This window comes from Cyprinus carpio, chromosome A20 (assembly GCF_018340385.1).
Source record: "Cyprinus carpio isolate SPL01 chromosome A20, ASM1834038v1, whole genome shotgun sequence".
NCBI classification, from domain to species: Eukaryota; Metazoa; Chordata; class Actinopteri; order Cypriniformes; family Cyprinidae; genus Cyprinus; species Cyprinus carpio.
In genome coordinates this window covers 23,017,492-23,161,670 of record NC_056591.1, presented here as the reverse complement: position 1 = coordinate 23,161,670, position 144,179 = coordinate 23,017,492, and the positions used below count along the sequence as shown (strand labels likewise).

At 34.2% G+C, this 144,179-nt stretch overlaps 2 protein-coding genes, 1 non-coding gene and 1 pseudogene across 3 annotated transcripts; 2 read left to right on the top strand and 2 right to left on the bottom strand.

The window, feature by feature from the left end:
- Positions 1-27,241: 27,241 nt before the first annotated feature.
- On the top strand, positions 27,242-105,029 carry LOC109110401 (annotated as a pseudogene).
- Positions 105,030-121,556: 16,527 nt separating this feature from the next.
- Positions 121,557-126,624, top strand: LOC122149030 (flocculation protein FLO11-like). The gene is made up of 3 exons (XM_042778182.1): positions 121,557-121,817; positions 124,078-124,665; positions 125,769-126,624. Exons 1-3 carry the CDS (start codon positions 121,663-121,665, stop codon positions 126,139-126,141), a joined length of 1,116 nt encoding a protein of 371 aa, XP_042634116.1. The 5' UTR covers positions 121,557-121,662; the 3' UTR covers positions 126,142-126,624.
- Positions 126,625-134,684: 8,060 nt separating this feature from the next.
- Positions 134,685-136,207, bottom strand: LOC109071071 (V-type proton ATPase subunit D-like). Its single transcript, XM_042778181.1, has 3 exons — positions 136,084-136,207; positions 135,905-135,982; positions 134,685-134,987 (listed from the first exon to the last, which is right to left on the bottom strand). The coding sequence occupies exons 1-3, from the start codon at positions 136,169-136,171 to the stop codon at positions 134,875-134,877; spliced, it is 279 nt and encodes a 92-aa protein (XP_042634115.1). The 5' UTR covers positions 136,172-136,207; the 3' UTR covers positions 134,685-134,874.
- A 983-nt stretch (positions 136,208-137,190) lies between these two features.
- LOC109110403 lies at positions 137,191-137,415 on the bottom strand. The gene is made up of 2 exons (XR_006162800.1): positions 137,315-137,415; positions 137,191-137,227 (listed from the first exon to the last, which is right to left on the bottom strand). It is a non-coding gene; the product is annotated as an uncharacterized LOC109110403 (transcript).
- Positions 137,416-144,179: the final 6,764 nt, after the last annotated feature.

The window sequence follows — 144,179 nt, the reverse complement described above, 5'->3', positions numbered from 1 at the left end:
GTCTGTTTACTAAAAAATCGTTTGGCATCTCTTTAAATTGTTTCACGGCACGTTTAACAGATCAAAATCTGGTGTTAGGTTGGTTTAATGTTCTAGATCAGGTTAAAAGAGCTATAAATTGTCATCAATTTACTCCCTCGTGTCGTTGCAAACTGTGGAAGCTTGTTTCCGCCATGGCATAAAAAAAATGAAAAAGGTAATGGCGACTTTTTATCTAACATTTCGGATTTTTTTCTTGAATTCTTAGAATTGCCAGATATATTCAGAATTGAGATATAAACTCAGAATTGTGAGACATAAAATGCAGAATTGTGAAATGTAAAATCTGAGAAGAAAAGTTACAAGTAGTTATAAATTCGAGTTAGGTTTTTTTTCTTCTTTAAGTCAGAATGGCAAGAGCTCGCAATTCTGAAAAAAAAAAAAAAAAAAGTTGGAATTGCAAGATTTAGCTTGCAATTGTGATAAAGAACATAAGAATTCTGAGGTTATATTTTGCGATTGTGCATTTATATCTCGCAGTTCTGAGGTTTGTTGTTGTTGTTTTCCAGAATTGCTAGAAACAAAGTAGGCTACATGCTAGAGGCCTGCCCGCAGGACTGTTTTCTTAATCCCGCTCCCTCTGAATTTCTGACCGTTACCGCCCGCTATTACCATAACCATTACCTTACTCTCGAACCGTGATGAATCAAATCTCACTGGCAGGGTTGTCAAGTCAGCCTTTTACACACTGATTTTGGGTTACTGTTGCCGTGGGTCGATTTTTGGGTGATTTGTTTCAAAGACATTTTTTTGTTATGCTGGTTAAAAGTCTCTTCACATCTTAGCAATCACTAGGTTAAGTGGTATAAATGTATTTATATGTATTTGGTCTGTGGAAGGTGATAACACTACCTACACCAGCGCTGTATCTTGTCAGGGTTGCTGGTTAGCCTCTGCTCTGCCTGTGTGTGTTCATGTGTTTTGGAGAAGGCGTGGCTTTGCAGAGTGATTTGCAGGGATGGATTCGCTGTTGCTTGCCTCTCTGAAATCATCTACCCTACCTTTAAAAGGTTTGTAGTATTGCAGAAATCACATTTGACTGAAATGCTTGAATTTAAATAGTTTGCATTCTACCTATGATAAAACTGCACTTAATGTTAAGATTTGTGAAAGAGGGCCACCGGTAGGAAGTCTTTTAGCTGTTTATGATCAGTGTGCAAAGGAATGATTGTAAAACATGTATTTAGGTGTGGAAATGACATAAATTTGAGTTTTGATAGTTGGGATATGCTATTTTGGGCTGTTTTTGAACTAGTTTTGTCACGTAAACCTGACAACCCTGGCTGTATGCAGATGCTTTACATTTTCCATTTGAAATAAATTATTTTTATTTCTATAAAAAGGCAAAGAGACAGTGGGGGGAGGTGCCGCAGTAGGCCAGTAATATAATCAGTGTACGACCAAACATAGTGTAACGCAGCTGCGTGCTACAAAAAAAAAAAAAAAAAAAAAAAATATATATATAATATATATATATAATATATATATATATATATATATATATATATATATATATATATATATATATATATATATATATATATAATTTTTTTTTTTTTTTTTTTTTTTGGTCAGAAATAAAATCAGAATTCTGACTTATAATATCACAATTAAGAGTTTAAGAGTTTACACCTTGCAATTCTGAGTTTGTTTCTTGCAGTTCTGAGAAAAAGGTTGGAAGTTAAAATAAAAAGTCGCCATTACCTTTTTAATTTTTTTATTCCGTGGCAGAAACAGGCTTCCATACAAACCCATATTACTTGAGGCTACTTGTAGAAAATATAGAAAGGTATTTTGCAGCAGATGTTGTTCCATCAGAAATAGTCTGTCAGACAGTAAACTTGAGCTTTAAGATCTTTCAAAGCTGCTGCAACAGCAAACTTGTAAGTATGTGGAGTTCTTCAAACTCTAAAAAGTTTGTTCTTCACACACACACGGAAAGTGCGAGTGTCAAACTGCAGACGGTCCCCAGACGACCCAGAGTGCTCCAGGCTCCAGCTTTGTTTTCATCAGCACCTAATCACTCTGTTGCTGTTTGACAGCTTAATGGCTCTGTGAAGAGTTAAAGGGGTGCAGACGTCCACTGCAGAACTACAAAAATCATTTCAGCAACAATCTGACTTTTACTGTGATACACTCTTAAAAATAAAGGTTCAGTGGTTCCATAAAGAGCCTTTAACATCCATGGAATCTTTCCACTTCAAAGTTTAGTTTAGACCTTCATCATGCAACTTCAAAAGGTGCGTCATGCTTTTATTTAGTAATGAGGAACATCATGAACACTTGATGGCTTTCCTTCGTTATTCTCTGTTCTGTAATTCGCTGAGGATTAACTGAATGATTGGATAATTGTTAAAATGACACTATTGAAGGCAGTGTATGTTCAGAATAAATCCAAAGCACTGCCGTCAGTTTAGGCTTCATTATTTTGTGTCTTGTAGATTTATTTAGATTATTTTGTATCAAGCACAAACTCTTGCAGGGTTAATTTTAAATGTGCCTTAATTTCACTGATCTTTAAAACTGCTTTCATGTTCTCAATGTGCAAACAAGCAAAACTGAGAGAACAAAGCCAAGAACTAGAAGGGTGGATAGAAAAGCCTGATATTAACTTGCAGAATTGGTGGCCTGTAAATCTTTCCACCTACAGAAGTAGAAATTACATTTTCTGCTAGTTAAAATACACTGTGCAGTTTGCAGAGAATGCAGCTAATATGGCAAAGTAGTTTGGGTTCATCATCAGATAATGAGAAGACAAAAAGGTTGTGTTTCATTCTCATTAGCATTCGGTTGATTATTAGAAGTTTTTTAGTTTGCTTCAAATGAAATTACCTGTCAGTTTCAGTTCATTTTAGGTAATTGCTAAAATGCTTTATGAGTCAAAATTAGGTTGATTTGCTTCAGCAGTATTCTTGCAATTGGATACTAATAGAAAAATCCCATTTTCCACAGAAATTTAGATTTCACAGCACATTTTTAAAGGTCATGTTGCTAAATTGGAAATTTTGAAACTGTAAATGATCCATTCAGAAATAAAGCCTTGTGTTTAATAAAAACATGTATTTATGGGCTCTGAATGACAGATGGACAGCAGTAAGTTTTTAAGCATAAGACGTATGTTAAGAGACTAATAACTAAATAACTAAATAATAACATAAAATAAATTCAAACTTAAGCCAAATTGAAATCAATCAATAGTATTGTTGATATATTAAATTTTTTTGTTAATATTTTGAATTAGATTTCATTTTTATATTCTCTATTTTCATTTTTAGTTTGTTTTAATAATTGTGTTTTTGTATTTTTTATATAATTTTTTATGTCTGTATAATTTTAAAATGTCTATTTTTTATTTAGTTGTAGTTGTTTTAGTACTTCAAGTAAATGAAAATGTAAAATGAAATGTTGCTTTAGTAACTAGCTGAAATAAAAGACAATGAAGAGTTTTTTTGTAGTTTTTATTTAATTATATATATATATATATATATATATATATATATATATATATATATATATATATATATATATATATATATATATATTACTCAGGTTTATTAAGTAATTTTTTTACATGGTTAAAGTTTTTAGTTAATAACCCGGACTTAAATAAACAAGATAGAAATTTTCTGTTATCACAATATACAATTTAATAATTTATCACAGTATACTGTATTGTAATTTTTATTATTTAATTTAGTTAAAATTGAAGGACATAAATATGCAGGTATTTAAAGACGTGTGTGTATGTGTATGTGTGTGTGTGCGTGAGCGAAATATTAATTATCTTCCCGTCTTTCATTTTCCTTGCAAAATATTTTTTCTATAGCTTTTTTAAGGTTATGGTTGGAAATATGGCCCAGAAATGTTTCTTAAGATTGACCTTAACAGGGTATCTTGGTAGCAGTTATTAGATTTGATATGCTGTCTGGTTATTCTTTGCAACCTGTTCAAGGTAAAAAATGTCATAACAACGTGTTTCCTGAACCCGCAACGGTCCCAGGAGTCTGCGGTCCAGATGCAGAGAGACGCGCAGGCTGATGGGGACTGTCTTGATTAATATTCCTCTGAAGACTCAATGAACCTTCAAAGAGATGCAACAACAAAGACAGATTATCTACATGGGCATATCTCTGTGTATGTGTGTGAGTGTGAGTGTGTGAGAGAGAGAGAGGGTAGGCAGGAATAGAGATGTTCCCCAGGAAATAAATGCATGGATGCACCTTGAATTATTCAGTGTCCTAAAAGACATTTGAGAAATGTTTCGCTGTTGAGTTGCATTAGACACAGTGCCACTCCAAAAAGTGTTTTCTAATAAAGTGAGGGAAATCTTTATTATTTAAAGTGTGTAGTCTGGGTGGCATATTGTTGCCGTTTCCAAGTTTATGATATAAGTGATTTTCAGTGAATATTCCTGTTGTTAATATACTGAACCTCCTCGTGAAAATAATTGCATATCAATCATTTATGATTTATTCTAGTCCTCGAATTGTACATACAGTGAGATTACCACACTGTAAAGAACTTCTTTAAAGTTGTAAATTAAGATTATTGGAGTACGTTTTACAAGAAAATACTAATTTACTCTTTCTGCTTCAAAATTGCATGTTTGTTTAAATGTTACTTGATGTTTATTTGTTATTATTTGTTATTATTTAACCTCACAATTCTGAGTTTATAGTTAGAATTGTGAGGGGGGGAAAAGTCAGATTTGTAAGATACATATTATACTGCTGACTTTACTGAGTTTCCTCAATCCTCAGTTCAATTCCTCAATAGACTTTTGAGCCAAGTCACAGAGTCCTGCAGGGATGATGTCATTTGGGGGCCAAAACCCAAGAACTCAGAATTGTGAGGGGAAAAAGTCCGATTTTTTTGATAAAAAGGTGTTTTTCATTATTATTATTATTATTATTATTATTATTATTATTCCGTGGTGAAAATGGGCTTCCGTCAATTTTGAAGTAGAAAAACTGAAACAGTATTTTCTTGTAAAACATACTCCAATAATCTTGATTTACAACTTTTGAAAAAAAAAAAAAAAATTAGTACAGTGTACTAGTAATTTGACATTGATTTTGGCATACTATAAAGTAAGCAAGTAGGCATATTTGGATGCAGAACAAGTCTGGCTAATCTCCTTCCTTCAGTGAAAGTGATTTTCTTGCTTATTTTATTGTTATCCAGGTGAATATAATTAGGGTTTGGGGTTTGTTTAAATAATGACTGCTAAACTGCTCCATGCACTCACGACTCAACAAGTTTCTCTTTTGAAGCAATAAAAAACACTTCCCAACATATGTGGCTCCATCTGTCACTTAAGTAGGCAAAATATACCTTAGTGTTTGTTCCTCTCTCTCTGCTCACTCACCCAGTCTCTCTCACATTCTTTAGCTCTTTTATTTTATCTGGTTTTTACTGTCATGTTCATATCTGCTGAGCTGGCGGAGTGTCTTTAAGTGCTGATACAGGCCTTCCTCTTATGTGAACTGCTGACTTTACTGAGTTTCCTCAATCCCATTGGTGTGTGTGAGAGAGAGAGATTCAGCCGAATGTGTGTCTCAAGCAGACTTGACTCTCAAATGAGCCCATGCACATGAGAGAAAGCACAATGATATCTAAAGGTCTTATAGCTGATGGAAGAAAACGTTGAAAATGGCAGTGAAACAATAGACTTTTGAGTGAAAGCCTTCAGGGATGACGTAATTTGTAGGCCAAAACCCAAAAACGAGTTGCATTTGAACACTTCTGGTTCCATCATCCAGAAGTCAAAGGGGTTTTTGAATGGGTTTTGGTTTATCAAGTCAAGTCAATTATTCTATAACATCAGTAATACCACCATTTTTTTTTTTTTTAAGTTTTAACTTTCTAATAAGTGTCCAAATGGGACTACATAGATTGTTGGGGACATTAAACATTATCACGGCAAAGAGTTAAACTCATCTACTCACTAGTCTGCTTTTATACTTCATCATTGCAGTCTTGCAACTCTAACTCAAACTTTTAGGGAAAATGTTTTTTGAAAATGTTTTTTTTTATCTATTTTTGGTCTGTGGAAGGCATAGTTAGTTGCTACTTTTTATCTCGCAATCAGATCTTTTTTCTTCCAATTCTAAATGAATATATTTTTTTGCAACCTTGAGTTTTTATTTTATTCAGCAAATATGATGCATGGTAGTGTTAAGAAGATAGTGAGTCTGTGTAATCAAGATAATTTTATTGGTACTCAAAAGTATTACCTTTCCCAGTGAAGTACATCAAGTGAATAGTAGAAGTATGCAAACTGAGATACAGACATAGCTTAGACATTCAGCTCTGAAGAATAGTCACTCAACAGTATGCAGCTGTCTTCTTGTCTAAAACAGCCAAAAGAAAGTAAAGGAGGAAATAAAGTTGCAAATTTTTGATCCAGAATGTTTCACACATAATCTTTAAGTTCCTTGTGAAGGGATTTGGGATGGAGTTGCACTACTTTCAGACAGGATTGTCATTCATGAGTTGGACCCTGAAGTTCTGATGAGGTCTACTGAAAATGAGAAGCATTTTGAGGATGAATGGAGTTATAATGCTCCAAATAAAATCTCTAGCTCAAAACTGAGTGCAAATAAAACGCTCAGGAAGTACATCAAGGATCGCATTATTATTTCTCCTTACCCCTGACATTAAAGGACAGATGCAGGTGGACATGAAGATTAAAGCTTCATCACTCTGGATCCGATTGAGTCAGAATGACTTGCTATTGGAGCTCAAAGTGCTGCAGTGTAAAAGCATAAACCCGAGAATAACAGAAGAAACAAGGGCTATACTATGGCCAATGCATCCCATCAAAATTAGTCTTGTTTTGTAAAATTAGATTTTATTGTATTGTTGTTCATTTAAGCTTTTTAAAATATGCAAATCTTCTTAAATATTAATTTGTATAAGTCTGCAAATTTGCATGTTGTATCTAAAGTGACAAAGTCAGAAAAGTTTATGTGATTGGTAATATATTAGAATATATACTTTTGGGGTAAATAAAAGTTTATGTATTTGCTTTTTTAAAGAAATTAATAGTTTAATTCAGGAAAGATGCATTAAATTGATCAAAACTGGCAGTAAAGATATTTATAATGTTGCAAAGATTTCTATTTCAAATAAATGCTGTTCTTTTGAACTTTCTATTTGTCAAAGAATCATTAAAAAATAAAGTGCATCACTCTTGTCACAGAAATATGAACCAACACAAGAAATGTTTCTTGAGCAGCGAACCAGCATATTAGAATGATTTCTGAAGAATCATGGGACACTGAAGACTGGAGTAATGATGCTTTAGAATAAAATCAGCTTTGTGTCACAGAAATACATTAAAGTTTCAAATATATTCAGAAACAAAATAGTAATAACATTTCACAATTTTAACTGTATTTTGATCAATAAAATGCAGCCTTGGTGAGCAGAAGAGACTTCTTTCAAAAACATTTAAAAAATCTTATCAACCCCAGACTTTTGAATGGTAGAGTGTATGTAAAATCTTATATTTAATACAGAAAATTGTCAATGTAAATAAACATTTGCCTTTCTAAAAGATCAAAAGCACTGAAAAAAAAAAAAAGGGTTTCCAAAACCCCTGAAAAGGAATTAAAGAAACATGAGATAGGCCTATTTGCTGACTTGGCAAAATGTCAAGAAAATGCCTGTTGCATGAGGTAAAGTAAATGGATTACGGTTATTTAAAAACATACAACTGACATGAAAGATGGTAAGTAAATAAATAAATAAAATAGGGCTGGGGGATATGGCAAAAAAATAAATTCTAAATTTTTAAAAGAACGTTTGACCAATTCTCAATTTTTAAGTCACTTGAAAATGTAACTACAACATGATTCATGTAACTTTTTCATTATAAACCATTTTAAAGAAATTTCTATTGCAGGTGCCCCACACATGAAACTGTCAACATGATGAAAATGTTAAAAAAATCACTTGTTAAATATCTTTTCAAAAAAGATGCATGAACTAGAACTACGTCTAGTACAAACTTGTCTTATACATATGTTCAGAAACATGACATATGTACTCTGAAATAATACAAGGAAAATTATTTTTTCTTATTATTTTTTTTTATTCTCAAAAGTCAAGGTAATTCTAATTCAAAATGACAGAAGGTAAAACACCAGTAGACTATCATTAACTATAAATGTTCTGTAAAAACAATGAACAGCAGCTTTCAGCCTGTCACCATGATACATACATGAACTTTCAGACATACAGTGTGTTCTTTAAAGGTTTTATTCAATTGTGCTGCTTTTCCATTGTTTTTATGTAAACATGGAAGTTTGACTGTTGCTGTCACATCTCTTGTAGCGTCTCATGCATGAAACGCCATTCTAAAAACAGGGTGCTCTAGCTAAAAGAAATTAAACTCCCATCTTCCTGCATTTTTTCCTATTCCACTGCCCCCGTCGCATCTTTGTCAACACAAAAGCGCATTCTGTGTGTGGCACCTTATGGTCCTTCACATGCGCTGACACGCGGTTGGATCATTCTTTTCTCTTTACTGTTAACATTGGCATACTGTCAAAGTTTCTAATTCTAATGTTCTGTAATATTTCTATTCAAAATCGTGATTCCTCGATTTATAAAAAATAAAATCATGGCAAAACATTACATTTGAATTAATCAATAAAATCTAAAAAAAAAAAAAATTGCCCAATCCTAAAATAAAACCTTATAATTCTTCTTTTATGTTGTTTTCGGACCAACTTCCAAAGTCGAAATTTATAAATGTACGTAATTATAAAGGAACTGGCAAGCAATCTTCAGTGCTTCTTCCAGCCTTAATGATGTCACGTAAGAAGCATTAGAGCGCAGAGCTTCAGGTCAGAGAGATCGGACACCTTTGAGTAGCTGTTCGCGTCCATCCATCAACCTGCACGCGCGTTCTGATCCATCACTCACGCGGATGGGAAAATCAGAGCTGCGAGAGATTGCTGGGAGACTTCCCATCTCCTATTAGAAATTACTTCTGATTTATGTCTAATAAATCTCAATTACTAGCACCGCCTCCCCGCACCGCGCGCGACAGAGGCCCGGAGAATGGAGCCGCGGCTGCGAGCGCGGGGAAACGGCAGGAAGCGTCAAACGATCTCCAATCACAGATGGAGGATTGATAGCGGCCTGGGAGCCTCTGGAAGGGCGACAGCATTGATTATGGCTCCGGGCGCGGCGCGGCACAAGAACAATGTAATCACAGCACAACCTCGAACCGAGAGACTATCACACACACGAATTGTGGGACACGATAGATGATGGCAAACTCAGTCAAACCCAAAGACCTGTGGCAGGGGCGTAAGCAACGGAGGGCCTGAATGTCATTTGAGCTCAGTCAGTGTTATCAGTCGGCGTTCAAAGTCGTTTGGTGTGCGGAGTGTAAGGAATTTAAGACCAGCTGTTGCCAGTCGTCCTCACAAAGATTAGCCTATTTTTTATATATATATATATATATATATATATATATATATATATATATATATATATATATATAAAAATTTTGTGACTGACGCTGGCAATTAACTGCACCTGTTTCCTTATTTTTAGACCATTTAAATAACGAATTGAAAAATAGTAATAATATTTTTTTTTTTTTTTTAAAACACAAACATTACATTTCTGAATAAAATTATTTTATACACTTTAGTTAAATCTAATGTGGCCTTTTCAATTAATGTAACCATGTTACATTCTTCTGATTATTAGGCCTATTCATATTATTAAGTTAAATGGTCTTTCAAAACAGGTTTGTTTATTATAGGTCTATAATTAAAATACTAAATATTAAAACACTGCAATCATCATCATCATCATCATCATCATCATCAAAAAAAAAGCTTTATTTCAAGCACTGACTTTTTTAAAATGGAAAAACTAAATACATTTCTTCTCTCTTTATTTATTTAATTTTAAAATGTATTTATTATAATTTATTATTATTATTATTATTATTATTATTATTATTTGCACTAGCCTATATGTTCGGGCCAAGAGAAATATTATGGGAGCAAATTAAAACATTTAGCTACTGTATATACCATTATCAGCATATGAAGTAGATTTGTCTTTCGTCGTCTCTGCCAGATGCCGAAAGCGCCATCAGTTTTTACTTTCACTTTCTAGTGAATCCATTGAGATTAAGAGGTTCACCCCATAATTCTGAATGAACGTGACACTCAGCTTGAAAGCAGCTGAGCTTTTATTATGCCACAGTCGACCGCTTCTGCTCCTTCCGGTTGTGAGTATGGGGTAAAGCAGCGCTGTTTTATCATACTAGATACATTTGAAAGTTCTGTTATAATGCTACTCTCTGCGGTCATCACCGGTCTATTAAAACGCACAATATATTAACGCATCTTGGGTTGTATCGAGGGTGTATGACGTCATTATCAGGCGACACAATGACACTGTGGACACGGTCCGTGTCACTAGTAAAAATTGCTTATTTCTCTGGATTTAAACATTCTTCGAAACATTTGGGTTTATGTAAGTACACAAGCCAGCAAAATATATAACACTGTTCTAGTGGTTTTTGGATATTTTAATAAAAAAACCTTACATATTGTGCCTTTAAATATGAAACAAAACTGGTGATGTTTCCATATGAGCGTGTAGTAGGATGTTCCAGTACATGCAGTCAGAGGTCTATCAACAAGGTTAAAGTGACGAACATACTGCAGAATGAAAACTTGAGGCTGTGCATTCACACAACGCCTCTTAACACTGTACCTCACTGCCTCCAGAAGCTTATTGCTTTATTTTTAACACAAATGCATTGGGGGCGAATCTTCCTGACCACAAGGAGAAAAGAAAATTTGCTATAAATTTTTAAAATCCTAGTATGACCATCCATCTTGAAGAATGATGCTGGATACTCTTACAGCAGACATATGGAGACATTGCTGTAGCTTACATTTGACTGATTCATTTGCACATAACAATATTCCTGTCATAAGACGTGTTCCATTGGGTGTTAAACCACTTTTTTCTCTTTCATTTGATTGGATTAGGATCTTTTTTCCCTGGTGGCTGAGAAAAATCCCACAGATTTGAAGGAGGGTCCCGAACCATTTCTAGAGATGTGATGTGTGAGTCTAAGAGACTCTTACAACTTTTAACTAACACTTCATTTGCTTCTGATCATACCAGTGCGTATAAAATATTAAAAAAGCCTCAGCACTTCACATCACTAAGAACATCATAATTTGTCCATCTTCACTCGCCAGCTGTGTATATTCCTAAAGTAAATGTGATTTCTGTTGCACACACTGTTACACTTCCATCTTTCCATGTCAGTCCTTGGATCTTTATTTTAAAGATGTTCTGCTTACAGACAGTCAGAAGAAGGGTGTCATGAGATTTGCATTTATCTCCCCTGATGCATTCCAGAAAGGGCTTATTTTATTATGCGAGCTCAAGCCTTGTAATAAATAAAACAAAAATCCCATCAGGGATTTTATGTTCATGGGAATATACGAAGCGGAGAGTTTCAGCTCATAGTCAGCTCATTTGAATAAAGGTAAAAAGTGCAGAGAATGTCAGAATGTCTCTGTTAATTGGGCAAGAATCAATTTCAGTTAGTTTGCCTGAGCTCTGCTACAAACACTTTCACTGCCAAGGGATGAAGAATAGTGTTTAAATAAGTTATTTTGGGAGTTTTGCAAAGAAGTAGAAAGATGTTGTTTGTTTCTTTATGTGATTCGTCAGCATTAGCAACAGCCAGACCGGAAACTACTGTACTGAACACCAGGGTCATGCACCATTCAGAACTGAAGTTCCTAATATTTATATATATTTACAAAATAATAAAAATAGAAATCCAAATTCCAACTTAATTCCTAATATTTTATATAAAAGTGACAGACAGTATGTGACAGAATTGTATTAAAAATTGAATTTAAGGAAGTAGAAGTTAATCAGAATGATTTAAATTCCAACTCAATACCTAATATTGTAAATAAAGGTCGCAAACACAATGCAGAACTGTAATTCAATTTTGAATTTAAGAAAGCAGAGGTAAAAGAATGAAATTCAAATAATTCATGTAAGTTTCATTTTTAATAATGAAGTACATTTCATTTTACAGTGATAATAAGCTATAAACATAAGCATTCATTACTCTATGAATGAATTGTAGAGTAGGCTGAATTGTAGGCTATACATAACTATAGAAGTCATTTTGAATAAATAAGCCAATATTTGAAATAGATTTTTGGCTGGAAAACATATCTTTGTTATATGAGTTCATATTTTTTAAACAAGAGCTTGCATTGACCTTTCTAGTTAAAATTTAAGGTAAAATTTTTTGAATTTCGGTTTGTTATTGTATGTAAGCCCCGCCCCTTAAAACTGTTGCTCCTCCCCGCGTTTACATGAGACCGCGAGAGTGACCGCCAAAACAGCTCTGTAAAAACAAGATGGTGGAGTGCAGCTTCCTGCTGTCATGTTTCTAGCATACTTACCTAGTTACTTAACATTGTCGACAAAAGACAAATGTATCTCAATTTCGTTATACATCCCGTTTTCTTAATGTTTTGCACGAAGGGGGCGTGGACGAACGGAGGGCGGGGGCGTGGCCGAAGTGCACTTTTTTTTGTGGGGGGGGGGGGGGGGGGTGTTATTGGAAAATCGTATAGGCTATAGCACCTTTAACCATAAATACAAACATGTACAACTCGACATATTCTTCTTCTTCTATAGTTAGGCTATCTTTTCTCTTTTAACTCAAATTAGAAGTGTTCGCATGATTTTATCTAGCTACTTAACTTCACTTCTTGTTTAAAGGCACGGACTTTTAAAGGAAACTCTCTAGCGCCCCCTTGAGTGTCTGAGGTGTGTTACCGCCACAGCAATGCAGGAGTGCAAGTTACAGGCATGTAAAACGAAACCTTGTGCTTACAATTACATATATCTAAGCATTCACATATGCATTTGCATACTTAAATGAACACACATTGCTGTGCGCTAGACAAATGCTGTAAAGAAATGCAGAGTCAGAGAGAAAGTCTAAGAGAACAATAGCATTGCTGTGAATCAGAAAGAGAGATGAAGATGGTTAAGGAGGTCAGATAGCAAGAAAATGCCATCAGAATAGAGAACAAGAGCTCTCAGAGTGGAGCAAACAACAGAGAGTGAGTCATAGAAGTCACTTCTCATGAAGAAAGCCCAGAGGAACACGTAATTGCTCAGAGGTTGCACATTCACAGTTCCAGAGACCTAATGGAGTTCTCATGTATGATGCATTCAGTATGAAAGCGTGAGATGTTTCTCCTAAAATTCCCTAGCAGAATCAAAAATAGACACAAATGTAAAGGTGACATATAGTAAGAGTATAGAGCTATAAAATTAATATGGATAGCCGCTCAGATCATTTGATTTAGAGAAAATCAGAGTTCATATTTAGATCTCTGACTTTTGATCACAGACTTTGGCATCTTGGCAAATCTGAGACACTTTTGAGATCTTTTCTGAAAGTCTAGAAGAGAAACATTTGAGACTACTGTGGTCTTTTTCTCAGGAGAAACATCTGTAAATGAAAACTCTCCATTACGACTTACTGTTGAGACATTTAAGTTATTTTGTCTGTGATTTTTCTTTCACAAATGTAATCAAATATTAATTTTGAAATGTGCACTGATGAATCTCAGCAAAGTGATTTGCTGGTTTTTGCACAAAATCCCTTCTTGAGTGTATTATATTTTGCATAAAGTAATGAAATCATCTCATTAAGAATCAATTAAAAAAAAGGAAATTCCATTAATATAATAATAAATAAATGAAAACTAATTATTATAATGCCCAAAGAGGAAATGTGCTCAGTTATCATGAAAATAATGTCACAGTGCAACAAATCTCAGTGGTCCTTGAAAAAAATGAATATATGTTGCTATTACTTTATCTTGATTTTAGGATGAAATATAATGTGCTTGATAACTACTGTTGTCAAAGTAAAAGAGTTGCATTAAATTGTTTTTTACATTTTTTTATTGCACCTTTAAAGGAGATCGCTATCTAGTCCCCTGCAGCACTACAGATAATGAACAAACTCATATCCTCATCCTCCGTCTATCTGCACATCTGTCCATTGTCATTAATGTCATGATGAGCTGTGTGTGTTTGTGTTTGCCTTTGTTTGCCTGGATTTCCCCTGTATGAGTGCATTCACATGGAAGACGAGTGCTCCGTCTTGGTCTCAGCTGGCCTGTGTTCTTCTGTAAATTGGATTAATTGAAGAAATGAGATATTGTCTCATCCTGCACTGCTGCCCTTTCATCTTATTGGCCATTAATGGAGTTCTTTTCTCGCACACACTCACAGTGTGTGCTTCATTTGAGGAAAGCTTTATCGGTTTCGCTGTCAAAAACAACACAGCATGAACAAATATAAGGAGATTACGGCGTGTTTAATACATCTGAAAACAGCAGTTGGTCTCAATGAATCCATGTCTTCTGGACATGACGAATCTTCTTTAAGGTGTAACTGAAATATTCTCAATAAAATGAAATTATATTAAGTCTGTAGTCAGTTAAAGGAATATTTTTCCCAAAAATTAAAATCTGTCTTCATTTACTCAACCTCATGTCATTCCAAACATTAAATGATAAGCTGTTTCCTCTAAAAAGCTGTTTATTCAGCCAAAGACTATAGAATACCCAAGACGTGTTTGGTAACAGTTATAGTTTTGAATGGGGAAAAATGCAACACTCAATATGGTCACTCTATCGAACGAAGCCCCGCCTTCTGATTAAAAGAGCCAATCAAAATATAATCGCTAAAGTCAGAATGTCACTTTTTTAACGCTATTTGCGCAAGAGAAACACAACATTTATGAGACAGTTGTCTCAAGTATTTAATTTTAAGCTTGGCAAACAGTTTTGGAGAATTTGATGTTTCCCCGTTCAAAAAGATAGTCAACAGTTGACGGTAGACACTGACTTCCATAATGTTCTTTTTCCGAAGTCAGTGGCTACCATCAACTATTTGGTGAACACTGAAGAATAAAAAAAACCATAAAATATTTAAACAACTACAGAATTTTCCTATTAAGACTAAACTATCAATTATAGCAGAACCATCTCTTTAAGCAAAATTAACAGATATACAAAACAGACAAATATTGCATTATGAGTTGGCATTTTGACACATTTGAATTAACTACAAGTAAACAGCGAAAATATCACAGATGCGGAAGCAGAGACATCGTTTTCACATGCTAAAATAGCCACCATAACCCGCCTCAATTGACCTGTTTGAGTTCTGCTTTTGGCCCTGCAGCTGTTTTATTAACAGGTCTGAATGATTTTTCACACGTGTGTTTCCTCTTGTCTTTTGAATTATGTTCATGGCTCAGGGGATGTTTTAACAGCAAGAATGCACCACTTTTTTTCTGCTAAGCTGGAATATATTATAACACTCTGTCTGGATCCTCTGGCTGAAACCCCATTAATCTTAGCCGGGGTGACACGTGAAGCCATGGGCCCTTACCGCAGATTATTTGCAATTACCAGCAGGTCGTGATGCAGTTCTGCTTCCAGCGGTGACTGTTAATAAACCATCAGGCATATACTGACACCTGCAGGATGATATGAAGAATACAGGCTGGAGAAATATTACAAAGCCCTATTCCATCCATCCTTCCATGTCAGAACTGGCACTATAAACTTGCTCAATGTATAATATGTCTACAGATGTAAATAAATATATTTATCCTGTATTCTATATTATTCATTCAATTATGTCATACCGCCCAGAAGATGTTTTCATTACATGCTAAAACTGAACATGACAGTTTTCATATTGACACACCGTCATATGGGAGCACATGCTGATGTTCTGTGAGTGTATGTGTGTTGGGATGTTCTGCATCACTATCACTCATGCGAGTGTTTATTAATTATTAATTTGAGCTTGCTGTGCTCTTGTGATGGCACACTTTACTCTTAAGTGCACTGCAGCAGTGCAATAGAGGACCGGACAGACCAGAGAGGTGTTTTACTGGAGAATCGGGTTAGAAACTGGGGCAGAAACATAGAAATGTCATCCAGAGAGCAGAGCGGCCAGAGCACGGCTGGCTCATGTTGAGGCTTTCGACTTAAACTCTTCCAGTAAAAAAGGTTTATTATATATATATATATATATATATATATATATATATTACATACACACATACAATATATATACAAAAACAAACATACATACATACATACACACATACATACATACACGCACGCACACACATACATAAACACAGAGCTGGTTAGTAACTGATTGCATGTAATCTGGATTACATAATTAGATTCCAAAAATCAAGTACTCGTAATAAAAAGTAATTACATTTTATTATGTTCATAATCAGATTACAGTTACTTTTTATGGATTACACGATTACATATTATTCAAACAATGGCAGTAAATCATTCCTAAGTTATTGATTTAACCTAGTTTAATGTAAATTTAATGTAATGTTTAATGCACTTCATGATGTTGATATATATATATATATATTATATATAAACTCTTATTTCTTTCTCCTTGCTTTTTTATATCAATATGGTATGTTTAAGGGTAAGTTTAAAACAAGTTAGGTAAAAAAAGGAATCTAAATGTAATCTAACAAGTAGTCAGATTACATTACCTAAAACAAGTAACGTAGATTACATTAATAAGTACAGTTTTCATCATGTAATCTGTAATCAGTAATGGACTACAATTTGTAAGTAATCTACCAAGATCTATGTATGTGTATATATTTATAGCAGGTATTTTGGTGATGTCGGTTCCTTCAAGAATCACACAGGTGTCCTATAGGCAAAATAAATGCCACTTGTTTAAATATTTTATTTAGTACAAATCAGATATTCTGGCGTTTTTTGGTTTGTCTTAAGTATCCAAAACCTTTTTTGGGCTCACTGTATTATGTAAAGATGGTGGAAACAGTCAGATTCATCCTCATTCGGTGCCACTGCAGAGCATGTTTGGACTGTTTGATAAACACGTGTAAAAGCTCTACCCTGGATCTTCTCCAACCTTTTTAACTCATCTGATCTGAGAAACAGGCACTAAAGCAGTGGAGGAGAAAGCAGAAGGAGAAAAGGGACAGATGTAGAAAGGCTTTTAGGAAGAGGAGAGCAGAGTGTGCAGAAATGCACCGACACAGCAGGGACGTGCAGGGGCCTCAGGGGGCCCCACTGAAGGGCTCTTAACATGCAGCAGGGATATTTCTGAAAGCAGAACAACCTTATCATGGCACACAGGTCATGTGAAGAGTGTGTGTGCGCATATTTATGTGCTCTCTCTGTGTGTGTGTGTGTGTGTGTGTGTGTGTGTGTGTGTGTGTGTGTGTGTGTGTGTGTGTGTGTGTGTGTGTGTGTGTGTGTGTGTGTGCTCTTGTCTTCTTTTTGTCTTTGTTGGTTTCGGCTTCCTTTAGGTAGGGAAGGGTTGTCATGATATAAATTCCTATTCAATTCATGGTAGCAAACAGCATGAAGAATATTAATTAAATTTATATAAATGTATATCATATATATGTATGTATAAAATATTGTTTTTATATTATTTCTATATTTATTAAATAGAATGAAATGTGCATTTTATATTTATAATATATTTTTATTCAAAATTATTTGAACAAAAATACTCTTAATATTAATAATATATATTCAGACATTTTTACTAAAGTCCTAATGTGTGTGTATTTTGTTTGTAAATATTAAAAAAATCAGACAAATCTAATATAAACATATAATCATTTGAATTTATTTCATTCTATAAAAAAATAATAAATTAACTTTATTGGACCATGGTGTAAGTCTCAAAATGGAATTGAACATAAAGTTTGAAATTAAAGTGGTGCCATATGATGAAATCTGGTTAATTGTTCTGAAATTAGTTTAGAAATAATTTCTGTTTATTTATGTGTGTTGGAATAAAGCAACTCTGTTGTGTGACTGTGTTCAATTTCTTTTAATTGCAATTCCGTAATCCTTCGTTGTGGTCAATTTAATTCAAAGTAATGAATTGAAAGGAGCTGGTTCTTAAATCAGGCTTTTGCCCAACCCTGATAAGTAATTCTATTCTCTCTCTTTCCTTGTGCATCAAGCAGAATCCCATCATTTGTCACTGTAAGAAACTTTCTCATTAGTCATCTCACTGTCTCTCTGCTCTCATTGCAGTAAGTCTGTCATCAAAGTGCAGCACACATCTCACAGCAGCAACAACAGCTCTCTCCACTGCACACACAAACACTCTAAACACTGCAACACAAAATTCTTCAATAAGGGGTTCTTACGATAACTGTGTGAGGACCACACTGACATTTGTCAGTATTCATTGATAATCTTGACTCTGCGTAGCTTCCGCATATTACGTGCAACAGCCGGAGGTGTCATTAACATTAAAGGAATAGTTCAACCAGAAATGAAAATTTGGTGAAAATGTCCTGACTCTCAGGCCATCCAAGATGTAGATGAGTGTTTCTTTCATTTGGATAACAGATTTGGAGAAATGTAGCATCACATCACTTGCTCACCAATGGATCCTTTGCAGTGAATGGGTGCCGTCAGAATGAGAGTCCAAACAGCTGATAAAAATATCACAAAAATCCACAAGTAGTCCACATCACTCCAGTCCTGTTTAGCTCCGCCTACAGATCCTACATCACTGCCTGTTTAGCCCCGCCCACCGATTCTACATCACTGCCTGTTTAGCCCCGGCCACCAATTCACGCATGTACTGTAAATAAGGAGAGCAGCAAACTCAGGTCTACGCAGAAACCAAATGTTAAAGATGCTCAGAAGTTAACAAGATGCTGTGCAGTGGCAAGTTATGGAAAAACACTGTCTTTGCATCACCTTCCTTCTGATCCCAACATTAGGAAAGAGTGGATGAATTTTATTTTTAATGAAGATTCAGATTGCGTCAGTAAGAACTCGACCCATTGTTCACTTAATTTTACCAAAGATTCGTTTACAAACAAAGCACAATTCAGCACAGGATTTTAAGAAAGATTGAAAATACTCTTTAACTTAAAAAGGTTGCTCCTTGCTAAAAAAATTAACCCATAATCCATAATAACGTTTCCTCCAATGAAAAGTTCATCTCCTGTTGTCTCCTGTTTTCATCATGCTTGATCTGTGCAGATTTCTCTCCTGATTCAAATGAGACATCTTTTTCACTGGAGGAAGAATTATAAAGGATTATGGACTCCTATTGGAGCAGGAAGCAATGGTTTGAAGTTAAAAATGTCTTGATGGATTTGTTCCTTACAAACAAAACTTTTGGCTTCATAAGATGTTAACTGATGGACTGGAGTGGTGTGGATTACTTGTGGATTATTGTGATATTTTTATCAGCTGTCTGGACTCTCATTCTGACGGCACCCATTCACTGCAGAGGATCCATTGCTGAGCAAGTGATGTGATGCTACATTTCTCCAAATCTGATGAAGAAACAAACTCATCCTGATCTTGGACGCCTGAGGGTGAGAACATTTATGCAAATTTTAATTTTTTGGGTGAACTAATCATTGAAACACCAAGGAACTGGACTATAGAACTCAAGACATATGGACTACTACTAAATTATGATACTTTTTTTGTTTGTTTGTTTGTTTGTTTTGGAGCTTAACAGCATCATTTTTGTTCAATTAAAAGAGCTTTGTGAATTCTGCCTGACACTTCTTTCAAAAAATTAATTGTAAGAGCTAAAATGATTTTGCTTGTTGCTCAGTTTACTTCTTTAAAGTAATTCTTAATTCTTGAACATTTTGTCACAATTTTAGTTTATTGCATGCATTCAATCTAAATTGTAAAAGTTAACTAAACCTGTATATTGGGATTCCATGAATAATTTTCATTAGCATTAATGTAGCTTTGCTGACCCTGTGATTTCCAGTTTCCAGCATGATTTGCGTGGAATTGAATGTGGAGAGTAAATATGGAGATTAAGTGGCATTTTATGTATTTAAGAAAACACAAACTGTTAGCAGTTTTAAGGGTTACCATTATTGTGAAGAGTGGGGCGTTGGTTTAAGTTCAGGACAGATGGATGAAGAAATTCTATGTTGTTGAACTCCAAAGGGATTTACAATGAAAATAGCAGCTGAAAGCCCACTTTAGTTATGTACAGTTTTATCAATACTTTTAGATAATTTGTTGTTCAACATGGTTATACTTAGCATGTGCTTTTTGCTCACTAATAGTTAGCTTAGCTGCTAGGCCATTTGGTGGCTTCATTATGTTTAAGGATTCTCATATGCAAACCGTTTTATTTAATGTCATAAAACCCATTTTCCAGTGTGTGGAACCACCATCCACAATCAAATGAGTTCAGCTCAAGGATTATCTCTTTGTGTTCAATGGAAAAAGGAAAGTCACACGGGTTCGGAGCGGCATGAGGGTAAGTAAATGATTTTTTGGATGAACTAACGCTTTAATATTTATTATGCAAAGCCTGAATGGTTTGCTGCGGCTCAGATTCTTTGGCCGTGATCATTTGAACAGCAGAGCTCCTGTAATTCTGCTGAAGTTACACTACTCCTAACCAGAAAAAACTTCACCACATCTAAATCACCAATAAAATCTCACCACCATAATACAAATAAATATTTTTACAGACTGTGTGTGTGTGTGTGTGTGTGTGAATTGTGTGTGCGTGCGCGTGCGTGCGTGCAGCATGATCACCTCGTGTATGTGTGTGTGTGTGTGTGTGTGTGTGTGTGTTGTGTTGTGTTGCTTGTCATCAATGCATGGCATTAAAATTTGATGCTAATCCATCCTGCACCTGGGAGTGAATGTGGACAAGATGATGAGATTGCTAATGTTAATTGAAGTCTGTGTATGAGTTTCTCCTCCAGCTAGTTTCTCCTACTTGCTAAACTATTGGTAAGATGTTCTGTGATGCACTTTTTGTCCATACATCATCATAATTTGTCCAATATCATCATCTGCATCAAATTGCATATTTTTGCTCAGTTTGCGCCTTTGAATAAAACTAAGTTGTTTTTCCTTCATATGAGCCATAAAATTCTGATGTATCAAATGTGTTACTCAACAAAAAACACATATAAAAACACAACTTTTTTATATTTTGTGTAAAGGTTCAATAAACTGTTCCATTTCTAGAAATTGTATTTTTTGGACTGTTGTTTCATATGTCAGGCTTCACAGGGTTAATATCTACTCATTTTAGAGGGAGCTTCAGGTTGGCCTGCTCATTTTTTTTCTGAATGAGTCTCTACAATTGCGAGACTGTTTCTATTAGTCATCTCTTCCACTCTGCTGGATTCTCTGTCTGACAGCGCCGTACCTCAGTCTGATCCCCCGCGGCAGTGAAGACAGCGATGCAAAGGGTCATCGGTGAGGCACCCAAAAATAAACCAGAAAAGTCAAATGTAGACTGACCAGCACTGCATCTGTGACTGGGTTTGATAGGTTAATTTTCAAGGCATCTAAATTATCACCATGATGAAAGACACAATCTACTCCATATCTTCTGTCTTTTATTTAGCAAGTAAAAGTCCTTTTAGTATGATTGTTCAAACGTCCACCTTCAGCTTTGTAAAAAAAAAAAAGTGTCTTTTTGCTATGAAGTCTTTACTGATTATTATAAATTAATTATATTAATATAAATTACAGTATATAAAGTAAATTATATTAAGTAAATTAATAACTTTGAAATTGTAAGTAATATTTCAACATGAACACTTACTGGACTGAAGCAACTTAGATTTACTTGATTATCCATGAAGTCATATTCAAATGTGAGAATAAAATGTGATCATCGTGCTTTTGAGGGATGCTTATTTGTTCATCTCTCAGTTGTCATTGTATTGCATTGCATTATGTTTTGATCATCAAACTATTAAATATCGTCTAACTAAGACAGCTGATATTTATATCATCATATGTAAGTATCTGCTGTATTGCTATAAAGATCGTATTGATTTACATTACAGGCATCAGAATTTCATCACTTTTTGTCCATATAAATATCAGCATCTGCACCAATTTGCTTGTTTTTGCTCAGTTTGAGCCTCTGAATAAAATTTAGCTGTTTTATATTATATCAGTCTGAAGTTTCATATATGATATAAAACATAAAGCGCATAGTTTTATTATTATTATTTTGTCCAACAGTTCAATAAACTGATTTTTCTTACTATTATTTCATATGCCAGGCTTTACAGGGTCAAATTCACCATGAAATCAAAATGGAGTGAGTTGCACTGAAGTTGATTTCTCAGGGGTTTGTTGGGGAAAAAATGTTCAGGGAGGTTTGTTTTAAGTTTGATAAGGCAGGATTCATACAGAATTCAAAACACAATAATCAGCATCATAGAAGAAAAGAAAAACATTTTGCAGTGATTTTGAGATGCATTTCTCAAAGCATGCGTTAGAGCAGACATAATTTAAGAACACTAAACTTCCGCAGGGGGTTTGCAGGAGATCATTCGGTGAGCTGTCTGTGACTCATGAATGGAGCATCAATGTTGAACCGCTTGCGTAATGAACTGATGGCTAATGTGCTCTTCTCTTGTCTTTTTGTTTCCTGACATCATTGTATAACCTTTTATGTGTTCATGTTGAGGTTTTGTGATCTAGTGTTGCTTAGATGGACCCTAGGATGGAGATACGGAGGTCAGGTAACATGCAAACCTTTGCAAAACCAGCATATGGAGCAAAATGAGAGCTTCTAAAAATTAGTCACTTCTTGTCTGTTCCTGTCTCTTCTCATCTGTGCTTTCTTGCTTCTTTTTCTTCTTCTTTTAGTTTCTTGTCTATAGTTACCAGGCAGGCCATCTTTATATTATATTGATTGATCTCTACTTGTATTGTCCTAATAAGACCAGTTTCATGTAAAACTAATTTAATTACCAACTGATTATTTCCTATTTGTAGTAGACCTTTAATATCCCATTTCCTTCCAGTTTTGATAATGCATTTTTAGTGTTATTTTTTAATAATACTAATTAGTGTAAAAAATTTCAATTTTATAATTAAAGATTATTGGAGTATGTTTTACAAAAAAATTGTTTACTAGTCTTTAAATAAAAAGGTATAAAACAATATATAAAAATTATATTTTTAAATAAAAAAATAAATGAAATTAAATACATTACTTGCAATTTCCTTATAATTGTTTGTGAAATTCTACACTAAATTATTCTCAAGTACATGCTTTTTGTTTACATTTACATATTTATCTGTATTTGACTTTCATCTTTCATGAGAAATAACGTTTCTTAGTCTTGTACACATGATTTCATCTCTGTATCACATGCAAGTCTTTTGCCAGTGATGCTTTTAATTAACGATTTACCTTAATTAAAGGTATTTTGCTATTTTGTCAATATGTTTTTTCTCTCTCTCTTGTTGCTTTCTTGCCTGTCTCTCTGGTCTCGTCTGGTTTCATCTGTTCTCTTCTGATCTGGTCTGGTTCATTTTTCGTCCCGTTTCATTCCGTAAGCATGTAAATAAATATGAGCGGTTGTATTATTAGCATCAGTTCTACTGTATCTGAGCGTATAATCTGTAGGTTTAACGCGCCTTAAATCAATTACACGGCTGAACAAAACGGCCTGCGGTGATTTGATGTTCCACGTCATTCCCTCCTGTTTGCTCAGCAACGCTGCTGTACTGTACACGGTATGAAATTTGTAACTAAAATACGGTGTGTGTGTCCCTGAGCAGGAAAGTTTCACAGCAAACGCTCGTCCTACAGATGTGATGCGACACTGGTGACCGGCGCGTGGCCGCGAGTCGAAGCTGGATTAATTCGGAACAGAACGCGCGCGAGAATCAGATTTAATGGATTTGATTCTCTCTTCCTCCAGGCCATTTTCTGTGCTGGTGGAAAATGAGAACGAACTGGATCTTTCCCAGCTCAGTATTGATCGTGTTTAACGCTAGTGACTAACATAACCGGAGAGTCTGAGTAACTGTTGATGTCCATCAAAATATCATCATTCTGCTTTTGCATAGCTTATATTGCATATCTTTATTCATTATTAGATATATCATCCTTTGAACATACCCTTTTACATTCCATTTGAAGCATGCAATGCCCATAAGGCAGCAATTCAAATTCAAAAATTTGAATTTTAAAGCATTCTAATTTGTTTAAATGCCGCGAAACTGTACAGTTTTCAGTTTCAATTGATTAGTGGTTTTGAAGTACTGCTATATATTTTGTCGTGCTTAAATTTAGTCAAAAACATTCTTTTGAACGTCTTCCTACAACTTTCATTGAATAAATTATATATGCTAGATTGTGTTTAACGCTAGTAACCTGAGAGAAACACAGAAGAACTTAACATTTTGCAAGCAAATAATTTGAGCTGTCATAACCAATTCAGTTCAGTGAATTAAATCTACCTGCTAGAGCCCCCTGCTGGTAATACTTAACAATACAGGAACACAACATAATGTGCCAATGATGTTCTGTCAAGACCAATTTGAAGAGAGAAATACAAGTGTTTTTGTCGCCTGGTATTGATGTGTGTGTGTGTGTGTGTGTGTGTGTGTGTGTGTGTGTGTGTGTGTGTGTGTGTGTGTGTGTGTGTGTGAAAATAGGTGTGGACAGATTATGCTCCAAACTGGATTATAATGAAGAGAAAGAGTTTTGTGAGTGGGATATGCTGTTTCATTAAGTATGTGGTAAATCCATGTTTTTCGATATTCGATAACTTTTTATTCCTTTAGGAGATCAACACTGAATGCACTAGATTTGATTAAAAATATCCAGTGCCACATGATCCTTCAGAAATCATTCTAATATACTGATTTGCTGCTCAGGAAACATTTTCTTTCTTTCTTTCTTTCTTTCTTTCTTTCTTTCTTTCTTTCTTTCCTTTTCCCCCCCCTTCTTTCTTTTTCTTCTTTCTTTCCTTTCTTCTTTTCTTCTTTCTTTCCTCTTTCTTTTTCTTTCTTTCTTTCTTTCTTTCTTTCTTTCTTTCCTTAGTTAGTTGTGCTCCATATTATAATTGGGTAAACCATGATACACTACCAATAAGCAAGCATATGAGTCAGTAAGATTTCAAATAAATGCTGTTATTTTGAACTTTCTAATTTATCATGGTTTCCAAAAAAAAAATGATGAACAAATATGAAGCAGCACAACTGTGTTTAATTATATTTATACAGTATATGCATAGTGAGTCACTGAGAAGTTTCTGTAAATTCTTTGCATTTGTGTAAGTTCTACAGAAAATTGTCAGCATCTTAGATGCAACCTCCAGTCTGTATGCCTGATGTACTTGATTTGCTTTATGATCAGACAGAAGTGTTATGCAAGAGAAGGTTCAGAGATGCAGAACTGAAATAATGAGGCTGGTGCTCGTCTGCTCACATTGAACGCTCCACATACATGCTACCTATAAACGACTGCTGAAGGAATCCCACAGACTTACACTGAAGGATGTACCTGAACCATTTAGAACACATTAGAAATAGAAAAACAACAATTCAAAGTTTCTCAGTAAAGTGTTGCATCGATACTTTTCTCACTGTTTCCCTCACAGTTTCTCAGTAAAGTGTTGCATCGATACATATCTTTGTCTTTAAATTCTATACTTCCCCAACACTTAGATGTGCTCATGAAAACTGAATCTTGACACAGGCAGAGGACATTTGCTCTCTTTTTTTCCATGAGAATAAACAAGAATTACACACCACAGAAGCGTGATGTGATGCTATATGTAGAAACATGGCTGCTGCTTCAGGCTGTGATTGTATTTGCACAGGTCAGGGCTGCTATCATCTGTAGAAGGAAGGTTCAAAATCAGAGACTTCCTGTGTTTCAAAGCAAATAAATAACAAAAATGCCAGACATAAGAAAGGTTGTGTCCCAAGCTGTGATTGACACATCATTGTTCTGAGATGTTCTGTGAGTCCAGGAAAGGAATCGATGGAGCTTTTCATGATTTAATGTAGAAAAGCCCACATAAGCATCACTAGCATGGCATCCAGCCAGACTACAGGTAGGAGTCTGTGTGTGTGTGTGTGTGTGTGTGTGTGTGTGTGTGTGTGTGTGTGTGTGTGTGTGCGTGCCTGTGCGTGCGTGCGTGTGTGTGTGTGTGTGTGTGTGTGTGTTGCCCCTGCATTATGATCCAGTGATGCCATATATACACTCATGAAAGCCAGTGATTAATTTCGACTGTAATGGACATGAGTTACTTGTTAATATCTCTGAGGTCATTTAAACTGTATTAAGTCCTTGTGTGTCTTAAAGAGGACATCATGAGGTTCTCTGAGATATCAAATGTTTTGAGATATGGTGAATAGAATTGATCAGAAGCTTTATTGATCTCTGTGGGGGGGAGAAATTGGTTAGCAAAATGGTTAACATTAGAGCAATAAGACATTTATTGTATTGTAGAGTCAGCATTTTTGTTTTGGACATTTGAAAAATCTAAGGACTCTATCAAACAAAATGTACTTGTTGTCTTGTTGAATATCTGGGTAAGCAGGTTCCAGGAGCCGATAATAGAAAACTACACAAACAAGCTCAAATGTTTCATAAAGAGAGAGGGAAATATGAGGAAAATACTCTGTAAAACTGATAATGATATTCATTGTAGTATGAGTTATATGATCATTATAATACGAGTTAAGTCTTGAATAACAATAAAAATTCAAGTTTGGTTTGGTGTTGAATATAATTTTATATTATATTATCTTCAGTGTCACATGATCCTTCAGAAATCATTAAAATATGCTGATTTACTGCTCAAGAAAGTTTTCTGAGTTAAATCAATGTTGAAAACAGTTGTTTTGCATCAAATTTTTGTGGAAACTGGGATAAATTTTATTTTTCAGGATTCTTTGACGAATAGAAAGCTCAAAAGAACAGCATTTATTTGAAATAGAAATCTTTAGACATCATTATACATGTATTTACAGTCACTTTTGATCAATTTAATGCATCCCTGCTGAACAGAAATGTATTTTAAAGAAAACCCGACCCCAAACTTTTGAACGGTAGTGTATATAATTATGTAAGTTAACTTTATTTACATAATTACAGTGTTTCTTATAAAAAACTATGTAAGAAATGTAAACCTAAAATCTAAAGACATTTGTTTGTTCGCTGATTTCCCAGTGAGAAATTATGAGCGCTGAATCTTCGCTCTGCTTCTCTCGCCTGCTCGCTTCCCTCATTCCCCTCCAGAGTTCGATGCGCTCGGCTCTCGGCTCTGCCTGGAGTTCTCAGTGCGGCGACAGCGGTGCTGAATATGGCGACAGACGGGATGATTTTAACAAACCACGACCACCAAATCCGGGTCGGCGTCTTGACAGGTAAAGGCCAGAATCCTTCAAGTCATCCTGGGGTTTGTTTTGGGGGAAAGCGGCTGCATATTCCCAGCTGTTTGCCAGCGGTGCCTCTCCTCCCCGAGTGTGTGTGTGTGTATGTGTGTGTGTATATGTGTGTGTGTGTGTGTGTGCGTGCGTGCATGTGTGCGTTTGTGTGTGTTTCTCTGCTGGTCAGTGGTGATTTAAAGCCTTTTCCCCTCTTTGCCAGAGATTGATTTACCTGCCAAACCTCCTGCATGAAAAAACAGTCCATCTTCTGGTTAATGTGTATCTGTTATATTATAATGAAATTTCACAGGACGATATAGTTTTATCTGCGGAATTATTATTTTTCGTTTGTTAAACCTTTAAAATAGCTCAATGTTCACGCCACAGCGTTTCATGAGCACATTTAAGTCAGTGTATGTTGTATTATTTGTTAAGTACCTGGCCATATAGACATCGGTGATAGAGATGGGATTTACTGTCAGAGACAGTGGATGCAGTGGGCTGATATTAGTAAGGATGGCTGTGAATCGTGGGCAGAATGCTGGTTTCCTCTCTGCATGACAGTCTTGTTAATGCAAACATGCATTCGCCGGTAATTTCCAATCGTGCTTCGTTTTTTTTTTTTCTCTCTTCTTCTTCTTCTTTTTCTTCTTCAGTGATGCTGGTTTATGACGAATGAAATGGTCGAGCAAAGGCTGTGTAATATGCGATTGATTCCCTTCCTCTGTCAAAAATGAAAGATAATCAAATGTAGACTCGAGTTACTGAACGGTAGTATTTTGTAAAATCTTCTGAATTGGCAGGATAATACAGCTTTAGGCAGAGGGAAAAAAAAACGTGAAGGCCATGGATTTTCGTGTGATGTGATTGGTGATAACCCTCTCACGGAAATCCGCTGGTGAAGGTGGTAATGTGCAAAGATGGAGAGAGAGAGAGGAGCTCCATCCAGCTCTGAGGGAAACCCCGCTTCACCTCCCCCCTCCTCACTGCTGTAGAGCGGGGAAACCAGCAGCAGCGGCGGCGCTGTCCATGGTTCTGAATTACAGCGTCCGCTTGATGTGCGCTGTCCGCGGTGCTGAAATGTTGCGACCGCTCCGTTGACGCTATCATCGGTGGTGAATTGCATCTAGCGTTATACATTGTCCCGAAATATAAGCGACAGTCACATTTCTCACTGGGGTATTTCCCGATATGTTCTGCTTGGTTATTTTTCAGATGGTTTTAGTTAGGGCAGTAGACATTGAAGGGGGACACGTCCCCCCAGTATTCAGATCAACAATATGAATTTTATTCATAAATTATTTTATTTGGTCCCCAAATGTGATTGAAGCCTTGCTTTTATCAGTGCATTTATTACAGAGAACATTCCATGGGAGTAACCTGAGGATATATTCTGCTCAGTTGCACAATGCATTAAACCTTGTTGGTCTTGAAACTACAACCTAATGGTTAACCATGCTAGATGTTTAACCATTACTCTAGAGGAACTGTACAGGGTAATCAGGACTACTGGGGTATTTGTCTTGCATGTTATGCACTGTCAATTATTAGACTTTTTTATTCAGCATAACTAGACAACGGGGAGGACTTTCCCCAAGTTTTCAGATGAGTGGTCAACCAATATGGCTTTTTTCAGTATCTTATTCCTAATGTTATTACATTCAGTCCCTATATGTGTTTTATATGAAGTAACTATTAGCAACAGTCAGACAGTCTTCATTATGTAAAATGAGGATTCTCAATAGCAGAATGGATATACCTTGCTGGATTTAAACATACAAACATTTGGAAAATAATAATTGATTTTCAAGGGAAACAGGGCTGCTTTTGTATTGACCTGTATTGTTCAGAATTATCTCATTTATCAGATACTTTTATCAGTACTTTTATTACAGGTTCAGTCACTGTGGTGTAACGTGAGGTTAACCCCTTACTAGTCAACCCCCATTTTCAGCATAGAGACAGAAATGACATACCCAAAATAAAAAGGTTTCTGCTCATGATTCTTTCTGATTAGATACATAATCAACATATGGTTCACAAAGCTGACACTTCAAAGTTTTACTGTTCAGGAAATCAGAAATTCTCAGACTGTTATGATAATAAAGATATATAAACTCAAACATTAAAAAACAAAAAATAGAATATGAAACACACTATTTTTTTAAATATGAAAAAATTGTTGATGTAGGATATTAGAAACAGTGTAGCTAAAGCACAAGTCTACCAATGCTCATTTGAAATTTCATAATAAATCTGTGTAAAAGAAAACTGTGAATTTTTATGAATAGGCCCATGTCGTGTGGTTTTTATAGAAAGGATATAGTTTATGACCCCTGTCTCTTCTGTAAACTCACATGCCGGGGTTTAAAAATGTTTATTGGCTCTGAACGATCCAAACTCCATTCATGATTCTATTGTTTCTCGGAATAACGATCCTTTCACACCTCCGCCAGGTAAACAGACACATTATCCCGCATTAGCTTTTATCATTATTCTTTTGTTTTTTATTCCGCCATTATTTAGCCTTTGTTGTGGTATTTAAGGTCTACAAAAGAACAAATCTTCAGTTCCAGTATTCATTTGCCCCACTTTTATTAAAAGCCTTACTATAAAAATACAACAAAACATTTTCCTTACGACCCTTACGTGAATTATTAGAAAAAATGCATTACAAGAAAACCGCACCTGTTATCAGCAGCATTAGAGCTAACGTAGCATCAAGCTATATCAGGTATTTATGAAATTATTAGGTTAAAAGTCACTTTAATCGAGTGTGTGTTTTGTAAGAGCACAAGTGGAATTTGGTCGTTTACTGTTGGTATGCTATTATAAGCCTTTTACATACATCGCTGCACAGTTAGCATTTCAGATGTACCATTTTCAATCACTATTGCCCCAAATCTCAAAAATCCGCATAACCAAGATTTACTATCGTAATCGCGTGTTTATATATGTCGTGGTACAGGAGGTGTATCTGTGTTGGACCAGATATCACGCGGAAGTGTGACATGAAGCATGTGACCCGATGTGACGTTGTCTTGTTATGGACTCTAAGATTGACAAGGCCGAAGGACGAATCAGGTCTGTGTGAGACCCGCGCACGAAGTTCGGCACACACACATACAGCGCTGGGAGAGGCTATTTATCATCAGATCGCGTAAATATTGGAAAGTGAATAGAAATGATTATTCTGTCTGAAGAAATATGAAGTAAAAAATCAGTAAATATACTATAATCTCCGTACAGTCGCTGTTCAGTGAGTCTATGTGAGTCCCACTGCTGACGTGACTGAATCGAGAATGAGTGGTGAATTTCTATTCAAAATTTGGCATAATACGGATTTATTATTTTGCACTCCTGACATAAATTAATAAATAACTGTCACTGCAACAATGTTTTATCAAAAATCACGTGGGTCAAAATACGCCTGTATAGTCCTTTTTTTCATCTGATGCACAGTTTTTCCCCAGATCAAGTAAGAGATGATGTTTAACGTGCTGTGAAAGTGAAACAATAATAATCTGGGGCCGTCATCTTTTATGACGGCTATAAGGGGTTTTAAGGAGTCCCTCAAGAGCAAACATATCATATAGTTCATATAGGGTATTGCCCTGAAAAACTCTTAAACCAGTTGAACTACCACCCATTCCACTTAACAGATAGTCATTTTACCGTAACTACGACAGTCCCCCACTAGTCCAACTTGCTCATTTAAACATAACTAGGACAGTCCCCCTTGAGTCCAACTTGCTCAGTGGCACAGTGGACTGATGTACTGGCCTGTATTGTTTTTCCTTTCTTTAATGTGATTATCGTGTCTGCATCGATATCCGACACCCTCAAAACCTCTAGTTTATGTCACCACACACTGTCAGTTAAGCAAATACAAGCCAGCAGACATGTACACAAACATGCAGTCGTCACGCTTGTCATGCATCAGATTACTTTTGCGACCCCCTCTACTCAGAGATGACATTTGAACAGGAAGCTCACCAATATTTGTCTTGGTAACAAATCTAATATTTCCACTTCTACTAGTGACCCTCTCTCTCTTTCTCTGAATCTCAGAAGGCCCATGTGTTGAGGGAAATGAAGACAGGAAGGTGAAAGAAAGAGGAGAGAGATATCACAGTCTGTGTGTGTCATCTGACCTTTCAGAAATCTCTCTCTCTCTTTACTGTTGTTCTTCCCTGTGTGCAGCTGTGGGATTTCACGGTGTTGAAAAGTGATTTCCTTCCGTATCTCTATCTTGCCAGTCACCTTTGAGGCTCTCTACAGGATGTTAAAGTATCTTTATTATCAACAACGTAAAGATAAATGTGTTTAATGAGCAGAGCTGATAATCTTGACCTTTGACCTCAGTCCGTGTTGTTACTTCAGTCTTTTGTCCCTGTGCTTGACTAATCATTCAATGATGGAGGGCCCCATCCACATCAGCTCCATCTTCCCTAATGACATCAGGGTCATGTGACCAGACCTGTCCCTTTCTCTGGGGTTGAGAGGGGCTTTGGTTGGCATAGCAACACTGTGGAGGTTTTAGGAACATGACAAGCATACAGCGACTCCAGGATGTAGACTGGGCTCATAGTGTGACACACCCAACACGATACAGAGCTGTTGATGGAGACATTTAACTTTTCGTTCTCTTGTATTGTCTATATTTTATGAGGGCAATGACACAGAATTTGACATGTGAATAAGTTTCTGTTGTGTTTTTAAGGACTTGCATGGTTAGCCATTGGTATTGGTGCATATTATAAAAAACACATTATACACAGTATATATATATATAATTTATTAATATTTGTATTTATTAATATTAAAAAAACAACTATATATATTATATTTAGTTTTCATCATAATAAAAAACTTTTTTTGTGTGTTTGTATATATATTCATATAAATCTACTAAACTCATTACCCCTTTCTCAGCTTCTTGTCTCTGTGACATCACACAGACCAAGGCTGCTCCCACGATTGTTGATTGACAGTAGCGTTTCAGCACAGACTGGACTGGCGTCTTACCTTAGATCCACCCTGAGTGAGCTGTCATCAGTCCGCCATTGTTTCACTGCGGAGATGTAGACAAGAATGTCTCCTAAGTGACTGAGGTGATTTTTTTGTTGGATGTAATAATGAACATAGCAGTTTTCATTGTCACAAGTGTTGGTGTGTAAAGCAATCGCACGACGAAGGAGATATCAAAAGTAGTTCTTTTAATGATCCACAGGAGAAAAAAGGGCACACCCAAACACAAATCCAAATGTTCAAACATCAATAGCAGACAAAGCAAAAATGGAGAACACAAATTTTAAATACTGGGAAACAGAAACAGGTGTGGGGCTAATTAATTAACTAAACAAGAAAAGGAACATGACCAAATAAGGAAACTCAGTAAGAACAGAAGTCCATAACTCTGACAGTTCGCCCCCTCCCAGAACGGTGCGTCCCTGCACTGACAGAAATAGTCCAGCGGAGGGAGGGTGGGGGTTCAGGAGGCGAGCGTGGGGCAGGCAAGGGGCAGGCAATGGAGAGGGAGCATAGACCATAGTGCCAGGGTGGAGTGCATGGAGGGAGGAGCCAGGGAGAAGCCTGGAGCCAGATGGAGCTCCAGAGGCCAGCCAGGATGGTGGCCCACGGTGGAGTCGACGGCGGGAGGAGCCATGGTGGAGTAAGAGCCGACAACACCAGAGAGCCAGGGTGACACGGAGGAACCAGAGGGCCGAGGCGGTGCTGAAGGCACAGACAACCGAGGCAGAGGCAGGGCTCCGGAAGACCACTGCAGAGCCGGAGCAACTGAGGATGGAGGTGGAGCCGGAGGGAAGGAGGAGCCTGACAGAGCCGGAGGGATGGAGTGACAAGGTGAAGCCGGATGGTCAACGAATGACCAAGGCAGAGCCGGAGGGATGAGGGAGCCCGGTGGAGCTGGTGGGACGACGGGCCACGGAGGAGACGAGGGAGCTAAGTGCCAAGGCGGAGCCGATGGGTCGAAGGACTGAGGTGGAGTCCAGGGCTCTGAGGCTGGAGGCAAAGACGGGGGATCCTCACGCCAAGGCGGAGCTGGAGACTGGAAGTCCCGAGGCGAATAAGAGCGCCCAGATGGCGCTGACTGAGGGTGAGCTGAGGGGCTGACAGGCACCAGCGGAGATAGGGTTGAGGAACTGGCTGGTTTGAGAGGAGGCGGGAGAGGGAGGCTGGGAGCGAACACAGAAGGACTTGGGCTGGGCGGAACCAATGGAGATGAAGGAGATTCAGGACTGGGTGGAACCAGCGGAGACACAGGAGATTCAGGACTGGGCGGATTCAGGACTCCACGAAAGCGGGAAAATCCTCTTTGGGACCATTCGCTGGTAGGCGTGCCTTATACCGCTTGCTGAGGCTGGTGTAATAAAAAACACAGAGTGAGACAGGGAAGTGGGTAAGACACGCCAGATCGATAAAGTCCTTGGTGTGGTCCTCCAGCGAACAGGCATAGGAGCTGGACAGCTGGTAAAGCCATTCCGGGAGAGGGGAAAACAAAACAAAATAAAAAGAAAAACGCAGCTAAACTTACTCACTTTTAGGTCCGCTATTCTGTCACAAGTGTTGGTGTGTAAAGCAATCGCACGACGAAGGAGATATCAAAAGTAGTTATTTTAATGATCCACAGGAGGAAAAAAGGGCACAACCAAACACAAATCCAAATGTTCAAACATCAATAGTGGTCAAAGCAAAAATGGAGAACACAGATTTTAAATACTGGGAACGTAATCAGTGGGAAACAGAAACAAGTGTGTGGCTAATTAATTAACTAAACAAGAAAAGGAACATGACCAAATAAGGAAACTCAGTAAGAACAGAAGTCCATAACTGTGACAGTCTTTTACTCCCGACATTTGAGCTGCTGAAGACACAGTGTATTACCTTTTTTTCTGAAGGGAATGCACCCCCGATCTACCTAAATGCGTTTATGTTCGCGCAAATCATTTGTGATGCTTCACCTAACATTACATATGAAGTGAGTATAAGGTTTATTTTTTGAATCTTTGCAAAATGCCTTCCTAATAACGTGCTAGTTGGCGAGTTTCACGATGAATGCAGCTAAAGTTTACTGTCTCTCAGAGAGCGTTTCGGAAGAGAGGGGTGGGGTGGGGTGAGCAGAGCTTATTTGTATTTAATGCGGCATGCAATAAAACGGCTTGCTTTGAAAAGAGCTGTTTCTGGCAAGGTAATAAGGGTGTTGTTTTACACAACCTTTGAGAAATTTGAAGAAAAGTTATGTTATAGGTTTTTCATTAAGACCCTAAAGAATCATATTAACTTGTGAAAAATGGGCATCTGATGACCCCTTTAAGAGATTTGTCATGCTGCAAATAAAGATCACATGATTAACAGATCCAACCATAAGGGTTCTAGTCTCTTCTTATGTGTCGTTTAGGTTCATGTTTCAGTTGCTGTTGGGTTTTGAAATATTTAGTTCCACCCCTTTTCAGCACTGTGTCTCCAGATGGCTTCTTTTTTAGCATCCTCACCTTGGTGAGTACTGACCTAAAAATAAACCCGATCTGACCTTAAGAAAGACAGCCATCTTCCTGTCACTTCTACAAAACAACTTACTATTAAGGGGACCAAGTAAAGTAGTCCAGCTCAGACAACTTTTAAACTAATAAGTGGTTCACACTGGTTTTGTCTGTAAATGCTTACTTGAATGTTTTTATTCTGATGGGATTCATATTTGCTTGATTTTTGTCTTCCTTTCCTGTTTTTAATGGTGTTTGATTAGTCAAGCATAATGTAGAAAGAATTTGAATTGAGGTGGAAAACAGAATGCAGAATAACAGTTCAAATTTGAATGTAAGGAAATAGAATTTAAATGAATTTAAATGAATTGTAATGTAATTTCCAGTATTATTTTGGTACCTTTGAGATACTATTATAGTTTTTATTAATATTTTCAATCGTTTTGATATTTTCGATTTTCATTTAATTTTTTAATTTTTTATTAATTTTTGTTTTGTTTTTGTTATAAAAATATGCAATATATATTTATGTCTAGAAAGTTTTTACTAATTTTTTTTTTACTAAATTAAAGCTGAAATATACTTTTTAAATATTTTGTTTTATTTTAGTTTACATTTAATTTTATTTCAAGTTACAGAAATGTTTTTTAATGGTTTTCATTTTAATTTCAGGTTTTATTAACAATTACAAACCTGGTTATTTTTAATGGTTTGACTCTGACAGCTTTGAATCAAAAAAGGCAAAAAAAAACACTTAATTTCCCCAAATTAATCACTTACATTAACTTTCTTTGACTTGCAGTTCAGTGATGTCAAATTTAAATATACACTCACAGGGAGAGTCTTCAGTTCTACATTTTTTACAAACCTGTAAAGCAATTGGACTTATAGTTTTCACCAGACACTAAATAGGTGATAAATCCTTGTGACAGTGACAGAATGCTTCTGTTTTCATTTGACACAGCGCTGTCATGATAGTCATTACATAAAATACATTACTTTTAACTTATCACACTGTTTGTATGCCTCATTAGTAAAGTGTAGTGCATTGTTGTCTAATTGTTGTTGTCTGTTAAAGCACTACTGCAACTCTCTCTCTCTGTGTGTGTGTGTGTGTGTGTGTGTGTGTGTGTGTGTGTGTGTGTGTGTGTGTGTGTGTGTGTGTGTGTGTGTGTGTGTGTGTGTAAATAGACCTGGCACTGATCAGAGATCGTGAGCCCAATGTTTCGACAGCAATGCAGTGGTCAGTGTTATCGACACAAATGGAAAGGACCAGCTTTATGTTTTCACCCCAGCAACGTTTTTACATTACAGCTGTGATTTTACACACACACACACACACACACACACACACACACACATCACATTTCTGCATGTTGCTGAGCTGGATTCTGTCTGAACTTGTGTCCTTCCACAGCAGGACCACTGAAATTCAGTCACTGAACTGAGCTGCCAATGAGGAAAGTCTCTGCGGCAGACAACACACATCTCTCTCTCTCCCCCTCTCTCTCTCTCTCTCTCTCTGTCTCTCTCTCTCCCTTTCTCTTTCTTGCTTCTTAGCTCTAGCAAATCTGGATCACAGAGGATTGTGTGGGTGGCTTTCCAATCTCACATGTGTATCAAAGAGACATGCATCGACCACATTTACACGAGCCACTAAATTTAGACGCCTGACAAAGTCATAAATAGTTATAAGATATAATCCCCACTGGATATTTAGCATGACCAATTGAATGTGTGTGTCCTTTTCCTTCCATGTCTTTTTCACTCCTAATCTCAGTTCTTCTGCCAGGTTTTTTGAGTTAGTCACCTGAACGTACATGCCATGTGATTAATAACTCTATTTTAAAGAAATTGTTACATTAATCCAATTTATAGATTAAATAGCAGATAGATTATAGATTTATAGATTAATAGCAGTGTGCCTGATTGCAGGTGCTATTTTTGATCAATACATGTAAATAACGTAACAGTGTGCATTTTATTTTGTTTAATGCATTTTTATGCTTAATGCTTTCATCTGATGCCTATTCATAAACTACTGGATGTGTGCAATTTTATCAGATAGATAGATAGATAGATAGATAGATAGATAGATAGATAGATAGATAGACAGATAGACAGATAGACAGACAGAGATGGATGGATGGATGGATGGATGGATTGTTTACTGCAACACATCTGAAAGAAATGCATCTTTAAGCTTTAGTGATGGTGGTGTGATGTGTGATGGTGTGTACTGCAGACACAGAGAGAGAGGTCTCAACAAAATGCATCTTTACGCTTAGTGCTTGTGTATGTGTGGTGTGTGTGTGTGTGTGTGTGTGTGTGTGTGTGTGTGTGTAAAAGGGGTTAATGCATCTAAAAAATGAAAACTTTTTTGGACTGACCTCAAATCCATTGCCATAATTTCACAGATAAACACACAAATGAATCAACCACGTGTTCCAAACACTCTGAGATACTGACCTTTCAAATGGATTTGGGATTGAGTTAATCTTTTCACACACAGGAAATGATTGTGTTTGAACAGAAAAACCCTGACAGGTTGCGTTGAGTTTAGATGTAATGGAAAATTGAGCTTTCTGCAATATTAAAGTCAACATGAAATCAAAAGTGACCCTCTTTACTTAATACCAGTTCCTGTTCTTATTTTGAATGATTTATTGTAAGAGCAAAATGTTTGTCTTTGCAGTAATTCCACTGCAAACACTTTCTGTTATGCAACACCCATTTTACACCATCACATCAATTCCTGATGGATAAGATCAAGTCTTGATCTGTTTTACTGTTGTTTCACTCAAAAAATAGTAAAGTAAAATGGGATATGATTGTTTGGTGTTGACTTTGAACATGTGGTAGAGAGATTTTATCTGTGCCGGACTTATTAAGAGCCGCTGTAAAACACGCGTGATCGGCAGTAAAAAGGAATTGCTGTCCAGGGGACAGTGAACATGAGTTTTTGTGTGTCATGATTAATAGATTGTGACTTTACATGTCATGATACTTTGTAAGTGAGTTGTTTCTGTATGTAGCCATGCTGGAAATTATTTTAAGCTTGACATGCCCATAAAAAAGGATTTGGACACTTAAATCACACTTATAAATATCTGAATGTCATTGCATTAGATATAAAAAATAAATACATTTAAAAAAAAAAAAATGTAAAGAAAATTTACATTTTAGTAATTTAGATATGAACTTTTGTAATTTTCTGTTAGTTTTTATTTATTGATTTTAATATTTATTCAGTTTCATTTATAATATTTTAGTACTTCAGCTTATTTAGAGATGGCTGCCAAGGCAACATTTATAAATCTATACATTTTTCATCTAATATTTTATTTTATCTAATCTAATATTTTATATTTTATTTTATTTTATTTTCCGCTATATTTCAATTAGTGAAACCAACTTTTAATTTTAGTTTGCACACTAATAATAACATTGCTTTATATTCCAATTCAATTCATTGCCATTTTTAAAAAAGTTTCAATACATTTATAATTCTCATTTAATTTTGTTTAATTAATTTTTTTTTAATTAAATTAATTTTCATTTTTGATAAATTTTTAATGGTTTTAGTTTTTATTTTAGTTGGCACAATAATAACAACAGCTTAATATTCCAATTAAATTCAGTGTCATTTTTGATAAATAGACCTTCGTTCTGTTTTAAGTGCTACAACAATAGATATAGTATTGAAAATGAAGCCAGTCAACTTGACTTCATGTATCCCCTAAAAATCAACACCATATGATTCGAAGACACTGTGACTTCAAATGATGAAGAAAAATCAAGTTATTGAAGAGAAAAGATCCTGCAGCATTTGAGACACTTTATTTCATATTTTGTACCTAATGCAATGACATTCAGACACAGACAAGTGTGCAAATATTTTCTGGGGTCAATGTAACTCTCTATCTATGCAGGCTGTAAAGCTGAAAGAGAAACTTTCCCACAGTTTCTTGAGTTAGTTTCTTGAGTGCGAAGAGTGAGTGTATGTTTACACAGCCGTGTGTGTGTGTGTGTGTGTGTGTGTTCTGATGAGTCACTGCATGCTCTGTTGCCGTCCATTGAATGCTTCTCTTTAATTAAGGATGTGGGGATTAATAAAGTCGTCAGTGACCTGCCCACTCACAAACTCTCTTTCTCCCACATGGGTTTCACCACATCACGATTTGTAAAGTTCTGGGAGAAACAGCATTCATGTCCACAGCACAGTTCATGGCTGCCAGAGCAGTGAGGATGCATTCATTTCAGATTTATTTTAGTAGTATTTATATACTATTAAGGTATTATTCGTGTTTTTTAGCTTTTATTTTTATATTTTTGGCTTTCATGTAAATTTAAGTAATTTTGCTTTTATAATCTTAGTACATCAATTTATTTTATTTGAGTTAGCTGGCAAGGCAACATTTATAATTGTATAATTTTCTGCTTTATATTCCAATTCAATTCCTGAACTTGTACCGAGGTAGCTAGCCAGATGCAGAATTGCCATGCGAATGTGAGTACAAGGAAATAGAATTAAAATGAATTGAAACACAAAGAAATCAAATAATTGTCATTTTTAAATAGGAAAATATTTTAAATGTTTATAGGCTAGATAGATGGATGGATGGATCGATAGAATAATAGACAGATAGATAAAATGATAAATAAAAGGACGGATGGATGAATGAATGAATGAATGAATGAATGAATGAATGAATGAATGAATGAATGAATGAATGAATGAATGAATGAATGGAACAATAAAAAGAAACACAATAGATAAAACGATAGATGGGTGGGTCTGTGGATGGATAGAATGATAGATACATAAAATGACAGACAAATAGATAGATGGATAAATAGACAGATAGATAGATAGATAGATAGATAGATAGATAGATAGATAGATAGATAGAATAGATAGACAGACAGACAGACAGACAGACAGACAGACAGACAGACAGATAGATAGATAGATAGATAGATAGATAGATAGATAGATAGATAGATAGATAGATAGATAGATAGATAGATAGATAGATAGATAGATAGATAGATAGATAGATAGATAGATAGATACTGTAGGTAGACAGATGAGCACACTCGGCTCAGTAAGCATTCTGCTTCGTTCTTAAACACTGCCGATGTGTTTTATTGTTGTTGACTGATGTGGGAACAGAGTAAATTAGGTTTTGGAGGCTTCAATCCTCTTCCCTGCCTAAATTTAACCTCTTTCTCTGATGGTTTGTCGGTTCCTCACTAACACCCACTCCAGTGCACTGGATTCTTCTCCACGTGCTGTAAAAAGCCTGTTCTTATACTTGCTGGCTTTAAATAATGGAGGAAGGTGCTTTTGCGGGGCAGAATGTGTGTAATGGCAGAGGTGAATAATTCAGCCTCATCTACTCTCTGTCCTGTTCACTAGCACCATTATGAGAGAAGACACTCAGATCATGCAATGCAACATCAAATCTTAATGTCGGCCTCTGGCCCCATGCACCGGGTCCGGCTTGCGTGGCCTGAGTTCAGGGCTTTCAGATGGACAGAGAGGGAGTGAGACAGAACTCAGGTCTGTTGAGATGAGCAGATATCTTCTCGTTAGCTGACGCAAAGGGTTTGGATTTCCCTGTATGAGTTATAGTGTTTAATATTGGAAAATCCTGCTTAGATGTTCAAATGTGCTGGAGCTTCAGGGATTCAAAGGGACAGTTCAGCTAAAAAGATATGTTCTTCTGAAGCTGTATGGCTTTTATTATTTTAACAAAAGTTTTTTTCCACACAACATAAGCACTTCACTGTTCAAAAGCACCATAAATGTATCATTAAAGTGGTCAATATTTAAAAAAAAAAAAAAAAAAAATTCTTCTAGGTGAAAATCATACACTCTAAAAATATAAATAACTGTAAATATATTATTGGACTGTGTTTTACTTGGCTTTTCTACTTCAAAATTTCACGTTTAAGTCAATGTGTTACTTGCGTTTTTAATTTTTTGCAAAATTTACTGGCGATTTCTGGGTTACATTATATTTCAATAGTCCAGTTTAGACATTCTTCTAACATTCTACTAAGTAACTTTGCAACTACATGTCAACAAACTCGCAATTGTTCATCACTTATTATGTGACCAAAAGATAAGAAAATGTTAACTCCTGCTGTAATGCACCAATAAGAAATATATGATATGTGCTTTAAAAAAACACATTATGTTGTAAATGTCACAGCAAGAGGAATGGGTGAAAATACGTAAAGGATCTTAGAAAAGGGAGACCTTAAAGAAGGCAAGATGAAAAGCAAGCGAGAGGATGAAATTGGCAGCAAAGGATCTGCAGTGTTGTAGTGGTAACAGTGAAGCTGTGCTGTAATTGCTGATGTCGTCCGGAGAATTGAATGCGATGACGGCAGCTGCTTACAGCCAGATTCATTAGGACAGCTGTGCTCAAAGCAGAGAGACAGACACAGCCGGAGAGATTGTTGTGTCTTGGGAAATAAGCAGATTCCAAAATCAGAGCAAAAGACTGAGAGATAGACAGCTGGAGTAGAGAGAGAGAGAGACAGGGTTCAGAGGAGTCTCTCTGTCAGGGGAAATAAGTGCACTGCAGAGTCAGGAAACTCCAGCCATGAGCAGTGTGTTTGAAATCACAGATGCTGTAAAGCAGCAGCAGCAGCAACAGCTCTGCAGAAGAGAGAGCCGAGGGTCTTCCCTTACTGCAGTGTCCTAAACCCTGCCCACCACTGCATACTAAACAACACTACACACGACAACCGCAATACTGCACATCATGCAGCATACTAAACAGCAAGAAATGAAGACTTTAATGCATTAAATTGATTAAATGTGACAATACAGACATTTAATGCTTTTGAATCTCTAAATTCTGAAAAATAAAATGGATCACAAAAGCATTGATAATAATCAGAAGTGTTTCTTGAGCAGCAGATCATCATATTAGAAGATGATCTTGAAGATGTGACACTGAAGATACATGATGTGAACAATACAGCTGCGAAGACAGGAGCAATAATTTTAAAATGATTTAAATAGAAAAGCAGTCAGCTTGTAATAATTTGATTACAGGTAATAAATTAATACATTTTGAAAATATATTTCAAATAGAAAACTTTTATTATATATTTATATTACCTTTTATTATACAATATTACCTGGTATAATTTTAAATATATTGTATCTATATTCACAAATATAATATGTTATACTATATAATACAATATAGCTGTATATTTATGATCAAAAACAAGAAAACTGGTTATTTTAAATTGTAAATTGTCACAATATAAACTGTGGTATTTTGATCCAAATCAATAAATAACATTTTAAAGCATATTCAAATATACAATTTTTACTATATTTTTATCAAATGCAATTGTTACATCACAGGAATAAATAACATTTTAAAGCATATTCAAATAGAAAACCTGTTCTTTTCAAGTGTAATAATATTTCACATTATTAAAGATTTTACTGTATTTTTGATCAAATAAATTAGCTAAATCAAATTAAAAAATTTCATTAAAAAAAAAAAAAAAATAAAAAAAAAAAAACATTAAAATAAAAAAAAAAAAAAAAATAAAAAAAAAAAAAAAAAAACAATGCACAGGAGTAAGGATATACGGGTTAAGAGTGAGTAAATAATGACAGGATGGTTATTTTCAGGGGAACTCTTGCTAAAATGGTGTTGTTGAGTGATTGTAAAATCAAGACTACAACTCTTGCTAAAATGGTGTTGTTGAGTGATTGTAACATCTGGATGAGTGTTTGTGTTGATACTGAAGCCTCTATCTGTTTAACTGATCTCAGCCCAATGAAAACATGTTCATTGTCTGTTGAAAATCTACAAAACAGTGGCTTTGAGACTGACCTTTGACCCTGATCCAAACCACATCACCCCCACATCAGTGTATCAAACAAGGTCCTCATGTGTTTCGATGCATGATAATCTACTCAGCATCTGTAGTAGCATCCTCCTTTAATGTCTCTCATTGAAATCTGATGAAATCTGAGATTCATAAGGATGCGTGATGGAAAACTGCCCTGAAGAGGGCCGTTGGGTAGATTTTAATTTTCATAACGCCTGTGCGGGGGTGGACACTTATGCCGACAGTGTGTGTCAATGTAATGTGGTTTAAATACGCAAGAGGCTGGCAACACTATTACTGCTTCTCATAGTTAGTGTTAGTGGTCTGACATTAGTGCTCCAGACCATCACTGATGTACTATTATAGTTTATGTTAATATTTTGAATTACTTTTTTATTTTTTTATTTTCAGTTCTCATTTTAATTTTAGTTAAGTGATAATTTTTTTTAATTAAAGTTTTTTTATTTTGTTGTTTTTTTGTCATTTTTATGTTTATTTTTTGTTGTATGAAATAAAGTAATGTATTATTTTCATTTACTTTTCATTTATTATTTGTGACCCTGGAGCAAAAAAGCATTCTTAAGTCTCTGGGGTATATTTGCAGCAATAGCCAAAAATACATTGTATGGGTCAAAATTATAAATTTTTATTTTATGCCAAAAATCATTAGGATATTAAGTAAAGATCATGTTCCATGAAGATATTTTGTAAATTTCCTACTGCAAATATATCAAAACATTTTTGATTAGTAATATGCATTGCTAAGCACTTCATCTGGACAACTTTAAAGGTGATTTTCTCAATATTTTTATTTTTTTGCACCCTCAGATTCCAGATTTTCAAATAGTTGTATCTCGGCCAAATATTGTCATATAATGCATAAATCTCACATACCAAAAATAAACACCAAATACACAAAAATTGACACTTAAGACTGGTTTTGTGGTCCAGGGTCACATTTTTTTTATTTTTTTTTTTAATTCAAGCAATGAGAATTTTGTTGTTGTCGTTCTATGGTTTTAGTTTTAGTCAACACTAATAACTCCCCAAACATGATTGATTCCTTGAATCATGTGTCTTGTTTTGATCAGACCCACCATTTTCACCTAACAAACAATAAAGAAGGTGAAAAAATGTGAACAGGAGCATACATAAAATGCTGAAAATAAAAAAAGATGGAATGCTGTGAACTGGCAGAAAATAAAATGTGAAATACACAGAGGGATAAAAAGGATTCTTAGTTTTTCCATTTTTGAAATTTGGAGATGATTTTTATTATTATATTTTGGAGTTGTTTCATTAGTCACTGTTCCTTCCATATTCACAGAGGAGTTGATGAATTATCAATACGACAGGCCTTCATACAGATTTGAGAGCAAAGAAACAAAGATTTCTGTGAGAAATGAGTAAGAATGACAGTCGACTCTTAACATCCCGTCAGTCTGATCTCTTCCATTGTCACACACACAAGAGTCACCGGATGTACCAAAAAAATTCCATTCCTGATTTTGCAAGCCATGACAATCAGGATTTATGGATTATAGAAATAATAAACCAAATAGTTACTTACATGCTGCATTTTTTATTTTTTTTATTTGGGTAGTTGAAACATAACATACAGTATACATAGATTTTTTTTTTGTATATATACACACACACATATATATATATATATATATATATATATATATATATATATTAGGTCCTGTAAGTGGTCACAATTTATTAGTTTTTTATTTATTTAAAATTTTACATTTCAAGATTAATGTTTAAGTGAGAGTGTATATATATATGTATATATATGTATATATATATTAGGTCCTGTAAGTGGTCACAATTTTTTATTTATTTATTTATTTTTATCACATTGCAAATGCATTTTTTTTTTTTTTTTATTTTTTTTACAATATTCATACATCGGAAAAATGTGCAGGGAATGTGCAAAAAAATCAGAATGTGCAAAATACAGAGGAAATAATATGAACATTGTGAGTGAGGAGTGCAGACAGGTTATTGGTCAGTTCAATATTTTTATTTTTTTGTTTTTTGTTGTTTTTTGTTTTTTTTTGCTAAGCCTTTGGTGGTCCATTGAGGATGTAGATTTCAGTTCATCGAGAGGTTCAGAAATGTGACCGCCTGAGGCAAAGAAACTGTTCCGAGTCTGCTGTTGTCGACAAAGACACCTATACGTCATAATATATTAAGAATTTGTCATAATTTTTATCAACTATTTTGAGTGAGATGTCTCATCATGCAGATTTAATTGTTATCTTAGGTTTTCTATTGGAATTAAAATCAGAATATTGTCAGGGATAGTATGTATTTTATTTTTTTTTTTTGCTTCAAAGTTCACTTAGGGGGATAGTCCACCTAGGATGTGAGTGTTCAGCTGCTGAGAGATGGAGCATCCAAGATGTAGGTGACTTCTGTTTCTGAGTAGAACAGAAAAAAGATTCCTAACTCAAAACTGTTGCAGTCTGTCAGCATATAATGTAAGTGAATGAGGATCATGGCTATGAGAGTCAATAAGCATACACAAACAAAAAACCAAAATTAATTTGCTCGTGACGATACATTTGATGTGTAAAGACACTCAACGATTGGTCCTGTGCAAGGAAAAAACTGACACACTACTCATCTCAATGGAGTGTCAGATTTGAGAGGAGGTGGTGGTAATGCACTTATACAGTATTCTGCGATCCATTAAAGCAATTGAAAAGTAATTTGCATCACGAATGAATCAGGACTTCGGATGTGTGTGATGAATCAGAGGGAAAAACGATATGTAGTTTCTTGCAAAGACCAATATTGTCTTTACATATCAGTGTTCATCATGAGCCGCAGGGTTTATTTGGTTTTTTGTGTATGTATTTGTTTTTGTTTTTTGACACTCAAAGCCATGATTCCCATTCATTTACATAGTTCACCCAAACTGCAGCGATTTGAAAAATCTTTGTTTGTGTTATACTGAAGAAAAAACAAAGTCACCTCCATCTGGGATACCTGCGGGTCAGCCATTAAATTATTTTTGGGACCCTGGTGACTCAAACTTAAAATAGTATCTCTATTATTATGAGGTCATAAAAGCTGCAAGCACAATTATCAATAAAAATGTATACTGTCACAGTGCATTTTCATGTCAACAACCAATTTGCACCATATTTCAAACAATATCATAAAAAATGCACGCAATCATGGCTTAGATTCAAAATAAGTGTGAGTGAATTTTTAATAATAGTTTTTTTGGAAGAGTGGTTTTCAGTATAGTTTCATTGGTGTGCTGCTTATTACTGTGTGTTTAATAAGAGTGTTTTTGGGTGCGTGTTTGATAGCTGCTGTGATTCCACTGCGGACCCCGCCGCTGCTGCTCTCACAATGAACAAGGTTGCTAAGATACGGTGAGCTTATATTAGATTATCTTATCTGCTGTTACTATATTTTCCCCAGCACCGTGAAACCTTTATTAATTTGGAAATTTACCCAGCTGCGGAATTAAGAAGCTGCTATGTGTATAGCGACGCACTCTCTCTCTCTCTCTCTCTCTCTCTCTCTCTCTCTCTCTCTCTCTCTCTCTCTCTCTCTCAGCTGGACTGCTGGGTGCAGCATCCAGAACTCCCTCAGGTTTAATGTCGGCCCCGCCTTTGTACAATGCCTGGCTTGATTAACAGCAGTAAGCCGCTGTAATCTACATCCCAGAGGCCTCTGGCTCCATTTGATACCCCACTAACCAATAAGACACGTGAGCGAATGAAGCAATGATGTCATCTCCTGCTGAAGCCATTGGTGGTGTGCTAATATGGAAGGCCGATGGGGCCAAAAGTCATTAACAGAAAGAATGAAAGAAATACTACTTCAACAAACCAATCAATAACTCAACTCATTTATTTTGTATGAGAAGAGACGCACATTCTAGCTGTATTTAAGCATTAACTTTTGCTGTGTTTTTTTAGTATGTGTAAAGATGCACAGTTTTACCTTTAAGGGTTAGTTCACCCAAAAATGAAAATTAGACTGTGTTTTACTCACCCTTGAGGCATCCTAGGTGTATATGACTTTCTTCTTTCAGATGAATCCAGTCAGAGTTATATTTAAAATTGTCCTGGCTCTTCCGAGCTCTAACAGTGCAGTCAGTGGGTGTTGCATCTCAAAATCACAAAAGTCATCAAATAAAGTGTGTGCATTCATAATAAACATGCCTCACACCGATCTGGGGAGGGGGAAAATAAAGGCCTCTTTAAGTGAATCCATGCATTTTTGTTAGAAAAAAATATTTCAAATGTAATAAACACGTTTTTCTCACTTCCATTATATGTCATACGCGGATGCCATTCCGGCGGATGACTTAAGACGCCAGTGTTGCGTGATTAGTTACAAAACAAAATGCTGGTCATGAATTAGAAGTACAAACTGAGGATTTGCAAAGAAAAATGTCTTTGGATTTTAATATAAACCAAGAGGAGACTGGTTTTCCTTTCCTAAAGTAAGGAAACTTTGCTTCCTTTGCTCCTATAAACAAACTCGCAAACTAGCATATCTCAGAGTCGTGCGCAAGGTGCATACGTGCTGCATCCGCCGGAATGGCTTCCGGGTATAACAGATAACAGAAGTGAGAGAATAGTGTTTATTACGTTTGAAATATGGATATTTTCTTACAAAAACACATGGAATCGCTACAGAAGGCCTTTATTCACCACCCCAAGCACAATACCCTACACAAGGGAGAGGTGTGAGGCACGTTTATTATGAATGCGCACGCTTTATTTGATGACTTTTGGGATGTTCAACTGCAACACCTGCTGACTGCAATGATAGAGTTTGAAAGAGCCAGGACTCTAATATAACTCAGACTGGATTCATCTGAAAGAAGAAAGTCATATAAACCTAGGATGCTTCGTGGATGAGTAAAACACAGTCTAATTTTAATTTTTGGGTGAACTAACCCTTTAAGATGCAAATTTGAACTTGTCAACGCACGCATATTCTGGCCATGTTCAAACATGTCATACCTTTAAAAAAAGATTTACCTCTAGATTTACCCACATATTAATCCTTTCTTTATTTCACTGTGGCATTGCTTTACTGATATCTACATGTCTTATGTTATGATTTGTCATGTTCTTTTTAGTTGTGTTGTTCAACATTCTTTCAACATCTTAATTTCTCAGGTAAACAAGAAAGAATGTTGAACAACACAACTAAAAAGAACATGACAAATCATAACATAAGACATGCATTATCCATGTACCATTGCAGCACATATGCAAATATAGTCTAAAATACATCAATTTCATTAAGTGCATGCTTTTGAGTATCTTGGAAAAACAATGTGTGTTGACAGTCAAATTTCAAACGTTCCATTTAAAGACTTTTCGCCCTATCTGCCTTCCATACTCTAAGGCTGTAATCCGCATTCAAAATGAGGTGAGAAAAACCTTGGAAAATGGTCATGGAGGAATAAATATTTTCTCATAATGAATACACAAGAGGCCACATTAATGTATTTTATCTGTAAACACACTGTATTGTTAGGATTACCTCTTTATTTTATGGCACTGTGCATACAGCTCTTGCAATGTGAGTGGGAATTAATCTGCTAGAGTTATAAAATAAGATTTAAATTACTGTTTTAAAGTTAATTCAAAAAATGTAATACAGATAATGTAATACCTGAGTGTTCTGATGCTGCTGGAAAGAAAAATACTGCTTACTGCATATACTGTAAAATGCTTGATGTAACTATATAATCCATCCAGCTATAGTCTGTTAAATGGGACTATACGATATGAAGTTATTGAGATATTCTGAACATTGTTATGAACATATGCACTGTGAAAAGTGCTATACAAATAAATTTGACTTGGCTTGCTTACTATTAAAATTCTTTAAAAAGTTCATGTGAAACAGCAGCATGCAACGATTAATATTTCACCCAATAGTACTGTATTGTTGTCGCATTACCTCATCATAGTCATTTAGCATTTTTAATCCCATGTCTGTTTTAAGTTTTGGCAACATGTTGAGTGCTATTGCACATTTTGCCAAATCTAATAAGCAATACTGGTGTTAAATTTATGCCAGTGTTATTTTAGTATCATTGTTGATATACTATTAGAGGTTTTGTTAATACTTTGAATTAGATTTTACTTTTAGATTTTCTGTTTTCAGGTTAATAGAAATTGTTAGTAATTTTGTTTTTGTCATTTGTTTTATCAGTTCTTGCTATATATATATTGTATATATATATTTATTATTTATTTATTTATTAGATTTGGTTTATTTAGTATAAGCTTTAAAGGGGTCATATGACATTGCTAAAAAAATAACATTATGTTGTGTATTTGGTGTAATGAAATGTGTTTATGTGGTTTAAGGTTAAAAAACACATTATTTTCCACATACTGTACATTATCGTTTCTCCTCTATGCCCCGCCTTCTGAAACGCATCAGTTTTTACAAAGCTCAACGTTCTGAAAAGTGAAGTGTGCTCTGATTGGCCAGCTATCCAGTGCATTGTGATTGGCCGAATACCTCAAGCGTGTGAAGGAAATGTTATGCCCCTTACCATACTGTGATGCCATGTTCTGGCATGACGAGACAAAAACAATAAAACCCATTACAAAAAAGGCATTTGTTGCTTCCAGTGGGGATATAATTGCTGATTATAATGACTTATACTGCCTTTTTACGCATTGCATTTCTTATCGGGGTGAGTAAACATAAAACCATGTCTGCATTTGTGATCAGAGAAACGACAAACAACAAGCGCCACTCTACACTGCTCAAAACTCACGTTTGAATCATCAGTGACAAATCCTTTAAATATGAAAATGTACTTACAGGCTGTGAGTCAGCATTATTTGTCGGAACAACGGCATTGTAGACTACTCTCCCAGGAAACAGTCCTTGTCCTCCGTAAAATGCGTTGCACACATCTGAATATTTGGTTTGAACTGTTCTGGAACAGTTTTGTAAATGCTACAAAAGTCCTACAAATACTACAAAAGTAGTTTCGCTTTCATAACGAAACTCACAGCGTCCCCCCAACATAGCGGCGGCAGCAGCAACAATACCACAGTAAGAATCAAAGTTACGCCTTCTTTCTTTGCGTAAACATTTGGGAGGTGTTATGCAAATCGTAGACATTTGGGGGTGTGTTTAAAAGATGCTTTTTAGGAGGGCTTGAACGAGTCTTAACTTTTATAAAGAATATCTCTTTGGGTTTGAGAATTCATTCCAACCAAATTCATCTAACCTATCTACAAACAAACAGAAACAAACAAAACAAGAAAGGAAAACAAACTTGAAATCGCATCATATGACCTCTTTAATAGGACTTAACGTGATTTCAATTCACATTTATTTTGTTTTAGGTAAGTAATGTTTTTTTTTCTGTTTCATTTATTTATTTAAATTTTCTGTGTTTTTGGTTTTATTATTTTTTTTTATTATGTTGTGTGTTTTTGAAATTTTTATTATTTTTGTATGTTTTTTTTCAATGTAGGTTTATTTAGTTTGAGTTATTTTAGAAGGAAATGAAATGAAAAATGTTACCTTGACTACCTGAAATAAAATAAGTAAAAGGTTTTTCATTCTATTTTAATTTAGTTAACATTATGTTTCACGTAATGAAAATGTTTTTATGGTTTTAGTTTAAGTAAATGATAATAACCCTTATCCATGCATAAACATTCATATAGTGTAATTAGTATGCAGGGTGAAAAAATAGTATGAGAAGTGTGCTATTACAAATATAGCCAATATCATGGTAACCTTTTCCATCTTCTTGACACCACTATGAAATATCCCTATTATCCTATGGATTTTTCATGCATTGCATTTGGTCGGGAACAAAAGGATGTAAGAAGCTCATTTGGGATTCTGTCACTTTTTTAACTGCAGTCAGAAGCAGTGCAGAGAAAGCCATTGTTCATCCATTTTCTCTCAGACGCCGTTGTTTCCTGTTTTCCCGCAGGATTGCCATCTCATTGGGGTCTTTTGCGTCGGCATTCATATAATATGCTTTCTTGCTCTGGGTTTAGCATTGATTAATTAATCCATTCCTAATTATCTCATTGAGAGCTTCGATCGGCTCATTTCCTGTTGCTTTCGTCCTGTTTGCTGATCATGTTTCTCTCACCTATGCGCATACGTCACCCCAACGCTGCTCTGTTTGAATGCTGTGACTCTTGAAGGAAACATGAGAAGAAATGAGGCATGACCTCATGAAAAATTTGCATAATGCAATTAACGGCAGTCTACCATAGTACATGCAGGCAAACATTTGCTTGTTTCCGGTGTGACAGACATTCATTCAAGGTTCGGGATGTTTGCTTGTGAAAACCTGCTGTCATGTTGTTACATCAGTTTTCTTTTTTTTTCTAAATTCAATTTTTTCCAAAATTCCACCTTTTTTTTTGCATTCTGGATGGTTTGTTTCTGGAGTTTTTATTCATAAAAAGTATGTCTAATCAGTTGAATTCAAACTTCAGCAATTTGATAATTTATTACAAATATTACAATAATGTAAAAATTTTACAACTTGCTTGTGAACGCAATTTATTTTAGATGTTCTGTGTTGTCCACTTTAATTTTTCTGGATTTTTGATTTAATACAAATTTATTGTCAAAAATGGTGGCAATCAAATCAGTTAAGTAAGTAAAGTATAAGTAAATGAAAATTCAACAATTCCTTTAATTTTTGGCAAGCATATTGCTGTACAGACGAGGTTTACTGTTAAAAATTAAAGCATGGAAGAAAAATGTGTGATTTTTCTTTAAAAATAAAGTTTTAATAATTGTATTATTATTATTATTACTTTGAGAAATATACATTCTACTTTACAGTAATATATTTCTGTCTTCAAGTTAAACCAAACTTTTATTTTGACGGGTTGTAGTGAAGACCTTTGTGTTTCTGTTTCCATATCACATTTTGAATAATTTTACAGCCCTACTCTTAATGCCAAATTACTATAAATTACATTTTTATGACTGGATTCTGTGATTCTGTCTATGTTTTTCATATTACAGCAATCACAGGGCCATAATTAATTAACATTGTTTTCCAAAACAAATCCAAATTTCTTCTGCTGGTAGTTGCTGCTGCCACAGACAATAAATAGTTTTTGTAACAGCATGCTGGCATAGATACTACTCATACTATTTCTGTATTATATACAGTAGAGTGTGTATTGTGTGAAACTGCACTTTTCAGGCTCCAGTCATGGTATCAGAGTGCATGTGGTCTGTCAAGTGTGCTTACTACTGTATGTAGTAGCATACTCTGTCCTCACTCAGACTGATAACAGTGGCTCTCCCTGATCAGTGCAGATGAGGGTAAGGTCAAAGGTCAGGCGCTCCATCTTGTCCCTGTTGCAGTACAGATGGAGAAGCAGCAGGGCTGCGTTTACTGCAGTATTCACATTGGGCCTCTAGATCTGTTCCCTGCCCTGGAGCCATACTACACAGCCTTAACTAAAGCCCAAAACAGTGTGCTCTGATTACTAATTTGACATTTAGCTAATGCTTTTTATCCAAACAGACTTACACCCTGTCCCAACAAATCCAGGCATGATCTCTCTGTTCACACTGAAAGCAGAAATGCTGTGCTGTGGTTAGAAATGCTCACACCTGGTTTAGACTCTTTTCTACACTACATTACAAAGTTTAAAATACAGTAAAAACAGTAAAAATGTGAAATATTATTACAATTTAAAATAACTGTGTTATATGTGAATATATTGTAAACTGTAATTTGCTGTGATCAAAGCTGATTACTCCAGTCTTCAGTGTCACATGATCCTTCAGAAATCATTCTAATATGCTGATTTTCTGAAGTTAAATTTTTTAATTATTATCTATGTTGAAAAAAGTTGTGCGGCTCCATATTTTTGGAAATTGTCATACGTTTTAATTAAAAATAATAATAATAATAATAATTTAATTGTGAGATAAACTCAAAATTATAACTGAATTTTTCTATTTCAGAATTTTTATATATCTCATTATTCTATATCTTATATACAGATATATTTTCTGAATTCTGAATTTATATCTTGCAATAATAACAATAATACTGAATAAAAATAAATAAATAAAAAAGTAATTGCAATTTTTTGTCACAATTCTTTTTCCCTGCATTTGCAATTTTATATCTCATAATTCTGAATTCATACCTCACATTTCTGAATTTTTTATCAGAATTGTGAGGAAAAAGTCAGAATTTTAAGATAAAAAATAAAATTACAGTTACCTTCCTAAAAATAAAAATAATCCTATAGTAGAAAAAAAAATTATAAAATAAAACACACACATTAAATAAAATAAAATAAAATAAAATAAAATAAAATAAAATAAAATAAAATAAAATAAAATAAAATAAAATAAAATAAAATAAAATAAAATAATGAATCAAAACTAAATAAAAAAATAAAAAAAATAAAATAAAATAAAATAAAATAAAATAAAATAAAATGCTTTTGGGTTTCAGCAAACATGAATGGACTGAAACATATGTCTTGCAAACCAGTTTACTTTCTCACAATAAAATATTTTCTGTTGAAACAGGAAGTTGAGGTGGGACATATTGACATGCCAATAATTTTGCATATTGTTGGGCCTGTGCAGTTCATGATAATATTAATAAATAGAAGCAAAGTGTTGTATATTTTCATAAATAATGACTATTTATAGTGCATTATATTTTCTAAAGGTGTAATAATGAATAAATAAATATTATAATGTATTACAACTATGATTACAATTATTCATTAAATCATCCGATGCTTTGTAAGGTGCAAGATACAAGGCTTTACTTTTATAATGCATTATGTGCAAAGATTTCTTTTATAATGCATTATGTGCAAAGGCTGTTGTAAGGAATTTTGTTGTGATTAGGAATCCAAATCAGACATACACTAAACATCAGTTTCTACTTCATGGAGTCTTCTGTGCAAAACAAGTCCTGACCCGAGGAAAGAGTAAATCACATATCCATGGGCTTTATTGAGCTCCATAAGTAGGAAACATGTTCTCTCTCACTCTCGCTTTCGCTCTCTTCTTCAGTATCTTGTGTCTTTCTCTGTCTTGCACTGGCTGCATTAACATTCCTTTGAAGCCTGATTCCAGAGCAGATCATCATCTTCCTCACCATCTTTATCTGTCTCTCCTGATCTGCTGTTTGAACTCTCGCTTTAGCTCAGCGTCGTGATGAAGGCTGTCTGTGTAATCCATTGCATTCTTTAAACATGAAACCAAAATATACTTTGGCTTATTTATAATCACACATTTCTGGTCTTATTGTGAAGGATTCGATGCATATTACGCCATAAATGAACATCATGTTGGCCATATGTTTCCTGAAGTGGGTTCACTGAATGAAACTGACCTCAGCACAGATCACACGTGTGTTTGAGCCAAACACAAAAGCCAAAATAGTTTTTCCTCTTTTTTTCTCATATGGTTTTTCTTCTGCCTCTTGATCTTTTCTTTAATCATGTGTTGGTGCATTACTTTTCTAGGGACTGGCTTGATTCCAAGAGCTCTTTCACTCTCTTGTTCTTTTGCTTTTGCTTGTGTCATATTGACAGTGAGAACAATAACTCATGGATGCTTGCTAAACTCTCATTGGATGCAGCAGTTGTGTATGAGTGTGTGTATGTGTATTAGTTGTATATTAATTATTTTTATTTTCAAAAATAATAATAACTGTCTAAAATTACTTTTGATTTCTACTGATGCAACCAAGAATGCATGGACAAGAAAAAAATATATAGTATTGATTAATTGATTGTAGTATTGGCAGTTTAATTTACGAATGAAAATCTGATGTAAGATGTTCTTAATTTAAAAAAATTAAAATATTTAGTTGGGTTGAAATTTGTGTTTTGATTTATCTGTAGAATTACTTTTAGAATTGAAAAGTAAATTAAGTTCTGATGTAGCGAAAAACTTTTACATTTGATAAACGATTACCAAAAAAATAAAAAATTTGTTTCATTTCAGTCACTTAAATACATTTTGGTGTCCTTTCACTGAGATATAGAAGGTTGTGTTAAGAAATTTATCCATTCAAAGATGTATTAATGTTTTTGAAAAAAAGTATCTTCTGCTCACATTTATTTGACCACAAATACAATAAAATCTGTAATATTGTGAAATATTTTTACAATTCAAAATTATTGTTTTCTATTGTAATATATTAAAAATGTAAAATGTAATTTATTCCTGTGATGCGCAGCTGATTTTCCAAATCATTACTCCAGTCTTCAGTGTCACATGATCTTCAGAAATCATTCTAATATGCTGATTGACTGCTCGAGAAACATTTCTGATTATTATCAATGATGAAAACAGTTGTGCTGCTTCATATTTTTGTGGAAACTGTGATACATTTTATTTTTCAGGATTCTTTGCTGAATAGAAAGTTTATTTAAATATATAAGCATTTATTTTAAATAGAAATATTTTACATTATAAACGTATTTCCTGTCACTTTTAATCAATATAATGCATCATGTCTGAATAAAAAAAAACTAATGGCAGTGTATGTACCTCATACATTTAGTATATTTAAACACTGAATTAAAATGAATGTTCATCTGTAATTCTACCTCATTTATAATCATCTCTTGTATCATCTGGTGTCCGTTTATAAGCATGTATCTCCTCTTTGTGTTTGTGTTGCAGTAAGTGACAGCTGCTTTCGCAATCTCGCTGAGGACCGCAGCGGGATCAACCTCAAAGATCTCGTGCACGACCCCTCCTTGTGAGTGACCATGAGTTATTTAACTCTTTTTATTTAAATATTTGTCGCACTGTAACATGCCGCATAACTTCAGCCTGTTAGCTTCAGCACTCATATAATCAGACATTCATGCCATCCTAATCACTGAACGCTCGTCAGGAGTTCAGGCTGTTTAACAGCGGTCTGCAGTTTTACATGCAAAACATGTGGTTGCATTGAGCCCTTGATGGATATTAATGTCAGAAGGACTCATTGTCACGGTCACACTGCGTTGTAATGAACTGTCATCACTCTTGTCATTTTACATGAATGAAATGTGTCTGAAGCATATCAAACAGTTTAACCACATCCACATCTACACACCAATACATACAGAAAATAACTTAAAGTTTAACAAGCATTTATTTTACTTTATTTATGATTAAATGTAGCATTAAATGCTTTGAACTTGCAACTGATGCAGAATTTTAAAACTGTGAAAAGTTGGCATTTTATTGGCAAGTTATTGGAAATAATATTTATTTATTAATATTATTTAGACATAATAATATTACATGATATATTATTTTCCATATAATTTTAGCCACACTCCCCGTCAAATGTAATTTTATTGAACTCTAGTTTGTAATTGGTTGGTTTTTTTGGGGGGGGGGTTTCCAGTTTGTTTTGGATTTGATTAAATGCACTATTATTTGATTCAGTGTGTTATTTGCCATTTTTTGTAATTATTTGTGAAATTTACTAGCCATTTCTGAGCAAAAGTTGTTTTAAAGTAATAGTACACCAAGGTTTTTTTGTTGTTGTTGTTGTTTTCAGTGTGCGACACTTAACACTTTAAACTTGCAAATGAATATGGACTATTTCATACAAAAATAGCGATTCAAACCCGTATGGCTTTGTTCTATGGAAAAAAATCCCATTCTTATAGGTATAAAAGCTCTTTGAATTTGGGTGAATCTCATTTTTCACCCTGAAATTTAGGGGGGGGAAAAAAGAATTCATATTTTAAGACCATTTTTAAGATGAGTAATTACAATCAAGAAAACTTATTTTTGTTAAATTCTCAAAATAAAAACATTTTTTGTTTATTTATGAAAGGTTAAATTGTTCAAACATGGATTATATGAAATGCTGATCATGCACAATAGGACCAGAGATGTTTATTAAAGGAATATTTCATAAAAAAATGAGGATCATTTTAAACCTGTATGACTTTATATTATGGACAAAAATCCCATATACTGTATATAGTTCTTTGAGTTGCATTTGGGTGAATCTCATTTTTACCCTAAAATCTATAAAAAATAAATAAATAATAAGAATTTATATTTTGCATAATGAAAATGAATTTTTAAGACTGTTACAATTAAGCAAGCTTTTTTATTAAATTCTCTAAATAATAATGTTTTTGCTTATTTATGAAATGTTAAATTGCTCAAACATGGTTGCATTATAACCAGTGATCATGCACACAATAGGACCAGAGACATATTTCATGCAAAAATGAGGATTCGTGTTGTTTTAAATCCATATGAATTTAATCAATGGGAGAAAAAAAATAATAATAGTTCATATTTATACAGCATGTTTCCTGTCTTCTGAAGTCATATGATAGCTTTGTGTGACAAACAGACTGAAATTTAAGTCATTATACTGTACATTGAAAATCTTCCTTTCTATTTAGAATATAGTGCACAAGTCATATGGACTACCTTTATAATAGTTTAATTGTGTTTTTTGCTATTTTAAAAGCTATTTTTTTGTAGATAGGCTGCCTTAAAACGTAATTTTGAGTGTAAAAAAATAAGTCATACGGATTCAGAATTAAATTCATTTTTTGTACGAATTATCCCTTTAAGATTGCAGCCATGCTGAAAACACTGTAATGAATACAGGAGGAAGTGTTTGGATGAGCTGTCAGGTGAAATAGAAAGCCAGGTGGTTTTGGGGAAAGCGAGATGACAGACAGATGAAGGCGATGTGTGTTAAGTGTGAACGCTGCGGGACAGACAGCTATCAGACAGGTCGGGCGTGTTGTCCTCACGCGACTGCAGTCATAACAGTCGCTGTCAGTCGTGCTAATTGGTGATGCTAAAAATAGGCGGTGAATAAATCAGATCGGTGACCCCCGGCTCATCTTGCTCTGACCCTTGTTAGAGAGTCAGCAGACCTTAGGCATGCTAGGATAGTCTGCTGTGAGAATTAAATCCCATCCTGATTCAGTGGATCTCATTTTCTACCCCAAAATCTGAAGGGGAAAAAATGAGAATTCATATTTTGCATAATGAAAATTAATTTTTAAGACCATTAGGATTTTTTTTTACAATCATTACAATTAAACACTTTTTATATTAAATTGTCAAAATAATAATATTTATGTTGGTCAATCAAATTTTACACTTATCGTATAATTAATTAATTTTTAATTAATTAATGAAATGTTGATTTGTTCAAAGATGGTTTGCTATTATCATATAATTAAGCACATTTTTAAAATAAATTCTCAAAAAAGAAATATTTTTGTTAATTAATAAAATGTTAAATCGTTTAAACATGGTTTGCACTTATTATATTATAAAATTGAGCCGTTTTTTATTAAATTCTCAAAATAGTTATATTTTAGTTTATTAACAAAATATTAAATTGCTTTAATAGGGTTTGAACTTATTGTAGAATTATGCACAATTTTTGTATTAAATTCCAAACTAATAATATTTTTGTTTATTAATGAAATGTTGAAATGCTCAAACATGGTTCGCACTTCTTTAAACAAGTTCTCAAACTATAATATTTTAGTTTATTAATGAAATGTTGAATTTTGCACTAATTGTATAACAGCCCATCCATACTTCAGAGGTTTTGTGAGTGTTTTCAGGTAGCTTCCCAGCGAGGTGTCCCTGCGTCCTCCAGCAGTATTTTAAATTGCGCCCGAAGCCATCATTCAGCACAAAGGCATTTCATTATTAATTAAATCACAGCAGCAGATGGCCTTCGTTTGGGAGCCCATCCAGAATTGAAGTAGGCCTGTAAAGCTGGGTCACAGATGTGTGCAGCAGGACGTGTTCTCCTCGTCTGCCGCTTACTCTCTGTCTTTCTTTATTCATACCCCGAGGAACACGGCAAGGCCAGGAATGATGGTTTTTAGTGTGGCAGGGTCCATATGACAGCAGAGTTCGATTAAACACTCCTAACTCTTCCATTAGACAGAGAAAGACTTGGACGGCGATTCTGGCACAGTGAAGGGAAAATGCAACTCTTAAACCATGCCAGAAATATTACTGAGGATGTCAAGCCCTCTGATTGTTTTACAGGTTTTTTTTTTTTTATTTGTTTTTTTGTTTTGTTTTTTCATTGTAGACAGCTCTGTTTTCTAGACATTTCTATTAATGGACTTTTTAACATGAAGCAAGTTGTTGCAGTTTTACTGGAAAGCATGCCTGTGTTCACAATATCATAATAATTCAGGATTCTCTTTAAAATCTTTAAAAAGTGATTTCCAGACCTGGAAATTCTTGAAAAATCTTGGAAATGTTTCATTTAATTTTATTTATTTTATTTATTAGTTATGCTCAGCTTTAGTCATTCTGCTATTAATAGTACAAGTCATAGTAAATAGTAAATGACCTACATTTGCCAAAATGTACAGTATATAACGAAGAATACTGGCTGAATTTAAAAAAAAAAAATCTATACTACTCTAAATATTTTTGCCATATTATTACACTGCTGTTCAAAAGTTTGAGGTCAGTAGGATTTTTTTAATGTCTTTAAAAAATCTCACCAAAGCTGCATTTATTATGAGTAAAAATACAGTAAAAACAGTAATATTGTGGAATGTTGTTACAAATTAAAAGCTAACTTTGTCATTTATTCTTGTGATCAATGCTGAATTTTCAGCATCATTACTCCAGTCTTCAGTGTCACATGATCTTTCAGAAATCATTCTAATATACTGATTTGCTGCTAAAAAAAAAAAACATTTCTTATTATCACCAATGTTGAAATCAGTTTCAAATCAGTCAGTTGAAATTAATATTTTTGTGTAAGCATCGTGATACATTTTATTTTTTAGGATTCTTTGATGATTAGAAAGCACAGAAGAACAGCATTTATTCACAATAGAAATCTTTTATAACATTATAAATATCTTTACTGATAATGTCTGTACTGTCATTAATGCATGCTTGGTTTTTACTGATTTCAATTTACTGTCCCCAAACTTTTGAACTGTAGTGTATATATTGCAGGAATAATATATAATAGTATACAATTCTAATTTTTAGCATCTCTTTTTTGACTAATGTTTTGTTGACACTACCAAAATTTAGGACATTTTTACAAAAATTGGACTAAAGATACAAAACAACATGTGAGAAAGCATAGCACACTGTTTGTTTTATATTATACTGTCTTACATACTATTTTTTTAATATAACTTGATATTTTGCAGCATATAGTGTGCAGTAGCCGTGCTGTAGTGTTTCATTTCAAACCTCTTTCTCTAGTTCTGTGTTAGTTTCCACCTCACTTCCTGTAAGCTCGCCCCAAAAGACTCAAAACCCATAAAAATTAATTTACACACAAAATAACACACCATCACAAATACCAGCACACCCCAGCACTAATGACTTTCTCACTCTGACACTTAATAATCTCCAGTTGGAGTCTCACAAAACAATTTAACTCTAAGCATTTTTTTCCACAGGGCCAAAATGTAATATCATTTGAATTGCATCTAGGCCTTGGATCCTTTTGCACAATGATTATGAGTTCACAATCCTAAATCACTCACTGATGTCTGTACACTGAACTAATGCTGGTGTAGGATTTACTTCAATATAGTTTTCACTCAAAAATTGCAAGTACATTTCTCAAATAATTACAAAGAAATGGCAAGTAACAAATTTAATTTTTGTACACATATTGTATTTTCTTGTAAAATGTAAAAAAAAAAATGTGTAAAAAAAAAATTTATTTAATTTAAAAATGTCATTTTTTTTTTTTTTTTTTTTTTTTTTTGGTTATGCGAACATTAAAGGAACATTCAAATTTATGATTTTGCAGACATTATGGGAATGAATGTTCTCTGAACGTTTTGAAACGAGTAACATTTAAAAAATGGAATTCAGAGAAAATGTTCCATGAACAATGAATAAATAACACTTTTTGAGAACACTATTAAAAACCAAACTCTAAACGAACATTCTATTAATGTTACTGCAAGAACGTTTGTTCATAAGTTTGAATGAACATTGTCAGAACATTCTGAGAACGTTCCCTGTTAGCTGGGTTTATGTTTCACCTTTTTATACCACAGTTACGTCAAGATGTGTTTTTGTCCTTTATGAAGCTTGAAAATCAAAAATAAGTGGGTGAACAGATGACAACAAAGTATTATTTTAGGTTAAACTGTATTGTACATTTAGATATAGAGATGGTGAAATGAAAGCACAGGTATTTCACAGCCCTGGTTCCTGACGAACACATTAAGCAGAATTATCCTCAAGCATGTTCTGTTGTTAATTAAACACTATGAGTTTTCCACACATTCAGGAAAGGGACACTCACTCTGGGGCCAAACCATGTGTCTACCTGTGTCAGAGTCACAAAACCAACCGTCTAGCATCACGAATGCTCTGAGAGAGAGAGAGAGAGAGAGGCTCTGCCACCAGAAGCTGTAGTCTGAAGTGGTTTCCTTGGAAACGGAAGAAAAGATTCTAAGTTATTTGCTATCAGTATAATGTTATTTATGCAAAGAGTAAACCCAGTAACACTCAAGGGTTACCGTGTTTTACCTGACAGGTGGGACTGTTGCTCTGGATATTGAAGCATTACATATCTCTTATAGAATAAACCATACACTTAAATGGAAATAAAAATTGTTGCATTGATAGAAAATTTTCAATGTATAATATAGATCCATCTATATATAATGTGTGCGTGTGCGTGTGCGTGTGCATGCGTGTGTGTGTGTGTGTGTGTGTACTCTATATATTCTAATATTAATTCATGTTTATTATATAAGGAGAACGTCAAAGTAATTTATCTAAAGTAATATAAAATAATAATTTTATAATAATTTTCAGTTAATGAGGCAGCTGAAGAAAAAAAAACTAAACTGATATAGAATTATAATTACATCTAAGTATAACTAGAATTATAATTCACTTATTATAATCTAATTTTACACTCATTTTACCAGTCTAGTCTTTTGTGTTTTACAATTTTTATTATATATTCATCATTAAAGGTGTAGGTTATTTACGTTTATAATTACAGAGACATTTGAATTTTATCATTTTTATTATATATTTATGTATAATTACATGAAGTGCTAATTAAAATGGAATTGCAATGGTTTCATTTTCTAATCAATTCATTTAGATTTTGCAGATGCAAATCTACTAGTATATTTTCCTTTGCAAAGCTTGACATAGTACATTTAATTCATCGTTTTTATATATTTATATAAACTTCATTATGTTTTCTGTGATGAAAGTGTGTGTAGGTCATTTTGCAGCAGTGTGTGTGTGTGTGTGTGAGAGAGAGAGCGAGAGAGAGAGAGTCAGGGAGAGAGAGTCTGCTGTGACAAGGAAACATAGTTTCCTAAAAATAACACACACGCAAAAAGGGGGGAAAAGAGTGAGAAGGAAAAAGAGACCTTACATAAGACCTGTCTGCAGCTCTACACCTCCTGCCTCAAGTGCTTTTCTCCTGCGCTCTTTCTCTCTCACTCACACACACACACACACACACACACACACACACACCCTTTCTCTCTCTGTTTGTCCTAATTCTTGATTTGGCCACAGGATGGCACCATGCAATAGAAATGAAAGCTTGATTTCTAAATAACGCATCACCTTTATAACACTAAAGATTCTAATAATGATCTTCTAATAATGATGAGATCTTGTTTTTCAGGCTTGGAGGAACCATCTCAGCTTACAAAATCGTTCCTGATGAAATCGATGAGATCAAGGTATGTTTAAAAATTCAAACAGGAAAATAAAATCAACAAAATCAAACAAAATCTCGGTTCACTTAAAGATTTGATTACAAAAAAAAAAATGACACCACAGTTTAAATGTTTGGCGTCAGTAAGAAAAAAAAGAAATACTTTTATTCAGTGAAGATGCATTAAATTGATCAAAAGTGACAGTAAAGAAATTTATAATGTAACAAAATATTTATATTTCAGATAAATGCTGTTTTTTTTTTCAACTTTCCATTCAGTTTTCAGCATTGACAATAATCAGAAATGTTTCTTGAACATCAAATCAGCATATTAGAATGATTTCTGAAGATCATGTGACACTGAAGACTGGAGTAATGATGCTGAAAATTCAGCTTTGATTTCGGGGATAAATTACATTTTAAAACATATTCAAATAGAAAACAGTTATTTTAAATGATAATAATATTCCCAAATTTTTACTGTTTTTACTGTATTTTTGATCAAATAAATACAGCCTTGATGAGCAGAAGAGACCTCTTTCAGAAACATGTAAATGTGTGTTTACTGACGTTTGTTTCTTTTGTCTGGTTCAGGAGACTCTGATCGACTGGTGTGATGAGAAAGAGTTAAACCTGATTTTGACCACTGGTGGCACCGGCTTTGCTCCACGGGATGTCACGCCTGAGGTAGGTCCTGCATTACATATATGTGTGCGGAGAGTGAGATGTGTGTTCCTGCCTAAAATATTCAGTTCAAGATGCTCTTTGGAACATCTCAAATCATGTGTGTCTTCTGCAGTGCAGCCATTATTTATAAAATGAGAACCATGCAAAACAGCATTTTCACTAGTGGTCTCAGATTTTGGAATATTTCTCAGCAAAAGGAAACTCTGGGACTCTCTCTCTCTCTCTCTCTCTCTCAACCCATGAGTCTCATCAATACTCCTCCTTTGATGTTTTCCCTCGTTCTTCTCCCTATATCCCTCTAATGATGTTTGAAGTGTCACTCAAGGACAAAGAACACACACACAGAGACACACAGAGGATTATTTTGTGCAGTGAGCGATGCTGTAGGATCACCCAGGGTTTTAATGTGACCAGCCCCTGTTGATCTGTGACATTCCTGTGAAGCTTCTCTCCCAGAGGAACATGGTATTGCTCAGAGGTTGCTCTTCAATAGCTCAGAAGACATAATGAAGTTCTTAGTAATGTTTCGTTTCATGGAATATAGAAATAATTAACTTTGTCTTAAGAGAATTAAAAACAGACATATAAGACAGTTGTTGACATTCAATAAGTGATGCTCTAATGTGGATACCAGCACATAACATCACAAAAAAAATTTTATTAAATAATATATAACACCTACTAAAAAAAAATCAATCTATTACAACAATCTCACAACATAACAAAACATTATAAGACTCCTTCATTTAATCTCAGCAGGTCTAGACATATTTGATAATTTAAATAGACCTTTGTCCTTTTCCCTTCTCTCTGTCGTCCCTCTCTGTCTGTCCAGGCCACTAAAGAGGTGATCGAGCGGGAAGCTCCAGGGATGTCTCTGGCCATGCTGGTTGGCTCTCTGAAAGTCACTCCTCTGGGAATGCTCTCCAGGTCTCACTTCAACACATCCTCAACATGCTTGTCACAGTGTAGAAGAACTTTGACTTTCATTCATAATTATACTCGTCAGGATATTCAGAGAAAACTGATCCCAGATCAGCCTCTCAGTCAAAGACATTGACTTCATTGAAATCAGACTTTTATTGGCTCGTACATTAAGCTTCCAGTAGAGAAATACAGAATTATAGGAACATTTTCAGAATATAATAATAATGCAAATATCAGAATTTTATGGAAGCCTGTTTCTGCCATGGAATGAAATACAACTTGTCTCACAGAGCACTTTTTTTTTATTTTTTGTTTTTTGAATTGTGAGAAAAAAAGTCAAAATTGTGAGATAAAAAGACGCAATTACTTTTTTTTTTATCCCGTGGCATAAACAAGCTTCTGTGGAATACTATTACAATCATAACCTACAATCCAAAAAAAAATCCAATAATAACAAAAATAATAATAATAATAATAATCACTATGTATACACTACTGTTAAAAGTACTGTTAAAGAACTGTTTAATTTTTTATTATTTTAAAAGAAGTCTCTTATACTCAATTACAATAAAAAAATACAAAAATACAATAAAAAAATAAAAAAATTAAAAAATATTAAAACAAAATAAAAAATCAAAATATCACATTAACAAAATAATAAATTATAAAATGTAATTTATTACTGTGATGCGCAGCTGAATTTACAGCATCATGACTCCAGTCTTCAGTGTCACATGATCTTCAGAAATCATTCTAATATGCTGATTTGCTGCTCAAGAATCATTTCTAATTATTATCAATGTTGAAATCAGTCTCTTTTGAATTGTCTTGATTTGTGTGTGTGTACAGACCCGTGTGTGGTATCCGGGGGAAAACTCTCATCATAAATTTGCCGGGCAGTAAAAAAGGTTCACAGGTAAGAATAATTTTTTCTTTCATTAAGTGTGTGGTTAGTTGTATGTCTCAGTACTGTTCTGCCAGTATGTACTCCATTAGCCAAAACTTTTAATGCAGTGCTTCTAGTAATCCAGTTCATATATAATAAGTGTTAAATGGGAGTGTTTTACACATAAAGTGCAAGTTTAATTCTGTTTGTGGTCTCCATAAAATATACATTAATGGGTGCTGTAAATAGAGATAAACATGAATAATTAGAGTTCTTTTTGGATCAGTCCAGAATAGTTTACTTAAGGGTCATAATTTTTTCATTGCTTGGCCAATTTATGAGAAACACCATGGACGGAGACACTGTTTGTACAACTTTTAAATAAAATTGGCACTTTACTATCAATTTCAATAAATTGCCTATAATAGCGGTTTATTTATCTAATTTATTTTTTATATTATCTGTTTTCATTTTAATTTAAGTTTTATACATTTCTTTGTGTTTTGTCCTTTTTAATACTTTTTCTATTATGTCAATATAGTTTTTATGCATTTTTCTTTCAGTGTTAGTTATTTTATTTCATGATAAACTAAATAAAAATTAGATATGTTGCCTTTTTTAAAATTTCATTTTGTTTTAGTTAAAATTTATTTGATTTAAAATAACATTTATTTAATTTAAAAAAACTTATTTAAAATAATTATGTTTAATTTATAATAATTTTGTTATCATAAAAAATCCCATACAAAAAAAGTACTTCCATGGTAAATGTTTGTTAGTGATTTTGAGCAAGATTGGAATTCAAAAATTGGGTAGCTGCGCCTTTTATGGTTTCTTTGTTATCATAAAACAGATCAGCCTCACCTACATCTGTCTGTAACACCCTTAGCAACATAAACAATCCATATACTATCGAAAACTCTTTCATGTATTTTGTATTAGTAAAGAAGTTTTTTAATTGTCCGTGCAGGGATGTATTTGTATTTCAAGTAAAGAGAAGTGTTTTTAATTGTGTGGAGTAATCAAGTATGATGGTGACCCCTGCTGGCACCTAGTATTGCGTATCATTCCACCTTTGAATGTAAGGATATACTGTGTTAAAAAAAACAACTTTTAGGCTCTGCTTGTATAAGAGATAAACAAACAAAATAAAATAATGCACAAAATTAAAAATAAAAAAAAACAACTTTTAGGCTCTGTTTGAATTTGAGCTCCATCAGATGAGCGTATCATCACTGTTTACTGTAACTGTCAGGGACTATTTTTCCTAGCAGAAGAGTGGCTATTAAAGATTTTCCCTGAAACAAAAAGTAACATTAAGGGGTGATAAGTTGATCAATGTATGTATATGTACACATTCATACTTTATCTCAAGCTCTTTGATTTATTCTTCCTTGTGTCTGTGTCCTGCAGGAATGCTTCCAGTTCATCCTGCCTGCTCTCCCGCACGCCATCGACCTGCTCCGAGAAGCTGTGGTCAAAGTGAAGGAGGTGCCCAATGAGCTGGAGGACCTTCCCTCGCATCCTCAGCCTCAACCACCACCCCACACCACCAGACCAAACACAAGGCCATACCGACAACAAGAGCAAGCAGTGTGAGGAAGAGGAGGAGGAGAAGAAGGACAGCCGTGCAATCTGGCCTCCACAGAGGACAGCTTCTTCCTCGCACATACATCGCCGCCCTACGGACCCATCCATAGCCTGCCCAGGTAACCCTAGTAAGCTGTAGTTATATATAAACAACATATCCTCCTACGTTAAACTTTTGCATCAAATTCCCTCTCTTGTCTTAATTCCCATCAAGGATATCCTTTTTCATCTCAATGTGTGCTGAAACGTCCTCTGGTGTGAGTGAATATCACCACATCATCTTCACATCGTTTGTGTGATTGTTGTGTTTATGTCCACTTTATTCATCATATTTATTCAAACATTTTGAATAAGCTTTTATCTATATTTATTTGGTTTTCATTTTAATTTCATTTTAATTTCTAGTAATTTTGTAATGTGCTTTTGTCATTTTTATTAGTTGTTTTTAAATATTACTATTTAGATTTTATTTGCTTAATTTTTTTTTGATTTTTTCTATTTGATTTAGTTATTATGTTGTAGCTTAAATTAAACTTGATTCAGTTAGTTGCCAAGGCAACGTTTCTGATTTTTTCTAACATTTCTTAAGTTTTTCATGTAATAATTATTAATTACAGAATATACACGAGTGAGATCTGAATCTATTGTTTCAGACACTTAACTCCACAAGTAAAGTTTTACAGAATATACCCGAGTGAGATCTGAATCTATTGTTTCAGACACTTAACTGCATGTTATTTGCAATTAAATAAAAATGTATTACAATTCAATTTATAATAAATGAGATTTATGTGTTTTTGACCCATTTATGTGGGACTTAAGTACATCTTTATGTGTAATTTCATAATTAAATCTATTGTTTTGGAATATGGTGTACTGCCGAATGTAAACTAAAATTTAATGTCATTTTTATTCAAACTTGTATGCCATGTATTTAAATATATTTGTAATTGCCGGTTTTTAATGATGTTGCAATTTAATATAGTTAAAATATATTTGTAATAGAATTGGGTTTAACATTCCCCTCAATTTTCTGCTTAAAACGTTTTGTTTTTTTAAGTTTATGCATTTAAAAACCTTATTGTAAGATTGGGTTTAACATTCCCCTCAATTTTCTGCTTAAAACTTGAACTTGAACTGTCACAATCTCCTTTTTTTATATACGTAGCAAGAGGTTGTGGGTCATATTAGGACAAAAAAAAAAACTTGAATGCACACTACAAAATCTAGAAATACTGTATCATCCATGCGCTTTTAGCATACCACTAAAAAATAACCACAACGGGATGTATGCAGAATTTATTACACAAAAAATGATAAAAAAAAAAACATTGATTACATGAAAAAAAAAATAAAACTTGTTGCAAAATAAGTTTAGTGGAAATAAATGCTTTCAAAACTTTTTACATTATATAATGCACAAATAATAAGAGAGTAAGTGTTTGGAGGTTTATGATTTTAATAAACTTCCTTCTTTCGTGTCTCAGATTCCTGACTCCATCATCTCACGGGGTGTTCAGGTCCTTCCCCGTGACACGGCATCCCTGAGCACCACGCCGTCCGAGTCACCACGCGCCCAGGCTACCTCCCGCCTCTCCACCGCTTCCTGTCCCACCCCCAAGGTGAGAGTGCCTCACTTCCGTTTCCATGGTTTTTACTGTTCACTTCCCGGTCTGCCGTTCCTCTGTCCTCCCCAACCTCGCTCACCCTGACTGCACGATCTCCAATGCTACCTCACCCCAAAACTTCCTGTCAGAGTCCCCATCTGTGTGTGGAGACAGCATTCTTCTTCTTAAATTTACTTAAAAACCAAAAAATGTATTTATTTAGAACACTGCAGAAATTATTTTCTTTCTTAGTGATTTTGTCTCGTTCTCCAGTACAAATATCTAAACATTCTTATGTCAAAATACATTTACTTGAGAATCAAAATATGTATTTAAATGTGCTTAAAACAAGAAAAAATATCTGCCAGTGGGGCCAGAAAAATAAACTGAACTCAACGGGAAAACAAGATTATTTTTCTGACTCGTTTTTCTTTCTTAAAGTTTCAAAGAAATTAAGAATACATTCCAGGATTTTTCTCCATATAATGGACTTCAATGGTGGCCAACAGGCTGAAGGTCCAAATTGCAGTTTCAGTGCAGCTTCAAAGGGCTCTACACGATCCCAGCCAAGGAATAAGTGTCTTAGCTAGTGAAACAATCAGTCATTTTCTAAAAAGAAATGTAAAATGTACAGTACAGACCAAAAGTTTGGAAACATTACTATTTTTAATGTTTTTGAAAGAAGTCTCTTCTGCTCATCAAGCCGGCAGTAATTTTGAATCAAAATACAGGAAAAAAAAATGTCATATTGTGATATATATTACCAATTTTAAAATAATTATTTTTAAAAATGTATTATACTTTAAATGATCATTAGTTACTGTGATGCAAAGCGTGAATTTTTAGGATCATTATCACTGATCCCTTTAGAAATCATTTCTAATACTGATGATTCATTCATCAAAGTTGGAAAACAGTTCTGCTGCTTAATATTTTTTCAGAAATGTGATACTTTTTTAGGATACTTTGAGAATAAAAAGTTAGAAAAAAAAAAGAAGCTATGTTTTTACAAATATAAATATTTTTTGGCAATAAACGAGAATATACACTACTGGTCCGTAATTTGGGGTCAGTAATTTTTGTTTTCTTCTTTGTTTTAAAATAAAATCAATACTTTTATTCAGGCAAGGATTGTGTTAAAAATTGATAAAAAAGTGCTAGTACAGAAAATATATTATTAGATATATATTATTAGAATTTTTTTTTATTTTGAATAAATGCAGTTCTTTTTAAACTGTTATTCATCAAAAGATATTAGACAGCAGAACTGTTTCCAACCCTCAAATAAATCAAGAATATTAGAATGAATTTCTAAATGATCATGTGATAGACCTGGATGTTACATGTGACACTGAAGGCTGGAGTAATGATGCTGAAAAATTCAGCTTTGCATTCACAGGGAATAAAGTTTTTTTTTTGAAAGTATATTCAATATAGAAAACTATTATTTTAAGTTGGTAAGAATATTTCCAATATTACTGTTTTTTTGTATTTTTGATCAAATAAATGCAGGCTTGATGAGCGGAGAAGAATTCTGTCAAAAACATTTCAAAAATAGTAAGTTTCCAAATTTTGGTCTGTACTGTATATACTTTTTAACCACAAATGTTCATCTGGCACTAGCTGGAATTCTGCAATTACGTAGTTCACGTTGGGAAAGGGTTCATGCGATAATGACCAACCCTGTGTTTTACATAAGCGAACATCAAAAAGAAAGTCAAAATGCCCTTTACAAAAAAAAAAAAAAAAGGCTTAAAACAAGATGTTGGACTGATTTTGTATGGGAGGATAGTGTGATTTGACACAGTACACAGACGAAGAGCTAACCGCGTGTGACCTTTCCAATGTGATTACGTCATGCGTGAAGCCGTAGACGCACATCGCGGAGCTAGTTAGTGTGATTTTACATTAAAGAAAAAACATAATTTAGAAGTAATATGCTATTTTCTATCCTGTTTTTGTGCCTCTCTGCAGAACGGTCTGTTTTTATAGGCGTGGGGGGCTCATTCAAGACTTGCAAGTAAACACCCACTGCTATGATTGGCTAACAGTTATGCTTATTAAAATAACAGAAGAATGAATGAATGAGGCATTTATATAGCGCTTTATTGTGTATTGCTGTACACCCATCATGAGGGGGGTCTCTCCTCAACCACCACCAGTGTGCATCATCCATCTGGATGCGACGGCAGCCATAGTACAACAGCACCAGTGCACTCACCACACACCAGCTACAGGTAGAGAGGAGAGAGAGATAGAGCTTTTACAGTATAGTGTCCCCGTCACTGTACTAGGGCATTAGGACCCACACAGACCACAGGGTGAGCACCCCCTGCTGGCCTCATTAACACCTCTTCCAGCAGCAACCTAGTTTTCCCAGGAGGTCTCCCATCCATGTACTGACCAGGCTCAACCCTGCTTAGCTTCAGTGGGCAACCAGTCTTGGGCTGCAGGGTGATATGGCTGCTGTGACGTGGGTCATTTGGGTTAAAAACCTATAAATACTGTGACATTACTGTTGGATCCACTCTAGTCTACTTTCAGGCTCTCTGAAAAACCTGCATCACACTGTCTTGTTTAAAAATGAATCCGTGGCAAAGTAAAGCAACAAACAAACAAGCTCTTTGCTGATTTTACCCTGTGTTTAACTGATGTCCCGCTCTGTTTCTGACATACAAGCATTCACGCCGCTTCTGACCTGAAAGAGACATTGATTCACGTCATGACACAACAGCGCTCGCGTCTGATCTAGGTATGTTAGAATCACAAGAAAGGCAATTCAAAGATTATTTTTCACAACTTACACTACACAGTGTCTTGTAATCTTGTAATGTCATCTGTATTGTTCTGTTGATGGAGTAATCCTGTATTTGCGTCTCTCTAGTATTTCTGCTCCTCCCACTATAAGCTTTTATCAGGGGGCGGGGCTTCTCCTGCAGAGGCGGTGCTTAGCCACACTATTACATCATAAAGTGGCACGTTCCAAAAGAGTTGTTTTCTGAGCTTGGTTTCAGTATAAGCTGTTTTTAAACTAACGAGAAAGTTTTGTGTTTTGAAACTTACAGGATGTTTTTATTGCCGGTGCGACTAAATTTTGTGAGTGGTCACACTGATAAGCGCAATTTCTGTTGCATATGAGAAACATCAAACAGCAAACAAAACAAAAGCGTAACGAAACCGTTTATCAACTTGGACCAATTATTGAGTACAGCGCGAGAAAACTGGTCTGAGCTCAGAATAGGTTTACTCAGAAACCAGTGTTGATGTCACGACACTTGCTGAATTTGTTGAATTCGCCGCAAAATGGTTGCTTTGAGATCTAGTGAGAAATATTCAAGTTCTTCAAAGAATTCTCTGCAAATTAGATGCAGATGGAAATTCAAACAGCACTGACATAAAAAACCAGAAGTAGTAACGCTAACTATAACCATGATGTTGTGGTAGAAATAGTTGAATGTTAATACATTATTTATTTCAGGGTTTGTACAACCTTTTGAGAGAATTTCAAGCACTTTCAAAAATTCCATAAAACAATTCACAAAACTATAAACAACAAAAAAAAACCCAAAAAAAAAAAAAAATAAAAAAAAAAAGAAAGATATTCAATACAATCATAAAAAAATAAATAAATATTGAGATTATAAAAAGGACCACTGTAACCAGTAGATGGCAGCAGAGGAGCACTTACTGCCTTATTAATCATTCATTTAAATTTTTTTATTAGCTTTATATATTGAGATTATAAAATCACATTAATAAAATATCAAATCATCAAGAAATCAAATTTTTGTCAAAGTTTAGCACTTTTTGGTGGATGCAGAAAGAAAAGTCACAAAGTGCTTTGAAAAACAAACTTTTCTTCAATTAGCAGCTGAATCACATAAAGCAAGTAAAGAGTGCTCCTTTTATAATCACTCAAGCTGCTGGTCAGTTCAGTATAATACTATAGAAGAATGGTACATTTAATAAAAGTAGAATATTTCCTTGTTCTATATAAAAATTTGATTTTACACACGTTACTGTTATTAATAAAAGTAAATGTTCTATGCTTCACAACTCAAGTTCAGTGCTTTACTGTCAAATGTGTATTATCAAGAAATAAATTAGAAATTATTAAAAATTAGTGCTCTTGTTACAAACGTGGGATAAATAATGAAAAAGTGTTAAATTAATTGACATCTCTTTATAAACATCTATTTAACTGAAAATGAGCATATACAGTTATATGCACTGAATATTTATCACATTTATGCATTTGGAATTATGCTTTTATCCAAGCGACTTACATTGTATTCAAGCTATACATTTTTTGTACAATTCATGGGAATCGAACCCATGGTCTTGGTGTTGCTGACGTGATGCTCTAATGTCTGAGCTGCATGAATAAGACTAACCTGTAACTTTGACCCACATGGCTCAGGACTCTCACCCGAGCCGGGCAAGCAGCTCTCGTTCGTCAGCTCATATGTCACAATCATTTCTCGACCCCGCTGTGTGGATGCGGTGGTTGTCATGGGAGCGGGTGTTGCCGTGGAGACTGTGCTGCACTCATATGAGTGAGAGAGTCTGAACAGGTGTCAGTTTGACAAAGATGCAAAATTCTGTCATTTACTCACCCTCATGTCATTGCAAACCAATATGATTTTCATTTTCCGTGTTCACCCGGCTCTTTTCTATATAATGAAAACATTTAGTGACCAGGCGCTGTTGAGCTCCAAAACTAACAAAAAAACAATAAACTGTAGTCCATTTAACTTATATGCTATATTGGAAGTCCATAAACCATTCAATTACTTTGTGTAATTATTCATTATTAGCTATTAAAAATATATATAACCTGACACCTGAAACATACTAACAAAGAAAAAATAAAAATATAATTTTAAAATTAAATTAATATATATACAATTATAATTTTTAACAATCAACCTCCCACATATGCAAATGATCAACAAATGTAAATGTATATTTTTAATTTTATGTTTTAATATATTTATTTATATATTTCTAGTCATTATTTTTACATATATTTAATAATAATTTAAGCAATTAAATTGGAAACATTATTACAAATTATCAGCGAAAATTTCCTTCCGCCAATCCATTTTTGCATTGCATTTTTAACATCTAGTTTTATTTTGGTATCATTGAGAGACTATTAATATTTTGAATCAGTTTTGATTTTTATAATTTTTGATTTCATTTTTATTTTAGTTAACATTTTAATACTCTTTTTGTGTGTTTTTGTCATTTTAGTCAGTATGTCAGTATAGTATATATATATAGTTTAGTTAATTTTTATTTTAGTTTTAGTTATTTTAGTACATCCAGGTAAACTAAAATGAGAAGTTTCCTCCATAGCTGAAATAAAATATTTGTATTTTTTATTTTATTTTATTTCTGTTGATGTTTATTTTATTTCAAGTAACATATTTTAAATTTATTTTTTTACTGTTTTAGTTATAGATAATAACCCTGCTAGATCTCTTTTTAACATAGGTTTTCAAACTCCATTTCTTTGCATTCATTTTTCTGTGGAGCATAAAAGATACTTGAAAACATACACCTTTCTTTTCTTTACAATGAAATTAAATGTGCTCCAATGTTGTTTGAGCCCTAACTTTTTTTTTAAATATCTTCTTTTTGTGTTCTGCAAAAAGAAAGAAAGTCATTTAGATTTGAAACAGTGAGTGAATGTTGACGAATTCAAATGTTCCCTTCAAAAAAACCAATATCGATTATGTCATCATAATATTTGCAGATTAAATTGTGACTGGTCATGCCTTCATTGCATATATGTAAACATTTATAGACACTTTGACTACACTGACTAAACCGACAAAAACCGAAACATGCAATAGTGTCATGATAATGACAAAGCAAAAACTCAGAAACATCAACTGATTAATAGCCATCCTAATCACCAGCATACTCAGACTCTCTTGATGTCACTTCCTGTCTTGTGTTCTCTCACAGTCGCACACACACAGATGATGATATGGCTGTGGCAGTCCTCCACACAGTTATATAACATGGTTACATAACAGTGAGCCACTAACACATAAACCAGTTCCTGTGATTATCTGCAAATGCAATCCTGCATCTAATTTTAATGCACAAGTAATTGGGCAGAATGGTGGCAGCTCATTTGTTAAGAATGTATTGATTTTAAACCCCCTGCATTCTGTCCTAAGATGGGCACTTAATGGAATATTTTGAGTTCAACTTTTATTAAAATTATTTTTTGTATTTGTAACCTGCTGTTGATTAATATAGAAAATAATTAGGCTCATCCCTCACTTTGCATGAATGAATGGGAAATGCATTTGCAGTGAATTTACTTTAATCATGCAGTGTGTATGTGCACTACAATTGAACACTGTATATGGGTCAGTATGAGGTTTTTTTTTTTTTTTGGGGGGGGGGGGGGGGTTGAAAGAAAATAATACTTTTATTCAGCAAGGATGCATTAAATTGATCAAAAGTGACAGGAAAGACAATTATGATGTTACAGAGGTTTCCACCACAAATAAAAATAATAAAATTTTCAAGAGCAACAAATCAGCATATTAGAGTGATTTCTGAAGGATCATTTCTAGAGCAACAAATCAGCATATTAGAATGATTTCTGAAGGTGTGACACTGAAGACTGGAGTAATGATGCTGAAAGTTCAGCTTTGATCACAGGAATAAATTACATTTAAAAATATATTCAAATAGAAAATAGTTATTTTAAATTGTAATAATATTTCACAATTTTACTAGTTTTATTGAATTTTTTCTCAAATAAATGCAGTCTTGGTGAGCATAAAAGAATCTTCCCGACCCAAACCTTTGAACAGCAGTTTAAATTAACTTTAACATATGCAAAAATGTTGTTGTTTTAAAGTATTATCTTGCTAAGGCTATTGATTTAATGCACTAAGTTGGTGTAATTAATGATAAAAATGTTTTTTAAAAAATCAGAATCACATATTACAGCCAAAAAATGTCAAAACATCAATGTGAAAAAAGCAGTGACTGACAGGATAAATCCACATTGCTGGTGTGTATGTGTGTGTGTGTGTGTGTGTGTGTGTGTGTGTGTGTGTGTGTGTGTGTGTGTGTGTGTGTGTGTGTGTGTGTGTGTGTCAAACATACCTCTGACCGTTTTATAGTTATTAATGTATGAGTGTTTATCCGTCAAATCTTATTTACACCTCTGATGTTTCAAACTACAGTCTAAGAAACAGAATTTTATATAGAAATATAGAAGGGCATATACATATATATATAACCGCAGCAATAGATAACTGTGTTTGTGTGTGCTTGTGTAGTTTTCTGGCTTGTGTGCTGATAATGTTCCTCCTCTGAACTGACTGGCGTCTCGCTGTCGCAGAGCTGAGAACATTGAATTTAATGCTCAGAGAAGATCAGATAGTGATGGCCAAGGAGAAATGAAAGAGAACACAATAAACAAATGCTCAGCAGTGCAGATCCTCAGCGCAACATCTCTGAGTGTGACTGACTGTCACTTCATCAGCATTATTTCCACACAGAATCACTTCTGTCAGTGAATCATGTTTATTCAGGTTGTTGTGAAATGTTTCTTTGTTCATTTTGACCGATGTGTTCATTTAGCAGTAGTTTAGAAGCTCTTTGTGACTGTGTACCGTAGTAAAGCTTTTTTTGGATGATGCCTGCTTTGTTGGTATCTGATCTATTAAGCAGAAATTGTTTTCTAGTTTCTTTACTATACTTCAGTCTTGCATTCAGTTCACTTCTAGAGTTGCTTTGAAAGAGGCTCAGAATTTGAATTGCATATAAAATTTCCATCCATTTGTGTTACATAGTTTTGACAAACTATTAAATCTAATATGATGCAGATTTGTCAGTCATATGTAAATGAAACAGGTTACATTTCTGCACTCAAAAAAAAAAAACCATGGCATAGGTTATTAATAACTATGCATATATTTGATTTTATTTAAATAATCATATTTTCAAAATGCATTTATTCAAATTGCTTGGAATCAGCATTAATCTGTTCATTGTGAAAACAATGTATTCAGTTAAAAAGTATGAACGTGGTTAAATATTTCTAATATGCATTTAGTTCAAATGAATGAGATTGAAACCAATTGGATTTATTATGATAGTGTGTTTGAAACACAGTCAGTTTATTAGTATATTACGGAAATCTGACCTGTTTCAAGTTCATTTATGTATGACAGTCAAATATGCATCACAAAAACAAAAAAACATCACAAAAATTTAATCAAAATGAATATGTGTAATCCAAATGAATAGAACTTTTTATATATGCAATTCAAATACATCAATCTTACATGTATGAGAGCATGTTTCTGTTTTACCTCAACTTATAGGCGTATCTGACGACCTCTTTTTAGAGATTTTCTCATAGAAAAAAAATACTCATAAATAATGTTTTCTTTTTGTAATTTTGATAATGAAATGGTCCATTCCTTATCCATTCGATACATTATGCAAAAAGCACTTGTGAAAATCACAAAGTTGGCCAATTTAGCAAAGTTGGTCAGCGACTTTTGAAAGATATTGGAAATTTTGATTTGCACTCATTTCTTCTGTGTTTTCTGTACCGCTGTTAATGTGCCATATTTTGAGTCTGTTGCTCATTACCAGTGTATTATCAATTAATATAATCCATTTCAAATTGACTGAAATGACACACAAACGCAAGACAAACTGGTTTATTTGGTGTCTTTCTATCCTAATAAATACCTTAAATTTTCAATTATTGTGCATTAACATAAACTACATGTTTGTAAGTTATAGACCATGGATTTGTGTGCGTGCGTGTGTGTGTGTGTGTGTGTGTGTGTGTGTGTGTGTGTGTGTGTGTTCATTCTCCATTTCTCTGTTTCTTTCTCCTTTTCTTTCTCCCTCTAATTCTTGGTTCATAATTCCTTCCTGCTCCGTCTCTGTGGGCTTCTCTCTCTCTCTCTATCTCTCTCTCACTCTCTCTCTCCTCCTCCTCCTCCTCTTCTTTCTCCATCCATATGTGTGTGTTCACTTCCTCTCTGTGTCAGTGTGTGTATGTGTGTGAGATCTCATTCTTCATGTAGATGATGGTAAGTCTGCACTCTTTATCTGGCACTTGATGTTTCTTGAGTCAGAGAACATGTGTTTAGTATTAAAATCCATTTGATAGTTTAATAATCAGTCGAATTGTGTATAAATCTAGTGCTGGTATGTGTGAGTGATTTGTGGAAGGTTTTTTTTTTTTTCACGGAGTGTGTGTGTGTGTACTCAATTGTTTAAAGAGTGTGATATAGATATAGTGTTAGAAAAAATGACTGCACACATAAACTTGTTGCTGTGAGGTTTGCATTCATCAGTCCATCCATCTGTCCATCTGTCTTTTTGTGTTATGTTTTTTGGCTGTAATATTGTATATAAAGTTTTTGCATAATTAGTCATGCATATTTGCACTTGACAATTTGTCCAATGTGACATTGCTCATTTGTGTGTAAATATTCATATATTTTGTGCATTGTATTGGACATCTGTGATATTCATCACACAGGATGAGACGTAGAAGATCAGATCTTGTGTTCTTTCTGATGTTTGGCTGAATTATGAGTATGTTAGATAACACCCTTAAGCTGCTTTCTTGACTTTCAGGACTTTAGGGTTTTAAAATGCAGTCTGCCAAAAAATCTTGAGCAAAATAATCTCTTAACTCTTTTGACTAAAAGTTCAATTAGTAAATGCCTGCAGTGTGTTGGCTAAAATCTATTATAGATTTTCATACATAAATTAATTATTTTAAATTAATTCTAAATTAATTATTTATTTTATAAAAAAATATACAATATTTAAATTTTTTTTTTTTTTTTTTTTTTTTTATAAAATAATATTCAATATTTATATTTTGGATTCTATAGGATTATTTATTTTATTTTATTTTTATTATGATATTATGTTTTTTATTTTGATTATTATTATGAATGATTATAATGTTTCATCACAGCTTCAGTTTGAAAATACTGGAATTGTTGTCTTTTAATTATAGACCTATATAAATGTGTAAAATGACTAAACTCAACTGATAATGACATGCAGGTCACTGCTTATTTAGCCCAATTCTGATAGGAGATGCTAGCTTGTTATAAAAATGAAAACATTTGAAAACATGCACCAGCACGGAAATCTCAGATTGTGGATTATTAACAGATATCAATGCTGTAAATTGCTTTAGTGCATCATGGTGTCCACAGATTATCTGAGGTGTAGTTTCTCATCCTGATAGCTGCATTACAGAAGCACCTACTAAAGCATTATTAAACACAGCACAGCAGAAACCGCTTGGCTGTGCATTAGCAGTCTTGAGCAGATTGTGTGTGTCCTGTTAGCCGCCCTCGCTCCCTTCAGAGGGGTCAAATCTGAGGCTCGGGAACCAAGCCAGACATGATATGAGGTTTTAAAGAGAGAGTTCATCCAAAATGTAATCATTTACTCACTCATTGCAAACTTATATGACTTACTTTTTCTGTGCAACATACTTAAAAATATTTAGGCCTAAAGATTTATGCATTTTAATTGCATTTAAAATTGAATGTTATCCTAAGATAACTAATTTTGGCCTAAATGACAGAACTGCATTTATACTTTGTAGTGAAGGTAAAAATTGCAAAGAAAAAAATAAATAAATCTCATCTTAAGTAAGATGAGAAATGTTAATTATAACTATTGATACACCAAAATGAAAATTCAAGGTCGAAACTGAAAATTCAGGATGCACTTGGCTGAAAACCGAAATGGAAAATACATTTTATTTAAATTAATCAAATGTATTTAATCAACACTCAGATAAAAACTAAGTTTTACAAAATGGACACTGACACAGTGAAAACATGTCATCAGAGAAATGCTAATTAAACATCAATGTTCAGGTCAATGATTTTATGTATTTCAAACTATTTCAAATCTTATGAGAAAATGTAAGGTGGCCATTTCATATGAATTCATTCTACAGTATGTGAGTCATATGAAAATGTAAGATTTTTAGGAAAAAAGTAAGCTTGAAGGTCCACCCATAAAACCAAACCATCACTGGGACATAAGCAGATTGCATGAAAACCTACAAATGAGATCAATGAATTAGCCACCAATTTGGCAAAACGTAAACAGAATTGCCATGAGATTTTTTAGGAGTATAGCATTGTTAGCAACAATTGAAGTCTTTTGGAGTCATTTGGGTAAAGCACTATTTGTGCTGAATCACCTTTGAGAAGAACACTGGTTTGAGGACATTGCACATGTGAAGCATAACAGCGCTGTGTTTGTGTGTGTGGTGATAAATAACACTTCTAAAGATGATATCTGTAGTACTTTAGTTTCACTTGAACATTAAACTCGGTTGGGCTGCAGCCTGCAAGATATATTACTCCCTTCATGGACCACAAGGACACCTTGCATGCATAAATGTGAGATGCAGTGCTGATTTTATGTGCAATAATACCAAATGATTCTTGTCACATGCTGTAAGCATTTCCAGTCAACATAAAATCAAAATTGAAAATACATGTTTCTGCTCTTCTTGTATGTGTTTCATCATATCATAAAAAAAAAAAGAAAAAAACTAAACAAACAAACCAACTCACCTTATCACACCTATCTCACACTTTCAAAACTTGAATTGATTGCAATTGACATAATTATGGTATTCTAGCATGCATGGGGTTTTGTATTAAAAAGTATGGAGTTGCACGGTAAAAACAGTAATATTGTGGAAAAGTATTACCATTTAAAATATGTGCTTTCTATGTGAATCATTTATTTGATCAAAAGCACGGTAAAAACAGTAATATTGTGGAAAAGTATTACGATTTAAAATATGTGCTTTCTATGTGAATATATTTTAAAATGTAATTTATTTCTGTGATCAAAGCTGAATTTTCAGCATCATTACTCCAGTCTTCAGTGTCACATGATCTTCAGAAATCATTCTAATATGATGATTTGCTGCTCAAGAAACATTTCTGATTATTATCGATGTTGAAAACAGTTGTGCTGCTTCATAATTTTATGGAAACTGAATCTTTCCAGGATTCAGTGAATGGAAAGTTCAAAAGAACAGCATTTATTTGAAATAGAAATCTTTTGTAACATTATAAATGTCTTTACTGACACTTTTGATCAATTTAACTCACCCTTGCTGAATAAAAGTATTAATTTTAATCTTTTGAATGGTATTGTATGATGACTGAGTATGTGAAATAACTTCTGAATATTTACATAAATATTTGTTACATCAACATCAGTGTTAAAACTAAAAACCATCATCAACATTAATGTAGTTACATTAATCGTATAATTTTAAGAAAAGTAAAAGTTAAAATTAAACTTGTCTAGCAATATCAAAAAATCAAAAACCAACACCAACATCTCCATCTTTGAATGTTTGCGTCTGTATGTGTTGTGAATCCAATATAAATTGGATTTAATGTAACCACATTTTTATCCACAAGCTAACATCAAACTGGGATTTGTGGAAGCCTATTTCCTACACATAAGGGGGAAAAATCATGCTTTAGTAAGTCATAATTATGAGATGAAAAGTCAAAATTATAATTAAATATATATATCATTGTTCCACTGGGAAAACAATGTATTTTACCAATTCACAATTACCTCTCATTCAACTTTTCGTGTCTTTTGACTTTGTCAATTTCAGCTTATTAGTCATAATTTCAATTTAGCATGACATTAATTTCACTTAAAATCATAATTTTTAACTTTTAAAGACATAATTTGCACTTTTTATGCCATTATTTTTAATTTAGTATGCCATAATTTTGATAATGTCATAATTTGATAATAATGTCATAAATTTTATGATTTTTGACTTTTAAAGTCATGATTTAAACTTTTTTAGCTAATAATTGTTTGTCGTAATTTTTTATATATATATATTTTTTAATATAATTTGACTTGGCATGTCATAATTTTCAACTTATAAAGTCATTGTTTCTACTTTATTTTATAATTTCACATTTTTATGTCATCATTTCAATTTAGTATGTCAGAATTTTGAATTTTTGTCATAATTTCAACCTTTAAAGTCATAATTTCTACTTTATCTAATAATTTCAAATTTTTGTGTCATAATTTAAATTTAGTGTGTCAGAATTTTGACTTTTTGTCATAATTTCAGCTTTTAAAGTCATAATTCCGACTATGTCATAATTACAACTTTTAAAAAAATAATTTAGATTTTCATCTCATAATTACAGGGACCAGAAATGATTGTCCACTAAGTAAATGAGCTCAGGTTGATATTCAAAAAACCCATGAACTTGCCTTGAAAATGTCAAGCACAAATCCCAGATCAGAAGCAAATACACGCTGTATTTGTGTAGTTTCTGCTATTTTAAATGTCTTCTGTTCCCAGCTGCTTTGGCTTGCGGTGCTCCAGCAGTCCTCCGGGCCAGCAGGGGGCAGCAGTGTGTGTCTCAGCTTGGCTTTGCTGGCTCATATATTTAATTGTCTTCTCTTCTCCCCCCTTCTCGTGGCACCCAGGCGCGGCTTCCCTCCTCTTCATCCACCCTAAGCATTGCTGAGGTATTCCTGCATGCGTCTCAGGCCGCGTCGCCATGGCAACAGCTCTTCTCCACCTCCACATGTTGCCATGCGACATGTTTCTTCCTGCCTGCGATGATTGTTGCTTCCTGCTCTGCCTGAAACCCTTCCTGTCTTGTCATGCATGCTTTCCTCAAGTGCAGAAATTAACAACAATTCATTTCTACAACATTATAAGATTTTCTTCTATAATATTTCATCATTTTAAAAGATTGTTATTAACCACAACCATAATCACATCACATTTTTTCCTGTACATTTTTTAATTCATTTCTGACATTTTTTTTTCATACATAAAACACTTTAATGTAAGTATGGCCAGAGGGGTTATTCTTACTAGAGATGCAGTAGTATCGACCAGGCCAGTTAATTAATGATAACTGAAGATGATACTTGGCTATTTTAAGCTTGCCATAAATAAAACAAAGGTTCATCTAAAGCAATTTTGTGTACATTATATTGCTAACACTAAATTGTATTATTTATATCGGCAATTCATCATCCAACTTTTACCTCTGTAAAACACACACGAGAATCCATCCATATAGCATACATTACAAGCTTGTATATTATACTGTATGTGATCAATAATAATAAAAAATCTAAGAGTCATACCATTACAAGCTGATATAGCTATACTTGTATGTGCTAACTAATAATAAAACAAGTTAGATTTATATAAGAACCAAAACATGTATAATGGATAGTGTGTATTACTGGCGGAAAAAAAAAAACAAAAATGTTTTTCCAGTATCAAATGGATAATATTTTTGAATAGCAAAAAAAAAAAAAAAAAAGTTATATTGCATTGATATCTTTAAAAAGTAGCAATTTTTTTATACATTTAAAAAAATATATATACAATATACATATACAATAAATTAGAAGCTTATTTATTATACTGAAAAACGTATATATAATATACAGCAGTACATTTAGATGTTTTTTTTTTGTTGTTGTTGTTTAGTATTCAGTTATTTATAGGGATGCACGATATTAGATAATAGCATTTAAAAAATAAAACAGTTTAAATGTTGTCTATTTCCATCAACTAACAAACCACTTATAATATAAACTATATATTTTTCATTTATTTATATTTATATTAAAAACATAAAATTAAAAAAAAAAATTGTATTATGAAAAAAAAAATATATGTTAAAAATACTTTCCATATAGTACATAACTAAATAAACACCTTTTAGGAAACAGGTCAGAGAGCTTGACTGTAGTTGTAATAGGTTCAATCTGAAACCCCCTTTTATAGCTTCAGTTCAGTTAGTTTACTGACTACTTTTGTTAGTTACTTGTAATGTAGCTTGACTGTAGTTGTACTAGGTTCAATCTGAATAGCTTTCAGCTTGAAAAAACTAAAATTATCCCAACACCTCAATAGCACTACTGAAATATCCAAAATACTTCAAAGAACCTTGATAAGAGCATCATTCGAGCATCATTCAAGTGATTTCTCCAGCTCCATGATTTCTTTTCTGTTGGTTTGTTCTTATTTATCACTCACGAATAACAGCATTAGATCTGTTGAGTTGCTTTAAATGCGGGTGAGTTTTCATTTTGCTCAGCTGGTCATATTTTCATTGTATGCCGATGCACATCACGGCAGTGTATTTTATTATTCTGTGTTGCTGGAGAGAATACATGTATTTGTGTGTGTGTGTGTGTGTGTGTGCGTTGGTGTGGGTGTGTGTGGGTGTGTTTGTTATTTTTTAGTGTTTGTGGGCAGAGCGCATGCTCATAAACCTGTCTTGACTGAATGCAGGATGGATGCTGTATCTTGCCTTTTGGATATGGATTGTTTGTGCGTGGGTGTGTGTTTGGTGTGTGTGTGTGGTGTGTGTGTGTGTGTGTGTGTGGTGGGTGTGTTGTGTGTGTGGTGGTGTGTGTTGTGGGGGGGTGTGTGTGGTGTTTGTGTGTGTGTGTGTGTTGGGGTGAATGACTGGCCTGTGCTTCCTCCAGGCGTCTCGGCGAGAAGTTCGAGCACACATGGATGAGGTCTCAACTCAAGTCACCAACGGCTAATAAAACAGCTCTAATACAGGAAAAATTAGATAGTTTTGAACACAAACCAACAATTAAACATGACTTTAGCTCCAATTGCTAATAAAACAGCTCAAATACAGGAGAAATTAGATAGTTTTGAACACAAACCAACAATGATAACAGATTTACCAACATCTACTAACCATCATGTCACTACAGAACAGATATCAGTGAGTTTAAATATTTAGTTAAGTTTTTAAGTTAAGCTAAAGCACTGTATGGTTAGCATTTTTTCTTTAAGCCAATTTACACCAAAACATTTTCTACAGTTACTAAAAATTGGTCTTGGTCTAAATTTCACAAACAATTACAAAGAAATGACATGTAACGTTGAATTAAATGTGAAATTTTAAAGTAGAAAAACTTAAACATATTTAAAAATATATAAATATATTTATATTATAAAAAGTGTTTAAAAAATAATTTGACCTCCATATATTTCAATCCAAGAGAATACAATCACATCTGTCTCATATGTATCTGTAATACGTGAACACAACACATTTGAATAAAAATCTTACTTTACAGAGTTCCAAAAAAATTATCCAATTTCAAAAGTATATTTTAGTTTTACTGTTTGTTTACAACATACATATAGCATATATTTACAATATATAAAAAACATTTATATGAGTGTATATATATATATATATATATATATATATATATATATATATATATATATACATATACATATGCATGTATTTATATATTTTTGACATTTCATGTTTAATTCTATGTGCTACTTGCCATTTCTTTGTATTTTTTTGTGAAATTTACTAGCAAAGTAAATCCTATACCAAATTTTTTCAGTGTAGATTCATCCACGTCTGCCGCTGATGGCCGCATGCTGTATGACGCCATGAACATTATACTTTTTGCTAACACTAAAATCAAAAATACAAAACAACCAAAAACAAAAATTAAAACACTAAACAACCTCATTTACCTATATTTGTTCTTTTGTTTAACTCATGTGTGACGCTGTTTGTGTTTGCAGTGGTATGTTTGGTGTTTGTGTGTTATTTTAGTTATTTTAGTATCATTAATATAGTACTTTTTGTTAATTTTGAATTAGATTTTATTTTTATATTTTCTGTTTTCACTTTATTTACTTTTAATTAAGGTTTTAGTATTTTTGTTGTATATTTTTGTCAGTTTTATTCGTTTTATTTTTAATAAGTCTAGTTTTTATTATTTATAGTTTTAGTTTTGTATTTGTTATTTTAGTACTTAAATGAAAAAAAAATTGGAAATGAGATTTTTTTTTTTTTTATGTTTACTTTATTTTAGTTAGCTGTAAAACCCTGACTTTAATGAATATGTTTATGTCTGTGTGCATGTATAGCATTGTATTAGTCAGATTTGTTGTGTAACTGCCCTCAACACATGATAATATTACAGCAGAAAGATCCTCTTAATACATCAATAACACACCTCAGTGCTAGTAGGAAACACATCATTGTTACAAAGTTCTGTTCCAAATATAGTGAGCTTCCTACATAGACAGCAGCCTTCTAAGGCAGGATGCTAATTTGGGACACTACATATTCATGAATATCAATTCCAGTAGAGTTTGAATGGCATAATAGTTCATGTTTGTTGCAGTGGAATGTGCACATGTGCACAATTAAAGTACATGCATATGAGTAAATGTAGTTCCCCATGATGCCTCTGCACTTTAGGAGTGTGTTGAGCTCAGCTTCACACTTTTTTTTTTCAAGATTTTCACGCTGTCTCTGTCTTCGTTTACAGTACTAGCTCCATCATGTGGTTTTGTCTTATAAATGACACCAGCAGTATGTCTAGAACCATCACTAATACAACTAACCCACACACGTATAAATAGGCAATTATTCACACATCAAAACAAAAAAACACAAACAAACAAAAAATAACCAAAAACAAGAAAAACCAATCAGGTCTTACTAAACAGTAAATACTGACTACAACAACAGTTTTTCAATATTCAACACACTTTGTCAAATTACATGAATTCTCATGTTATAGGCTCAATTTTAACATACAAAGACTAAAGGCACATCACTTACAAAAAACAACTGACGTCATAATACACTTTTCAATTTATAAATCCAAAAAGCCTCTCGTTCAAGCAGGACATGATCCAAATCACCTCCTCTCCTCTGTAAAAATACCTTCTCAGTTCCTATGTAGCGTAAAAAGGTAAATTCAGTAAAATGCGCAGCTAGTGGATAATTCATATTTCTGCATCTTATTGAACTATGATGTTGGTTTTTCTAATGTTAATTGATTGTTGGCTGGATTGAGATTGATTGTTTGCACCTGTGAATAATCATCTAATAAATACTACAAACAAACATCTAATAAACCCAAAAAACAATAAACCAAAAAAAGAAACATATTTGTAAATCAAGTGTGTTGTTATATATCCTCTCTACACAGATTTGGTATCTTCTGACCTGCACCTCAGATGTAGCGTCTTACTGCACCTCAGATGGTGCGTGTGCTTTGATTGTATTTTATTGTTAAAACATTTTTGTTTAGTTTTGTTGTCATGAGTTCACCCCAAAAATTAAGATTTGCGACAGTAGGCTCACCCTTAGTTATTTAATTGTTGATGGATTTGTTTTCTTCAGGGGAACAGATTTGGAGAGAAAGGTTATATTCCCATCACTACTTGCTCACTAATGTGACGCCTTGTCCAAATAAGTAGATAAATCTTCACATAACAACAATAACGCTTCCTACTGTGACGCCTTGTCTGAATCAGGAGAGAAATCTGCACAGATCAAGCTCTGTTTACAAGCCAAAACAGCTGTAAACAAATATGTTGTTGGATTTTGATGTGAGAGACAACAGGAGATGGACTTATGGATTATGGACTCGTATTCTGGCCAGAAAAAACGGTTTAAAGTTTAAAACACCTTGTTTCTTACAAACATGCAGCTTTTTGCTTCACAAGATGTTAACTGATGGACTGGAGTGGTGTGGATTACTTGTGGATTATTGTGATGTTTTTATCAGCTGATTGGACTCTCATTCTGACGGCACCCATTCACTGCAAAGGATCCATTGGAGCAAAGGCAATCTAAAGTTCTTCTAACTCTGACGAAGAGAACCAAACTCATCTACATCTTGGAGGAGCTCAGGGTGAGCACACATTTTCAGCGAATGTTATTTTTGCAGTGAACTATTGCCTTTTTGGTGGTATGTGTGTGTGTGTGTGTGTGTGGGTGTGTATGTGTGTGGTGTGTGTGTGTGGTGCATCATTATTAGTATTTTAAATTTAAATACTAATTCTAAATTAAAATTTAACTAACAAACCAAAAGTTCACGTAAAAACCTCAAATTTTTCTCTCTGTCTGTCGATGTATCTTTGAGTTGCCTGCCACTCTGTTGGAGTTTGCCTGCCACTGAGACCTGTTGGATTGTTGGCTTGCTGCTGTGCTGTAACTGATGAACTGATGACTTTATCTCCGTAAGCTCCAGTGTAAAGTTGGAGGTGCTTAAAGATGATCGCCGTGGCCATAGGACCTTCAGTTCTCGAGTAAACTATCCAGAACAATCAGCCCTTCCACATGATATGAAACATGATTTAATTATTCTTTCTTTTAGCATTTTCTTATCTTATTTTGCTTTTCATTTTGTATATTTTTAATTATAAAATATAAAATTATTTAATTTCAAAACTACAATTATTAAATATCAAAACTACTATACTTAATTATGATATGTATATGTATTTCATTTCAAGACTAGGATGCTTAAATGTGTAAAGAACTGAACTTTATTTTAAAATGTTTTTCCTTTTTGAATCATTGTCTCTGCCATCTTCTGTCACTCTTTTGATATTGTGATTTCTTAAATTGATATTGTATGAGCAGAGTACAAATTTGTGTCTTATTTATTTTTTTTAATCAATGCAAGTAATGCATTGCAAGGCAAAAAAATTCAAACTACATACAATACACTCAAAACATTTAGGCATAAATTAAAGATTTGTGTATTTAAATTGCATGTAAATTTTCCATCCATTTGTATTACACAGTTTTAAAATAAACAAACTAATAAGCTGAATTTGATGCATAATTGTCAGTTGCTAATTTGATGCCGAAATTGTCAGTTGTCATTAAACAAAACTGGTATGATTGTCTGCACTCAAAAATAAATAAAAATAAATCATGTCCTAAAATAATATATCAGTTTTATTTTATTTTATTTTATTTTATTTTTATTTTATTTTAAGTGTACATAGGATACATTCAGTCATACATAAACTTCACTGGTGCTGTTTCTCCATTTACAACAAATAATGATCAATACATAATGAAAAATAAGAAATCAGGTCATACTTTTATTTTAAATTTCAAAAAAAAAAAACAATATCAAATCAAAATAAACATAATTTCATTGTTTCCGTACTCAAAAAAAAATCAAGTCATAGTTTATTTTATTTTATTTTATTGAAATAATCATATTTTCATACAATTAAATGTATTACTTAAAATATGACTAACTGTTTAGAACAATAATTTAAAACAATAATAAAAAATAAACAAAAAATAAACAAATAGTCAAAATTAATGAAATATAAAAAAATTGTCATTATGTATATTAAAAAACAAAACACCAATTATTGTGTATTTAAAGTGCATTTAGTTTATTAGTACTATTACAGAAATCTGAACTGTTTTATTTATGCGTGACTGACAAATATGCATCACATGAAGTTTATTACATACTAAAACTGTAATCCAAATGATTTATGTATTTGATGCAATTCAAAAACACAAATCTTAACATTTATTTAACTTAAAAAAAAAAAAAATATAAAAAACGAAAGAAAATAATAAAAGACAATACAAACTAATAAAACGAACACTCAGCTAAAAAAAAGCATAAAAAATCCAAAAAAATCAAAAAAGTGCAATTCAATAGAAACAAACGAAGAGTCATAGCCTACAAACGAGAAGAGGTCAGATTACTTAAGCCCAAACCCCTGTGTGTTTGTTCTCTTTTCAGAAGTTACTACTTTTTTTTTTTGGCTTCTTTCTGACGACCATCATCATCATCACCCTTCCGTTTGAGATTATTCCCTCATGCTCGCTGCGTTTTGGCTCTTTCATAAGAGTTCTGTGCGTCTCTCTCTCATGTTTCATGAGCTCTGTGCTGTTCAGGGTCTTGCTCTCGTAATTGTCTTTCTCTCCTCCTTCAGTTCTTCAGCTTCTCCTCGGGCATCAGTAGTTCTTCAGGAACATTTCACTCCATCTCGCTCTCACTGTAGTGCTCTAGAGAGTCTATTAGAGCTTTCCTGCCACTGATTATAGGGTGGTTTTCACAAGTACAGTCATCACAAACTACCACTCCAGTCAAGGGTTGAGCAACATGTTGAGGTTACAGAAAGGTCGACAGGAGAAAAACAGCGTTATTAAAGGAAAGAATGTCTAAATAAAGAGGAGAGGAAATAAGACTTACAGTTTCACGTCATGGGAATAGGGTACATTCCCTTAAGATTATACGAAGTTGAATGTTATGTTTTTGGTCTCTTTCTTTCATTGGATATAATGGAAAGCAAACAGGTTTGTCTGTTGACATCAGTATTTTATGAGTTTCAGATCTGGTTTAGATCAGGTCATGTTCAGTTTGGACAAGGTCAGAGGTCAGTCACACTACTGATACAATACTGTTTAAAAGTTTGGGGTCAGTATGAAGAATATTTTTATTCGGCAAAGATGCATTAATTTGCTTAAAAGTGACAGTAAAATTGCAAATAAATGCTGTTCTTTTTAACTTTTTGTTCATCAAAGAATCCTAAAATACAAAATGTATCATAAAAAAAAATGTTCCACAAAAAAATGAAGCTGCACAATTTTGTTCAACATCGAAAATAATAATAAATGCTTCTTGAGCAGCAAATCAGCATATTAGAATGATTTTTGAAGATCATGTGACACTGAAGACTGGAGTAATGATGCTGAAAATTCAGCTTTGCATCACAGGAATATATTAGATTTTAAATCATATTCAAATAGAAATCAGCTATTTTAAATTGAAATAATATTTCGCAATATTAATGTTTTTACTGCATTTTTGATCAAATAAATGCATCTTTGGTGTGCAGAAGAGACTTTTTTCAAAAAAATACAAAATCTTACCGACCTCAAACTTTTGAACAGAAGTGAATCTCTCTCTGTTTCTACTCATTACATCCCAGAATTCCCAGCTCCATGTTTGTCTCTGAGTTTCATAATGATATGACAGCAGCATGACATTGCTTATTGTTTTCTGGGGTTTAGTGGCCAACATCTATAAAAGCTCCATGAAAACACACAAAAAATTAAATATTAACAGTTTTTTTCTTTTTCTTTCATCCCTTATTTCCCTTCTTCACTTTCCACACACGAAGTCAAGACACAAAAGCAAAGAAAACATCTTACGAGCAAGTATGTTTCTTCATGAACTTACTTTTCTTGTGTTTGACCTGCGTGCGATTATGAAATATCAATGTCGATGACTTTTCCATTTGGTCACTTGTATCACAAAACAGATATATATGTATAACTATTTCCCCTTAGTATTAAATATATATTCTTTGCACTAAATTTAAATAGTAGTTAATAGTAAATAGTATTTGCAGCTCAGTATATTTAATTATAAAACAGTGTGCAATAATAATATCATATTCAGTGCAGGTTTATTATAGTTAACCAAAACTATGAACATGTTTTACTTGAACTACAATAAATGTGTGAGAAAATAAATTAAAACAGTAAACACAACTGCCAAGGGAAAAGATGCTCAATGTTATAGTATACTTGATTGTATTAAAAAATAAATATCTGAAAGAAAAAAAAACCTAAATTACTGTAACGTTAACCTATTATAGTACTTGAAACATGTATTAAAATGAACTGGGACAATTAAAAATAAAAAAGTCATTCAAAATATTAACTAAAAACTATAAATGATTGAGAGTTATACTAATAGCAACACTAGTGTCGCCGTAATAATTAAAATATTGAAAAAAGCACAGCATGCATTAGATACAATAGTTACACACAAATAGTTAATTTCAAAATAGATATGGAACAAAAACTTTCCCCCCCCAAAATATATGGACAAAGCAACTCAGCTGTCGAGTTTCCCTTAGGATCAGTTTCAGTATTTTCAGTGTCGTATTTAGTCTCATAAAAGTTTGTGTGTGTGTTTGTAGGTCATAGTGCAGTGGACATATCAGCATCAGACACAGAAAAACCCACATCAGTTGAGCATCACGTGTGTATAAATGAAATGTTAAAGTTTGTGTGTGTGTTTATAGGTCATAGTGCAGTGGACATCACCAAAGTGGCTCGGAGACACCGAATGTCTCCATTCCCTCTCACCTCTATGGATAAAGCCTTCATCACTGTGCTGGAGATGACCGCAGTTCTGGGCACTGAGATCATTAACTACAGAGGTAGTCTGTGATTTCTTTTTTTAATGATCTATTCCTTTCAAACATGTTTTTGGATGCTGGAAATGAATCCCAGTGTGTGAGATGTAGATCATATCAGTGTGTGTTAATCTGCTGTGATATTGATCCTTCTGTAATTTGATGAGAGCTTCTTATCTTCAGACCATGCGTGTGTGTGTGCAGTTCCAGAGGAACATTTTATATCTCATTTATGTTTGTATAGAATAGAAATAATAAATGTAGAGCATCAACTTCACCTCAGATGTTCCTCCTAAAATTCCACATGATAAATAAAAATAATGGGGCTAAAGCTTTTTTCTGCCACAGAAAAAATTGTAGTTGTGACATTTTATCCCACAATTCAGAGTTTTTTTTTCTTGCAATTAATAAATTAATAAAATTGGAATTGTAAGAAAAAAAAGTCTGAATTGTAAAATAGAAGTTGCAATTACTTTTTTCGTGTCAGGAAAAATCTAAATTGTAAGACGTAAACTCTGAATTTCAAGGGAAAAAAAGTCAGAATTGCAAGATGTAAACATAGAATAATGAGTGTAAAAATAAGAATCTGAGAGTCTATAACTGTCAGTTGCAAGATGTAAAAATGCAAGATTGTTAGAGAACTTGCAATTCTTATAAAAAAAAAATAATAATTACAATTTTTATATTTTTATTCCAAGGTATAAATAAGCTTCCATTGAAGCTAGCATCTAAAATGCTCTAAATTGTTATTTTCTACAGATTTTTTATTATTACTATTTTTTATTTTGGGGGTAAATATCAGGTAGCTCATCATCCCTTATGTATTTTAAAAGGCATGTTATATGCTAATAATTACATTTAATCTTTTTCTCTGTCTTCTTGTTCTCATAGACGGCATGGGTCGAGTTCTGGCTCAGGACGTTTATGCCAAAGACAACCTGCCTCCGTTCCCTGCCTCTGTTAAAGACGGCTACGCTGTAAGAGGTGAGAGCCCACATGACTCGACGATGACAGACCTGGTTAACTCACGCTCTAGTGCTCGCGTCAGCGCTGCATATTGAACGAATTACTCACGTCTACTGGAAAGCAACGCTCAAAACGCCTCTCAGGGGATGAATGTCAAATGCTTCATTCATTTCTATGGACTTGGTGCTGGATGGGAGTTTCCTGCTTAAAAATGTCATAACAAGAACTTGTGCATAGTAAACTTCAGCACTTGGGGATTTTGCATTAATTGCATATTTATGAGCTCATGAGTATTTACTGACAGTCTATAAACATATTTGTCATTCAAAATAACATTTTAACTTATACCATGCTCTGTCTGAATACTCGATTCTGATTTACTGGCAGGTGTGCTTTAAAAAAGGTTAAATGCACAGGTAGTTGCAAATTACTGTTCTATATTAATGATCTGCTCTCATTGATGCACACACACACACACACATACACAGAGAAAGATCAGAGAGTACATAAACTTGTTGTCAACACTACCCTGCAACTTTAATTAAAAATAGCTTAGATACTGGATCACTGCATTATATTCCTCAGCAACGAGGAGGTCGAATCAAACATCATTAACAGCTTTAACTTGTCAATGCTAGCAAATAATCATGGTATAGGCAGGATAATGCATTAAATGATTTTAATGCTAGCTGTGCATTATCCCTTACAATTCTTTAACTAAATTTGTATGTTATCAAAACATTCCTAGAAAGTTCCTTCGATGTTTTTAGTGACATTACTACTTATTTCAAAACATTCAGAGAACATTCAAAAGTAACATTCTCATAATGTTTGCAGAATGATTAAAATGGAACATTCCCTTAATGTTTTGGCTAAATTTTTTTGTTTGTTTTGTTTTTTACTTTATAAAAAAGACTTTTTGAATATTCTGAGAACATGTCCATACCTTAATGAGAAAATTATCAAAGCATTCTTAGATGCTTTAGCTAATGTTACTAGTTGTTTCAGAACATCAGAAAACATTCAAAAGTAACGTTCCCATAATGTTTACAGAATGAATGAAATGGAACATTCTTTAAATGTTTTAGCTGATGTTACTACTTACTCAAAACGTTCAAAAACATTGAAAATAAGTGATTCCTTAATGTGTTTTTTTTTTAGTTTTAGGTAACATTCAAAATAAGATAATGATAAAGTCAACAAAACAATTTTAGAACCTATTTTTGCTACAGTGCTGTCTCTGTGTCCTGACAGCGGCTGATGGTCCTGGTGACAGATTTATTATCGGCGAGTCTCAGGCTGGAGAGTGCCCTGCTCGGGCTGGAGAGCAGGTGAGAAAGAAAAGAGCATCGCTTGAGAACCACCTCTTTCAAATGTGGAAATGATCCGTACGTGTGTTTCCAGCCCACACACACCGTGATGCCGGGTCAAGTGATGCGGGTGACGACAGGCGCTCTATTCCCATGCGGGCGATGGCGCTGTGGTTCAAGTAGAAGACACCGAGCTCCTGCGAGAGTCTGAAGACGTGAGTTACAGCCTACTGATTCTTTAATCAAACATAAAAATACACGATTTAATCATTTGAATTTATTTATATACACTAACGTTCAAAAGTCTGGGGCCGGTAAGATTTTTCAAATGATTTTCAAAAGTCTTCTGTTCACTAAAGCTGCATTTCTTTGATCAAAAATACAATAAAAATTGTGAAATATTATTGTAATGTAAAATAGCTGTTTTCTATGTGAATATATAATAAAATGTAATTTATTGCTGTGATCAAAAGCTGAATTTTCAGCATCATTACTGTCACATGATCCTTCAGAAATCCATCAAAAATATTCTGAATTATTATCAATGTTGAAAACAAAACATATTTTTGTTGAAACTGTGATGCATTTTATTTTTCAGGATTTTTGGTTGCATTGAACACTCAAAACGTCATCATAAGAAAGTTCAGAAGAACAGCATTTATTAGAAATACAAAATTTTATAACATTATAAATGTCTTTACTGTCACTTTTGATCAATTTAATGCATCCTAGATGAATAAAACTATTAATTTCTTTCAAATTCGTCATCATATTATTATGATTTCTGAAGATCATGTGACACTGAAGACTGGCTCAGGGGATGAATGTCAAATGCTTCATTCATTTCTTATGGACTTGGTGCTGGATGGGAGTTTCCTGCTTAAAAATGTCATAACAAGAACTTGTGCATAGTAAACTTCAGCACTTGGGGATTTTGCATTAATTGCATATTTATGAGCTCATGAGTATTTACTGACAGTCTATAAACACATTTGTCTGATGTTCTGAGAACATTCAAAATAACATTTTAACTTATGCCATGGTCTGTCTGAATACTCGATTCTGATTTACTGGCAGGTGTGCTTTAAAAAAGGTTAAATGCACAGGTAGTTCCAAATCACTGTTCTATATTAATGATCTGCTCTTATTGATGCACACAAACACACACACACACACAGAGAAAGATCAGAGAGTACATAAACTTGTTGTCAACACTACCCTGCAACTTTAATTAAAAATAGCTTAGATACTGGATCCACTGCATTATATTTCTTCAGCTTAGCGAGGAGGTCGAATCAAAACATCATTAACAGCTTTAACTTGTCAATGCTAGCAAATAATCATGGTATAGGCAGGATAATGCATTAAATGATTTTAATGCTAGCCATGCATTATCCCTTACAATTCTTTAACTAAATTTGTATGTTATCAAAACATTCCTAGAAAGTTCCTTCGATGTTTTTTTAGTGAGCATTACTACTTATTTCAAAACGTTCAGAGAACATTCAAAAGTAACAACCTCATAATTTTTGCAGAATGATTAAAAATGGAACATTTCACTTAAGGTGGCCTAAAAAAAATTGTTTCGTTTTTACTTTATAAAAAATACTTTTGTATCTGAGAAACATGTCCCCTAAATAATGAACCATTATCAAAGCACTCTTAGATGCTTTAGCACTGTAATACGTGGTTCAGAACCAATCAGAAAACATATCAAAAGCGAACCTTCCCTAATGTTGACAGAATGAATAAAATGGAAACATTCTTTAAATGTTTAAGCTGATGTTACCACTTACTCAAATGTTCAAAAACATTGAAATACGAGTTGCCTTCATGAGGTTTTTTTTTTTTTAGTTTTAGGTAACATTCAAAATAAGATTTTATCGAGTCCATAACTTAATGGGAACGTTATCAAAACGTTTTTAGAACCTATTTTTGCTACAGTGCTGTCTCTGTGTCCTGACAGCGGCTGATGGTCCTGGTGACAGATTTATTATCGGCGAGTACTCAGGTGGAGAGACAGGCTGAGAAAGAAAAGACTATCGTTTTGAGAAAGTCCACCTTCAAAGTGTTGAGGGAAAATGATCCGTAGTGTGTCGTTTCCAGCCCACACACCACCAGTGATGCCGGGTCCAAGTGATGCGGGTGAGGACAGGCGCTCACTATTTCCATGCGGCGGCCAGATGCTGTGGTGCACAGTAGAAGACACCGAGCTCCTGCGAGATAGGTCCCGAAGGACCTCGTGCCGTTACAGCCTACTTGATTCTTTAATCAAACATAAAAATCCACGATTTACTCAGATTGGGAACTTTATTTATATACACTAACGTGTCATAAAGTCTGGGGCCGGTAAGATTTTTCAAATGATTTCAACAGTCTTCTGTTCACTAAAGCTGCATTTATCTTGATCAAAAAATACAATAAAAATTGTGAAAATATTATTGTATGGTAAAATAGCTGTTTTCTATGTGCAATCTATAGATAATAAATGTAAATTTATTGCTGTGATCCAAAACGCTGAATTTTCAACAATCCATTACTGTCACATGATCTTCAGAAATCATGTCTAATATGCTGATTTGCTGCTCAGCAAAAACATTTCGGATTATTATCAATGATTGAAAAACATAACATATTTTGTTTGGAAACTGTGACCGCATGTTCTTTTTCAGGAGTTTTTGGTTGAATTTTGAAACACTCAAAATAACGGCATTTATTTGAATCAAACCTTTTGGCCAACCATTATCAAATGTCTTAAATATAAATTAATACAAACTTAATACATAAAAAAAAAAATAAAAAAAAAAACACACTTACAAACACCACATATTTAACTAGAACTAAATATATACATATTTCTAATATAATATATATATATATACATATATAATCTATATATATATAAATATAGATATATATATATATATTATATGAATTTATTTTCCAATAATAAAAAATTTCTGAAAAGTAAAAAAAATAATCTGAAACAACATAAAACTAAAATCACACAAAAATTATTTGAAAAGTGTGAGGAAGTTATTTGTCCAGGCAGACACTGTTATTCACTGATGATGATATGAATATATTTCAGACTGCCGTTAATTACCATTTCGGCTGTCAATTATTATCTGTGTGTTCCTACCTAAATTAATTTTTCAGGGCACAGAAGAGCTTGAGGTGCGGATTCTGGTTCAAGCTCGTCCAGGTCAAGACATCAGGTGAGCGGCTGTGAGCGTATCTCAGCGTGACCGTGTGAGTCTCGGATGTGTCTGAAGGAGTCTGTCCCGTGTTCTGCAGGCCCATCGGTCATGACATTAAGCGTGGTGAATGCGTGTTGTCCAAAGGCACTCACATGGGTCCGTCTGAGATCGGCCTGCTGGCCACGGTGGGCGTCACAGAGGTGGAAGTGCAGAAGTTTCCAGTCGTGGCTGTGATGTCTACAGGCAACGAGGTGCCACTTCAACACACACTGCTCTTTAGACCTCCACTGTTTCTTCTAGACAGCCTCCTGCTTTCTCACACTGAAAAAACTTATTTTCTTACTTAGTATTTTTGCCATTACAAGTATATAACAATCATAAAAACATACATAAATACATGAGAAGGAAGATTTCTTGAGAAATTAAGGGCCAGATTTACTAACAACTTGCGGAACCAACTGCCGCTATTTACTAAAGATGCGCAGTGAAGAATCATAGTACTGTCAGAAATAACCAAAGATAAGAATCAAAGAATAAAAGGCGTGGACACAGTTATTTTTGCCCCTGACCTTATTGAATATGCACTTGTAGGAGTTCCTTATCATTTGCGCTCGTCAAATTACTGGTATTTGCACCATTATTTAACTCCCAAGAAAAGCATGTCTAATTTGCGTTGCTCTTAAATTGCTTTGATCGTTATGGAAATTATCTGTGTGACATTCCTCGTTACACAGTAAACTTCTGTTGTGTAGAACTTTAAATGTACAAAAATTAAAGGGTTTGTTTAAGTTTCATTGGAGTAAAAAATAGATTAATGTTTTTGCCTTCATTTGATTACCAGAAAATTGTAAATGCACAACAGAATTTCTAAAGAAAAAAAATAAATAAATAAAAAGAAAAAAGAAAATTTCATAGGACCCTGTTATTGTCTACAAATGAATAAATGAAGTGATTAAAATGGAATACAGAAAAATTTAAATGGAAAGCACAGAATTTGGGCCCTAATGTGCAGTTTCTTTCCACACAAGAGTAGCACAGGGAATTTGGGGGCCCCAATAAGGTGCAGTTTTCTTCCCACACAACCAAGCAACACTTAAAATTTGGTCTGAAAAATAATCCTTATTTTTTTTCATTGCAGTTTAATTTAAATGTAAAAAATAAATAAACAAAAAAATAAAATGTATTTTAACAGTTTATCAATTAGACAGACAAAAACAGTGGACAATTGCTTAGTGAAAGTGACCCCAAAGCACCACCTAGTGTCCAAACTACGCTAATACTATTACAACCTGTGTAAATGTGAACAAGCGCTCTACAAGATGAAAGAAATCCAATTATGAAAAAAAATAATAATAATAATAAAAACAATGGACACAACTAAGGGACACGGCGGTGCAGCAGTGAGCATCACAACAGTGAAAGAAACAGCCTCAAAATTGTAAATGAGAAACTGAAAATGTTCACGGTATCCCATTACTTAGCCTGGAGCCCCCAACCAAATCACTAAACCCGACCCCCAATGATTGATTGAAACAGTGCTAGTACTTAGTCAAAGTCCTCTTTAAGTCTTATAAGCAGTTCCATTACAGTTCCACTGACTAGTGTAAACTGTTGTTGTTTTCAGCGCTGAAACTGCTGAACCAGGACGATTTACACCCCGGTAAGATCAGAGACTCGAATCGCTTCGACGCTGCTGGGTTGAGCACCATACAGGAGCACGGATACCCCACCATCAACCTGGGCATCGTGGGAGACAAGTGAGCAGCTTTCACACTTTATACAGAAATATAAAGAGTGATTGTGTGTAGAATTTAGATGACATAAAAACAGGGAAACTTTTTTTATTTTACTTTATTATTAAAAGTTTGTTTGTTTGTTTTTTAAACCAAGCATTTTGTATGTACACTCTCAGAAAAAAGGTACAAAAGCTGTCACTGGGGCGGTACCTTTTCAAAATGTACACCTTTGTACCTAAAGAGTCCATATTGGTACCTTAAAGGTACATATTAGTACCTAAAGTGTATGTATTAGTACCTAAAAAGTACAGAATTGTACCTTTTGAAAAGATACCGCCCCAGTGACAGCTTTTGTACCTTTTTTTCTGAGAGTGAAAAAAAACGTTTTTTTTCTTATATACAAGAGTGCATATAACCAAACATATCAGGGGTTTATAGAAAGACCAAAAATACAGAAAAACATTGTACATCTTAAACAGATACATAGTTTGTATTGCTTTAATGTTGTTCAGTTGCTTTGACGCAATCTTTTTTGTTTAAAGCGCTATATAAATAAAGGTGACTTGACTTGACTTTAGATATTTCTGTGAATTTTAAATTGTTCTAACAAAGGTATTCCTTCAAACCATTTGACTTCATTATTATAATAACAAGCAAATATAATAAATCAAAAAATGTTATCAGCATCCAATGAGAAACACGTTAACATGACATCCGCTTCTACTCAAAGTGAAATAATCGTAGCTTCTTTTTTAAACAATTCTTTTCAAAAAACAGATATCTTCCACATTAACTTTATTAGACTTCAATACTGAAACACAAGTGATTTAACAAAGTAAAAAGATTTCTACAATCTAACAGCCTCGGGGAATCGCATGTAATATCATTAAATATCGGTTTGGCTCAATTGAGAAATTAGAAATAAATTAGCTCAGTATAAACTCTCAGAAAAAAATTTACATCTATGTTATTTGCCCCTAAATGGTACATATTAATACTTAAAAGGACATAAAGTTAGTACTTTTGCTTGATTATCTTAGTTGTCTTTTCTGTAGTTTTAAATCGAAGCATGTTTATACATTTTATTATTGTGGTTTTCTGTGTAAAGCTGCTTTTAAAGGTGCTATGTACAAGAAAGTTTATTGTTATCATTATTACTGTCATAAAATGTACATATTAGTGCCTTTTTTTGAAAGGGTACCACCTCCTTGACTGTTTTGTACCTTTTTTCATTGTAACTGTAAAAAAGCACCACAAAATCAAACCAACTTCTAAACAAATATCTTAAATTTATTACATTTTAATACATTAAAGGCAGTACAGCTATTAATCACGTTTTGTGACATGTCAGTTGTCATGGTAACTGTTACCCTGGTTTCCTACAGCCCTGATGACCTGTTGAATGCTCTGAATGAGGGAATCAGTCGCGCTGATGTCATCATCACCTCAGGGGGCGTGTCCATGGGCGAAAAGGCACGAGAGCTTTTACATTTATTTTATTACATTTATATTTAGCTGACAAAAACCAAAATATAAAACAATGAATATTGAAAGATAAAACATAAAGATTATAATATAATAAACAAATCACTACACTAAAATCAAATCGCAGTATCGCAGTAAGTCTGTCACGTCAAACTATAACTTCAAAGAGATTTGTTCCTAAAGAAATGAGGTGCCTAGTGCTTTAAATACCTACAGATCTTTTTAAAAGGATTAACACTTGCAATAAAGACGAGAATACAGTGTTTATACAATCAGGCATTGGTTAAAAAAAAAATCTTTGTCATACACTCTTATTTTTAATTGGTCCAAGTTTACCAGTTCATTAAATCATTGTAAATGGATGTTTTCACAGGATTACCTGAAACAGGTACTTGATATCGACCTTCATGCTCAGATACACTTTGGTCGTGTCTTCATGAAACCAGGGTGAGTTTTTGAAGAAACAGGTGACATCTGCGTGAAGATTGTACAAGTAATGCAGAATGAGGGTGTTTTCACTTCTGAAACCTCGTTAAATGAAACAAACACTTTAATTCTAACAAAACGTAATTAAAAAATAATAATTATTATAATAATAACCTCCAAAAAGCAGATTTGAATATCAGTGTATTTAATCCATAATACTTCATTACTATACCAATAAAAAAATAAAATATAATTAACAAAAATAAATACAATATATATTTAAATAAAAAAAAATAATAAAAAAAGAATAAAATAATATTAATTAATGCTGTTATTATATTATAGTCTTTATCCGCTTTAACTGGAACAAAATTGAATTTAAAAACTTGGATATGAGTTCATTTAATCAGTAGTGCTATATTTTAATTTATTTTATTTTATTTTAAACGAGTATTTTATTTAAATATGTTTTCTGAACATTTATTTTGTTTTATTTCATTTTATGTTATTATAAATTAAAATGTATATGCATTTAAATTAAATGTATTAAATTAAATTCATTTTAATACTATTCTGATTTTCTATCTTTATTTTAAAATTTAAGTGAAAAACTCCAAAAAGCCAACCTGGATGTCAATCCATTTAATCCATAGAACTACATTTTTTTAGTATTATTATTATCATTTATTTATTTATTTATTTATTTTATTATTATTATTATTTTATTTTAATATTTACATTTATTTTATTTGAATTAATAGAATAGAATAGTTTTAATAACAAAAGCAAGTGTATCATTATGGTTACTTGCAAGCAAAAATACAGTTTTTTTGTTTTACATAAACTTAAAGTGAACTGTATTCAGACCGTTTTTTGAGATGGTCTCACTTCAGATCACTTTAGAACATTTAGAGCAATCGCATGCAGTATAAATCATGCAAACTGATTGCAGATATATATATATAACATTCAGATTGCTCTCAGATTGCAACCCAGTGTGAAAACACCCTGATTTTGAGTGTCAAACGATGAGAATCAGTCCACGCTGGTATTGAGCTCTGGTTTGTCTTCCGTTAGTCTCCCCACAACATTTGCCACTCTTGATATGGACGGGTCTCGAAAACTTATCTTTGCTCTGCCAGGTAGGGACGGTGAGAGAGTTTATTGGTTTGTTTGTTTTTTCTCAAAACACATACTAGTCTGTAATTTCAACACACAGCTTGGGCTACTTTTCATCTATCAGTGAATGATTTCTGCTTTTGTGGCTGTCTGGTGATTCCCAGGTAATCCTGTGTCAGCAGTCGTAACATGTAACCTCTTCGTCATTCCCGCCTTGAGGAAGATGCAGGGAATCTTAGACCCACGACCCACCATAATAAAAGCCAGGGTGAGACCACCTTCAAACATAAAATAGCTGAATTTTCAGCATCTCCAGTCTTCAGTGTCACATGATCTTCAGAAATCATTCTAATATGCTGATTTGCTGCTAAAGGAACATTTATTATTATTATTATCAATGTTGAAAACAGTTGTACTGCTTCGTATTTTTGTGGAAACAGTGATACATTTTATTTTTTAAGATTATTTGATGAATAGAAAGTACAAAAGAACAGCATTTATTTGAAATAGAAATCACATTAGAAGTCTTTACTGTCAGTTTTGATCAATTTAATGCATCTTCACTGAATAAAAGTATTCATTTCTTTAAAAAAAAAAAATATTTTTCGAATGATTTGCTGAGCTCTCAGATATGTAATTTAGTTTTCTGTGCTGAACAGGAACTAAATATGTTAATGCATTAACTTGAAAACATTAATTGCAAAACATTCAAATCTATTGACAGCCTTAATAACAAAATCTAAATTGTGCTTAATTGTTTCCTTTTCTTTTTTCACGTTTTTTTTTTTTTTTTTTTATCATGTGATGTGAAGCTGGATCCACGTCCAGAGTATCACCGCTGTATTTTGACATGGCACCATCAGGAACCTCTGCCATGGGCACAGAGCACAGGTTACACATCCATCGTTATTATTATTATTATTGTTGTTATTATTATCACAGAAGTCTCGCTGAACTGACATGTTATCTTGCCTATACATTGGCGGCTTAATAATGTCTGTCGGTTTCCATTGGCTAATAAATTGTTACATTTCACTCGCCAGTGATTGAGTAGGCTAAGAATACGTTTAGTACAGATATAGTTTACACTGTGTTTTGTGTCCTATGGTCACTTTAGGGAGCCTACACTAGAATGCTCTGAGCGTTTGACATTAGCTCATTTATGAAAGCGTGAAAAAAGCCATGTTAATTACCACATAAAATTTATGCATTTAAATTATATTTATCTATATAATTCTTTTATGGGTTTTTTTTTTTTTTTTTGACATGACAGAGTTTCATTATTTTATACTTTCTGAATAATTGTGCAAGCAGGGCAATGTTAGTGCTCTTCAATCACCTTCCAGTGTTTGATTTTAGAAAATCAGTTTTTATTAGTAATTTTGTTGCCTGTTGCTATATATATATATATATATATATATTATATGATATATATAGATATCTAGATAATATATACTATATATATATTATTCCTTCAGCTTTTAGATATAGTACATTAAATTGAAATTAAGTTAAAAGTTAAAGGAAAATGAGAAATTTTCCTTCAGCTAGGCAACTAGCTGAAATAAAATGTTCAAGGTTTTTTATATTTTATTTCGTGTGTGTGTGTGTGTGTGTGTGTGTGCGTGTGTGTGAGTGAGTGTGTGTGTGCGTGAGTGTGAGTGAGTGTGAGTGTGTGTGTGTGTGTGCGTTGTGTGTGTGTGTGTGCGTGTGCGTGAGTGTGAGTGTGAGTGAGTGAGTGAGTATGAGTGTGTGTGTGTGTGTGTGTGTGTGTGTGTGTGTGTGTGTGTGTGTGTGTGTGTGTGTGTGTGTGTGCGTGAGTGAGTGTGAGTGTGTGTGTGTGTGCGTGTGTGTGTGTGCTTGTGTCGGTAGGCGTGGGTTCGTGAGTGCGTGATTCGGAGGTAGAGTATGAGTGTGTGTGTGTGTGTGTAGTGTGTGTGTGTGTGTCGTGCGTGATGTGTGAGTGCTGTGTGTTCGTGCGTGTGCGTGTGTGTGTGCGTGTTGTGCGTGTTGCGTGTGCGTGTTTGGCGTGTGTGTGTGTGAGTGAGTGAGAGTATGATGTATGTGAGGTGTGTGTGTGTGTGGTGTGTGTGTGTGTTGTGTGTGTGTGTGTGTGTAGTTGTGTGGCCTTCAAGCATTACTCTCTCATTCCCTCTCATTGTGGATAAAACCAATAGCAGTTGTATTGCCAGTGTGCGTGTTGGTACGTAGAGGGTTGCTTTACTCTCTCATTCCCTCTCATTGTGGATAAAACAAGATGCATGTTGGTTCCTCTGACCATAATGGTTCCTGGTTGAAAAATTTAAAACCAACAGGTTGGAGGCAGTATTTTCACGCTGTTCTCCATCTCGTCTTCCTCCAGGGAACCAGGTTAGCAGCAGACTCATGAGCATGCGCAGCGCTAACGGACTCCTGATGCTACCTCCCAAAACCGAGCAATACGTGGAGCTACACAAGGGCGAGGTGGTGGACGTCATGGTCATCGGGCGTCTATGATGACAGAAGCGGCCCGACGGACGGAGAGCGACGGGTGGTTCACGGTGCATGTTCACATATCATTGACTGTAATATGCAACGGCACAGCTAGTTTTTATTGATTTGGATAACGCTGAAGTATAGTCAACATCTCGATCACAAACCTAGATACATATGAGAAAAAAAATATTATTTCAAAGAAAGAAAAAATATACTTTTAAATTATAAAATCAAATTATAAAAAGAGATTTATTCTGTATTATTATGAATTATTATTATTGCATTTTTCTTCTCATTATTATTAATTATTATTATTATATTAAGGCAACTTTGTTCTTTTCATTGCAGTTGCTTTGTGTGTTCAATGCTAGATCTTATAGCTGTAGCATTTTAATAGAAACTGTAGGTGCCTGCCAGGAGAGAAAAAAGAATATTATTTCCCCATTTTAATGCAAAAATAAAAATGAAAAGTGACTGCTTTTGTTTTCGGACATGGGGAAGGATCACGACAACTTGAAATCTGGACTCTGGAGGGTGGCACTTTTTGTCTTACGTGTCATTGACGTGACACTTTTACTTTTCCTCCCATTAGTAGGCATCATTATGACATCACAAAGAGCTTTGCTTGTCGTTTATATCTCGTGAGTCTTGTTTGTGTGCGCAGTGCCAAACGCGTGGGTGCACGAAGGGCGGTGCGTGGGGGAACACGGGCCTGGTCACCCAATCCCTGAAGCTTCCTTATAATCACATGACCTGGTGTAGCCCCGCCCCTGTCCCCCCAGGGGGCGGAGTCACAGGCGAGTGTTTTATTTGAATATACTTTAAAAAGACGAGGAAAAAAAACAACAGCTTATTTAAGTGCTGACTGCCTTTTTAATCAACTACACAAAAATGTACAGTTAAAAAAACAAACAAAAAAAATTGAATTGTACAGATAAATGTGACCAGCACTCCTGCGGAATATGACCAAGCAATGGTGGGACATTGAACAAATCTGTATAATACATTTTCTTTAATGATAAGAACCTAATGAGAGAGAATACAATAATAAAATCCTTGATCATTATATAAAAACAGCATTGTGGAATTTTCTTGTAATAAAATGAATAAAAACATAATTCCTTAACGTGGGTGATTTAATTATTTTTTATTTTTGCATTTTATGTTCTACTGATTAAATGACCTCTGGCAGTGTTTTGGACGGCTGATCTTTAATGGTTTATTTAACAATAAAGCATGCAGTGATTCCAGTTACCAGTGTTATTATGTGAAAAATTTTGCTTTTTCTTTAACTACAACAGCATCATTTTTCACATAATAACATTGGTAATTGTGTTGAATGATTGATGATTATAGGCATTTGGGAAAAGTTGTTATAGAAATAAGATTATTTTCTTATTAAATAATATAAAATATTACATTTAAAAATATATATTTTTTTTGGTAATTAAAAAAATGAATATATATATATATATATAATATATATTATATATATATATATATATATAATATATATATATATATATATAATATATAATTGTATTTTATATATATAATGTATTTTATATATATATATATATATATATATATAATTAGTACTGTAATTTCACAATTTTAATTTTTAATTAATTTTATATTAATATATTTATAATTCTTGTAATAATATCAGTCATCTACTTTTCATGCAATGTTAATTTACGTTAACTTAATCTGTAAATTATTAATAATAATAATATTAATATTGTAATATATTGGTTGTATGTATATCATTATATCATTTTATGTATATATATATATATATATATATATATATATATATATATATATATATATATATATATGTATATGTGTGTGTGTGTGTGTGTGAGTGTGTGTGTGTGTGTGTGTGTGTGTGTATATATATATATGTATATATATATATATATATATATATATATATATATAATATATATATATATATACATATACATGTGTGTTAATGATAATCCTATATATTAGATAATAATTTATATAACTTATTTAATAGTCATTGTTCCAAAATCTGTGGCAGTAGAATCTATCACATGGTCAGATGTTGGTCAAACTCGTGGTGCTGTCGGGTTTAGAGCAGATTACTGAACTCATGAAGTCACCGCTCATCCACATTAGCCTCAGACGCCTGAGCTGTGGACACTCACATGTCTACTGGACCTGAGTGAAAACTCCACTGCAATCACTGCTTATTCACCATCAGCGGCCGAGAGAGACCTGCCACTCCATGCACACAGTGAGTAATGGGTGTAGCATGATAGAGTCAGTAGTTTCGTTTGTTTTCATTAACTCTGGTATGGTTGCTTTGTTTTTGGTTGATGTTGGGCTGCTGTATGTCAGTGCTTGGTCACAGAAAGTCAAGGGTTCAAACCCCACAAGAGTTGATGCATTAACTGTCCACATTGTGTTTATCTGTCAGCTTTCTATTGAAATTGTAGTGAAAATCATCTGTGCAGGATCATAGGTGCAGGACAGGAAGGACTAGAGGAAAAACGTGCAAGAGCTTAATAAGTTTATCTACATCTGTGGCACTTAAAAGGTCTCAGGGGTCAAATACTGCTGTATTTATGGACGAAACTGTTACGGGTGATTTATACATGCAATGAAGTGAAAAGCTAAAATGAGCTGATCAGAATAAAATATTTCTCGATTTCTGTCAAAATACCATAGTTACTCACAGAAGCTTTCTTTCTGTCACTTTTTAAAAATATTTATTATGACAGTGGTGCTAATACAGTGTTTGGACAGTTTTATAAACATTTTTTCACACAGAAACTGGACAACCACACAGAAATGGCAAATAAAACATTGAATTAATTATGAAATTTTAAAGAAGAAAAACTGAAATATACATACTCGAGTAATCTTTGTTTTATTTATAAAATGGAAAAATATTTTTTTTACATTGGCATTTTGATATTGTTTGTAAGGCATGTTTGGTAAGGTTGAAGTTATTTATAGGCTACTCTATTTGTAGATCAACTGTCCTTTATTTAGATGTGAAATAAGGGATAATCTATTATTATTCATTTAAATACTGTGTTTTATGGAAGATATGGAAAAAACAGATGTCCATGCAGCTCGTCAGAATCCTCTTGAATGTTTAAGGAATTAATTTCTTTCCCTGAAACCTGCTTATAACTTGGTTTATGTGTGTCTGCAGGTCCTAGTGATGGTGTGTGTGTGTGTTGCGTGTGTGTGTGTGTGTGTGTGTGTGTGTGTGTGTGTGTGTGTGTGTGTGTGTGTGTGTGTGTGTGTTGTGTGTGTGTGTGTGTGTGTTTGTGTGTGTGTGTGTGTGTGTAAGAGAGAGAAGTAAGAGCGCTAAGTAGTCTCAGATAAACAGATGGTCATCTTTCACTGCCAACTGTTGCTAAACAGAGCAGAATGTCTGCATGCGTGACTGCTGAAACCTGATTGGTTCCTTCAAAGGAAGTAAATGTACCCAACATGTAGAATTTTTATTTATTTAAATTTTTTTTTTTTGAGCATTACTTTAGCAGCTCTGTTTAGAAGCGCAAAAATTACACACTTCACCTTTAAAAGGCTCAAATTTTGAAAAATCTAATTTTACTTTTCTCTTTTGAGATATATATATATATATATATATAGTAATAATAATTAATATTTAGTATACATACATTATAATATTTTGCACGTTATATTATATTAAATATTAAATAAATTATATATATATATATATATAAAATTGCAATACAAATTACAGCATTTATAGAATTCGGCTTCTGTTTTGTTGGCATGTGTTTCAGGAAATCAGGAAATCATAAATGCATCAATGTCTCCTGCTCTGAACCTTTTGTAGTTTATTGTGTTGACCTTCACTATAAACAGCCATGTTAACATTACATATGAACGGTGACATGTCAGAGGACATGGACATGGACAGTCCTGCCAAACTCATCGCTCAGTGCTGCAATGAGCAGACCGAGAAAATCCAAGACAACCCAGAGGAAGCGATGATGATGATGGAGGAGGAGGAGGAGGAGGCTTGTGAACAGGCTCAGGAAACTGATCTGAACTCGTCCTCATGTCTCACATCAGCACAGAGCAGCAATGAGGCCATCAGTCAGGCCTTTTTTGATGGGATGGATGTTGCAGAGGAAGCCAAGTCAACATCAGAGGAGAAGAATACAACAGGTGAGAGACACAAGAGGGATAAATGTAATTAAATGATGAACAACCTGGAAAAGCATCACGTTTATGGGTGGGCTAAAATGCTTTAAAATAGCTGATTACAATATAACACTAGGATGCATTAAATTGATCAAAAGTGACATTAAGGACAAACAAAATATAATTCAAACAAATTAAATAAATTTTAACCTTCTAAACATACAATCCATAAAAAATAAACATCAAAAAAATCTAATGTATCTTGGTTTACACAAAAATATTGGGCAGCACAACTGTTTTTATCGATAATAATCAGAAATGTTTCATTAGCAGCAAATCAGCATATTAAAATGATTTCTGAAAGATCATGTGACACTGAAGACTGGAGAGACGATGCTGAAAATTGAGCTTTGATCCGAAATAAATTACATTTTAAAATATATTCACATAGAAAACAACTATTTTAAATTGGTAAAAAAAAAAAAAAACATAGTGTTAATGCTTTTAATGTATTTTTGAACAAATAAATGCATTGGTGAACATAAGAGACTGTCAAAAACATAATAAAAAAGTGTAGCTCAGCAGGATTTAGTTTACTTGTGACTATGTGCCTTAAACTAAACTGCAGTGATGAGTTCACCTCTGCACGATTGTCCCTGTAAGAAGTGCACTTGTATCCCTTAAGATAAAAACGTCTGCTAAATACCTGCTTACGGCTTACTCTCTGCGTGACACACTTGTGACAATTGTTGAAATTTTGCTTCACGATGTGGGATAAAAGTGGAATTTACCATATGAATATTTACCATATAAACACTGTGGTACATGAAAAAGCCTTGAAGAAGAAGTGTGTAATTTTTGATTTGGGATAGAAAATTTTCTCATTATTTACTCAACAAACAGCTGACAGTAGTCACTGACTTCTGTAGTATTTTCATTCTTCAAAATATCTTCTCAGCAGAAGAAAGAAACAGGTTTGAAACAACATGAGAGTGAGTAAATGAAGACAGAATTGTCATTTTTGGGTGAACTGTCTCTTTAATGGAACAGTTCACATAAAAATGAAAATTGTCATTATTTTCTCACTCTTGTGTCATTTGAAATCCAAAAAGTTGTTATTGTTTTCTAGTAACGTCTAGTAATTAGGCTCATTTTTTAGTTATATCAGATTCAACAAGACAAGACTTTTTTAAGAATTTATTGAAATGACTAGATACTTAAAAATGAAAAGCAGTGAGCTTTTAAGTTGAATCAGGTGGGATTATTATTTTTAGGTTTTTTTTTTATCAATAATGTTTCATTCTTTGTGTTTTCAGACCTGGATGATTTGCTTGACTCCCTGCAGCATCTGCAGCTGTGTCTGACGGATGCTGAGAGTCAGCGGGACGTTGGGCTCTTGCTGGAGCTGCTGCTTCGGTCAGATTTCCAGCAGGCGTTCATCATGCACCGCAGCGTGGCTCAGAGCATGAGACGCCTCTGTCTGCCGCTCCCGCTTACCGCACACGCACAGCAGCTCAGAGACGAGGTATGGACAGGGACTGATTTAGTGATTTGGGGGGCCCAGGCAAAATACAGGAATAGGTCCCTATACAGTTTCTCACATTTACAACCTTGAGGTTCCTAAACTGTTGTGATGCTCACTGCTACACGACTGTGTCCCTTAGTTGTGTCCATTTTTTTTAGATTTTTCATGTGCATGTTACAAATAATGGATTTCTTTCATCTTGTAGAGCGCTTGTTCACATTTACACAGGTTATAACAGTATTAGTGTAGACTGGACACTAGGTGGTCTTTGGGGTCACTTTCACTAAGCAATTGTACAAAATGCAAGGCTGTCTAATTATAAACTTTAAATTACTTTTTTTTATTATTTAAATACACATTTAAATTAAAATGAAAGAAATTATACATTTACACGCTGAAGGATTATTTCAACCAAACATGAAGTGTACTTATGTGGAAAGAAAGGACATTTGCTTCAAGATGCGCGTTCAGTGCGGACGCACAAGTGGTTTCTAAACGCGCATCTCGTATATAAAAAGCATTTTAGGGGACCCAAGGCGGTCCTTTGCCTATTGGTTAAGTCCTCCTCTATGGATCCTATATTCTATTAGATAACGTGCGCTCTAGAAAGCTTATTCTTTGTCCTGCGTATGCTCTGTTTTTCTCCAGAAGTTATGACTGATAAAATGTCTTTGTACTCTTTTAAACTAAAGTTGCTGCCATCTCATAACCCTCTCACAAGCGCGTGTTAATGTGAGTGTCTGCTGTCGTTGCAGTCTCCGCTATTTTGTTGTTCCGTGTCTTCTTTCGTTTTCTACTGTGAAACAACGCTGAAACAACACCTCGTGGAACAACTAATTAGTACAAAAACAAGTCAATGCGCATGTGCGACCTGCACGCACTTACAAAGCATGCTCGGATGGTGCGCGTGCTATTCTTTTGCAGACACTATAGGAACGTTACTTTGGAATGTTCTCAGAACATTCTGAAAAAAGTAGTAACATTTCGAAACAGAGTTAGACGAATATGTTCTGGAACAAGAAGTAACGTTTAAAAAATTTAGACAAACATCCAACTTAAACGTTTCAGAACAAAACATCTATGAAAGATTTATGGATAACATATTTTTGAATAACTTATTATTTTCGGTTATGCGAATGTTATGCAAAATTCCATTTTAGAATTTTGCGAACATTATTATGGGAATGTTACTTTTGAACGTTCTCTGAATGTTTTGAAACACGTAGTAACATGACAAATTAAAGATAGTCAAATACACTGCTATGTGTGGTATGATATTTCACGCAGTGTGCTCTGTTGCATACTGCACACTATGACGTCATTCAGGTAGCCTATTCCATGCATGCTACAAACTTTCATATTGAGTAAGAAGTTATTATGCCATTCTTTGACCTACTTCTGTGCCCATTCAACTCGAAAGAATGCAATAGCGAGCAGCTCCGCATGCTTAAAACTATTTAAAAAATAAAATAATAAGCAATAATAGCATAAATATGTAAATCGCTCACAAATATTAAATAAAATAATCATTTTTAATTAGTTATTTTTATCTAGATTTCTGTGTTTTCAAGGAAATATATGCTACTGTTGTAAAGTTTGGAGTTGGTAAGATTTTTTAATTTTCTTGCTGCATTTATTTGACAAAATACAGTAAATCTGTCATTACAGAATCTGTAATTCTTAAGTATTTGTAGCTATTGTACTTGAGCAAAGGCACGTGAAGTGCTTAATAAGGACGTGGTAATTGGTTGATCTGCTCTGTGCCAAAGCATGAAGCTGGATGAAGCTGGGTTTGTAATCCGGCACTGGCTTATGGACTGAGACACAAAGACTAGATCCTGGAGGCCAGAATAAGATCTAATTATTACAGTCACTGCATGTGTGTGTTGCTGATTAGGTTTTTAATACAACACAAAGAATTGTTAGTGACCTCTTTCATCACATAGTCAACATGAAATAGCATTCACAAGCCATTTTATTGCTGTAATGTGACAGTTCATTGGGGAACTGGATATTTCACTCAAAAAAGAATTTATCCGTTGTGGACTGATTGGATGTTTGATGCCATGTGGTTCTAGAGGTTTCTCACACTAGGAAAGTGTATTATAGGAATAGTTCAGCCAAAAATAAAAAATAAAAAATGTTGAAAATGTGCTCACTCTTAGGCCATCCAAGATGCAGATGTGTTTGTTTCTTCATGGAAACAGATTTGGAGAAATGTAGCATTCCATCAGTTGCTCACCAATGGATCCTCTGCAGTGAATGGGTGCCGTCAGAATGAGAGTCCAAACAGCTGATAAAAACATCACAATAATCCACAAGTAATCCATACCACTCCAGTCTATCAGTTAATGTCTTATTAAGCCAAAAGCTGCATGTTTGTAAGAAATTCAAGCATTATCATGGATTACGGACTCATATTTTAGCCAAAAGCTACGCTTTGAAGTTTAAACACTTTAAGGTTGGATTTGTTTCTTACAAACACAGCTTTTTGCTTCTCAAGATGTTAACTGAAACTCATCTACAAATTTCATTTCCTAACCAAATCTTTTGATTTGCAATAAATTAAATTTGTACATTTCAGTTGTGCAAACTCTGAATAAAATGTAATGGAGAAGTATTGGACTTTCTGCATCAGGTTATTTTAATGAGCAACAGTCATAATGATGCTGCACATGTCTGAAACTCTACTCATCTCTGTTGCTGATTGCTGTTCTCGGTCTTCAGGTGGAGAGTGTCCTGCAGTCTAGTAAACATAATGAAGCCACAGAACTCACAGGCCTGCTGACGTCACCACACCTACAGGTAGATCATGAGGACTGAATCTCACACAACATCAGGATCATCTGACTAAAGGCAGCACTTTTTCAAAGCATAAAATGAGTCTACATAAGTAGAATTTTACATTTTCTGAATCAAAGTATTGAAGTTGCTATGATAATGCTAGGGTGTTGTGAGTGGTTGCTAGTGTGTTGCTATGCAGTTGCTACATTGTTCTTGGTGTTTTAAAATGTTGCTATGTGGTTGCTACGGTATTCTGGGGGGTTGCAAGGGTGTTGCTAGGCTGTTGCAAGGTACTTGACTGGATGTTCTCTGTGTTTAGTAGTGAGTTAATAGGTGGTTTCTAGGGTGTTGCAATACAGTTTCTAAAGTGTTTTAAATGTTTTAAAATGTTGCTATGTAGTTACTATGGTCTCCTGTCTGTTTTTGAAAGCATTACTAGCCAGTTTCTAGCTATTCATCTTCAAATGATAGGGAATTGATAGGTGGTTGCTAGGGTGTTGCTATACACTTCTGCAATGAACTCCAAATTCTTGACTATGCTGCTGATACGGTGTTCTGGGTGGTTGCAAGGGTGTTGCTTGGCTGTTGCCAGGTAGTTTCTACAGGGTGTTTTCTGTGTTTACTAGGGATTTTCTCATCCCATTTAAAAGCCGATAAGCCTTTTATTTTGTTTTCAAAAATATGCATGATGATATGGTTAGTTGCAATTTACTGTTTGCATTTAGCATCATTTATCCTTAAGTCTGCATCCATATCAGATCACACCTGAACTAGTGAAGCAGATGCACAAAATTATCAATCAGTCATTTGATCAAAGAATCAAGACCTGATTTGTTGTCTAACATATTCAGGCCCACATCAAACCCTAACTAGGGCGTGAAAACAACTTCCCCTTGTGTCTATTTGTACACACCACAGGTTAGATCCAATTAATGGCCTTAGAAACAGATACCTGTCACAGAACAGGCCATGAGATGATTCCCCTCCCTGCAGATATTCAGCCCTCCCCCAGCCCTCCTGCTGCTTTCTGTCACCACACACACAGTGGGTGTCCCGGCAGCCATTTAAAACAGTGCGGCTCTGTCTTTCTTCATACTTTATAAATGCACGAGGAGGTAAGAGGTGATGTAATGATTGACAGCGCTGTGGGAGATTATGGTGGATTGGGTTTATGTTCGGGTTAAGCTGTGCATCTTGGCAGAAACTGATGTCGGCAGGGGTTATTATTGCATGGTACGGGACGCCTGTCACTTTCACTGAGGTAAAGCGCCAATCTTGTGGCCGGGACAGATTCTCGGGTTAAACGACAGAGGAGAGAACTTGTTTGGGTGCTTTGATTATTTGCCTGTTTAAAAAACATCCCTTACGAAAAAGAAGTTTATTCAAGTGTGCTATTAGTATACTTATTCTAAACTAAAAAATAGGAAAGTATACTTTTAGTTTAGTTTTTATGTACTTCTCAGAAATGGGCTTTATGTACTTCTAAGACATATACTTATAATGACAATTAAGTATACTTGACTTATACTTACAAAAAGTCAAAATATACTTGAACTTTACTTAAGTATACTTAATAAAATAAACTTGAAGTATACTACTTTTTGGTAAGGGATTTTTTAAGGCAGGACTTATTTTCAAAGCATACAGTTATTCTACATAACTTGATTTTTACATTGAAGTTGCCACCATAATGCTAGGGTGTTGTGAGTGGTTGCTAGGGTGTTGCTATGCAGGTGTTAATTTGTTCTAAGTGTTTTAAAATGTTTCCATGTGGATGCTGTTGTGTTCTGTATTGCTAGGTCATTGCTAGGGTGTTTTCTGTCTTTGATATGGAGTTGATAGATGTTTCTAGAGTGTTGCTAAGATGATCTAAGTGTTTTAGAATGTTGTGGTGTAGTTGCTATGGCATTCTAGGCCGTTGCTAGGCTGTTCTCTGTATTCGATAGGGAGTCAATTGGTTGCTAGTCTGCTGTAGGGTGTTTTCTGTGTTTGCTAGTGAGTTGCTATGTAGTTGCTAGGGTGTTCTCTGTTTCATAAAGAGTTGATAGTTGGTTTCTATGGCGTTGATAAGGTGTTTTTAAGTGTTTTAAAATGTTGTTGTGTGGTGGCTATGGTGTTCTAGGTAGTTGCTAGGCTATTGCTAAGGTGTTTTCTGAGTTAATTGTTTGCTTAGGTGTTGCTATGCAGTGTCTAGGGTGTTCTAAGCATTTTAAAATGTTGCTATATGGTTACTATGGCGTTCTGGGTGGTTGCTTGGCTGTTGCTAGGTAGTAGGTGTTTTCTGTGTTTACTAAGAAGTTGCTGGGTGGTTGCAACAGTGTTCATATGCAATTATTAAGGTGTCCTAAGCATTTTAAAATGTTGCTATACAGTTGCTATGGTGTTCTGTGTGATTGCAAAGTTGTTGCTAGGGTGTTTTATGTGTTTGTTATGGTGTTGCTGAAGTGCTATAAGTGTTTTTGTTGCTGTCCAATTGCAGGTGTGTTTTGGGTGGTTGCTATGTGGTTTCTAGGGTATTGCTATGCGGTTGCTAGGGTATTCTAGATGATTCCTTACTGGCTCAAATCAAAAGAACTGATGCTGACATCTCCTCAGGCCCTGATGGAAGCTCATGACTGTATTGCTGAACAGGAAGTAGATGTTGAAGCTATTGAATCAGTGGACCAGGATGAAAAGACCACCAAACTGGTTTCCCTGGAGAAAACTCGTGACATGCCTCTGGTAAGTCATTAATCTACATGCTATATAGTCTGTAATGGCAGCATTGAATTAGTTACTGTAGTTTCTGTCTGAGTGTTTGTTGTACCGCTATACCTTAATGTTGTTTAGGGCGTGACCGTCCGGAACGAACACGATCGAGTCGTCATCAGTCGGGTGGTGAGCGGTGGAACTGCTGAGAAAAGCAACCTCTTCAGTGAAGGAGATGAAATCTTGGAGATCAATGGCATTCCAGTCCGTGGAAAAAGTGTAAATGATGTTCACAACGTACTGGTGAGATCCATAAAGTCCTAAACTCTTTGAAACACCTTAACTTGCTTTACCATAATTATCTGTTGATATAAAGTACACTACTGATCATAGGTTTGGTGTCAGTAGGATTGAATGTTTTTTTTTTTTTTTTTTGGAAGAAGTCTCTCATGTATGTTATTTGATTTAAAATACAGAAAAAGCAGTAATATTGTGAAATATTATTACAATTTAAAATAGCTGTTTTCTATGTGAATATCTTGTAAAAATGTAATTTATTTCTGTGATGCGCAGCTGTATTTTCAGCATCATTACTCCAGTCTTCAGTGTCACATGATCCTTCAGAAATCATTGTAATTTGCTAATTTTATGCTCAAGAATCATTTCTGATTATTATCAATGTTGAAAACAGTTGTGCTGTTGGATATTTTACTGGAAACTATAATAAAAAAATGTTGCTTTGATGTTAAAAAACAGTGTTTATTTGCATCAATCAATGGTATAAACATCATTCAATGTAAATTGTGATAATCGTAATCATAATCGCAATCACAATTTCAAGGGAATAATCAACAATTATGATTTTTGTCATAATCGTGCAGCCCTAATTATAAATGTCTTTACTGTCACTTTTGATAAATTCAATGCATCCTTGCTGATTAAAAGTATTAATTTCTTTCTTTTTAAAAAAATTAATCAGTTTACATCTGTGTTCTTCTTCTTCTTTATCTCTAGTCCTGCATGCATGGGGCTCTCACGTTTCTCCTCATCCCAAACTTTCAAAACCAAATAGCTCCTCACAGACCAACTGTGGTATGATTTCACCTCTAATTTCTTCATTTTCATTCCTTCCTTTGAATGTGTGTCGCCTTATTGAGAGGCTTTCTGGGATTGGCTTCTTGTCACATTGCATTCTGGCACTGACTTATGCATGAAGTATTGTATACTTGTGATGTAAGAATTTAAGATACTTTATAAGGCTGTGAAAACGTTGATATTTTGAATAGATTTTGTGCTTGGTAGCAGCTCACTGGGGTTTTGAACAGAGCTGATGTTCTTCGTTCTCTTTCTTTACAGATGCATGTGAAGGCAAACTTCAGCTATGACCCATCTGACGATCTATATGTGCCATGCAGAGAGCTCGGCCTGTCCTTCCAAAAGGGAGACATCCTTCACGTTACCAGCCAGGATGACCCCAACTGGTGGCAGGCGTACCGGGACGGACATGAGGACCGGAAGCCCCTCGCTGGTCTTATACCTGGTGAGAACAATTAGCAGAGTGCCTTCTGAATATAGGACAGAGACAGAAAAAAATGCTTGTAAATCCATTGAAAAAATAATTTAATGTATTGCTGAATAGAGCGACATACAGTCATGTTCATCATGCATTTGCAATGAATTTACACTTTTTATTTACAATTAAGTTTAAATGATGACTCAATGATCATAGTGTTGTTTTATTATTATTTATATACTCTTATCATATTTATTAATCTTTTGAATTTGCATTTCTTTTTATATTTCCTTTTAAATTTGAGGTTTTCCTTATTTTGTCATGTGCATTTTTCATCTGTATTAGTTACGTTTTATATTTTTATAAATCCATATTTGATGTTTATTATTATTTAATAGTGTTTATTTATTATTATAATATTTATTAATATTTATTATTTAAGATTTATTTATTTCAGGTTTAGTTATTAACACTTATTTATTTGAGTTCAAATTTTTAGTTTAAGTTTTTCATTTAATATTTATATTTTATTTAATTTCAGCTTTATTTTTAAAAAAAAGAAAGAAATTTTCAAAAAAAAATTTAATCTAATATGTAGAATTAATTTTTTCAGTTTTTTTTTTTTTTAATTACCGAAAACAGTTTGTAATAGTTTTAGTTTTAGTTAACAGTGACAACACTGAATGATTTCAATGATCACTCAAAATTAAAACCACAGAAGTCTCTTTGTGCTATTTTGTCATGTATGAAAAATAAAAGAAATTTTTTTAGTCATTTCAGAGCTAATTTTTAGGTATTTTTTGGATATGGTCAAAAAGTAAAAAATGATGACATATATATTTACCACTATTGCCCAGTTCTAGTAATAAACCATATTGGTTCACATTACATTTACATTTACATTTATGCATTTAGCAGGCGCTTTTATCCAAAGCGACTTACAGTGCATTCAGGCACATTTTTCATTTTTTATTTTTTTCGCTAACATACTAATTGGAGTTATTTTAACACTGACAGTTTTATATCTTTCGGGGCATATAATATCATCTTTCCCTAATAATAGTTGAATGTCTAGTATGTGTGGTGCAGCAGCTACTAAGACAAGAACTGGTTGCTATTTGTTGTGTTCTTTAGGGAAGAGCTTCCAACAGCACAGAGAAGCCATGAAGAAAACCATCACAGACAGAAATCAAGAGTATAAAGGTCTGTCTGAAGTTACTTACACGTACATCTGGCTTGCTTTTTTGAGCTTTCATCATCCTTTAAACTCTTTGCTGTTGATCTTTGTGTGGAAAGTTCACTGATAATAGTTCTTCTTTCATCAGGGAAACTTTGGTGTGCAAAGAAAAGCCAAAAGCAACGAAAAAAACTCTTGTTCAACCCAAGTAAGAATATCGGTAAGTACCTGTTGAGTTCCTACTCAAGAAATCGAAATTTATCCTTCATGTTGCCATGCAGTTGCTAGTGTGTTCTGAGTGGTTTGTAGTGTTGCTATGTTGTTGCTAGGTTGTTCTGAGTTGCTTCTGGTGTGTTGTAATGTGGTTGCAAGGGTTTTCTGAGTTGCTTCTGGAGTGTTGCTATGTGGTTGCTAGGGTGTTCTGAGGGACTTTTAGTGTGTTGTTATGCAGCCGGTTGCTAGCATGTTCTGAGTGGCTCCTAATGTTGCTCTGCAGTTGCTAGGGTGTTCTGAATGGATTCTAGTGTTGCTATGTGGTTTCTAGGGTGTTCTTAGTGATTTCTAGTGTGTTGCTATGCAGTTGCTAGGGTGTTCGGAATGGCTTCTAGTGTTGCTATGTGGCTGCTAGGGTGTTCTGAGTTGCTTCTGGTGTGTTGTAATGTGGTTGCTAGGGTTTTCTGAGTTGCTTCTGGTGTGTTGCTATGCAGTTGCTAGGGTGTTCGGAATGCCTTCTAGTGTTGCTGTGTGGTTGCTAGGGTGTTCTGAGTCTTCTGGTGTGTTGCTATGTGGTTGCTAGGGTGTTCTGAGTGATTTCTAGTGTGTTGCTATGCAGTTGCTAGGGTGTTCGGAATGGCTTCTAGTGTTGCTATGTGGTTGCTAGGGTGTTCTGAGTGTCTTCTGGTGTGTTGCTATGTGGTTGCTAGGGTGTTGTGAATGGCTTCTAGTGTTGCTATGCAGTAGCTAGGGTGTTCTGAGTGTCTTCTGGTGTGTTGCTATGTGGTTGCTAGGGTGTTGTGAATGGCTTCTAGTGTTGCTATGCAGTAGCTAGGGTGTTGTGAGTGGCACCTAGTGTGTTGCTATGTGGTTGCTAGGGCGTTCTGGGTTGTTTCTAGTGTGTTGCTATTCAGTTACAAGGGTGTTCTAAGTGGTTTCTAGTGTGTTGCCATGCAGTTGTTAGGGTGTTCTGAGTGGTTGTTTATGGCTGCAAATCCAAATGATCCACTGAAATTCCCCGGCTATGGCTTGTGTGCTGGTTTATGGCATTTTTCCACTCGTTTTAGTGTGAATTTGTTTAAGCTGATGGATCTGAGGGGTGAATGGTTTCGGGTGGATTAAAGGCTGAGGATATAAGGGTTGTTAGCTAACTGACTCACAGAGGGAGGTCTTCTCTTGTATACCTCTCCAGACTAAAGATGGGAAATAAGAAATAACAACGAAAGTGTTTCTCACGCCCGGGTTTCAATTTGCATTTAAAAACAGAAGACATACTGAGAAGAAACACTGTTTTACCTTCACCCTTTGGGATCCAGCATTTACCTTTTGTTGTGGGCAGTCATTGTATTGTCTTTTAACGTGTTGAGCTGAGTTCAGTAGCCCTGGAAATAGACTAACGGCATTTACAGTATATTTTGCAAAAACTCCCCAATAATGAATATTTGTCATTGTTCAGAGCATTACAGTGAGGATATCCTGACCTATGAGGAGGTGGCACTTTACCATCAGCCGCCCAACCACAAGCGCCCCATCGCCCTGATTGGGCCACCCAACAGCGGACATGATGAACTAAGACAAAGATTGCTCTCCTTAGAGCCTGACCGATTCACCGGTGCAGTTCCACGTAAGATTATGCTTTTCTACAATTTTGGCTTAAAGTTATTTAACATGAAAGCCAAATTACAGGAGGAGACACAATGGCTAGCTTCCAAAACCTAGTGAGACGCATTAATATTGAGACGCCCTATTGTAAGTTGCTTTGGATAAAAGCATCTGCAAAATGACTAAATGTAAATATTTAAATTAATTGTCATAAGAGACTCATTACATTAATGCTGTAAAATCATGCCTATGTGGGGAGCTTTCAAATATTTGGAAAAGAACCAATAATTTTATTATTAAAGCAATAGTTTACCCCCCAAAAATAAAAATTTGCTATAATTCACTCACCCTCGGGACATCGAAGATATAGATGAGTTTGTTTCTTCATGGGAACAGATTTGGAGTAATGTAGCATCACATCACTTGATCACCAATGGATGCTCTGCAGTGAATGGGTGCCATCAGAATGAGAGTCCAAACAGCTGCTAAAAACATCACAATAATCCACAAGTAATCCACATCACTAGTCCAGTCCAGTGATAACTACTATTACTATAACCACTCCAGTCCAATGTTTGTAAGAAAAAAAATCCATCAAGCCATTTTAAACCGTCACTTCTGGCTAAAATATGAGTTCCTTCCTAATCCATAATAATGTTTAATCTAGTGAAAACATCCATCTCTTGTTGTCCTCACACATCAAAATCCACACACATATTTGTTTTGAACTGTTTTGGCTTGTGAATGATGATTGATCTGTGAATATTTCTCTCCTAAATCAAACGAGATGACTGGAGAAAGCAGTATTATGGATAAAGGATTTTGTTTTAAAGTTAAATGCCTCAATGCTGCATTTGTTTCTTACAAACACACAGCTTTTGGCTTCACAAGTTTTTAACTGATGGACTGGAGTGGTGTGGATTACTTGTGGATTATTGTGATGCTTTTATCAGCTGTTTGGACTCTCATTCTGACGGCACCCATTCACTCTAGAGCATCCACTGCTGAGCAATTGATGAAATGCTAATTTTTTTTTTTTTTTTAGTTTTGGGTGAACGATTTCTTTAAGAAAAACTGGGTTAAATACAACCATGAATTAATGCATACTAACAGTCATGCATTTATAAACAGACTGTTATTTTGTTTACACATATCTATCGTACTTATGTGTGATTCTGAACATGTTACAGACACCACACGAAACCCCCGTGCACATGAGGTCAATGGCAGGGAGTACAACTTTGTATCTCGACAGAGCTTTGAATGTGACCTGGCTGCAGGGAAATTCATCGAGTCGGGCGAGTTTGAACAGAACCTGTACGGCACAAACACGGATTCAGTCAGACAGGTTATCAACTCAGGAAAAATCTGTTTGCTGTGTCTGCATCCCAGGGTAAGATGGAGTAAGAGCCCATAATGGCATTTGCCAAGTACAACATGCATTGAATTAATTGGGCGTATGACATGTGTGATATGATTTAAAAAAAAGCAAAATGTCAGTAAAGTAATGTGCAATAACAGAGTGCAATTAAGAAATTGCATGACCAGACAAAATATGAAATAACAAGGGAAAGCATATATTTACATTCATTAAAAAGAGCAGTAAAATATAATAATAATAATAATAATAATAATATAGAGCAGTATTTATCTAGATATTTTATTCTTTAAATTAACATTATTTTTTTAATATTATTTAGCCTATATTTATTGCCAAACATTTTAACAATATGACACAACCACAGAGACAAAACAAACAAAAAGACAAGGACCTGCATTGAAATAAATATTTTTACATTTAAAAAAACATGTCTTTTTATATTTGGTTCTTAAAATATAAATAAAAGGGTCTACTTTTCGGTTCACGTCGCATTACTGATGATCTCAGCCTTTCGTTGACACGTCACTCAAGATTGTGTTCCAATCAGAGACTGCGACGATCTCTACGTAGCAGTGGGAGGCGGGGCTTACACAGAACGCTCTCCGGCGCTGTGCGCGCGTGTTCTGCAGCGTCTGAACCTGGTTTGAGGAGGCTGCGTTTAGTTTTCTTCGCCTTTTCTGCTCGAAATGGCATCAGCGGAGGATGTCGGAGCGAAAAGGCAAATGTTTTATGAAATCGAGTGCGTAATAGAAGATTGCGATACCGAAGCTGGATACAAACCTCTGTCAGACAGCGACGAGCTCGACGATTCGGCGGAGGAGGACGAACTGCGGGAAGAAGAGTGAGTAACGCGTCAGTTGTGTAGTGTTTTTACCTGTTGTTGGGGTAGAAAAATATATTTTTATTGCTTAATGCAAAATGCAGTTCTTAAAGATAGACAGGAAAAACAGTGCTTGCAAGACTCCAAAGCATAAAAGCATAATTTAGCATAAAAACCACATAAAATCAATACACTAATAAATAATATTTTTTTATTTATAACGTGTGTGTGTGTGTGTGTGTGTGTGTGTGTGTGTGTGTGTGTGTTTGTACAATATATGTATGTATATAGTTACATTATAAAAAAAATCTCATCTGGGAAACGGGCCAAAATCTAAATGGCGTCATCTTGCACTCAGGGGCGTGCCCTTATTTTTGTCCAGTTAAATGCTCTTTAGAATTATAAAGTCCAGTCACCTAAATATTGAGGATTATGGTTGGTGACAGTGCAGTTGAATATTATTTAAAAAAAAAATAGGGACGTGGCTGTTGATTCGCCCTATAATCCAAATTCTTAAAAACAGCAGCGATTCTTATATAGGCTGAAATGTATAGCTATATATTATTGGGAAAAAGCACAGTGATCATTTGTGCCCAAGAATGTCTATAATACATGGAGAAAGCAGTCAGTTTCTTCATTAATTACAGCATTGTTGCTATGCAACAAAAACAGCAATCTTTATGGGAGCTGTGCATGTATATGCTGTTTACAAAAAAAATATGCCGCTTTCAAAAAGAGACTTTCTCCTAATATTGCCACACCAGATATAATGCAAATAATCAGCAGAATGCATTCTCTTGTTTTAAGTTGAAAATTATTGACAGACAGAGGGCATTTCTAAATAAATTAAGTGGAAATGGGCATGGTGCTCCCCACACACACATACACACACTTATATATATGTATGTATGTATGTAACATTAACAGAGCCAGATAGGGCTACAATTTGGGTGGGAAAAAATCTAATTAAAATTTTCCTTTTCTTTTTTTATTTATTAAATAAGCTATGGGTTTGCTGTGATTTTTTTTTTTTTTAATTTAATTTAAAAAAATTTTTTTTTTTTTTTTTTTTGTAGGGAGGCAGTATTTGGCCGTGTATAATTCTGTGTATAAAATTCAGTATTTTGCCAAAACTGTTTATATCAATATGACCATAAATAATAATAATGATTATTACTACTACTAAGTATGGAAGCAAAATAAACAAATTGAGGAATGTTGCTATGGTAATATTTCAGTGTGAAATAAAAAAATAAATAAGAAAAACAATACAATAAAAAATAAATAATAATTTCACAGTACCACTGTAAAATTACCATACTAATATTTACCACTGTCTTAAATCATTTTCAAATGTTTATTTTGGTGGGACAACAGCAGGGAGCCAGTAAAGTTTCACCTTTGTTGTCAACAGCGGTTTATGCGCACTTCTCATTACAAGTTTGGGAATATGGTTGGTGTTTGTTGCGTTCTTAAATGCACATTATAAGCGACCCAATCTCAGAGCAGTTTTCTTGGGATGCCCGTAGCACAACGGTGCTTTATGTCAGCGCTGTCTACAAGGCTATCAGCGCTGACAACTCAGAGCACATTCATAGATGAGTTTATGTAGAGCAGCATTTCCTGTGAACCGAGATGCTGAAAAAACTGCATCATGAGCTGCTCGTGTGTAAATGAACACAGTGCAGCGTTACACTCTGAAACACAGCACATATTTTTAATCACAGCCTTTGCTATTTTTTAAGCCATATGTATATTTAGCATCTGTTCTTATTTATCATAACAAAGATAAAATATCTGAATGACTTTTAACGGAGAATGTGAACATAAAAATAACTAATTTTTGAAAATTTGCTCATTTTGACTCATTTTGCCAGCACAGGTCACATATTGCTTTTTCAGTTTTGTTTAGATTAATCATGAGAAAGGTCTGACTTTGCGTTTTCAGTGATGTCTGTCAGATAGTAGGCACATTTTATGTCATATTCCTAACAATCACTGTCAGGACCTTTAAAATCTTTAAACTTATAGAAGTTTGCAAAGACATAGCATAGATTTCAACCTTGTTGAAATCTTGTTGAAGCTTGTGTAAAGCGGTTTGACCTGAATTAATATCAGATGATACAATAAAGAATAGCAAAACAATCTTGCAAGCACTTTAGTCAATGCATCTATTGTTTCCAATCATGCATTATTTTTTACCCTATGCTTTTTATGCCTAAAGCACAATAGACCTCTTTAATGTGATATAACAATTAAGTGTATTCATTATATGTTACAGTATTGATTCTTCTGAAGAATGGAAGCCTCTCAGGCGCTCAAAACTTAAGAGGAACTCATCCTCCTCGCCTTCATCGTCTTTACCACACCGGAGAGGACGGCCATCTAAATATGCTCTGAAACCCTCCCCAGAGGCACCAGTGACGGCCCGTACGCCTAAAAACACCCCAGCCGTCTCCTTACCTCGACGGAGAGGCAGACCGCCTAAGGACAAATCAAAAGCCAAACTCTTTCCTAAACCCACCCCATATGCCACAATCGTGCCTAAACCCCCCCCTTATGCCACGCTGATCCCTAATTCCTCCATTAAATTCGGCCCTCATTCCACATCCACTGTTACACTTAACCCTAATTTAACTCCTATAACCCTTACCAATGCCTCATCCTCCATTAAACTGAACCCTAATTCTACACCCGTACTCATCTCTAATCCCGCTTCCACTTTTAAACTCGGCCCGGATTCCTCACCCACCTCCAGTCAGGTGCCGATAGCCACGCTCATCTGTACACCCACATCAACGGGGCTTCTGTTAGATGGCGACACCAATGAGATCAAGTCAGTGAAGGAAGAGGAACCATGGGAAGAGAAGTGAGTAAATGCATGTGTAAATTAATTTACATTTATTTATTGTTTTATTTTGATTTATGGATATAATGCATGAAAGCCTGTTTTTGCTACAAAATAAACAATGAAAAGGGGTAATTACGACTTTTTAATCTCACAATTTGGAATTTTTCTCAGAATTCTGCATATATATCAGAATTCAGAAACTTAAACACTTTTCAGAATTCAAAACCTTTTTCTTAGAATTCTGAGTCTATATCTTGCAATTCTCTCTCTCTCTCTCTCTCTCTCTATATATATATATATATATATTATATATATATATATAAAAGTAATTGTGATCTCACAATTCTGACTTTTTCTTTTTGCAATTGTGAGTTTATATTTCACAATTTGGGCTTTTTCTCAGAACTGTGAGTTATAAACTCAATTTTGAGTTAACGTGCACAGCTGTAAGGTTATATCTTGCAATTCTGATTTTTTTTCCTCACAGTCCTAAGAAAAAAAATTGTGAGACATAAACTCAGAATTGCAAGAAAAAAGATTGTTGTGAGATAAAAAGTCGCAATTACCTTCCTTTTTTTAAATCCTGTGGCTTATTTTTTTTTCTCTTTGCTTTGCCGCATTGGAGGAAAAAAAAAAAAAAAAAAAAAAAAAAAAAATCTATATATATATATATATATTTATATATAATATATATATATATAATATATATATATGTTATATATATGTTATATAAAATTAGCATTTTATTCAGCAAAGACACAACTGATCAAACGTGACAGTGAAAACATTTGTAATATGACAAAATATTTTATTAATAATGTAAAAGAACAAAATAATGACAATAAATGTATTTGTGTGCAGCAAATCAACTTATTATAAATATTTTTGTTTTAAAATATTTTACAGTTATTTAAAATTGTATTAATAATTCACTATATCTCGGTTTTTACTGTATTTCTTACCAAACAAATGCCTTGGTGAGCATTAGAGACTTCTTTTTAAAAACATTAAAAAAAACTTTCCAACCCCAAACGTTTGAACCATAGTGTTTGTATATTGTTAATGTGCTGTAAATTGTGCCACGTGCATGCATAATGAAGCATGTTTGGTTTGTGTTACAGTGTGGATGCTATTGAAGAATGGCCTTTTACAAAGGAAGAAAGACGAGAGGGCTCAGAATCACCAAATGCAAAGAGACAACGACTCTCATCCCCAATCCCTCAATCCACAACACGTCCACGGACAGACGGGCCCTTGAAGCACACCTCAAAAACTACCCCTAGTCCCCTGCCTGAACTAGCACCCATAGACACTTCTGATCATGAACCCACAACCACTTATGAACCATTGACCTCAGTACCTACCACTAAACCCACATCTGATCCCAAACCTAATCCTGCACCCACCAGGCCTCGGGCCGACAGCGACCTCGATGGTGACAGCGACGAGATCAGTGATTCAGGGAGGGAAGAGGAACTGTGGGAAGAAGAGTGAGTAAGGAAGTCTTGCATTTATGGTAGCGTTTTGTCATTCGGGGTCATTAACACAGAAAGCATTTTTGCATTTATTAAAAAGTTCTCTATACGTTGAATTTGTTTGCAAAAGATACAAGACACGATCGCAGTGGTCAAAGGCGTCCATCTAGTAGAATGCAAAAACATGTGTTTTTATACAAAATAAAATTCTATGCAATGAAAGCCACTGCTTTCTGTTCATGTTTCTCTCTTATTTTTAAATAACTATCAAAATCTTGCAGATTCTTGAAGGGTTATGTCAGGTGAACACTTACTGGACTGAAGCTACCTAGGTTTACTTGGTTTTCCATACATCATTTTTAAAAACATTTTGTTCAAATGTGAGTATCAAATATGATCCATCAGGTTTTTGAGGAACGTTTATTTGTTCATCTCTCAGGCATCATTGTATCGGATTGCATTATATGTATTGCCCTCCACAATAAAAATGACAGTGCTTCAATCATAAAGGGTTTCCGTGGGTCATTAAAAAGTCTAAAAAATCTGAGATTTGAATAAAATCTCTTAAACGTGTATTTTTTATTGAATTGAGGTATCTGATTTAAGATATAGCATTTTACTACAACTCGATGTTATTGTATGTAGTCTTGTTTACATATGTAACATTTTGCAAAAAATTATGTATTGTGATTTTGTGAGAGTGCTTTTCATAAATATTAGCATGGCTGCACATGTGATATTGATTTAACAGTTCAATAAACAGTCAATAAATACAGTAAATTCAGTATATATTAAATATAAAATAAAATACCAAATACAAATGAAAAATTAAACAAATTAAAACACAAAACAAATCATAACCATCTTAAATCAACAAAACAGACACACATACATGCTTCATTGCAGAAAGTCTTAGCGTTTTGAGCAAATCAGTTTAATTAATGATTCAGTGATCCATTCATAAAGACAGCTGTCACTTTCTTCTTTCCTGAATGAATCAGCCATTTGAACAAATCGGTTGAATTAATGACACACTAAACTCACGCAAAAGACAGTGACTTGCTGCTACCAACTGGTGGTTTTATATTTAAAGTACTGGTACCTTTTAATTTAAATAATTAATTAAAAACCAGCCTCATAGCATTATTTATGCAGTTGTAAATGCATTCAAAAACTTGCTCAGTAAAATATTGTTTAATAGTATAATGTTGACTCCAAAAAAAAAATTTTTTTTTTTTGTCAATATTGAACAGACACCCTGTGTACAATATTTTATTTTTTCATGTCCTAAAAAGGTCTTTAAAAGCCTTAAATTTGACTTTAAAATGTGCAGCAATCCAGTCATAAAACCAAGCATTTAAATCTCACCTTACTATGACATATTATTGGGAGATGGTGAAAACTGATATTTATATGCATTTCAGATTACTTTTTGAACATAGAACCTGCACCTTGCATATTTTTGCTCAGTTTGGCACCTTGAATAAATTTGAAGTGTTTTTTTTCCTCAAATATGAATCCCATTTTCAATAAAAGCCTGATGTATCAAATATGATACTCAATAAAAACACATGCAGACTTTATTTTTTATTTTTTGAATTACATCTAAAGGGTCCTTAAAGTTAAATGTGTTTTTTTTTTTCTTTTGGACTCCACTAAGTCCTTGCATATAAAGTGTGTTTGTTTTGTATTACAGTCTTGATTCTGGTGATGACTGGAACCCTCTTCTGGAAAGTCCAGATCATCCAAAATCACCTGCATCAGCTCAGTCACCAAGAGCAGGCAACCCCCCCACACCCACATCATCAGGACCAATAGACAAACTCTCTCTATCCGAACCTGCTCCTGAAGCCACGCCCACTTTTGAACCCATTCCAACAACCGACCACAATTCCACTCCCACACCTACCCTTAATCCAGCACCGACTTTACCACGGCGAAGAGGCCGGCCACGAAAGCATGCTTTAAAACTCAACCTCACACCTAAACCAACCCCTGATCGCGCTCCTACAGCTATCACTAAATCATTACCAGCTGCTGATTCCACTCCTGTAACCATCTCCGATCCCTCCGCTGATCCCATCCTTGCGTCAAGTTTAGATCCTGCTCCCAAGCCCGTTATCTCCACCAATTCCAAACCCAATCACGAACCTACTTCCACTTCTGAACCCACTTTGACCGAAGAGAAATCGAAGCCCGTTGCAACTACTTATTCAACAAGGCAAACCAGAAGCAGGTTGTCTTCAGCTTTGGATTCACCTTGGATGAAAATTGAGAGTAAGCCAGATAAGTGGCTTGATATCAGCAATGAGGATGAGGAACCGGTACTACCGAATTTCTCTCCCAAGAGATCTCCAGGTCCACAGCTCAGAGCAGACGCAACATATACGCCCTTACAGTTGTTCCAACTCTTTTTCACCAACTCTGCTGTCAAGACAATTGTCAGAAACACTAACAGCAATGCCGAAAGGAAGGTGAAAGCTGGAAAGTTGTTCGTCTGGGTACCTCTAACCGTAGCTGAGTTCTACTCATATGTGGCGTTAGTTCTCTACATGGGGCTGGTGAAGGCAAAGTCAATAGCGGACTACTGGGCGAGAAAACAAATGTACAATTTTTCGTACCCGCGGTCCATCATGTCCCAAGCAAGATTTCAGGCCATCTCCTGGAATCTTTACCTCTGTGATCCTCAGGAGGACGAGAAGAACAACAAGAAGAAAGGCACCGCAGGTTGTGACCGACTGCTCAAAATCAAGCCTCTGTACACGGACGTTCTTTCGGCGTGTAGGCAAATCACTTTTCACCCCAACATGAGAGAATGGACGATACAAAAGTCTATCACAAAACTAAAACTGATACATAAACGAAAACGAATATTATGAATGATCAAAACTCCAACTAATACGCGGGGCTAACAACATCTCTTCGTTCTTGCCGATTCGTCCTGCGGGCGACACCTCGGTAATTTCTTACCTGGTGTATGAAGGAAAGACTCAACAAAATCATCGGGGTAAAGGTGCCGGGTATGTGATTCGGGTTAATGAGATCTACTGGATCACAGAGGTGTCTTCGGCGCATGGGTTATAGCGTTAATACCATAGAGACAATTTCTACACCAGCCCCCCGACTCTTTTCTTGGATTTGTGGCAGTAACGGCATCCTCGCTGTGGCACATTTGCGCCATTGTTGACAGGTTGTACCGAAGGCCAACGGACCTGAGCGGGACAGATTCTGAATTGGGATCCAAATTTCGTGTGGTGTCGACGCTAAGGTCATCTTATCTTTGTCAAAGGTTATGGACGCGAGAGAAAGTCCTCATGTGTTCCTCAGTTCAAACAAGGCGTTATACGGGGGATTACGGTTCACCAGGGAATGCCAAGGGTTTACTGATGGGGTTTGGACCAAGAAACACGTCTAATTCCTGTTCCATCTGCTGTGAAGGACTACAGCAAATACATGGGAGGTGTTGATCTCTTGGATTCCCTCATAGATTATTATAATGTCCTCCACAAAACCACAAAATGGTACAAGACCTTCTTCTTCCATCTTCTTGACATCGCAGTGGTCAACAGTTTCATCCTTCACCGAGAATTGGCGAAAGCTCGCAAAAATTGTTTACGCAAAAACTTTTTACAGAACTCCCACTCACTCAAAAAATAACTAGCAAGTACCGTGGGTTCAGAACTCGCACCGTTGCGGGCAGAGCATAATGAATCCCTCTTCGTTGCTCTGCCAGCAAGCATCCCTCAAACATCAGCCCCGAAGCATCTCCATAAGGAAGTCTGCACAGGTGCCTCCAGCCCCTAATGAAACGAATGCATACTCGCCGTCCGACACGGAATCATTTCCTCCATCCTCACCTGCCCAGACGAAGCAATGCTATCCAGAGTATTTCAGTTCTGATGCTACGCATGGGAGGAGGAGGGTTGTGGCATGTGCAAATGCGGAGATATAAAGGTCAAGACTCCCATATAGCTGCTCCCACTGCAAAGGTGGCATGTCGACTTTGCATGTTTGGATATTTTTGGGATTCAAGAAATGGCACATAGATTATTACCCTGAAGATTTGTAGATATGTTGCATGTTTGGATATTTTTGGGATCTTTTATGACCATTTTTCATTTTGTATGAACTTGTTACTTGTATAGTTATGACTCTATTAAATACAACTACAAGTGATATAGTATCTTGTTTTCCGTTTGCAGCATTGTGTACATTTTTATCAGGTGCTTTTTCTACCAAAAGGCCACGAGCACTGCACTGAAATCACAGTGTTCCTCATCGAAATTAGAAATGATGATTTTAAAGTGACTGAGGATCTCAACAAACCCAACACAACAACACTAACTCACTGATGTCCGGAAACCTGTTTATATCCCGGTTCAAAGTGATTGAGGATCTCAACAAACCCAACACAACAACACTAACTCACTGATGTCAGGAAACCTGTTTGAAAACCAGTTATTTTACTAGATTAGGTTTTGTTTTATATATATATATATATTCATAATATATATATATATATATATATATATATATATAATATAATTAGTAATCAATTTATATATTAAATGAGAAATGAGCACTTTTTTATATAAAAATATATATATATATATATAATATCTATATATATAGATTATTTCAGTTTAACATTTATTTAAAGTAACAAAAAATTTGCATTTGTAGTTTATTTTTAGTTTTTTTTTTAGTTTTTAGTTATAATAAAGTTGAAAACACACATTATTTTTGCAATTGTGTTTGGTGACATTAGTGGCACAACAATTACAGTATTTAAACTGTAGGTAAAGCACACATTATGGCAGAATACATTGTATTATGACATTAATCGTTCATTTTTAAAAGTTAATATTTGCTGATTTAAATACAATTGTAGTTTGGTCTGATTTAGTTATTAGTAAAATAATTAAATTCTGAGGATAATTTAGGAAACCTGCCAGCTAGGTATTTTCAAACATTTGATTGTAGTAAAAAAAATGAAACTAATTTATTGAAGCAAAAGATGAACAAGAAAATCTAAAAAGTAAAATAACCTGAAAATATCTAATGGTGCTATAAAAGATGAGACTTTTGTAGTGAAGTTATTGAGGCACAAGTTGATCTAGAAAATCTTATAAAAATATGAAAAATTATATAAAAAATTCATTTGAGGTCAACATTAGTATCTATATCTAGAACATCCATAAATAAAACAAATTTAACAATTAATAAACATTCAATAAATTTACCAATGAAAATTTCATCATTAAAATTATAATACTATATAAAATATTAGATAATAAAAAAAACTAACTCAAAACAACACTTGACAAAACAAAATGTGAATTTGTAGGCTAATATGCTGAATTGCCAGGAAAATAATCTTAGTTGATAGGCGATATGATGCCTGAAGGTAGGAATTTTGGTATTTGTTGCAGATTGAAAAATCTTATTTATGATGTCCATTCATAGGAATTTTGGTATTTGTTGCAGATTGAAAAACACTGAACATTACAATATATTCAGTACATTTGGATTTTTAGACCATCTGTACTGAGCTTGTTTTGTATTTGTTTCTCTTTCTGGTTCACATTTCATGTTCATTTGTGTTTCTACCAGTGTCTTCATCGTTGCATTTAGATGTTTTTTGTATGTTCTTCTCAGATCCCTGCGAGCTGCTAGTGATTTCCTCGGCATCTTAAAAACCTTACATCATCTTCATCAGGCCTTCTCCTCAAGTCTCCTAAAATACCACCTAATAAAACTAACCATTAACCAATCCTCCAACGCAGATGACCAGAAGAAAGAAGAAACACATGGTCTTCATGATACACATTTTTCATTTAGATAATTTACACTAGCAGTCAACTATATATATATGAAAAAAACAAAAATATATTTTTTTAATAAAATGCAATGCACTTATTAATTTAAAAAAAGGTTCATAATAAAACAATTTATTTAGCAAATATATTTTCATATTTGAAGCTTTTAAGTAAAAGCCTTTAGATTAAAAGGTTTTTGAGAACACAAGGAATATACATTCATTAAGTGCATCCAAACCTTTGACTGCTAGATGTTCAGTTGCATATACACTCTCAGAAAAAACGGTACCTAAAGAGTCCATATACCTTAAATTAAACAAAAAAAAACCACCTTAATAAATACCAACCAACCCATTCACCCACCTTTCTTACAGAGAATATACATGTATAATGGGAAAAAACTTAAATCATATTGCACATTAGGTTTCTCTTTGAGCATTTGACAAACCAATTATTATCATGTCCTTGTCTTTGCACAGCCCGAGGATGTGAGAGAGACTTTGGAGAAAGCACGAGAGATGGAGCACAGCTACGGTCACATGTTCGATGCAGTCATCACAAACTTCGAGCAGGACACGAGTGTCTCTGAGTTGCTGGGACTCATTGACAGACTGGACATCGAGCCGCACTGGGTCCCTTCAGCCTGGGTCAGCTAAAAACACTTTCAGTTCAGAAGAAATTGTGTTTTCAGTGTTGAAGGCTAGAATTGATCTGATGAGGAGCAACAAACGGTATGTTTGAAATGGCCATCATACTGCTCATACTGTTTTTGCAGTATGAATATTGTGCACAGTGTGCTTCCTATTTGTGTGTCTACTTGCTAAAGTAATAGTTAACCCCAAAATGAAGATTTTCTGACATTTTTCTCCCCATTCAGGCCATCCAAGATGTAGATGAGTTTCAGATTTGGAGAAATGCAGCAATGCATCACTTGCTCAGCAATGGATCCTCTGCAGTGAATGGGTGCCGTCACAATGAGAGTCCAAACAGCTGTTTTTGCGTTTTTAACTTCAAACTGTTGCTTCTATCCATAATATTGCTTCTTCCAGTTAAAAAGTAATCTGGTCTGAATCAGGAGAGAAATCTGCAAAGATCAAGCACCGTTTACAAGCAAAAACCAAGCAGTTCTAAACCAATATGTTGGTGGATTTTGATGTGAGAGACAATAGGACTTTTTCACTGGAGTGAGAGTTCAAGGTTAAAATAGCTTAATGATGGATTTGTTTCAGTTTTTGTCTTCTCCAGATGTTAATTGATGGACTGGAGTGGTGTGGATTACTTGTGGATTATTGTGATGTTTTTATCAGCTGTTTGGACTCTCATTCTGACGGCACCCATTCACTGCAGAGCATCCATTGCTGAGCAAGTGATGCAATACTACATTTCATCTCGGATGGACTGATGGTGAGTACATTTTCAGCAAATTTTAATTTTGGGGTGAACTATTCTTTCAAAACATACTTAAATTGATGTATTCACATAAATATAGTATGCTGTACATTGTGCACTGTATGCAGTACAGTATTTTTCGATTCCAAACAGGCCCGAATTGCTGCAACATGGACTTCCATAAGTTTTGTGAAGATTTTTGCAATATTGTTTTACCGTATTTTGTGTTTGTAGTATTTCACCTCTAACATTTCCATACCTGTAAAAAAAAAATACAGGTTTAAAAAAAAAAATGTAAATTATTTTTTAAATGTAGATACATGGAGGATATTTGTGAGCAGTTTCATAGAGCTGTAAATATGTTTGCATGTTCTTATATCAGTAAGGTAACGTTTTACAAATTAAATACAAAACTTTTTGATCTATTATATGTACAATACCAAAACAAAAAAGCCAAAACATTAAAAAAAAAAAAAAAAAAAAAAGTTTCATGTAAAAAAATGTTATAAATGCAAAATATTAAAAGTCTTAACACTAAAACCGCAAAACCACTAAAGCACGTTCATTTGATTTAACATTTATTTCTACACTGAAATTTGGTAAATATGTGAATTATATATAATTAAAAAATATATTAAAATAAAATAATAAAATATAAATTAAAATAATATCAACCTAAACAATACAACATAAACCTCATATAGAAGTCTCTTTCTGCTACTGGATAAAAGTTTTTGAAATGTAATTCCTTTTATCTCACAATTATTTTTTTCTCACAATTCTGAGTTTATTGTTTCTGCCGCAGAATAATATATATATAAACTTTCTTCTCAGAATTGTGTTTATATATTGCAATTCTAGAATATATGCAAATGTCAGAATTGTGATATTAAAAAGCCACTATTACCTTTTTATTTGTTTTATCCCAAGCTTTCAAAAGCGTTGGCTATAAATCAAGTTTGATTTTAAAAGTTTAAAGTCAACATGCATTTAATCTACAAATGACTAATCAACAGATGACCATTTACAACATTTATTGAAATTAAATTCACAGGAAGTGACATACAATTACACATATAACCAGCACGTGGAGAACCAGCAACTGCAAAAATCTGCAATAATATGTTCTGAAATTATTATTAAAAATCAAAGAGATGTACGGTACGCCACAGAATACTCTCAGTTATCACGCACTAGCGAACGGAGAAGGTTGCACTGGTTTAACACTTTAAAACACACTAATCAAAACACAATTCAAATATAAATTAAAATTCATAATAAACTAAAACTACATTACATTCTTTCCTTTTGATAAATAAAAAATAAAAAAAACCTCCCACTTTAAATAGATTTACCATCAAATTTTCGCACCGTCTGATGTACTATAAACAAAGAAGTGCCACGGCACCAACATACACACAAAACAAGAGCTTCCACTTTTCACGTAAAGCTCGGCCTTCCAGGCACAAAGAATAAATATGATGCGGGTGCAGCACAGATGCTGGGGTCTCATTCGAACAGCAGGTCCTCGTCGGCCTCTTCGTTCAGCATGTTCGCGGGCTCGGCGATCGGCCCCAGCACAGCCTTACGCAGGGCGTTCTCCTTCTCCGTCCTCTCACGGAGCTGCTTCTTCTTCTCCTGGATCTTCTTGAGCCTGCGATGGGAAAGCAGGATGATGAAGGGTTGGTGAATATTCTGAATATCTTCTTTTGGTATATTTATTTATATAATGTTAATATAATACTGCTAAAAGCACTCTTTGTATCAGGTTCCTTAAAAACTCAAGTTTTATTACATTTAAGGTCATAAAAAAAATCTAAATAAATAGTAACAGAAGTAATAATGATTATTAATAATTTTAAGAGGTCTTAAATTTGGGGAGGGAAAACCAAGAATCTCAATATGGGCTGATTTGATTATTAAAATAATAAAATAGGATACATTATGAATTTATTTCATGGTGTTTTTATTATAATTTGTTGTAGATAGTTTGCATATATTATTCTGAATGAGCGGCTGGAAGTAATAAGACAAGTACTTTTCAAAATAAGACCCCCTGCACATTTTGATATTTTATCATCAACAACAAAGAATAATAAAAAAAAAAAATATTAACAACATCATCACAACAAACAATCTATTAAAAACAATCAAACAAAAAAATTATTATTGAATCAGCAAACTCAAATATCAGCCGACCTCTAATAAGTATTGATATTTTGATACATAAACCAATTTCATATATAGATTATTACAGTTAACTAAAACCATAAGCATAAAGAATTTTAGTTACTTGAAATAAAATAAATGTTAAATTAAAAAAAATCAAATAACTTAACTGAAATGTACTTTCTTTCAACTAGTTGCCATGGCAACATTTCTCACTTTCATTTAAATATTAACCAAAACTGAAATAAAAAAAATATATTTACAAAAGAAACAAAAATCCTAAAAATAAAAGACAACAAAAACAAAACTTTGATTAAAATTAAAAAGAAAACAAAATATAAAAACAAACTAATTTAAAACTATAACAGTGTCTCAACTAAAACAAAAACAACACACCTCAAGAATTAGAATTACCCTCTCGCTCTCGTTCATCCAGCTCAGTAATGATGTACGAGAGCGTGCGCTCGATCCTGGGAATGATCACTGAGAGGAAAAACACACCAGCGTCACATTATCTAGTATTTTCTTTTTTACAAGAAGCCTGAAGGTTTGGTTCTCATTCCGAGGTGTCTGTGAGAGCTCACCGTGCTCGATGGCGTTCACACGGCGGTTTGTGACCTTAATGGCCTCGTCCAGCGTCACAAAAGAGGTCTGTATGTGAATGAATCGCATTAGACATTGAGAAATGTTTATTAAAAGCAAAAAAAGTATATGAAAAAATAAAAAATACACCCACACCTACACCGAGCCCAACAAGAAGCTCGACTGCTTTACCGCATCCTCAGTTCCTCTTCAGCCGAGACAGCTGCTCTCCACCTCTGGCCAAACCAGTGAGCTCATAACCTACACACAAGAAAAAACACCTGAAAGTGTTCAAACGATCTCCAGTATCACAAGTATTTGCTAATAGAGGAACAGTTCAGCCAAAACTTAACTTTTACTGAAAATGCCCTCACCCTCAGGCCATCCAAGATTAGGATGAGTTTGTTTCTTCATCAGATTTGGAGAAATGTAGCATTGCATCACTTGCTCACTACAAGTGAATGGGTGCCGTCAGAATGAGAGTCCAAACAGCTGATAAAAACATCACAATAATAATCCACACCACTCCAGTCCATCAGTTAATGTCTTGTGAACCCAAAAGAAACAAATCCATCATTAAGACACTTTTAACATCAAACCATTGCTTCCAGCCAAAATACGAGTCTATAATAATCCATAATATTAGCAACAGTTAAGTTGCCTTGATGGATTTGTTTCTTACAAACACGCAGCTTTTGTCTTCTCCAGATGTTAACTGATGGACTGGAGTGCTGTGGATTATTATTGTGATGTTTTTATCACTCTCATTCTGACGGCACCCATTCACTTGTAGTGAGCAAGTGATGCAATTTCTGCAAATCTGATGAAGAAACAAACTCATCTGGGATGTCCTGAGGGTGAGCACAGCTTCAACAAATGTTGATTTCTGGGTGAACCATTCCTTTAGAACATAAACGGAACAGGATCCTTACTGTCTCCTCCCTCCTGATAATGCTCAAACACCGGAAGAGTAACTCCTGGGAACAAACACAGGGGGCGCTCATGACAAGCTGATCGAATAAAGAAGAACTCGGCCAGTTTTATCACACAAGAAGAAGACATTAACCCACAAAAACCCAACAACGTCCTCCTTTTTCTCCTACCACCACCACCTGGGCCTTGTTCACATTCTGAATGACTGTAGTACTGATGGGACAGAATTAAAACACGTCTGGTGAGATCTGGTGCCAGGTTCGTCCTGTGACGCATTGCTTTATTGGTATTTTTAACTACCTGAAGTCACCAGCAGCAAATTTGGCCTCAGCTAATGAAAAGGCGGCTTCTCTCATCACCTCTCCCATCAGCGTCTTAGTCTGAAAGATTCAAATAATCACATCATCATTTACATTTTTTTTTTTTTATAATATTAAATTAAAAACACTAATTGACAAAAAACACACCATACAGGTGCTGGTCATATAATTAGAATATCATCAAAATGTTGATTTATTTCACTAATTCCATTCAAAAAGTGAAACTTGTATATTATATCCATCATTACACACAGACTGATTATTTCAAATGTTGATTTCTTTTAATTTTGATGATTGAGAACTGACAACTAAGGCCAATCCCCTGTGTGTAAGAATGAAATAATATACAAGTTTCACTTTTGAATGAATTAGTGAATAATCACTTTTGATTATATTCTATTATAACTCCAGCGACCTGTTTGAGGCTCCTTTAGATGTCCGCATCAAAGGCTTTACATAATCCGTCTTGAGGGCCCATCTGCCTCACAAAATGCATTATTATAGGTTATAAATACATGACATACATTTTAAGAGAAAAGTATGGCATTTTTATGCAATTTGCAAACGATTATTAAATGCATATATTTTTTACATTTTATTTTATTTATCGTATATATTGCATTATTATAGGTTATATCTACACTATGCATTTTTGTTCAGTATCTCTCAGTTATAGAAAGGCTCACGTGACAGTGAATAATATCACTTCCTCTTCTGAATTACAGCACGATTTAGTTTCACAAGATTTACACAAAATCAAAAAAATTTAAAAATCAAATACACTAATAAAATAAATAATCCACAAACAGAATTAATCTGCATTGCAAAAATAAAAAATAAAATACATCGTATATTTAAAATGTGTGTAACTAAATCACAAAAAAAACACAAAAAAAATATAAAAAAATCAAACATGCAATAGTTGATCTTAGTTCTTTTATCTAATACTATACAAACCATAAACTGATCAAAAAACCATAAACTGATCAAATATGCATGTATCAGATGCTGTCACTCTGTTGTTTTCGTGAATGATTAAACACACTGAATCTGATTTGTCTTTTTGACAACAGAACATCTGAATTTGATTTGCTTTATTTTATTTACTAACCTCACATTATTGAACATTATTATAGGTTTATCTACCCTACCCTTTGCATTGTTGCTATCTTTCTCTCAGTTATTTAGACAATGTGTCAAACATACGGGAATACTATCATTTCCGCTTCTGTAATTACAGCACGATGATTAGTTTCATTAGATTTAACACACTAATATTAAAATATTGTCGACGATCATAGAGGTTTATAACCTTTACTTCTCTACAGACATAAGTCATCTGCATTATAGTATATCGGACAAATATGATCTCATATGTAAACAAAGCAACAAAAAAAAAAACTTAAAAATATTTAAAACTACATAACAAAAACCAACAAATCAAAAACAAATATTAAAGATGCACGCGTGTAATATGATCTTCTGAAGCTGAGTTCGTATCTCTTTACAAACCATAATACACACCTTACTTAAACAATCAGATGCTGTCACTCTGTTGTTTTCGTGAATGATTAAACACACTGAATCTGATTTGTCTTTTTGAGAGTAATACTCACATTCTTGACGGAAACACGTCGATCCGATCTTTTCCGGACATCTTTCTTCTTTATTTAAACATGTTAACTTAATAATTTAAAAAATATAAAAATATCACAATAATATCACAAAAAAATGATTAAAAAATGATATTAATAAAATCACATGAACAAATGGATAAAAAAAAATCGAAAAGATGACTGGATACGAGACGTAAGATTTGATCAGCTGACTGTATATCATGATATACCTCCATACACGTTTCAAAATAATGCAAAGTACAAGGCAAATATTAAGAAATGGTGTACAATTTTTTATTATTATTATTATTATTATTATTTTAGTTCCATCACATTCATAAAAAACATAAAAATACAAAAAAAAACAATAAAAAAATTAATAAATGGTGTACAGATTAAAGAATGTAAAAGAATAAAAACAATAAAGAAAGAAAAACAACAAAAAATAAAACGAAGATAAACATATATATATATCTATATATATATATATCTATATAAATTATAATCATAATATATATATATATATATATATATATATATATTATCTTTATATATTTTACTTAAATTTGAAAAGCTTTAGAATTTAATTTTTATAAGCTTTTTATTTTGTGATCTCATATTAGAAACGGGTTTCAAACATATAGTTCTTAAAATATCAGTCGTTGAGGCAAAAGGTAATATAATGTATGGGCTTTCATTTAAAAAAAAGATTTTTACCTTGCTGAATGTAAAAATATTTTTGTTATGTCTATTTTAACAGATTAATAATGTCATTTTGCTTTTCAGAAAAATATGGGTTTTGAAAACAAAGTAAAATGAAGGGCTTTGTTTCATTTTTTTAATTTTTTTTGTTATGTCTATTTTAAAGTCAACCCAAAGTGAAATAGAAAAAGGCTATAGAAATATAAATATTCAGTATCTTCAACTGATATGTTATAAAAGGTACATTTGTAACAAACACTATGAATATATCTACAACAACATCAGAACAGCCTGGAGAAAACAACAACCGTAAATTTAAAGAATCTGTTTCTATTAGCGCTGTCAAATGATTATTCGCGATTAATTCACAAGGCACGATCCGAAAATAAGCGTTCTTCATCATTCTGTGTAGATAATATATGTGTGTGTACGTGTGTATATTTATTATGTCTATAGTAAATACACACACATGCTATTATATATATATATATATAATATATATCTAAGAAAAAAATGTCAGTGTGTCTATAATATAATATTATTTATATAAACTATTAAATCTAATACATACTAATATGTTATATGCTAGATAACTATTTAGTGGCAAGTATATACTGTATGTAGTTTGTATTTATATACACATCATAAATAAACCACAATGGTACACACATATATATTATTTAAAACCAAAACCTTCTATTTTTGATGGTGCATTATAATCGCGTGATTAAACTGAAGTTGTGAAATGCTCCTTCTGACGACACCTGATGGCATATCGTGAGCATTTTTATTTCGGAGTGTGTTTGGCTGGCTGCGCAGGGCTGGTGACGCAACAACACTATCGCGGGGCTTGCGTTGCCCGGTAGTCCGCTTGCTTAGGAAGTAAAGATCGTTCTCTTCTCGTATAAGCGAGATCGAAGGTTCAATGGGTAGGGGTGGCGACTAACGCTTCTGCAGAAAAACTACAGTTTGCATGAGGCAGTTTTTAAAGGGTCTAAAGTGAGCCGTACTAGTTGACACAAGGCGTCCTAGGATTGGGAATGAGTTACCTGCTCTTCTGTGCTCTTTGGGCTCATGTGGAGCTCGTGTTTGAGATGAAATGAGGGTTTGAATGTAACAGGGGCAACTGGTGGCCGCGTAGTCGTCGCTGTTTCGTTCACTGATGATTGCATGATCAGTACTAGCATTCCACTGATTCAATAAACCGATATATTAAGTATGCTTTGTGAAACGATAGATAGAGAGTAGAGTAGACTGGAGAGAGGTCTTAGAGGAGAGATAGTTCACAGCAGCTACACTGCAGGGTTTTTGAGAGTATCTCAAATGTTTGTATCAATTACAACACCTCTCTCGGTCCTTGGGGCGTTCTAACCTATAGAGCTCTGATATGTGTTGACAGAAATGAAATTTTGTTACTGAAACAGGGTGTAATTGTTCACATCATGTGTTCTGTAGAGGACACACAGAAGCACGATGCTGCATCTGTTAATCAGGCGTTTTGGGGGGAAACACAACAAGAACTTTTTAGATCATATAGCTCCTATTAAATATGAGATATTCTTATGAAAATGTTGATAGTTGATGTTACCATTGTGTTACTACTTTGAGCTTACAGTGGCTCTATTCTTTTTTCAATGTATGATTTGGCCGCCAAGAACACATAATTGGATATCAAAGTTAGGATGCCTGGTCAATTTATAGATGCACGATATTCCAGAAGGAGGAGATAGCCTATATCTTTGCTAGATATTCGCATAAAGTGACAGGTAGTTCTATCAAATGCATTCTATTCTATTTATAACATAGTTGATCCATCATCTTTGTAGCAAAGTTTTGGATAAAAATAGGGCCTACAAAACATGATTGGTGAATGACAAAAGTAATTAAGTTCATCGTTTTTTTTTTTTGGGCAGAATACATGCATTTTCAGTAAAGAACAAAACAAAAAAAAAAACATTTGAATAACTTATATAGAATAAGAATAACTAAATTGTTTTTTCAAAAAAATAAAAAATGCCTTTCCCCTAGCATTTTTTATTTTAATAGCTGCCTAGACGCAACTGTAATGACATTTAAAAAAAAATAAATACAACTTTTTTTATGGGTTCTATGAGATGGATAGCACAGAAATACTGACTACACCATAGGGGGTTATTCAAGTTTAGAGCGAAGGGGGGGGGCTGGGGGGGTGGGGTCTGGAGGCGGGGATAAAACTATATAATAAGAATAATAGACATAATTACAAGATAAAAATAAATATGTAAGCTAATACATATATAAGGGAAGTCTAATAATTATATAGTATACGCGTAATAAATAATAGAGTCTAATTGAGCAAAATAAAATTGAGATTAAAAGACATAATAGATGGATTAAAAAAGATACAAATAAATAAATACTACAACTGATTAAAATAAACAAATGGTAAAAATGAATAATTCGTCCGCAGATGCTTATTGAGTACATTATCTAACTATAAAATACACTACCATTTGAACTTACGATAGTTAAGTCGACCTCTCCGCGTCCAGCTAGTACTCTGTACTCTATAGTTGAGGGCAGTGTTATTTCCTATTAATTGGTGATGGCTATTATAGTTTTTATTATAGTTTGAATCAGTTTTTATGTTTTCATTATAGTTAAAAATGTTTAGTAATTTATCATATCAACGATTAACTAAATTAAAATGGATTAATGTTAGTCCGTGATCTCATGAAAATGTGTTTTTATTTCTTTTTTATTTTTTAAATGGTTTTGATATTTAATTTTATTGAGTTAAGTATACTTATACAACATTGTTGGTTATTATAATGAACGTCTGATAGTCATAGTAATGATTCGGAAGATCAAACATCGTAATTAACTTAATACAAACTAAAATTATGTTCCAAACTCAATAATTATAATTAGAAGGAAAATTGTTTATTTTTTTTTTACAGTATAAATTGTTATTTTTTACATAAGTGACTGCAGATATAGCAGAGCTGGCTTTTTAATTTAAGAATGTGGGGGTCCCTCACTTCAGAATGGATTATATTTTGGCTTTGCTGTGCCATGTCTAAAAAACTCAATTGACCTGATATAGTTTTATTGGACTAAATGAAATGAAACAAATGGGGGCAGAGCGTCAGATCTGATCAGATGAGAACTGCATGCCGTATAGTCTTCCTGGTGCCTGCATTGTTTTTGATATGGCTCCCGTCATTGCTATATTTTTAAGCGGCTAGGCTCAATCAAAGTCACATACAAAAAAATCTATTATATATATCTATATATTTGCAATTTGTTTTGAGCAAAGAATACACACTTTCAAAACTCGCAAAAAATATTAATTAGAAAATTAATTTGAAATTAAATGAATTAAAATCCACAAAAGTCAAGCCACCTAAAATAAGATGCACACTACATTTCTTGTGTTGATGCAGTGATGCCCTGGGGCCTTAGGCTGTATGGTTTCTCAGGCACCCTAAGCTTCATTCTTCCCGAGTTGGAGGACGGTGGTGATGGTGTACGTGCGCAATTCCATTCGCTGAGATGGGTTGCGTATGTCATTTCATGCTGGAGTAGCGAACAACATCGAGGGCATGATCCATTCTTATCGAAACTGTCGGCCCGGCAGGTACGACGATTTTCGCTCTCCGATCACTAAAACTGCATCCGGGCTCGACGCAATCCGAGTGCGTGGTGGGTGTCCTCATACCATAGGTGGACAAAGAGTAAGGGTGAGTGTGTGCGTTCTTTCTGGTTCCTTCTTACGTGCGTCACTCAGAATACCTCGATATTAACAACAAATCACACTGTTAAAGACAGGTTAGCAGAAAATCGTGCCTTATTAAAAGTGCCAGGACACTCAGCGAGGGTTCTTACAATATTATGATAAAAATCATTATTTTCACTTATTGCTCTCTGATAGTGTAATATGTATGCAGTAATGTTGATTAATAGAATAAACATATGTATGCAACACGTTTTTTGGTGCAAACACAGACGACATGTTCTTGTTTCAGCGAGATGTTCTATTGACTAAACTAAATCGGCGGCAGACTAAACCGCTTGTCATACGATGAGCTCTAACCGGCATAACCCGGCACGCCTCTGATTGGGCCATTTTTGTCATCGCTTTATAAGCTCAACAGAAACGCGTGTGGAGTGGTTGTTACTCAAATGAGTGAACGTAATTGTCAACATGCCGCATATGCTAAGATGGAATCTTGCCAAATTGACAGTTTTTCTATTGCATCTTTCATTATCTGGCACTTTGTAAAATCCGTGACATGAGCCAATGTGATGGGGGGGGGGGGAGGGGTGGCATGGGGCAGTGTTTTTGTGCCGTCTTTTCTTCTCCTTGGTATTGTGTGTGGCATTTTTGTCGCAGACTCCCATTAATTTCCAACAGGGAAGACCCCTGCAGGTTTTTACAATTTGACGCGTTTTCGAGTTGTTTTTCGTCTGCAGGTAGGATACATAGATTTTGTCCAAGAGAAGAGTGTCTCTCGAAATGAGCTGAAGAACATCAATTTTGAGGAT

Bases quoted from the DNA above. Each gene is read 5' to 3' on its own strand.
- LOC122149030 (XM_042778182.1), top strand. From the start codon at position 121,663: ATGGCATCAGCGGAGGATGTCGGAGCGAAAAGGCAAATGTTTTATGAA. The intron at 121,818-124,077 runs GTGAGTAACGCG...TATATGTTACAG, and splicing joins GACGAACTGCGGGAAGAAGA to TATTGATTCTTCTGAAGAAT. The intron at 124,666-125,768 runs GTGAGTAAATGC...TTTGTGTTACAG, and splicing joins GAGGAACCATGGGAAGAGAA to TGTGGATGCTATTGAAGAAT.
- LOC109071071 (XM_042778181.1), bottom strand. From the start codon at position 136,171: ATGCGATTCATTCACATACAGACCTCTTTTGTGACGCTGGACGAGGCC. The intron at 135,983-136,083 runs GTGAGCTCTCAC...TTTTCCTCTCAG, and splicing joins TGTGAACGCCATCGAGCACG to TGATCATTCCCAGGATCGAG. The intron at 134,988-135,904 runs ATTCTTGAGGTG...GCTTTCCCATCG, and splicing joins AGAGCGAGAGGGTAATTCTA to CAGGCTCAAGAAGATCCAGG.